The sequence below is a fragment of the Brienomyrus brachyistius genome, chromosome 16, assembly GCF_023856365.1.
Source record: "Brienomyrus brachyistius isolate T26 chromosome 16, BBRACH_0.4, whole genome shotgun sequence".
Taxonomy (NCBI): Eukaryota; Metazoa; Chordata; class Actinopteri; order Osteoglossiformes; family Mormyridae; genus Brienomyrus; species Brienomyrus brachyistius.
The window spans coordinates 12301087-12444729 of record NC_064548.1 but is presented as its reverse complement, the minus strand read 5'-3'; the positions used below and the strand labels follow the sequence as shown (position 1 = coordinate 12444729).

The window sequence follows — 143643 nt, the reverse complement described above, 5'->3', positions numbered from 1 at the left end:
AGCGTGACTTTAAAACCGTGACGGACCTCGCAGTGACTGCGGGAGACATGCTGGCACGCTGGGGGCACTCAGAAGGTGTCGCGGGGGCCCAGAATTTACACTGCAGATAAATAAAAATGACACCACACCCTCCGCTAAGTATGACATCGCTCTTGTGCGACGCTAGAAGTAAATAAGCAGCCCTTGTGCTAAATTCTCTTTAATGGAACGTGCATCTGAGGCTTTCTGCCTGGTGTTCTGGAGGGCTTAGCCCTCTGACATGCTCTAAGAGTCATTTACTGCAGCCAAGTGCACAATTTAAGGGAACGGCATACACCTGCATGGCTCCTGTGCCCAGCAAGCGTGAGGGTCATTCTCGGGGCCCGTCAGCACCGATGCGCAGCGAAGCATGGACCTCCCAATGATACCTGCCCACCCCCAGCCCCCCAGAGAGGTGCCCCTTGTGGCCCTGGCAGCCGGTGACAGCTTGTGAGGAGGACAGCCTGGGTGCCGAGGTACCTGCGTGCAGAAAATAGCAACAATAAACGTATGCCCCCCTATACCAAGAGTGGCGCAGACCTGCTGTTGCTTTCTAAGCCAAAGAACTTTCCAGAAGCAAAAAGGGTTGGTTTCAAATCCTTTATCTCCTCCCAGGTGGATGTGGTGCTATAGGGGGCAGGTGTGGTAATAAACTTTTTTATAACTGTCACAGTGACGTTGGTTTCTAACCATAATAAACAAAATCATCTCAGCTTTAGGTGAATAATGTTTCACGTTTTTAATGCAGAATTGGGAGCTTCCTTTAGGGGCTAGAAGAGAGTCTGGGGGGCGCACTCACTCACAGAAACTTACTCACCTTACACAAAATACTCACACCTTACACATATACACACATATAAACATCCAAAAGTCGTAGGCAGTCAAAGCAAAAATGTTTAAAGCTTTTTATCTGCATAGTAAGTGTACATGTGCTCAGAAAAAAAACACATTTTACTTTACAACATATTCAAATTAAGAGTAACACAATAAAAACGAATAAGATTTTCTTCTGTTCTCCAAAAAGATACTGATAACTTGCTCGATGGCTAGATGAACAAGAGCACCTCAGCCATTCCGTATATCAAATTTCACCACCAGCTCACTTAATTGATTAATTGAATTACTCAAAAAAGCCAACAAGGTATTGATTAGCCATACAAGGTGGGGTAGGGGTCTAGTCAACAAATACATGAGTGTGTTGGGCGGTTTCTGTAAATCCTGGGCTGACTTTAGCAGAGGGTTTGAAATGGCTAAGCTGACACACTTGGACAGACAGAACATCATAGTTTTACACCAACATGAAGATCACTTAAGGATCATTTTCTTTGGCTGCCTAAGACTCTTGCACTCTTGCTCACTAACCTCTTCTTCTTTCACTTTGTAGATTTAAAACCATAATAAATTGGAGACACCAACCCAAGAGGAGTTCCAGGTGTGGGAGAGAAGCACTAAAACTCCTGTGGAGAGACATGTGTTCAGATCTTACCAGTCTGCATGCCTCCTTGTGGTTATCATCAGCAGGTCCTTAAAAAAAAACTCCTTTTAAGGTATAATTAGTAACAGTGACCTCTAGGGGTGGGTGAAGCATGACATGTTTGAACGGACCACTGCAGAAGAAAGTCTGTGGAGCCTCGTGTGCCTGACCAGTCCTTTGAACTGCTTCTGCTTGTGGTTCGAGGGCAGTGGGGCGCGGGGGGCTGGATTTGGGGCTCTTTATAGAAGTAGTGTGAGAAGTATGGCGGCCAGGGAGGGGGCGGGGGGGGGGGGGAGGGGGGACGGGACAGATGGTCTCCCTGACGGTGGCTGAAATAAAGCGGGGAATTAGGGGACCCTGAGGTGTACGCTCTGACGGCAATTATGCCAAATGAATGGGCCGAGAGCCTCGGGACGTCGAGCCAAGCTGCACAGGAACGCCGCACTGCATCTGGCCTGCAGAATCCCTCACCCAGCAGAATGTTACACACACTCATGGACAGCATGGTACAGCCCCCTCCCCCCCTTTGCAGTCTCTCTTTTCATCTGCAGGAAGTACAACAGCAACAAGATGGTCCTCAAACACCAAGCTCTGCTCTGGCTTCTGTCCACTACATCCGCTGGTTTTTAATTGCTCTTTATTGTGTACTTGAAGGATTATAATCAACACCCATTGTGTCTCTGCTGCACATCAGGATCTGTCTCCTGAGCTGTTTTAATAGGCGGCGTCTCTTCACCCTCCCGAGCTTTGAAACGCTCAATTATTTTTGCCTCTCCTCCTTCCCGCTATCGATTGTACACAGGCTCCAGTGGCGTCTGAGGAGTAAAACTGAATCGACTGGAACCACAGAAAGAGGTTCGCCGTCTTCCCAGGCGGCTTCATGAACGCATTCCTGCCACGATGGCCGTTTAACGAGCATGTTTCGGTCAGGGGATCGATGCGGAGGTACTTCCGGGGCGGCGGCCGTTAAAACAGGCACGGTCTCCTCCTTTGATGCGACACAAATGCAAAAACGGGAAAGCCGCAGAATCTGTGTCCTGCATTCTGGCACTGCTAGCCATGCTAACAGTTAGTATAAAGGCTAACTGGGCTTCCTGTAATCTCTATGAGAGATTCTAAGATCTGCTTCTTTTATGACAGGCCTCATTTGGGGCAGGCCCAGATCTGAGGCCTGCCGAGTAGTGGACAGTATTAATCCGGCGTGCTTCCCTCCTGACTTGCGTTGTCTCCTGCTTCCATTCATGTTGCATTTTGATTTCCCTACCTCACATTATAACGTCCTAAACAACCCATGCATTGCTTATTGACATGCAAGTCGCATTACTTGCACATTTGGCTGTTGCATTTCTCTCTGCAATGCATACAGTGATCCTCTTGGTTTTGCTACACGCCGGAGCAGCACCATAAGCGCCCTGCTCCCTCTGCAGGTCTCTGCACCCAGGCCCCCATAAGGGGGAAAGCGATATCGCAGAAGGTGCGCGGCCACTCTCTGCGCATGTGTGCATTCAAAAAACTACCAGCCCACCCCCCCAGAGCCCATTGCCCCATGCAGCCAGCTCTGTCCCAATGAACCGTGGTAAAATGGCTGCCTGTTACTTACAACTTATACAGCAGTGTTAAGCGATACTCATGGAATGAGTAAGAAAGGCATTTAGCATTCATTTTAATGAAAAATAAAAATGAATAAGCAAGAATATAGTGCAGCAGGCATATTAAGATGATATACTGTGTAATAATAATAACAAATAAAAAATAATTGTGTTGGTAAACTATTTTGAACTGCACTCCAGTATGATAAATTAATTCACAGCATAGTATTTTATGCTCTCAGAGTAATATTTACTTTGGAGTCGAAACAGCTACTTTGACATATGCATAAAACTATACACACATATAAAAATGATATAGAGTTATGTTACCTGAATTTACGAACAAATGTAACAAAAATAACGCCAAAATGAAAAATGGCGACACTCTGAAAAAGCGAAATGAAACAGTAATTACAGGCAGAACATATGTCCTTAATCAGCATATTGCATTCGTAATGAATTTCACGTTTTTTGCATGCATGGGTTACGGCACGCACAAAAATTACCCCGACAAGTGATATGCCTGATTAACGGTGAGTCACATCCGAGGTGTTTATTGAACTTGGCGTAATTCACGGATCGTTCCTGGCAATTATGCGATGGGAATGGGACCCAGGATGTTTTGAAAAACGTGACTGGTTGCATGCCATATGCAGTCAGATCCCCCCCCCCCCCCCCCCCCGATGAAGGTCGACCATGACAGAATTTATAACACATGCCACTCAAAACAGGAAAATGATGCCGGCGCCAGAACACATCTCAACGTAAACAGTACACAAAAACAAATAACACAAAATGAAGGATGATAAACAAGTGAGTTTCGTTTGGGAGGCAGAGGGAATGTTTCTCTGAGCCGGGGCGTGTACACGCCTTTAAGTGAGGCTTGATGGACGGTCTGTGTTCACACTGAGTTCAGTTTTACCTCAGCCTGTCTGAAGCCCCACTGACGCCTGCTCTCTCGGGCCTTTTTCACTGTAATCTCTTTTGCTCTGTCCGCAATGAATTGTTGGCTCTGTTCTCCAGGCTTTTTTTTTTCTTGAAAAGGGTCGTCTGAATCCTCCATCAGATGTTGCTCTGTCCCGCACAGAGTTGGCCTAGAACCAGACGCCCCTCCTCCCTGCTAGCAAGCATCCAACAAACCCGCAGAGAAATCCCTCCAAAATTTCCTATCATCCTCACAGCCTCCTTTCCAATCCCCACTAAACCATCCCATAAATATCCTGTCTCCCACATATATCAGAATACTGCGTAAAGTCTGTCTCCTAAGCCCATTTACATTTATTTATTTTGCAGATGCTTTTATGCAAAGTCATATACAATTGAGAATGCAGGACCAGACAATCTCCGGAGCTATTAGGAGTTAAAGGCCTTGCTAAGGGACCCAATGGTAAAATCACTCTCTTAGCCATGGGAATTGAACAAACAACCTTCCGATCACAGGTATGGCAGCCTTACCCACTGAGTTACACAGCACTCCCCATTTTTTCTCCCTCTTACCTGATTCTACCATCCTGCTGTGCTCTTTTCTAACACTCTGACCGCTAATATTTTGGCTGTTTTTCTTTCCTTCCGCACCTACGAGACATGTGCACATATTTCCCTTCAGATTCCCCACACAAAGATGAGAAGATGGCACTGACCCTACGGTGAAAGGGGAACCGGCGCCCCCGTATGGATAGAGGACAGCGCGATGTGAGCTGTGTCCCAAAATAAGCCCCGAAAGCAGCTGGCATCCAGCACTGACGTACAGGAGGTTCCACCGCTTCTCCCGGAGTGTGAAAAACAGACTGAGGAAGTGTGTGAGCTCCACGTGTCTGTCAGCGGTGGCCAGCTCGCTCCCGGGGCCCCGCGGCTGCCGCGCGTCTGCCTGCCGCCCAGGGCACGAACCCACTGGGCACAGCTGGGGCGCGGGGATGCAGCTGGCCGGGACACGCCACGCCCTCCAGCCTCCCCTTTGATCCCTCCACGGGGGGGTCGTAGCCTCAATCCCCAAAAGGCAACATTAAAAAAAAACACACACACACACACACACACACGCACACGCGGTGGATGGAAAATCAGCCATAAAGCAAACACGAGAACACAGATGTGTGACAGACCCAACAGCGCTTACATCGACGGTAACGGTCTGGAGCCAGTTGTAAAGTGGTAAAAACTCTTTCAAGCCACTCCTTTCACTATGGTAAATCTCATCAAACACGTTAATATCTTCCACATCACACTTAACAGCAGCCACCTTCGATGGACCCAGAGTGCATCCTTGTACTGCTAGGAGTGGTTCGTCCCATTGGGGTGAAACATCACGTGACCAGAAACACTAAACCAACATCATGTGATCATTGAGCGTGTACAAAAGCCGAAATGTGTGCATCAACTCCACCAATCTGGACTCAGACCAATAAAGTTCCAATTAACCTCTGTGCTGTTTCTCCAATATATATATTTCCATATACTTATGAGTTATGTACTATGTATTTCTTTGCTACATATTTAGTTACTTGCTTAGCTTTTCTGGTTTAATTGTTAGACAACATGATTGAAAAAACGAACGGATGAAGAAATCAATTTGATTTTTCTGCGGCCTAGAGTTGCCAGTTGATGTCATATTATGGCAAAAGAGTATTTAGCAGTTACGCCCAGTATCACGGCAATTTAAAAACAGGACACAAACTGTCATCTTAAGTAGATAAAATACTAAACCAGTTTCTCACAGCCATTCATAATGATCTCTTGTCATTTCGCACTGATTTGTCACACGTTTCCAAAGCCCGATAATGCAGTCGAAGGAAATCGTCATCAGCTATGTGAAACCTTTAAAAGATTATGCAATATCCTCTGCGAATATTTTAATAGCATAATGTCTGTGTCTGCGCATCCTGTTCCCTATCTTGGGAAGCTATGTCTAGGGTTTCAGATTTCATTACCACCGGACATTTGTCACCTGTCAAATTATTATATATTTTTTTCAGTGTGTTTCAAATTCATTTGTCAAAAGCAGGCCTTTGGAAGCAGTTTACTTAAACATAAATCCAATTGGGGGTTATTTATGTCACCCGGAGCAGCGACGCAGAGACGTGCAAAGTGCGTGTAGTTTGTGTCTTAGGGGGCCGCTGATTCCCCCAGCAAGGTGCTGGCGCTAATTTTTGATCAATTGATTGGATGAGTGTTTCGGTCAGGTCTCTTTCTAAATGGCATTGATTCTGAGCTAAATTAAATGGATTTCATCATTCGAGATAGATTCCGTGTATGAATAAGGTTAGTTATTGCTAATTAACAAAGTGTTCCATTTATCACGAGGTGGCTGTAAACCATTAAAACCGGAGCGTATACATCAGGGCCGATATTCCCGAGGAGGTGTGACAGTCTCCACCAGTGCTCAGGCTGCAAAAATGTGCGGCAAGGAATAGCATGTTTTCTGTCACATTTTGTGGGGGTAAAAGCCAGATTAATATAGTGAAAAGTACATTACTTAAATTTTTACAGGAAATTTAACTTCGACTCGTAAAAGTCTGCCAGGGTCTGGAGCAGCTCCAGGCCATAGAGAAAGGTGCTTTTTCTGGATGGAGAATTACTGCAGGGTCCCTAACGGGTTTCCTCCACGTTCATATTTCCTGCAGTGTTGTCTGATCAATGCCGCAGAAAACCATTTCTTATAATTCTCCTGGCTACTTAGAGGCACGTCTGAATTACGGGAGAGCGATCCCACACACATCCATCCTGCCGCTTGACAGCTTTACGGTGTTCATTATCCGCTTTTGTGGCCGTGCCTCTGAATGGAGACTTGTGGGTTTTATGTGTGCCCCAACAGCTACTCCGTAGATGGCTTTTAATGTCCTTTCAAAATGAGGAGAGCACCAAGGCATTCAGGATCTGCAGAAAATAAATGAACTAAAAAAAAAAAAATAACACACCCACAGCGTAGAAGTTATTCAGGAGCAGCAGTCAACAGTTTACTTTCCTCTAGTTTGAGGGGCCAGTAAAATGGCTGTAAAGGAGAGCAGGGTACAATCCTGGGCCTTACCCTGAGCCTCCAGCCTGGGACCCTGACTGGCAGAAATGAATCCAGAGCCATAGACGTCACACTGGCCCCCAACCAGCCCCCCCCCCGAGACGAGGGGGAAACGCATGGGTGTTTCCACAGGAAAAAGCGGGCGATCGAAAATAATATCCTACTGTGACACATTCAGACATTCAGAATTATGCCCTTAAATTACAGACAGATGCAGATCCAAAGTGGCTTACAGATTGTTGTACTTAACTTCCATTCACTGGATTATTTTTCATGAAAGTAATTCAGACTAAAGACAGCATATAAAACATATAAAAACATAAGTCTCTCATTCAACTTGCATAAGTCCCAGTCTTGGTCTCTCATGCCTGATATAATCAGTAGAGTGAAAAGCAGTTTAAAATTTCACTGTTGCTCCTCACCAGCCTGTCAACGTTTCTCATTCTACTTTTTGTAGCCAGGTTGGAGCAAAAAAAAATTTTAAAAAGACATAGCAGATGAATTTTTCGAATGCAGCTGTAAATGAATAAAATTAGTCCTCACAACAAACAGATTTATCAAAGTGTCAAGAATGCTGATGAGCAGCTCATCAGATGGACCAAGTCTAGAGAAGATGAGGTGATTTTAAAGGGAGTATAAAATCATCCTGATTTTCATGGTCTGGGCTGGAGATGCACCCACTCATGTGTGGTTATTAGCATTTAATAAGTAAATAGCATTTAATAGGGATGTAAATTTTTACCTTAAGACAGAAAAATGAACTTTGTGGTGTCTTGACACACAGTAGGTTAAATTTTACCTTTTTCTGGATAATATATTTACTAGATTTTCTTCATTTATGCACAAACTTCAGCACATTTTTACAGGTTATGTGTTTTTCTTTTAAACAATGTGTTAATTGCTATTCCATATTAACATTCTAAGTCAAGCTCCTCATTAGAAGATTTAAATTCTTGCTCAGATACTGGATACCACAGGTCCTTCACTGGGATGTAGTACAATGCCAGTCTGCAGCCCCAGAGAATTCTGGGATTGCATTGGCCCAGCCCTTCCCGTGAAAGACCAGCCAGGCCCCAGCTGGTAATGAGCCCTCGTTGGCTGTGTTGACCACTGGTGCTGGTGGACGTTAGCTAAATGGCTTTATTCACCATGAAGCTTGAACTATGAACATCTCCTTGGGGCGACAATGCGGGGCTCGAACCCCAAAGGCAGCGGCCCTCCTTTCATGTTTTTATGAGGTTGGCCTTCCCCCGCTATTGAGGCAAACGAAGGCCATCAAACACGGCGATTTATGGCCACGGCTAAATTTGACCTTGGGCCCGTTGAAACGCCAGACAATTGCTTTCAGGAAAAAGAAAAACAGTGAAACTCTGGCAAACAAGAGCTTTGCATGCCAAAAAAAATTGTCTTTTTTCCATTCTTCACCTTTTCAAATGGGGCTAATTAAGAGAAAAGGTTTTTTTTTTTAGACGTGGTTTCTGAAAAAAAAATGAAATAAAAAAAAAAAATATTTCAAATTATCAATCAGATAACTACTGAGCTATATTTAGCTGTACACTATACTGATACATTCCTGTCATTTTAAATTTCATCCAGTAAAGAGGATTAATTAGTGTATTACATGGTGCATTTCAAAAATAGAAGTAGAAAAAAATACTATTAAAAATACTATAAAATTGTCTTTCTAATTTTTTTTGTGTTGACTGAAAGAACAGGGAGAATATTGTGACCATTCAATGACAGGACAGGGAGAAGTGTCAGCTGTTGGTGAGAGCGCCACCTTGTGGACTGGGTGTAGCACTGCCCCTCTCACATATACTGGGATAAACTTTTCTAACAGTCTCCACATCTGTGAACAGTTAAAAGCTCCCAACAAAAATCTTTGAAATTCCACAATGGCGAAGGAGTCAAAATTAGATAATTTCCAATTAATTATTAAAGAAGTTCAAAATAGTAGAGTGACAAGGAAACAGTAAGTGTTCTCATCCAAAACTTTCCTTTTCACAAAGGCCTATGAACTATTATTATTCTTTCCAGAGGTGTTCAACTGCCAGTGTTAACATTGGCTAAAACAGACATGATTTTGCATCAGATGGCAGCCGGTTTAAACGACTTTTGCCAAGACGGGCCGGTACTATAAAGCGTGAGCTGTCATCCAGACGGTGTGCTAAGTGATACGAATGGTGTTATGGCCCCAGGAATCTTAAAGGGGAGAATCTGCAGACGGGAAGCGGACAAGAGCCGGACGGGATGGGGGAAATCGCTCCTCCAGCTCTGAAGTTACGCTCCTTTGGTTTCCAAGTACCTCAGAGGCTCTGCTCCGGGCGGGGTGCATTGGGGAGGGGGGTAAGCTTTTACTACCATTTTCGGAGACAAAACGCCATGACCCAGGTCACGCCTGTCTCTCGAGTCTCGGGGAATGATCTGCCGACGGGCCCACGGCCTCCACACTGCAGGCCTCTGGGTCAGGCTTGTTTTTGTTGGACCCCCCTGTGCAGGGGGAAGCCCACATCGTGGATTCCGGATGCTTCCTCCATGGTGGGCATTTTCCAACGTGCCTTATTCACGCCGCCTACCGACTGCTGACATGGGCAGGAAGGCCAAAGGCCTGCAGGTGGAGAAACAAGCTGGACTCCTGGTCTCAGCTATGTGAAATACGGCGAGAGATGGAGACACAAGCAAAGCCTCATTCACATCTACTGCATGAGACCGAACTTATGCAGAAAAGAGTAACAAAACATTGAAAAAAAGCTCAGATTTGGAAAAGTATATATTTGAAAAGATGCAGGATGGTTTTATACATTTCAAACTGGGCTTGACAGGCAGTCAGCAGGTTAAGAATGTCCAGCTTATGGACAACTTGCACTTACAAACGGACTGCCATAATGTGCAATGGTGTGCAATAACAAATGCAGGTACTACTTTGTGACACTCATGAAAGCATCGTGAGGCTTTAGCAGTTTGTCGGATTGAGGTACAGCAGTGTACTGTACCCTGTATGTAGTTACTTTTATTAGCACTGAATAATCATTATTGTTATTATGTCCTGTAATACTATCGTTATTATGTACTGCATTATTATTGTTATTATGTTCTGTATTACTATTGTTAGTATGTACTGTATTATTATTGTTATTATGTACTGCATTATTATTGTTATTATGTACTGCATTATTATTGTTATTATCTACTGTATTATTATTTTTCCGACTTCTGACCTACAAATTCGACTTAAGGATAGACTTAGGGAACAGATCTTGTTCATAACCTGGGGACTGCCTGTAATTATTACTGCGTTACTGTATAGTTAATATGTGGTTGAATACTTGGATTGGTAAATCTGAGACATTTTGATACTTGGTTTCATGGTGGTTTGGGACATTTCATACTTGTTATTCACTCTTAGTTTGATACTTGGCTTGAGGCATTTAGCGTGTGATTTGATGCACGATATACTTAATACTTCTTTTGATAATTGGATTGATAGTGATTTAGGACATTTTTACCTGTTTTTCACTCTTTGTTCGATATTTGGCTGGAAACATTTGGGCCGTGGTTAGATACTTGGTACTTCTAGTACTTCTTCTGATGCTTAGTTTGATAGTGGTTTAGGACGTCTGATACATGTTTCTGCTCTTGGTTTGATACTTGGCTTGATGTTTAGCATATTGTTTAATACTTGGTAGATAGATTTAATACTTCTTATCATACTTGGTTTAATAGTGGTTTATGACGTCTGATACTTGTTTTTTGCTCTTGGTTTGATACTTCACGTGATGTTTAGCATATTGTTTAATACTTGGCAGATAGATTTAATACTTCTTTTCATACTTGGTTTGATAGTGGTTTAGGACACCTCATACTTTTGCTCTTGGTTCGATACTTGTTTTGGTACATTTGAATGCCTGGTTCGGTGCTTACTCTGACAGATCGAAGAACAAAAACAAACTCAGTGCTTAGTGCAGCCCCCCCCTCCCCCTCCCCGCAGATCTGCTATGGTAATGTGAATTTCTGATCATAGATTCTCATTCTCCTCCCTGGGAAAGAAGCGCTGTAATCTGTGTCCTTTAGTGAGTGAGCCCCGTGGAGAAGCATTAACGAGATAAATTGATATCATCCCCACCCTGACAGACTCCTCATCTGTCTCTGCTTAGGCCGATTGATCACAATTTATTCTATTGGTGTTGCTGCATTGTTAGGTAGAGGCATATTGGCCTGCATTAATAAAGCCTCTGTTATGGAGTTAAAGAACCAGGCTACGCGTCGCCATGGGCAACCTGTATCACCGGAAACTCGTCACTCAGGGCCTCTGCCTATGCTGGAGACCCAAAGCCACCACTTGTGCCTAATGGGACAGCGGTGGCCTAATGCAGCTTAGAGAAGTGTGTTTGTGATTGAAAGGTTGCTGGTTTGAGTCCCTAACTAGCATAATAGCTGCCCACTGTTATGTCACATATGGGTTAAATGCAGAGGACATAATTCATTGTTGTGCTACGGTGTGTCAACAATTACAGTTAATCACCGTCATTTCACTTCATGATTTAGGAATATTGGACAATGTATCTGGCAGCTGATATAACATCTCCATGTGTCAGAGTGTTGAGTCCATTTGGATCCTTATAAATGACTGTAAACGTGACCCAAGCAAATATTAGTACAATATATTTTATGGATCAGAACTGGAAATGGACTTTGGTGTAGCACACGGTTCTGAAGCATGGTTTGGAGGTAAGACCATGCCTCTGCACTAAAGAACAGATTCCAGCAGTTACCTCTGCAGGGCAGTTTACCTTAGTAACTGTTGCCTCACTGACTAGACATCAAACTCATTATGGAAGACAGGGTACACCATTAATGACATAATTTTATATGTCCCACTAAAAACTTAATAGCTCTGTGCTGTTTTACTATTTGTTACAATTTGCATTAATGAGCCATACTAATTAAACTAATGCATATTCAGGTAAAATAAATCATATATAGTATAATATAAAATCGGGTCAGTGGTTATCTTCCAGGTAGTAATGCACCTACTGTACATTGACAGTATTATTTGAGGCAAATAATGAACTATACTGGATGGTAATGAAATAGCTTGAAAGAAGTTCATAGTCTTTAACCAGAAGCCTTTCACTGGTAACTACAGACTGTGAGTCTGTGTTAATCTGTGTGAACATCATCCATCCATCCATCCATTGCCGTAACCGCTGAAACCCAACTGGGGCAGCGGGGGGGACTGGAGCCTATCCCGGGGACAATGGGCGCAGGCAGGAACAGACCCTGGGCAGTCGCACCGGAGGGGACAAACACATAGCCACACTCCGTGAACATCATGTAGACTGTAAATCTGTGTTAGTCTGTGTAAACATTGTTTGACCTGTAGACTGTGAGTCTGTGTGATTCTGTGTGAACATCAATTGATCTATAGTCTGTCAGTCTGTGTTAATCTGTGTGAACATTGTTTTACCTGTAGACCGTGAATCTGTGTTAATCTGTTTGAACATCATTTGACCTGTAGACTGTGAGTCGGTTTTAATCTGTGTGAACATCACGTACACTGTGAATCTGTGTTAATCTGTGTGAACATCGTTTGACCTGTAGACTGTGAGTCTGTGATTACCTGTGTGAACATCATCTGACGTTTAGTCTGAGTCAATGTTAATCTGCGTGAACATCATTTGACCTGAAGACTGTGATAATCTGTGTGAACATTGTTTGACCTGTAGACTGAGATAATCTGTGTGAACATCATTTGGCCTGTAGTCTGTGATAATCTGTGTGAATATCATTTGACCTGAAGACTGTGATAATCTGTGTGAACATGGTTTGACCTGATGACTGCGATAATCTGTGTGAACATTGTTTGACCTGTAGACTGTGAGTCTGTGATAATCTGTGTGAACATCATTTGACCTGTAGTCTGTGATAATCTGTGTGAACATCATTTGACCTGTAGACTGTGAGTCGTTGCTAATCTGTGTGAACATCGTTTGACTAGTAGATTATGAGTCTGTATTAGTCGGTGTAAACATTAACTTGTAGACTAAGAGCCTTTGTGATTCTGTGTGAACATTGTTTGACCTGTAGTCTGTGTTAGTCTGTCTGAGCATCATTTAACATGTTGGCTGTATGTCCTGAACGTCCTCTCAGTGCCCCTGTCTCTGAGGTCCTTCTTACCATTGTTACATGAGACCAGCTGCTGGTTGAGCCACACACTCGATTAGCTCCCATCCTGGGCCCTGCAGCTAAACCCCCGGGCCCTGCGGCTAAACCCCCAGGCCCCGCTGCCTCTCCAGCAGAGTTACACTGAGGCCTGTAACCCCACGAGAGTCCCGCTGATTTACTCACCCAGAGGAGCTTTTTGTCCTTGGCAGTTTTGCAAATTAACCGCAGAAGATTTACACGTCGGCCAAACTCTCCACAATATTAATTGCCGACTATTGATTAACAGTATTACATTTATTGTGGCTCCAACACGTGGAAACTCATGGCTTTGGCTGAGAATGGACAGGAAACTTTGCTGCGGCCAGGAGGAGCAGCGATTCAGCGCCACCATAATGAAACCAGGCCGACAGTAAATCCTTCAATATATCCATCATGACTGAAATTCTCCGTGTTCTGCAGATATGGAGCGTTGCAGCATTACAAAGTGCTATAACATTAAGTATGTGCACAGAGTTCACCGGATTCCGAATTAGAAAGTCATCACGCCCGGTGTCCAGCAACACGCCTTATGTAACAGCTTATCCGTTATGGGGCCCTTAAGTGTCCGTTTATTGCTTTTTAACACCCCCCCGCGCCTTTTCAATGGCAGCTGAAACGTACGAGGCCAGATTTGTGTCTACTTTGCTCCCTGGCCAAAGAAAGAAAGCTGCTTAATATCTATATTTTAATTAATCATCCATGCAACCATTCATCAATCCATCCACCCATACCTTTTTAATGTAGACTTAAATATATGTACACTGAATCGTAAGGTGTAATAATCCTTAAACATATGCAGGCTGCATACCTTCTATGCCCTCTGTATTTTCTATATTTATGTGCAGCATTCAGAGCGACCAGGTGTACATGTTGTATTTGTATATCTACATGTATGTGACAAACAAAGGAATCTTGAATCTTAATGGATCTTAATAGATAGATAGATAGATAGATAGATAGATTGATTGATTTTATTGTCCTATACGGATATATGTCTTCAGAGTCTGATCGCCACGAACACAAGTCCATTACAGGACTCTGCCATGTTAAACATGTTACACCCAAATACACAGAAGCAAGAGGAAATACAAGCTCGCATCATGTTTCACATGCTGAGTTCAAGCCACTTTGTATAACACCCGTCCTAAAACATTTACCCGAAGTCACTTAACGAAGATTTAGCAACGGCACTGCCACTCGATTTCAGCTAATTATGAAGAGCGTTGTCGACAGACATAACAGCACGACGGGATGGCTTCTGTCTGGCTGATCGTGTCTCCTGGGGATTTAATAGCTTGCTGTATGAAATATGACACTAATTCTTAAACTAAACAAAATTTTAGGTTTCCTTTGCATAATCTCTGACACCTCCCCCGTGTCGCCGGGATACGGCGCATTATTTAAGCGAGTGTTTGCTCGCTTTCTCCGGATGACGTCCGGGGTACATTATTCACGGCCCCTGAATGTTTTTCATTTAATTCCCGATATATATTTGATATCCGGGCCCTAGCATTCTAATGCAAGGCAGCCCAGCCCATTTTTCAAGCCGACGTTGAATATTCAAAAGATGCACTTGTGTTAAAAAAAATTGAACGAAAGAAAAGAAAAAGAAAAGGGGGAAGTTAACATTAATTAATATTCATAGCGGCGAAAGTGAAACGCGGAGACCGAGGCTAATTTTATGGGACAATTAATCACAAGGTCCACTAATTACACAAGGGAGTTTACAAATGATTTTTCTAAGGTACATGTACCAAAGTAGGGGAGAGAGGATAATCCCCTCCCCATCAAAATCATTGGCATCCCACCAATATCTGCGGCGAGTGCAATTACAGCGGGCAGCAGAGGGGCAGTAATTGCGTAGCAGGAGAGGAGATCGGCGGAATCTTAATTGCGCCGAACAAAGAGCCACAAGCGCGGGCAGACGGACGCGCAATCCGGGGAAAGGAATACGGCCGCCTTCCAGCTGCCAGCCGGGAAGCCGTCTCCTCCCCGGCCAGGTTGCCCGCGAGCCTGCAGTCCTAGAAAAGTGAAAAAGGGGAAAAAATGAGCATGTTTCATTTCTCTGGAGCTTTAAAAAAAATGCAATGATGTAGAGGTTGGATGGTATCGTGCCGCTAATTAGCTGAGCGCAGAAATGTCTTCAGCGGCACATCCGGAGGCCATGTAAACAACTTTGCTGACCCCGAACTTGCATCGTTTCTGTTTGTTTGGGTTTTTTTGGCAGTAAACTACGTCAAAAGTCTTTTCCTAATATAAACCGGAAAGAGATAGTGGTCATTTTCAGATGCTGGATTTTTCCGTTAGTTCATGCAAAACAAACGATGGATTTAGATCTTGGCTTCCACAGCTCTAACGCGCTTCTGCGGCGAGCCTGTGGCGTTGCCGGGCGAGGGGGGGGCAGCCTTGGCATGTGTTTATGGTGCCACCGCGATGGCATGATGTGCCGAGAGTCGCACCCCGGCTTCCGAAAATAATGTCTCTGATGAAACGCAGATCTCGGCACCTTTGCGGAGCGGCCTGCCGACGGGGGAGTGCGAGCGCCTTATTTTAGCAGCTCAGCAACCGCTGAAAAATGTGTTTGCACGCGTGCAGACGCAGATGGCGCCTGTTACTGTTTCGGGCGGCAGACTTTCTTCCGTGCATCCATTGTTCTGCCATTCCTGAGTCAATTTAACTCAAATAGATTTCAAAGTTTCACTTATAAATAAAAATCTTCACACACTTTGTATTTATCTTCAGTGCCCCCCGCCGCCTCTACAAATAACTATGCTCATGAATTATAATAAGAGAAGTTTATTTTTTTTTTAATCATATGGATAACTGGTGTAGGGTTAGAATACAAATGGAGCTGGGAATAGAGACTGAAGTAGAGGTAGGCATAGTAATTGAAAATGAAATATAAGTAAGAATAGAATTGCAGTTTCCTAAGAAGTGGCATGTGATTGAAAGCATGTTCGGTGCATATTTCATGAATGTTACTGAGAATGGAGTTGTTGGACTCTGCTTGATCTTCCTGGTTTTCACCATGGCTCAGCAGCCCACATCTGCTCATAGGGGGTTATTGCCCATGTACTTCCTGAAGGGCTGGCGCTAGGATGCAGGTGTCTGAGTCAGGCACCCGGGGGGTGGTTTCGCTGTGGTCCTGTCTCTCACCCCCCCCCCCCCCCCACACACACACACACACCACATTCACTTTGGTCCCTCCGGTTTACAGACCAGTGCTGTTGACGAGTCCCTCTGAAGGTGGGTTATTGCGAACACAGCAAGTTGAGTGTTTGTGAGGGGGGGGCCGGGTGGCAAGACCCCCCCCCCCTTTCTAAAAGGTGATCTGCTGCGAGTCTGGATAGTTTCATGGCATCCTCTCTTTGTTAAACAATGTGAGCTGCAAAGACTGGCTGCGGCTGTCTGCCTTTGATGTCGGCCGCGTGTGAAAGACGTTTAGTGCCCCTTCTGGGGCGTCCGCTGGACTTTCAAACAGCCCGACAGTCAAATTGCCTCTGCCACCCAGCTCAAAGGGGTGGTAGCAGAAAGCAGCAAGAGGTTTTAATCACATCTTCGCTGGCGTTTTATTGCCTCTCTCCTTGGAAGTAATTGAAATTAGCGTGCGAGCCAATCGGGCCGAGGGCCCCCTGGCTGTTCCATCAGTGTCCCCGTTCAGCTTTCTCCCCTGACGTCCTCCAATCAGGGGTCACTGTCCCCAGTGCCTCCCAACCCCCCACCTTTCCCGCCCTGCCGTCCACACAAACATACGGGCGACCTTCAGTTTCGCTACGCTCAATACAAATGCTGATAAAGCACCTCCCCCCCCCCACCCGGATCAATTGGCAGATCAAACTAATGTCTTCACCTCACAACCTCCATGAACGACAGAATAAAAAAAAAAAAATACAACAGCAATGAAGTGGGGGCCCGATGTTACGGGGCCCCCAGGAGGACACACTGCCTGGCACGTCCCTGGCCATACATCAGTGTCAGGGGAGTCTCCGGTGAGAGGGGGCCGAGGGGCGCGGATTGAATGAGGGACCCAGGGTGGGGCTGGAAGCGTTAATATTTACCCTCTCCGATTTACCTCGCCAGCAGGAGAGAGCTTCGCTGTGGCCAAAAGTGTTGTTTACCCCTGTCGACCTGGGGCATAGACTTCCCCCCCCCCCCCCCCCCCCGGAGGTGATGCCCCCCAAAAGCCTCGTAGCTGCTTTAGCCAGAATCAGATTATCATGTTTTTTCCCTTCTCCAGCATTTGATGGAGTAACATCAGGTCTCGCCCCCAGAAAAGTCGGGAGGCTTGGGAAGCCCTCCCTCCCTCTCCGATATCTGCGGCATTAGGGAGGCAAACATCCCACAGAGCCGACTCAGGGACGTCCTGGTGAGTGAATCTTTAAACCAGATCATGAGGGAAAAAACCACGACAGTACATCATGCCGGCACCCTGTGGATGTCATCTGCATAGCACGTGTGCAAATGAAGCCGTGCGGCTCGTCGCTCTCTCAAATGAAAAAGAGACTAAATTTTCCCAGGCATAACCAATACGATAAACTCATAACTTATGATCCGAGGCTCCATTTTCCTTTTCCCAACATCGCTTTGCGTTTTCCAAAACCCCCAATGGCCCTAGTCCCACGCTAGAAAACCCCAATCGCTGCGTGAAGGATAAATGGTCAGCAGATTTTATTCATAACGGTATAATTGCTTAAAAGATTATAATAGCTGCAGCAGGATTTTTCACACCACGCTATTAAATTTGTCATTTTTAATAAAGAAAATCAATACGAACGTATGGTGAAGGAGATTAAAAGCTTTGCTTATCGTGAAAGTAATACCCGGAACGCTAATATCATTGGAAGCGATGATGATAGACGGCGGTAACGCTGTTAGATTTGAATGTATCCTTTATCTGCTGGAACGCGAATACCAATGAGTGTTGCTCATTTACATTTTAACGTTTCCCTGCAAACAAAAAAAAAAAATACAACCGCAGAAGAATCAAAATCAGCACCACGGCAGGTCACGATGACGAATTTTAAAGGTCGCGTAGAATTACCCCCTCCCCCCCCCCCGGACAGAAGCCAGGCAAAATGAATATTTATTCGCATCTTATTTGTCCAGCACAGTGAAGAAAAACATCCAATTTCCCCAGCGGCTGTCTTGGGACGAGGCGGTATCTCGTCAGGGTGTCTACTGCGGTGGGGGGGGTGTACCCTTCACCTGCATTGTCACCCCTTAGATAAAGAAAAATCGTTGGGCGAAATACTTCTGAAACCCAGGGGAGTTATCTGCAGGGGGAGCCGGCGACGTCCACTCGAGAGGAGGCCGCCTGTTTAAACGAGTCTTATTATTTGGCCATTAAGCGAATTCAGCTGGGTGGTGGCCGTTTTTTCCCCGCTGAACGCGGTGGGGATCTTGTCGCATCAGGTCGTCAGACCCCCTGTCTGTTTGAACGCCGCTATCGGCTTCTACTCTTATGAATTATAGTCCTTTGCCATGTTGGGGGGGGGGGGGGGTAGCGAGTGATCCATCGTCTTGAAAAAACGCACATTCTGTGTGACGGCCACAGAAAGACGGAAGGCCTCGTGTGACTTGCACTGTTTGTGTGTTTGAAGGAGGGTAAATATGAAGCTTCGCTGGGCGTGCTTGGATGTCTCCTCGGAGCGCGGTAAATTATTTATTCAAGTTAATTAAGTTAAATTGCACCTCGTGCAGCCGTGTCGTTTTCCGACTGCGAGCAAATTCTCACTGGTGCTTAGACCTGCTTTCATTTTATCATCCCGCTTTGTTTACATGTGAATGTAAATACACGCGTCCGAAAATGCGATACGTTATTAAAACCCCTCTCCGGGCGTCTCTTACGCGTTTAATTAACCCGCCGTCGCGTGAAGCATCGCTCGCTTCTCGCGCTAAAGCTAATGATTCTGCAGGAGATGGGAGGATGCTGAAGTCACCCGCCCTCTCTCCCCCCAGCAGTCGTCCAGAGCACCCGTGGCTGCCATGGCAACACCCTCCCCACTCTCAGTAAGGTCAGCAGTCGCAGCAGCCCCCCCCCCCCCCCCCCCGGGAACTGGCATAACTAATGCTATGTATTTGGAGGCTTGATGTGGAGCGTCTCAGGTGAGGGCCCAGCACGCAAACACTCAATTACAGTTGGTTAAAGGAAATGATTTGTCGCCCCGCTTGGCGGTCAACCTATGTGGTACTCGGTTGCCATGGTGATGGCGGCCAATTGGATGGGCTCGGAATTAAGTATTGATCAGTGGAGAGTGCAGAGGTGGAGCTGGGGGGGTTGGGGGGGGTAGGGCTCTACAATGGGAAGCATGGAGCGTTCCGCCGAGGCGGTCACCTTTGAGGATTCTTGCGGCAGCACCATGTCCACGAAGCCCCCTAGAGCGCGTTTTACACACCAGGCCTGTGAAATGTCGGCCGCAGTCGATATCGGCAGTCCGAGGGCCCGGGCTGGCCTGCCGGTGACCGTTCTCGTTAGAGCTCTGAAGAAGAATGGATTTCCGATGGAGCCCGGAGCCTCTGACTTTGCTTCTTTGTTGCTTCGTATGAATAGATGTCATGGAACAGCAGCGCAGAAACAACAGGGCTGACCCAAGCCAGTTAGGCAAAAAAAAGAGACACAATCCGCATCATCACACAAATATGCTAACAGATTCCAAACGAAAATGATTAATTACTGGCAGTAAAGACAAACCCACCAAACGGGTTTTTTTTATGTCTTATCTTAGGAGAGATGCATACTGTGTATAGAATAAATATATTATGCATGGTAAATGGCTTAGAGAAATGGAAATTTGTCTGTTTTGCTCCGACCATCAGCAGAGTGCTGCAGAGTCACATGGGACTTAATTACCAGCGTCGCTTGTCGCCTCCATCTGCTGGTGGGTTTCAGAACTGCATGCACCAAGCACTCCCTCACTAGCTCCACTAATGGCATTGACACACACCCCACCATTCCTTAGCTTTGGTGTTGCTAGCGTTCGTGACGGGAGATGGCGGGTGGGGAGCACAGGAATCAGGGACTAAATGTACTGGAAATATGCCTGGAACCCCCCTCCCCCCAAAAGTTTTAATGTGCCCTGGTTCACTGTTGATATGCCAGAGTATATGTGCCCTCCAGACTGGGGCTATGGATCCCAGCAGCTCAGTCTGGAGGTGGACAGGCCACTGTGATTCTCCCGACAGGGGCGGACGAGGGAACGACGTGAGCTAATGTCACCCGGCGCAGACATTACGACTAAATTATGGCACCATCATCAGCCGCAGCATTACCAAGTATGGCAATGACAGCTTCATAAACTTTGATTTAATCAGACGGCTGAAATGGAACCGTAATGTGGGATAATCTACAACTGAGCCATGATATATTGGTGGCGGTGTGGGGGCAGGGCTCTGATGAGAATCCATCCCACTGCGTTTCATGTCTGGGTGCCAAGGTTCAAAATCACCAAAGAAGACCTGGTTCCTCATCTGATTTTCTGGTGCTTTTCCATGGCAGAGATCCCACGTTTGCTGTGGGGGGGGGGGTATACAAGGTGGAGATCTGCACGTCCCCCCACCAAAGCTCGACGCCACGTGTTCCCGACTCGTAACGCGGCCGGCGCGCTCCTGTCTCCCGAAAGTCAAGTGCGATACATCTGTGGTTGCTCCGAGCCGCTCTGTCAAATCTCGGCGCTGAGCCCATATTTCTCAAAGTCACGTTACGTTACGTCTCACTTCGCTCGCTGGATATGCGGGCCGTCTTCTGAAATATGCATGAGCCTCCCCTTGCCTGGACTAAAAATAAAGTCAAATTGGGAATACATTGACAAGCTGATGTTATTGAGTTCTCCTTGAGATTCTGTCACCATGGCAGCCAGAGAACTCGGGACGGAATGCAAGGATCGGATCATACCCTGGAAGATCGGTGTCCTGCACGGTCAGGATTCCCATCTGTGTTTACTGTTTACTTCATCACAGAGAATCCACTTGCTCTACACACTAATTTGCATGCGCACGCTGGTGTCCACATGGGTCAAACATACATGTCATTAATGTTCATTGTGATGGTGTCTTGAAAGGTACACGCACACCACAAAACACACACAGATACACGGTGCTACTACATTTTAATTCTGAGGGATGTGCTACATAAGTACGCATAATTTCATTATATAGTTTCCATTATTCATGTTGTCGTGAATTAAACGGAACCTGAAGGGCAACGACTGCGATTTTAATTAAAGAATTTAACAGTGGCTGAAGGCCACCTTTGTGCAATTTTGGTATTAGATCTCATCAGATTGTGAGTATTACTGTAACTCAGTACAATTACTGATAGACCATCTCCCCAGTAGTGTTTTATCGCTCCCTCCCATCTTTTAACCCAAGAAGTCTACAGCACTAGGACACCACAATCTGCCTAATTTGTTTTCCTGCTCCCCCTGGTGAGATGTTTAGTAACTGCATGTATCAGGAAAGGTCTATGCAGCCCCAGCGCCATTATTCTGGTTAGTAATCATGTTTTTTGTGTTTTTTTTTTTTTTTTGGGGGGGGGGGCAGTTTCTGCTCTTGCATTATGCTGTTTGCTGCACAATCAGTAACCACAAGTTAATAGTCTCACGTGTTTCTGTTTGTTTGCTTGTTTATTTTTTTATACTGAGGCAATTTCCAGGCCACCTAAATCTCCACACGTTAGGGGCATCGTCCCTCATCCTAAGAAACATCAAACGGGCGAGTTCAGGAATGTTCATGAGAGCAAATTTCAGGCCAGATTAAATAAGAAAAGCCATTACTGTAACCAGGCGATAAATCATTATTTTGAAAAAGCATTGTAGTTAAAATAAAAATTAATAGATAAAAATTAAAATGCCCTGAAATTGTATTGGGTCATAATCCAGTAATGAATTGTATTTACCTAAAGGTCCAATTCTGCCAAGGACACCCAACATCTCCAAAGTTCACCTGCCCGTGGAGTCAGCAGGAGTAGGGACTGAGCGTCCAGTCCATGAATCCTTTTTTTGGCAATAATTGCCTGCATCCTCTCTTCCTCCAGATACCATTAAATTCTCCGCACCCAGAAAGCTGCCTGACGACATCATTTGCCATCACTCCTGCCTGTGTTGTAGATGTCATTGATAGTACAACTCTCATGCGGTCGAATTTCAAATGTGTTGCAAATCTAGCTCGGTTTGCTGTTGTTAATGCGCTTAAGTTAAATATATTTTTATATGACCAATAAAGAAAATTAAAGATTTAGATGAACTGTTTTTCTTTGATGTACACTAGCAAGCCAAGCCGACCCCACATCTCCTACCCTAACTACCAACAGTGAAATGGAGCAGGTCCCACATAATTCTCCCAGCATGCCGTGGGGGTGTGTGTGCTTGTCAGTGCCACTAGAGAAGCTATGTCTTTTGTGTCAATAAAAATCTTTCATGTTTTGAAAGCCGTGTTAATGATTGCACAATTACAACAAGAAGTCAACACAGCAGGCAAACCCTGCTCACTGGGGCGGTGTGTGGCTCAGTAGGTGCCTGGCATCAGATGGTTGCTGGTTCAAATCCCAGAGTCGGCCTGGAGGTCTTGCTGCCGGCCCCTTGCTAAAGCAGCACGGCCACCAGTGTGGATACACAGGCACGCACCGAGACGCCGCCAAACCAGTAACACCCCAGTAATTGGGCACGTTCGGGAGAAGCACGGTGAATTATGTCTCTGTGACTTTAATAAGTTCCAGAGTCCAAACCTCTGCTGCTCTTCTGGGCCGTTATTCCCCTGTGCACCTCCGCTTCAGCTAACATTTATCACATAAACATCTAACACCTCTCTCCCTAAATGAGACAAATGTCTTCCTGTTTGGAAAACTTTTCTGCGCCCATCAGATTCACGGCAACAAATCCAGCATTAAGAGTTATCTATCGAGCCGCTCGTGCACAATAAACACCCACATTCATTTCCTCGCTCCCGCCCGGGAAAGGGTAAGTGGATCAATTAGGGAAGAGTACAAGTTCAGCATCTTTACACGCAGCATCAATTGTTAAGTTAAGCTGCAAAGGGTCCCTACATTATCTCCAATCTGTTTCCTACTCGGCTGGGCCGAGCCGGCCTCATTACAGGGCCTCTTCGAAAATATGTGACCCAGGCATGCTTCCTCACCCAAGACTAATGGCCCAGGATTGATTTTTAATTAGTCACACTTTTGGACAATATCCAGGTGTATTTGTGCCAATGTAAATAACTAATTGCTTGGTTAGTTTATATGGTACAAAACTTTTAGGGGGATAGGGATGGAGTGAGGAGTACACGCCGCAGGGTTGCCAGTACGGGATGTTTGAAAGTGGCCTTGACAGGCCGCTGGGTAGTGATAGTATGTATCATACTGGGAAACGGTCTGCTCAGCCCTCACCTGAAACCCTGCCCATTTACACACAGTTTTATGTGGCATGTGTACCGTGTTTATGACAGTAAGCCTGTGGGACAATCCCTGGTAGAGAGATAAAATCGCTCTGAACATCCCCCAACCAGAGACGCCCCCATAACTCCAGGTGCTCGTGCAAAAGCCCGGCTGGATAAATCGGTGAAATCGTCAGCAGCTGGCAACAAAATAATATGAATAACGCAGGCTTTCGAGTAACTGTGACATTTCATAAATGAGTAAAATGCATATATAAAATATGTATGAGGTGCACAGAGGTGGCGGTGGCATGCCGGGGTGGGATGTACTATCGGGGAAGTTCTCCACGTGTACGAAGCCGTCCGAGTGCACCTGAGAAGCAGAGCTGAGGGAAAAACGAGGCGAGTCGAGGCGAGGATTCTGCGATTTTTTTTTTCGTTTCAGCAGAACATGGGACAAATTGTCCCACCGCAAAAAAGAAAAATTATTACATGTATTACATTACCCCCGGATGCCATTTTCACCATGGTCCCCATGGGGGTAAACCCATCAAAGGAAGGGATTGTTCACAAACCCCCCGCCCCCACCCCCCAAGTTTTCCGAGTTGGCCGGGGATGGAAAAAAAAAAAAGTATGAACATTCGGCCGTAAATAATAATAATACCAGTTATTCAACCGTGTTGTCATATGCGGCACGGGCATGAATGAGCACTAAGCAAACAGTCAGAACGGCAGACACGGGTAATTACATTTAAGCAAGTAATTGGAATGGAACAGCATGACACGAATACAATTGTGGTAGTAATGGTTGAACACGGCACTGAATTTCGCGCAGGGACCTAGTAAAGGTTTGCGTTCCACAGGGAGTTAGAATGTACTGGAATGCCGGTGAGGAACTGCCGTCAGTGGAGAGGCCTGATTTCTTCCTGAGCCTGGATATAACAGCCCCCTGGAGGTAACAGTACGCAGGTCTCAGAGCGGAGGGAAGCGACCGGCCGGCACTCCTTCTCTCGACAAATCTGTCATTGCGTGCCAGAAAAGGCACGCGGCCCAGACCTGCCGGTCAGCTGAGAGCCAGCGGGGAATATGTGAATGTGTGAAACTGGCCCAGACCCCCACCCAACCCCCCAGGTATTTCCTCAAAGCCACAAACAATGAGGCCAGTCCGGACTACGTTGTTCCTAGCAACACTCAGATAGTTTGTGGGCACTGTGTGTGTGTGTGTGTCTGTGTGTGTGTTTGTGTGTGTGTGTGTCTGTGTCTGTGTGTGTCTGTGTGTGTGTGTCTGTGTGTGTGTGTGTGTCTGTGTGTGTGTCTGTGTGTGTGTGTCTGTGTGTCTGTGTGTGTGTCTGTGTGTGTGTGTCTGTGTGTGTGTGTCTGTGTGTGTGTGTGTCTGTGTGTGTGTCTGTGTGTGTGTGTGTGTTTGTGTGTGTCTGTGTCTGTGTCTGTGTGTGTGTGTGTGTGTCTGTGTGTGTGTGTCTGTGTGTGTGTGTGTCTGTGTGTGTGTCTGTGTGTGTGTGTGTGTTTGTGTGTGTCTGTGTGTGTGTCTGTGTGTGTGTGTGTGTGTCTGTGTGTGTGTGTCTGTGTGTGTGTGCCCTTTCTTGTTCGCATATGGCTCCACGCTGCATTTGCATGTGCATTGTGTGTGTGGAGCCAACCGAGCAATCCGCTCGCCGGTAATTTACGGTGGCGATCCGTCATTACCGTGTTTTATTACGGTTACCGTCGGCAACATAATTCAAAGACCCCGGGCGGTGCTCCGTTCAGGTGACAGCGCGAGGAACGGCGTCCTTTACTGCCGTCCTCTGCCAGCTGGCTTCGAGGGTATCACACCAGCCCCGGCTCCCAGGGACAGGATGGAGAAATGGCGAGCGAGGGGAGGGGGGGGGTAACTGTACAGAGCGACACTGGACCAGCAGGGTCCCTGTAGTGAGGGCGAGGAGGAGCAGCACCCCGCTGCTCCAATCAGGCGACACCCCAGTCACATGACCACCTTTGTGCTCAGCAGCAATAAGTCACAGCCCTGCACGTCTAGACTGATCCCAGGTCCAGTTCCCCTGGTGGGGCGCCAGCGCTCAGTGGACTTTGACCCGCGGACTAATGCGGCGAGGGATCCCCCTGCCGTCGCTTGCAGCCTAAGAACCCGCATCCCCAATTCTGCACCCGGGAAAGGTTGGGTCCCGTGTTTGCCCGGGTAATGAATTGCTGTAATTAATGTGGCGATTGATTCCTCCGCAGTGTCTCCTGCAAAGGCCATGACGATTTCTAATTTAGAGCGATCCTAAATGGGGGGGCAGAGGAAAACCCAATAGATGTAAAACAGTTGCGTGGGTGGGGAGGTAAAGGCAGTAATATAATTGTTCAATGAATCACATTTGAACAGATTCATAAAGTCTCATGAGTGCAGTGATACTCTCTCTCTCTCTCTCTCTCTCTTTCTCTGTCTCTCCATCCTTTTCTCCCCCCCCCCCCCCCAATGCTAATAAAAATGCTAATGGCGGGAGGGCAGCTGGAGAGCCACGCGGACGTTCGGCTGTGTCACCGTAATAACCGCCGTTCCCGCTTCCCCTGACAAAACAGTCCAGTGAATTAGCATATAATCTCCGGGAATTATGGGAGCATTAACCAGCAATGCCTCGGCTTTTAATCAGCACGTGAGGGGCGAGGGGCACCACGCAAATGCAAGCCTCTTCACCAAAATGCCAATTAAACAATCGCATAACGAACGGAGCAGTAAGCAAGGTGTTGGTTTTTTTCCCGGAGAGACGCCGGGTTCGTAACGGGGGAGCCAGGCCGGATTTCAATGTAGCCGGAAAACAAAGCATCTGCTACCCAGGGTCACCCCCCGCCCGGCCCAACCGCATACAGCCCATGGGGAAGCGTGAGAACACCTGGCTGTGGTTATGCGGGGGCAGGAACAATGCACACCTCCACCCGACACATCCATTATCATTTGTTGACTCCCCCTCCATGAAACTGCTACCTACCATTGGGAGTAATTAAGGCAAAATAAGCTTTTAACCCCAGATGAATATTATAAAATCTGCGCTTATTCCTGCTCATTGATTTTACTCAATTTAGGACTCGGTATCTAACTGGATTACCAAATGAATGATCTTACTGAGAAGTTTCATCTTAATAACGCTACATGCATGTCTGGTGCCCCCCCACCCACCCCCTGGTGAAGAGGCCTCTGGCTTCAGCCAAATCAACAGTTAATCAGAGAGACGGGACTGAAATCACTTGGGAAAGGACTGGGTGGAATGGCAATGACAGTTACCAAAGCCAAATACATTTGTTTTAAACTTTAAAGGGATGAAAAAAGATCCTTCTTCTGCATTTATGCTAAGATCATCATAGAAAGTGCTCCACCAAATGGGAATTTCAGGCTCATTGTTACCTCCTGCTTTCTACGTGAATTAGCTTTTTTTATCGGGATACGTCTGCTGCCCATCAAAGAGGCCGCGTAACGAGTCGTCCGCTAGGAGAACCAGCCATGTTTGCTGTGAATCCTGGGAACATTTGATTCAGGATAGCAGACTGAAGATGAACGGGGAACGTGGCAGCAACTCAAGAGGACAGCGTCATGTTGGTGGAGCGCAGAAAGAATAAACTATTATGTCAATGAAGTAGGTGCGGTAGACTTGTTGTTGCTTAATGTTGTCAGGGAAACGGTCGCTAGGAACCATGTGCATGAGGCCAGCTCTCCGCGGAGAGTGACGCGTGTGTGTTTGCATGTAGCTCTACGCACCTGCATGTGCCTGCGAGATGCCGCGGCCTCCTGTCGCCATGGCGATCTGCGGCCCGGGTCTCCCCTCCCAACTCTGAGGGAGGGTGAAGCGCACAAAAAAGCTGCTGGAGCGGCTGATTAACCTGCCGGTGACTCCACCGCATGACGCCACCGGCGGGCTCCCTCTCGGCCAGATAGCCGCAAGAGAAGTCGTCAGCCTTCGCCTCGGGCACCGGGATAAATCGACAATAAAAATCTGACAGTGCGGTAATTACCTGGCCCTTCGACGCGGGCCGGGCCCCCATCTCCCGCACCCAGCCCAAACACGGGCACGGCGTGGGCGGCTCCTGCCCGACTCCGCCGACTCCCCTGCTCCTCTCTGACTTTGTTTTCCTGATGCAGATTAGATCTGCCACCCCATTACAGATTCATTTTCCTAATTTTTCATGTCTGCACCGTGCCCCATCTGCACGGGTCTGATAATTGTGGGGCCCGGCCCTGGTGATTAACATCAGCAGAATTAATTACGCCTGCCATTAACGCTCCAGGTTGCGCGCGGTGATCAAGAAGAATTAACTTTCTCCAGGGCCCCTAAATCATCTCACCTTCAAGAGGAGTGATAGCACCGGGACAGCCCAGACGCAGGCCTGTGTTTGCCCACCCGCCCGTGTAAACAAACGCCACCTTTTGTTTGGGGCAGGCGTTTTTTTTTTTTCTAGGGTTTGTGGGTCATTCCGCCCCACGGGGCCGGCCTAGTCAGAGATATCCCCAGGAAACATGGTGTTAATCTGTCCGGGGGGCGTGCATGATCAGCTGGTGTCAAACAGGCCCCCCGGATGGCAAAAAGCTATGAGAGTCGCCTCAAATGTAAACATCCATGTCGTGGCGGGAAAGCACTATTTTCGTCTAAAAAGCGGGAAAACATCGGGCACATTTAAAAAGAAAACAGCAATAGGTGAGGAGGCAGGAATACAATCTGCATGTCAGGTGGACCCCTGAGACCCACAGCCCAAGAGATGAAGTGGAGACGAAGCCGCAACACGCCGAACGCGGCTCCCGGGGTCGGGGGCCACGGGGCCCCAAACACCTACACAGACGAGAGAATAGCATCTACGCACGGATGTGGTCGCAGTTATGTGGAGGACAGGAGAGCTGGCTCACAGGAACAGGAGACTCCCTCCCAGGGGATTCTGGGATAACGGCCAGCACACAGATGCCAGGGTCTGGTGTCAGGCAGCCCCCCCACTTGTACACAATAATATCCTTCCCACCTCTATGGATTCTCCCTTAAAGTATCACATGTGCCTGGATGCAGAAAACAACCAGGGTGCCGTTACATATCATTTTTAGCATCCCGGATGGAAAGCGGCCGTAAGGAAGGCTATTTGAGAAACGCTTCCAGGAGTGGAAGGAGAAAAGGGAACGGCTGCATGGTGAACAGCTGTAATCGCATATGGCTACACTTAAAGGGTGGGGGGACAGTCGAGGTGAGTTGTGCCTCCATTTCGCCGGGTCTCGCCTTCCCGACGATCCGCAATCACACACGCAGAATCGGCGTGCACTAAAGGAATGTGAGCGAAACAGCAACGGCAATCCCGGAACCGTCTGTGGAGTGGCCGCTAATATCAGTGTGGATATGGAGGTTTGTCTTGTGTTAAGTGAATAAAACATGTTTCATTTTGAAGGGGTGGGCCGTGGTGATGGATGACTGTGTGCATATGTTCGATCTGCACTACGAGTCGCACATCAAAGCACCAGTGCCCTCAGTCTCACGGCAGCCTGGGGTGGCTTTTCCCTCCCTCCTCTCCGGAGGAACGGGCCGCCACCAAAAGTCAGGTGCAGTGGCAACGTTTAAAAGGTTAAATGACCGTTTGGCAATTACTGCCTCTGCAGTACAGGATGGAGGGCCTGGAAAAAGCAGCGGCGGCATCGAGCGAGACTGGGGCAGGGAAACTGGCATCTTTTGGACCCCGTGGGCACAGGCATTCGCCGCGGCCGACTACCTAAAGAAGCCCCTGTATCCACAGGCCTCGTACAGCTTAGCCTGCCTGGCTCTGAGATCTTCCAGAAAGTGCCATTCGAAGAGAAGTATTGCATGTGACAGCAGGAACACAGGTGAGCAGAAGCCAGCATCTACAAAGTAATCCCCTTTGACTCTGGCACTTCACAAATCAGTGCTCCAGGAATGAGCCAGGGGCCAAGAGTGGCTGGAATGGGGGAAAGACACCAGTTTGGGAGTCTGGGATTTGTCTGGGGGGCTTCTGAGTATGAAGCGTGTGGAGATGCGGTCCTCACCGTACACGAGCAGAGCCTAACTACAGCTGGTCTGCTAATTTCTTTTCTGTTTTTTTTAATACAGAACTAGTTGTGTGTAAGCCTGTATGTATTCTGGGTCTAGTGGGGGGGGGGGCAGTGGAGCAATGCTAAATGCTGCCCACGACCTTGGCTCAGAGGAGCACATCAGAAACAGCCTTTCAGCCAAAAATTAGCCACTGCGCTTAAAGTGATTAAGTAATGCTTCCCGTACATGTTGCTGGTGCCATGACGACGGGCTGATTTACAGTGCCATGCGGGGGGGGGGGGGGATGTGAACCCCGCTCATTAAGGTGCAGATGTCACCGCTCAGCACCCGTGGCGCGTCCCGCATATCCGCAGTAAGCCGGCTTCTGTCCGCCGCCGTCCGCGGCAAGTCCTAAATCTGTCAACGCCGCCGGAGCAGGGGCATGGCACACCGTCCCTCTTCCCCGCGTCAGGATGGGCCAAAGGAAAGGTGGGAGGGGCCCCGGCACTTAATGGGGAGCGGCCCAAGCACATGGGCCGAGGTGAGGGCACCGGCCTCATTATTAGACTGACACTGTACACTGAACAGATAAAAGCCTCAGACCAAAGACAAGAGAATCTTTCCGGAACGTTCTGTTCTCTCTTTTTTCCTGGATCCCAAAGTCACCCCCCCCACCCTCCACCCCCAAGCCATAAGGAAAAACCCCACAGTTGATGTGTGAACTGTTTACGTAAACTAGTATCTCTGTATGAATGTTATAGGGATTTTATTTTCTTTGGGAAGAGCAAAGAAATTACAGCACCAAAAATATAGATTTCTTTTACAGCAGGCATGAAGAAGCATCAGTTAACAGATTAGGTTTTATGTTTTAAATAATTACTGTTTGGGAAGAACATATATATCACGAGAGGAACATTAATATCATTATCTATTTCACTAATTAATACAGCTGCGGATTTCTATACGCTGAATGTATCATGCTGCTTGTTTTGTGCAGTTCTTGCGTGAGATCTTCCGACGTGAGCGGACTGGAGCGGGTCCATATAATTACCCATCTCCCCACATGCGGTGAATGTGTGGAGCTTCAGAATTAGGGGAAATCAATTCCGATGCTAATGAGTGGGGGCTCTAATTTATTAGGTGCTGAGGAATGCACGTTATGTTAATTTTGACTGTAAACAATTATTTTGCTGCAATATTTATTGACGTGTTTCCTAACAGCAGTAACATGAGCACTTCTCCCCCTCCCCCGACTTCGGAAAGGATTTATTCCAATTGGTGGATTTGTTGGATATAGGCATACATGCATTTACCAATGAGTGTGCAGAATGGAGGGGGGGGGCAAAAACCGATACAAAACCTGATTTCCTCTTGCATTTTTCATGCGCAAGAAAAAACTTTTTTTTCAGTGAATATAAGCTACGGGGATTAAATTTTTTTTTTTTGCAACATCGCTACTGCCAGTTCCGGTAGCATTAGCGTAGCGGCACGCTAACGACTGGCAATCAAGCCGCTGTGCTAATTAGTATGCATAATGCATTCCCTGGCATTGGATGTCCCCAGGTAACATCTAGAGAGTGGGCTGGCAATTCATTTATTTTAGTACAATGCGGTCCTGCCTTCATTCAGCGCAGATACGTTTGCCGCTCACCAGCAGAGCAACATACAACAGCTCTCCATGGTAACAATCTGTGACTGAGCCAAGACAACGGTATTGTTCAACTGGAGATAAATCGTCTGAATCATCGTTAATCCCTTGTGATATCGTCAATAAATACCTTGCATTGGCCTATGGGCAGGATTTTTTCTCCATTCTGTGTGAATTCTATTTAGATTAACATGTTGCTGAAAGTTTAATTGCAGTCATTTTACATCTGCACAATTCAGCATTCCCCCCCCCCCCATGATCTTTGACTTGACTGGCTCTGGAAGACATTGACTACAAACGTTCGAATCATTAAAGTTAACAGTCTCTAGCACTCATTATAGAATATCTATTTCCTCCTGAAATCTCCAATCTAAAGTCCAAGTCATTGCAGAGGTGAAAGGTTAATAGTCGTGGGTGTCCATTAGACTGTACGCGGACCAGCATGCACTGGGGCACGGCGCCCATAATGTCTGTGGGTTTTGGCCGTCGGGAATGTTTTCTCACCGTGAACATTGTACTACGAGTCATTCTTTAGTTAAAATAAACACAAATCCAAAGAATCCTGAGAAAACACTGAACAGCTAACAGCTCATCTTCTTCTGACGTCGCGCTCACAGATGTCCAGCAGGGGAGTCGTATTCTGAGTGAATAAAGCCGGCTATTTATTACACCACAGAGTGAAATACTTTTTCTGTGGCGTGATCTTTCTGGTAATATCCATAATATCACAACCCTTTATAAATGGAGTTGAGAAGGTTCAGCAATAAATAATGACCTGAGTATATTTTACATCAATCTAACTCTTATTTGATAAGCATTTAATATGTAATTAACTACATATTTGCATTAAGTAGATTTAAAAAAAAAATAAATGTCTTAAATACGCTTTGTTGTGGGTTTTGATTTTGTGTCACTGGCTTTCATGATGAATTAGCATAGAACCGACAGCTGAGAGACACAGAGGACTTACGTAATTACGGACGGCCTGGAATCTGAGTATGGAAGCAGGATATGGGCAGGGCGCAAGCTGAGGAGCATGCAAAGATCTGCAGAAGAATCTCTGGATGAACATGCTGGGCAGAGCCAAAGAGGAACCATACCTTCCTCTCCTAGTGCCCCCCGCCCGGCCACCCACACCCCCATTAGGGACGGATAGTGGTTTCTTTCCAAAGAGTGTGACAAGAGCAATCAGGACCTGCAGGCCCACCGTCTTATGGACAATGGCCTACAGTATTAATCAGAATGTGTGCGGGATTCGATAAGTGAACTAGTGAGGTTTAACAACCCCCCCCCCCCACCCCATATAACAGCTCTTTGTTAATTTTACGCCGGCCGTACATGCAAGTTTACGCTGGCTGGCCTCCATTGTTTGCTGTGAGTTCTAATCCCCAATAAGTGAAGAAGCAGGTGGCTTCCTGGGGGGGGATCCATTTAAGTTTCCGCTCCGGAGAGAGCAGTCTGCCAGATTCATCAAATGCCACAGAAAATATACTGAAATTTATAAAAGCAAATTCTGGCACCATTATGGCAGTTTTGGGGAAAACCGGCGGGCATTTGACTCCCCGTTTGTTTACTATGAAAAAAGGTTCTGTAATGAATTATTATTTATCCAAAACAACTTACAGCAGAAATCCAGGTTAAGCGAATTTCTCTAGACGAGTCCACAAGATAACAGTGGAGGACTCCTGAGACTCCAGAGCCATAGTAATGTCTACAAATGCGTCGTGAAAAGCACTGCATGTCACATCTGTGGTTCAGGTCACGCCGTTCTGCGAAAACACGTCAAGTATCGGCACCACATGGCTGTCAAGTCACTGGATGAATTAAAAACATATAGCCACCGCCCCTTAATTGAGTATATTTAGAATATATTTAATAGAGTATAAAGATCGCAGGGCTGTAAATCACTGAAATGGTTGTTTGGCTTTACAAATACGATGCCATCCATTGAGCAGTTTCATGGACGGTCACGACGCATCTTTATGAGACGTTTTTGCGCCGAAAATAAAATGCAAATAGAGTCCCACAGTTCTGCGGCTTATTGTCCTGCAGTGGCATCCCCGCGCTCACTGCTCTCGCCGCTATCGTTTTCCTCGATGTGGAGCGGCAGGAAGCTCCGGCCCTTCCTGGGGCAGGGCCAAAGATGGATGCTCGTTATTGTTTGGGCGATGACAGCGGGCCTCAATCAGGTCCTCCTCCGCTCTCCTCCCAGGTAGGCTCGGCTGAAGAGCTGAGTCAGTCTCCCTGCTCCGTTCATCTATCACGGCCGCCGTCCCCCCCACCCCCCGCCCCGCCTGCCACCAGCAGGTGTAGTCCCTCCCCCCACATACGGCCCTGCCCCCCACCACTAGCGCTCGCCGCACACCGGCTCCCCAGAGATGCAGGAAGCACCTGCCCCCCCTCTCCGGGATCTCTACCCCTTTGTCTGCAGTGCAGAAACTGTGAGAGCAGCAGTTCTGCAGTCATTTGTTGTCTGTGTGCAGCACTAGAGAAAAGAGAGCTCATCCTTGCCCTTCCTCTTCCTCTAGAGGGGGCTCAGTGGAACCCCCCCCCCCCCCCCCCCCCAAGGCGATCAGGAGCTGATGGGGGGCGGGGGGGCACACAGGGTGTCAACCACCACGATGCACCACCCTGCAACCGACAGTTGTGAGCATGCATTGCCCCCCCCCCAAGTTTTAGCACAAATGCTTTCATGGAGGGGGGGTGATTCGGCCAAGGCTCTGCCCACCAGTGTGTGGCCCGCCATCAGTACAGCTCCTTTTCACTGTACTGGGCCGGGTAAGTGCAGGGGTGAGTGACTCTGCCTGAAGTAGGCCGTCAATTAGTGAATGGGGAGGGGGCTCCACAGCTTTCTGTTGTTTCCTATCACAGAGGTGTTGTAAATAAGGATTTTATTGCGGCTTGCTATCTGTTCCTCCTCTCTGGATCAATACCACAATCCACTTGAATGTTTCCTAATGTAATCCTTTTTTGACCCTCGATTTTTCACCAAAGGGGAGTTAAAGGTCATTGTCGCCTCCTTCAAAAAATATGCTACTTTGATTATGATTTAGAAATGAACTACGTGTCACTCCCAACACGTTCTTTTTCATGCCGGCTCAAATCCCTCCCCTTCATTCCTTGAGGTGTGTCGCCGGTGGATTGTACACCCCACCCCCCTTTTGCTAGAGAGAAGATTTGAGTATGACAACTTCAATTCGCCTGCTTGCAGAAAATAAGAACAGAAATGTGAAACAGAGATGATAATACGTTTGGTTTTTCAAATATTTGGTGTGAGCTGAAGCCAGATCCTACGACTCCATCGACCGGTCTTTGGAAAGGTGCACGCTGTGTACAGTACACCTACCAATCAGTGTTTGTAAAACCTTACTGGAAATGTGACTTAAAATATGCTATTTTATGTTTGCTTTTCCCCTTCAGCCTATGCATGGGCCAAGTCTTTTTAGGTGTCAGTTTGTATAAATTATAATTAATTAATAACACAGTTGCACCTTACTTTAAAAAGCCCTTGAATTGAAAATAACTAAATCCTGGGTGTCTAGATTAGACTACTTTTTCAATTGTGTAGTTTCACTGATACTAATTTTTGCATGCCCTTAAACCAAAAATGAACGCAAAAATGAATTCGGGAGAATGTTTGATCTCGATAGCGAGACTCTGGTGTGCTGTATTTTATTTATTAATATGAAAATCACCCCAGTAAGAGCACCATTGCCACAAGACTGGGGCAATTGCTTCCGTTTGTTGCTGAAAAAAAAATGGATTAATGATGTTTTTCACGGAGCGTAGGAGCGGTGCCCCGTGTGGAGGGAAGCTGAGCTATTAGCCAAAGGGACCGGAGCCCCGGGCTGATCACTGTATGCAGCCCAATCAACATGACGGTGATGGCGGGGAGTTGGACGGCTCCGGAATAATAACAGGAGCATGTCATACCCGGCACTGCAGTGTGCCCACGCTGAGCTGTTTACGAGACACTCGCACAAAGCCAGTGATGTGACCTAATGCCTGATACCTGTTCCCATAAACATCTAAATGCCTTCCGCTTAGTTATTCCGGCAGACCCTTGCACATTTATTCTGAAAGCAAATCTAAATCCATATTGCTAGACCCGATCGTCGCACGGTGTTTAAAGTAGTTCGTAGGCTTGTCTCCTATAAGCGGTGCCAGCGTCTTTTTTATAAGAAGCGAACTTGGTTGACCACAGATAATGCACAAATTAAGGTAGTACGGGTGGACTAAGCGTGTGTGGAGTGTTGCGTGTCAGTCGTCATAAATTCAAGTTCTTAAAAGTAGGTAATAGCATGTCCACACTCACGGCGTTTATTTTATTTATACTACCAACCACCATACAAACTTTTACTGGTTTCCAACTAGGCCTACATAAACGTATAAAACCAGGAACGCGTCATGTAACGTTTATTAAGTGTCAAATGGTCTCCTTGCTGTTTCCCCTTCTTCCTCTTTGTTTTATACGTATAGGTGTGTGAACAAAGGCACATTAAATACCGAAAGCTCACGACTGCTTTGGGATTGAAGTCCCGATTCTATTTTTATTTGGTGTGATTTACAGCCAATATCCTCTATGTTATTGTGCAGGAAACAGATGCTGGGAATTGTTCTCGGCCCAAACTCCTGGAGGGAGGTTCTGGTGAGCACTGATGTGCGGGCAGTTCTTTGTACTCGCATGCAAAAGGGGTGGAAGACAGCAACCGCCGCCGGTTGTCTGGCTTCCCGACTCCCCGATCTCCATTTCCGCCAAGTTTCCACTTGCGTATGTCCGTCCGCAAAGGGGCCGATCTTTATGACAGGCTTTCCTTTTTTTGCCGGGACAAGGTCACCGCTCACCTTCTGCTGCAGGTGATGCCGCACCGCCGCACGGCTGATGAAGGGCCCCGCTGGACGCGTTACTTTACGGCCACCACAAAAGGGACGTGCCGAGCTCGCAGTCAAATGACAAATGATAGCAAGTGATAAATAACGACACATATTTTGTGCTCCCGCGTTGAGATTTAGGACGACGACTCGTCGCAATAACTACATAATCGACGGCACATAACCCACTCCAGTTTCCCTTTTACACTGTTTTAGAAGCCATTATAATTATATAGTTAATAATTCTATTTAGAATAAAACTAAAATGCAATAAGGAAATAAATAACGTTTCATTGATAGTTATCTAATAAATCAGGCAGTTTGTAACAGCTACGATGACACAAAGTAAAATTATCGGCAGATCGTTGAGTAACCTTAACTTTTAAAATACACGAGCTACTGATCCCACTGGAACAACAACAGGCTATATATCACATTTATGTGAACCTTTCTTGGCAAACGCTAGCTGTGATTATTAGAGAAACGTGTTAGATATGAAATAATATGAAGGTACTGTCCAGCGGTTATATCCTGGCCGTTTGCGAAGTGTTGTAGCACTTAAAATGTTTAACAAATTGCTCAACTTTCCACGGATAATAGCCCCATCTTCTGGAGAAAATGACATATGGGTCTTAGCTTAAAAATTGTAATGGTAATGATAATGACTTGCATTTATAGAAGGTCTCTCGTCCATGGTCCCCCGACTCTTTCGACCATGCCGATATGGGTGTTGTAATATAATCCACGCAGCACCAGGCAAGCCGTGACGTTAAGGGGTCGAGAATTAATTCGACAATTACAGCAAATGATGCGTAGATGGCCGGTGTTAAACTTTGGGTCAAGTGTTCATGTCTCTCAATATAACTGCACCCGCAGTTAGGTACCGTTTTAGGTGATATGCATTATGCAAAGATGAACGCTATTATGGATGTATGATGATGATGATTATTATTATTATTGTTGTTGTTAATAAGAATAAGTATAATAATCACAACAACAAAAATATATTGTACAGTTTTTATATGTGAAAATTGGTGTTTATGTCATATGTGATGTTTTATAAGCGGACGGTTACCACGTATGTGTTCAGGGATAAATCAAAACAGTGTTCGTAAGACTGAAATACAGTCTATAGCCAGAATCACGTATAGTGGTTTACTGCGGCTCAGTTTTAGCCTCAATCAAGAGAGTTGTTTCTAATAAAATAAAATCCATGAAAACTCTAATGACACATAGTGTTTAAAATATATGTATATATATCCACAGTAGTACTGACACAAAGTTCTCATTGTTCTGCTCTCTGAAGTACAGGAAGAGCCGCTTATGTACTTCCGGCTCCCCGCGGCTGACTGCGGTAGCCTGCAGCACTATTTGATTAAGAAAAAAAACCTTACACATGCGATAGGAATTATACTAATGAATGAATTGCACGGCCGTTTTTCTTATAATAAGACTGTTTTAGACAAAGTCCTGGGTTGCAGTCATACGAATGTTGTATTTCAAATAATTTACGGAAATCGAATAGTTTCCTTCAGGATATTATCTTCATTGCCTTCAGTTATTTAACATATTGGCGGCCTATATTGCATCCAGTGAAAAGTACGAGACTTCTCGGCCATGTGTTACACTGTGTAACGAAGCGACATTTGAGTCACGTGATCAGCGATAAGTTACGGCCTCGAAAGCCCACAGCAGCGAGATTTATTTGCAAATGGATAAATGGCGCCATCTATTGGCGTTTGTGTGCTATAGAAACGTGAAATACGTAATCTCTCCGACATAAGTCATAATAAATCAAGGTGTGATATATATCTCTAAATGCTTATACAGCGCTCCCAGAGCCATTTAATTGCGAGATACAGAAGGAATAAATGGATAGCTAAAGATTTTGATTAATCTCAGTTCAAGAACCTGGAATCGTTAGACTTGTGCAGCTTTCAATATAATTCATGCACTTTCCCTGTCACTAATGTAACATACAGATTTTGCTGTAAAAATCAGCCCGCATGGGTAAAATTGTATCAGATGATACATGATAACCATAGTTAACCACAATGAGAAGCTGTAGCTAGTTCCTGAACTAGACCTTCTGTAACCAATAGCTTCTCTTCCCCTTGTCAGCTTCTCTTTGTGCTGACAAGGGCCTGTGTCACAGATAAATGGCAAAACATAATTTGAGCTTTGATATGGGTATAAAACTCATATTAATTATTGTCTTAAGTGCTGGCTTTAAAGCCTAAAGAAGATATCACTCTCCTCTATTTAAGGAGCCGATTACCTCATGCGTTCGTCTGCCAAAAATGTGATGTATGGTGGATTCTGTCGGACAGAGCTACCTTGCGATAAATCAGGGTTAGCGAGTCATTAATGTCACCAGTAACAGTGTTTATTCAGCCAAAGCTCTTTGGAAAGTGCACTTGCAGTTCTGCTGGTTCCTAGAACAGATACACAGTTGTTGCATCGAGGAAAAAAAAAATTTTTTTTTTATGACGCAGTGGATAAACGTCACGGCCTTACACTTCCATACGCATGCATGATGTGTCTGGATTATCCATCGTGTGAGAGACTCTTGGACTCCATTTTCCTACTTATTGTTGTTGCTGTTTCCTACCTTTAACTCCTATTCTGAATTTCTACTGCACTGTCTCACCAGGTCAAACTCCTATGTACTATGTGCATTTGGCGAGTAAACTGATTCTGATTCTGATTCTGGTTCTGGTTCTGGGTGCCCTCTGCCCTCATTATCCTGAGATGTGCTTCCGGTTCACCATAAACCTTCATCGGTTGTGGACAATGACTGGCCTTCGTTATTGTTTAGTTCATAAGCCATGTGAAAATGAAGAAAAAACAATTATTCACAGGCATAAGTTTGGTTTCAACACTGATAGGGACCAAGTCATCTCTGACCGGCTCCTTCTGCCCCCCACCCCCTTAAACATGCACAGTACTCCCACAATATGGATAAGCACATGCCCCTACCAGCCATACCCAAATGTACATCATTGCAGTTATCATTCTTATATATCAGAGCACACCACAAAAAAAAAAAACATTCATTATAAAACTCCTTATTTCTAAAAGGGCATTTTTATTAAATTACGTGGTATTGGATGCAAATGAGAAGGGCAAGGCCTGACCGATTTGAAGTTCGGTCAAGGCTGAAAAAGAGCTCATGCTTCCAAAATCGCACCTCTGCACCCAAACCCGCACAAGTTGGTGACTGGCAACCTCCAGAAAAGGTAACACATGCCATCAATCCCACTGCGTCTGCAGGGGCCTGATATGGCAGTTAAGAGGCCTGAGCCATCCGTTAAAGTCCATCCAGCTTCGTTTCCTCTTTACCTTAGGTCCCTTGCGACACTGAACCCTAGTAGTGAAGCTCGTATCCTTACGTGCTATTGAGCAAGGCAATACCTCATGAGTATGTTAAGCTAACAAGGTCTCAGTCGGGCACCACTGGCCAGAGGCAGCAGAGGGGCGTAAGCCTTCCTGGGCGCCTGCCACTGGCAGTTTACCCCTGCTGCATAGCTAATGCTTTTATATAAAGCGACTTGCAATTTGTACACTGGAGCAAATCAGGATAAGTACTGGCAGGAAGGAGCTACGGCGGAGTTCTTCCTGCCCCTCGAATCAGCTGTTTTCAGGTTAACAGCCCCACCCTGAACCCTCGCGCTATGTGACGCTTTTGTGGGTTATGGGCCTCAGTCCATGTTATCACAGGTGAAAGTCAAAAGGAAAATTGCTGCTGGTTAAGTAACATTTTCCTCTGGAATCATTTCCGCAATTATAGAAATGCATGGACAAGAATATCACCACTCAACAATATCGCCTTTGATACGAACACATGTTAAAGATTATTTAAAAAATTATTCATACTTTGAAAATGTTTCGCGATTATGCTTTATTTTATAATAGCTTTACATCAGCAAGGTGAACATGCAGTGAACTGCACTTTCGGTCATGGAGATGGAGAAATGACAGAAGGTGCTGTTTCAGGTTCTCTGGACCAGGTATGTTCTGGAAGCAACAAGACCCTGGGTGGATTCTGGGGGACATTTGCCCAGAAAGGTGAAAGCGATACAGAGTGCAGATTTCAGGCAAAAGATTTTGCTACCTCGCTGTTCCAAAACTAGGTCAAATGAAATGATGCCACATTTGCACTTTGCACAAGTACAGAAACGTCGGAATGTTTCTTTTCCCCATCTTGCTCTCCAGATGTACATGTGCAAATATATATATAGTAGTAAGCTAAGCTTGGCCTGGCACACAGAGTCGATCTTTTTTCTAGCAGCCCAGGGCCAATTTGGAGGTGGGGGGGGGGGGGGGGGGGCAACGCTCAAGGTCCCAATGTGACATGTGACTGGTCTGCTGAGGACACAATTCAAACTGGTAAACTTGGTGACTGGAGGGCGATTACACTGAGCCGCCCTATAGTTAAATCATTAATGTACTGCCCTTCAATATATTCTTCTCCATGGGCCTGTGAATGTGCAAGGAATGGCAATTGTAGGTTCCCTTCACTGACCAACTCAATGAAAAACCAGGCCTTTTGATCAAGGTAAAGTATACTTCCCCCCTCCTCTCCTTCCTCTAAACATCACTACCAGGCCCAGTGGAGGGAAAATGGTAAAGGCCACTTATACAGCTCTGTTTCATCGCTTCGGTATTGTTTCAGGCTTTGTTCTCCCCATCCTACCCACTATATAGTCATACAAAGATTTTCACCCCCCCCAGTAATATAATTTAATCAATGTTCGAGGCGGTGTGGTAGCTAGCCATGAAATGATATCGAGGCTCCGAATACGATCTGTTTAAAATAAAATGAGAAGTCATCACACTTAAGTTTGACGTCGTATTTTATTGAGAAGACAGAAAGGATTGTTTAATACAGGGAGTCAATAAAACGCTCATCGATGACTCACGGCGATCCGAGTGGGGTCTGTCGCACGTGAACACCGACCACAGCCTGACGAGTATCTTAATTATGGGAGACTCGCGAAGTATGAATAATATTACACAGCCTCAAGCTCATTATAAGTTTAATTTAGAAAGAAATGTAGCATAACACAGTAGGTGGAACAAGAAATATTGAGAGAAATTGGGGAAATTGTTTTTGAGTGTTTATGTACGAGGATTGAGACTAATATGATTTACATTTATCACTAAATAAAAACTCAGTGATTTACACGGTAATATGAAATTGTGATTATGTAATTTACAGGTTGCACAGAAAAAAATACGTTTCTTTTCTAAAGTCACCTTTAAATATCTTATTAGATATTCAGTAGAAAAGTGGTCGTCGTGGTTCCATTTTGTCTTTATTTTGAAACTCGCAGACAGATTGCCTTAATACTCTGACTGCAAACTGGCAATAAATAAAAGTAATCTTTAACGATAGTGAAATATAGTTATTTTTATCAAGGCGATATTTTTCCTGGCACACTGTAATGGTAATAACAGACATTATTCCACCCCATAAAACAGTCATAAATTCGCAGATACTTCTAAGTCGGTTATTATTCTCAAAGGGAGCCTTAACCTGGACCTGTAGGGGTTGTGCCTGCGATGGCTGGCACGAGAAGTGTCAACATGCCGATGCAAAATTATTTCAAAGTCAGTTCTAGCACTAGTTCTTGAATTGAATATAGTCACTTCAGTGAGCCCAGTCACATTTCAAAGGTAAAATCATTTGTTCAACTAACTTTTTTTCTACAGTTCGCGTACCGAATTTAAATAACATTAATATATTGTCTAAGCACTTTATAAATTATCACTAAAATATATATTTCTTTGTTTGATTTAATTAGTTGAATACCCTGCATAATTTCTTAAGCGTTACAATAGATTAGCAAGACTGATGCTGAGTATAACTGCTGCGTTAGTTTTTATATTAATGGAGTTCACACATGGCCAGTAGGTGGCAGTCGTAGTATCTTTACCAAGTCACACTGGATCTTAAGTGAGGTTCTTGTCGTTGGCACAGATTGTTCTCTTTGATATATAGGATGGTTCAATGGTTAAAATGCATTAGTGTTCTGTAATGTCTTAGTCTGGGTGTGTCTGTGCAGGCCAATTGTTACAATAGGTTATGAGACTCTCAGGCGGAATTTCAATAACACCCGCGCATATTATCCATCAATCTTTCATAACGACTTATTCAATACAGGGTTACGATAAGCCTGTAGCCAATGCCACAAAACAGGTTGTATTTGGCACGGAATAGCATGGGATGCTAGAGCGATGAAAATCTATCATAAAATCACATAATGTCTATATTAGTTGTTTTTCAGCATAACATAAAACACACTTAGACTCCGACTTGCTTAAGGTAATTAATACACAGTTAAAAAATTACCTTAGATTTAAAAAAGTTGGCTCCAGCAGTCAACTTAAAAGGCATTTACCTTCCTATCTATATCATGACGATTGTTTCTATGAATATAATTTTAACGTTATTTAAATCGTATTTGAGTGACGCCATCAGCAAACATGCTCTTTCAACGCAGATTTCACTTCGGCAAATTAAGTTATTTACTGTAGTTCATTGTAGGTTTCACAACTGAGCTCAGTTGAGCTTTGATTAACTTATCCATCATGTCAATGTTATACATACATCCAGCAGTATACTCCCTAAGATAAGCATGCTAAGTCATATTAAAACAAGCTGAGAATTAAATAAATGATGAAGCGTACACCCCATTGCGTATTCAGGGCCACACGCAAAGCTATACACTTCAAGGTGTGTTTCTGAGCCCCGCCCCTCAAGTGCCGCAGCCGTGGGAGCGAGCGAGTTCTCCGTTTCCGGTTCCGCTTCCGGTTGCGCTTTGGACCGAGGACTGGCTATACGCTGCGAAATGGAGGTGATAACATTAACAATACCCATGAAAATCAGACTTGCGTACTTTTTGCTTCTGTTCGTAGATGGATGTAGAGAAAAATTAAAAATGAACATGACATATTTTACAATAAAATATTGAGGCCATGTCACGCTTGAATTTCTCGCAGCGCGAGGTGCTAAAGGTAGTTGGGTATATTTCGCGGTATAATTCTGACAGCTCGTCGCGGCAAAACACACTCAGAATACTCTGTTGACGTTGACAGTAGTTTTACCCACGAAGTGTTTCACTCTCTGAAGTATATGTTACCGTGTTCATGTTTTGCAAGTTCATGTTTGGGGAAATGAGTGTAAAAAGTTGCATTTTCCGGGAAATACAAATTCTTATGGGTTTATGCGATTTAAAATGTTTGTGAGTTATTTTGATACGGAAACTGAAATTTAAGTGTTTAAGTCATTGCAAGTGCTGTATACGTATTTTCAATATGGAGGTAAGGATAGGAGGCGATCTAAAATGGCGTATGAAGGATTCATCCCAGTGGAATATTCTGGATATTGACAGGGAGTTTATTTTCACAACCTGAAAAAAGGAAGAGTCGTCCAGACTTATGGAATGGGTCAGACAGGCTGTGTCTCTGAAACAGAAGCGACCGTCCGTGTACAAGGCGATAAGACCCAGAGCTTTGAGGCAGCAATGCGTCGGACTGTAATGTTGAGCACAGCCGCGGGAGAAGATCGCGCATGCGCGAACTATTCCAGACGTTCCCTAATCTATCAAAAACGTACACACCTACACGTGTATGCTTGGGAGTTGTCAGTAGAACTTACCTGCCGTTTAATCATCATAAGTAGAATTTTCCTAATTCGGAAGGCGTTTCTCCTAGGAAAAAACTGCAACATTCTATGGAAAACATTTGAATTGCTTTTCTGCAAAACATTTGAAATGCTTTTTAATTTTATTTGACACGTTTAAGGATATGTTGTTAATCGGTTTTCTTTTCGTGTCTTCAAAGGATCATGAAACCAAGGAGCCAGAGCAGCTCAGAAAATTGTTCATTGGGGGTCTCAGTTTTGAAACTACAGATGAGAGCCTGAGGGCTCACTTCGAGCAATGGGGAAGGCTCACCGATTGTGTGGTTTGTATTCCCAGTAACATACTGGGTATAATTCTTAACTATTTTATCACTAGTGGATAAAATAATATCAAACAGACGCTTTTGTCCGAAGCAACATACTAGTGAAACAAATAGCAGGTAGGTTGAGCTTCCAGTGAACACCCAGGTACAAGTGTAAGCTGGACTGGAGCAGGAGCTATACAACACATTCAAAACAAAGATCACCATTCCTTAAAAAGGACATTGCTGCCTTGGAAAGAGTGCAACGTAGGGCTACAAGAATGATTCCTGGTCTTAGAGGAATGTCTTAGGAGGAGAGGTTAGCTGAGCTGAATCTGTTCAGCCTCGCACAAAGGAGACTAAGGGGGGACATGATCCAGGTATATGAGATTCTAACAGGTTTGGATGCTGTTCAGCCGAATGGCTACTTCAATATTTGTTTAAATACTAGAACTCGTGACCGTAGGTGGAAATTAGCGGGAGAACATTTTAAACTGAATTTGAGAAAACACTTGTTTACACAGCGTGTAGTTAGAGTATGGAATAGTCTTCCTGTTAGTGTAGCGCAAGCTAAAACCCTGGGTTCCTTTATATCAGAGCTAGATAAGATCTTAACAACTCTGAGCTATTAGTTAAAGTTCTCCCCAAACAAGCTTGATGGGTCGAATGGCCTCCTCTCGTTTGTAATTTTCTTATGTTCAAAGCAATAACCTCTTAAGGCTATTCAGGGAACGTTAAGATGCATTAGTAGAAGTATTCAATGAACTGATGGGTCTTGAGGCGTTTCTTGAAGGTGGAGAGTGAATATGATGACCGAATGTGGTTCCACCACTGGGGAACCACACAAGAGAACCGCGAGTGAGATCTTCAGCAGCAGCAATCTGAAGTTACCCTCTTTATTATCTTTTTGTTACTTTCCCGTGCTGTTAAGGTGATGCGGGACCCAGCAAACAAGCGTTCCCGCGGATTTGGCTTCGTGACGTACTCGTGTGTGGATGAGGTGGATGCTGCCATGGTAGCTCGTCCCCACAAGGTGGACGGGCGTGTCGTGGAACCCAAGAGGGCCGTATCCAGAGAGGTAAGCCTTAGAACGCTGCTCCTTCCAGATGCGGTTACTGCGGTTACAGAAACTGATTGGCCTATATGCTCTATCCCTAGGATTCGGCTAAACCGGGTGCTCACCTGACAGTGAAGAAGATCTTTGTGGGTGGGATTAAGGAAGACACAGAGGAGCACCACCTCAGAGAGTACTTTCAGGATTACGGGAAGATCGAGAGCATCGAAGTGATGGAGGAACGCCAGACTGGCAAGAAACGAGGGTTTTGTTTTATCACCTTTGACGACCATGACACGGTGGATAAAATCGTTGGTAGGTTCATCACACGACCTACCTGTCCCTTTATCTCCTTCATAACTACAGATAAAAATAACAATGAATATTTCCAGGACTTGGCAGGTGCTGTCACCTGCTGTCACCTGCCAGCCTGGCATTCACATGCGTGTCCTGTTTTGCAGCTCAGAAATATCACACAATAAACTCCCATAACTGCGAAGTGAGGAAGGCCCTCTCGAAACAGGAAATGCAGGTCGCGTCCAGTCAGAGAAGTAAGTGCGGCGATGGGTCCTCACCTTTGGGTGTCCGCAGTGATGCCCGTTGGTCATCATGTGTTTGACAAATTCATAATAAGTATGATAAATATACCATTCCTTTCTGTTAGCAGGTACTTTTGGAGATTTGAACAAAAAAACATGTATACACTCTAAGCCATCCACAAAAAGTATTTTGTATTTTTTTTCCTCATTTCGGTACTATTTTATAATAAGGTTCCCTTTTGCTAGTTGTAAATGGTAGTAACTCATTAATAAAAAGAAAACAGTGTTATAACTTGTTTACAATTGTCTATTAATGATTTACAAAGTGTTACAACCTAATTAATAATCAGATTATAAACCATTAATAAACCCTTTATATGTGTAGCCCTCATTTCTTTAAGTTTGTAGTGTAGGGCAAAATATATTAGGTTGGCTTACATAGAATATGTATTTTATACATGCGGCCAAAGCTTGAAGTTACTGCTTGACACTGCATTGAGGTGAATACTGGTTTCCGTTCCAGACAGAGGTGGTGGGTCAGGAAACTACATGGGCAGAGGAGGAAATTTTGGTGGTGGCAGCTTTGGCCGAGGTGGTAATTTCTCAGGTAGGAATTGGCCTGTGAGAAACGGCAGCTCTTGGTTTGGGGCTCCGGAATCACTTTGCCCAAACTTGTTTTGCAGGAGGGTACAGTGGAGGCAGAGGAGGCTATGGATATGGGGGTGGATATAATGGTTTTGAAGGTGGTATGTATTGGCGCTCGTCACTCACATTTCAGGCTTTGATTTATGTCTATTGCTCGCTTTGGATTTTATGTCCTGTCTAGATACGATTTTATGCCATGAAAGTAGAGAATGAAAATTACCCATAATATGTGGTGGCGTGAAGAATGTGGGTTTCTTTGGCACATTTTCAGTTAGGATCCTCAATGTTTACCTTTTCAGGGGGAAATTATGGCGGGGGACCAAGCTATGGGGGAGGGCGCGGGGGATACGGAGGTAGTGGTCCAGGGTACGGAAACCAGGGAGGATACGATAACTACAACGACGGAGGTAACTTCGGAGCAACCCCTTCAACCATATAGAGCTCTTACCACTGAAATGGAGTTAGTCACTGGAATTATCCCTGGTGTGTCTTGCTGTTATTACCCTGCAGGGAACTTCAGTAGAGGTGGAAACTACAACGACTTTGGGAATTATGGTGGACAGCAGTCTAACTATGGCCCAATGAGGGGAAGTGGCTTTGGGGGAAGGAATTCAGGTGGGCCTTACAGCGGTAGGTATTCTTCTTGTCCTCCATGCTTCCGTTAATGCAGTGCCATGTCCTTGACATCTTAATGGCGATGCTGATGTGGCCAGCACGTGTCTGTTCCAGGTGGTTATGGTTCCGGGAGCGGGAGTGGAGGCGGTTATGGTGCACGGCGATACTGAGTCCCGCGTAGGCGGTGAGTCTACGCCCGTCATTCCTGCATTGCTTGGAGTGACCTCTTGTGATTGCTAGATTAACAGTTTTTGTTTTATCCTGTATCCATTCAACAGGCTACAGTTCTTAGCAGGAGAGGAGATGAGCAGAGGAGTGGTCAGGAAAGCTGCAGGGTACTGTGAGGCAGTCGTCCAGGAGCGTTAGAGGAACACACACAAGGATCCCTAGTCAGACACGTTACCGCAGCTTAAACAGCACTGATAAGGACTGCATCCGCTAGCTACTGTGCGCAAGAGTGTAGCTATCGATTGGAAAGAAAGTGTCTGTTAGATGTACATTCCTGGGGTCTTATTTTGATGCTTAATTTTGTTCTTGTTTTTTTTTCTTTTTGTTTTGGCCTATATCTTATTTCCCCTTCTGCATCTCTCGGACATAGTTATGTGTATGTGGTAGTAATATCAGGAATAAAAACAAGGAAGATTTTTTTATCAATGAACATGTGTAGTCAGTTTCTGAATGTAGTCCCGTTCTTTTTAAGCTGTCTGTGTTAGAGGCTCTTTCAGATTTGTTTTTAAAAAAGTTCCGTAAAAGCACGAAACAGAGGGCCACATAGTGAGCTCTACGTTTTTGTTTTTTTATTTAAAATGATTTAGTAACTGTTTTGAGTATAGTGTAAATCTTATTTGTGTTATGTATACTCACTTTTTGATAACACTCAGTTGTCCACAGAAGCAGTCTACAATATCTCAGACTATATGTATGGGCACACAAATCATGTACGAATATAACGCTAGATTGCTATTCTGAGATGTGAAAATTAGATGTAATAAAGGATTATAGAAAATTGAAACTAATGGAAGCCTTCATTCAGGAGAAGTTAAGTTGTTTGAGTGTTATTTTGTCAATTTTTTTTTGGAATCTGTTGCCAAGTGTAGCTGTGAAATGACACTGGAATACATATTTTTATTTTTGTTTCTCTTGGCGTGATGAGAGCTCTTGTTAGGACTAGGGAGTTCACCATGACCTTGCCAGAGCTGGCATTCCACGCATAGGACTGTTAAAACCCCACGAAACTGCAGTTTGACTTCAGTTGGCCAGTATGGATGAACGTTTTTTGACCGTAAGACAGGACCTCATCGTTCCCCAGCGCAGACGACCAGGCAGCTCATTGCTTTGGGACAAAATTAAACGGAGGCAGCATCTTGAGCCGCACCCCAGGAGGAAGTCGCAGAGTTCGCTGGTAGTGAGCATCCAGTGGCTAATTTTTGTCCTCCAAGAGAGCAGATGCTAGCGAAGAGAGGCTAGCCGGATGTTCCCGGATTTTTGTGGTCTTGTTGGCTCAGAGATATGGCAGTTTGGCAGAAACTTTTCATGCTAGGTCCAGTTTCAGACCTGAAAGTGGAAGGGGAATGAGTACGAGGCGATGGACATTTTATACTGTGTGATAAATCAAAGCAGAAGATGGAAGAGTGACTTAGAGCCAGGTAAGAGTAACCACTTTGCTTGATTTACAGATTCGAAAAGATGCTGTCACCTTAACGGCTGAAAATCTAGTATGACACGTACACTTGGAAGGTTCTGGATGGGTAAGGCTAAGTATTTTTCTCACCGGTATGTATATAAAGTAACTCATTGTAAGGATTAGGATTAGCTGAACTTTTTGTACTGGGCTTATGATTTCTATAGGTTTCTATGCGTGCTTAATGAACATGTGGGACACATCCTACGGGGGATGGGGGGTGTTAATAAGGCAGTAATCCACTGGGAATTTGTGGGATATTTTGTGTGTTGCTATGACAGCTCTTATTTGTTTCACTTATGTTACACTAGAAAGTTTTCTTCATGCCTTCAACTGACCCTGTCTGTCTCAGCTGGACTTTCTGTAATTTGGTTCCTATTACACTTAGTCACATTCTGGAGGTTTTCCCATCCTCCTCCACCCACCCCCCAACTCAGAAATCATAAGTCCCAATTACTCTCGCGACTCCACGAGCTGACGGAAAGGTAAGGTACAATCGGCTGGGTGTATCTCCGCTCTTTCCTGAAGCATTTACGTTTCTTTTGCTTTTTTTTTTGATATCTAGTATGTCCATTCACATGCAGAACTGACCTCGGGCCTGGGATTTGGGTAATTTTATACAGCAGGTTAAAAATGGAACTAGCACTTACGACCAAGCATCTGGATAATGATATATGAGCGGCTTGACACATACTCAACACATATTTTAAATTGGTCGTCGTAGGTTTTATGTGATGTGGGTCCGTGAAGTTATTATTCAATTCAGTTTATTTTTATATAGCTAACAGATTCGCCCCAAGGCACTTTACATGGGTGTTACCATCCATTGACGTTAAATGTTCCATCTTCAGCCTGTCGTCAGCATCCCAGTGATGTCATAGGTTCTCTGAGATGTTTACATGTCTGGATAGTGACGAAGACAGTCTGGATCCCACATTAAAGGGCTCCTGTGGTGCTAACTTTGTCACCTTGTTAGGATGTTACCTGCACTTTCCTGTTACATTGTCCTCCCATAATGTAATATGTAATAATGTAAATTATTTTCAATTCTACTTAGAGATAAATATTGCACTTTGTCAGTCTTCTTAAGAATGCTTTCAATGGCAGCTTCATGTGTGTCTTCAATAAAAATATTTCTCCCAGTATGACCGTTTCTGCCCCCTTTTCTCCGTAAGACGACATTCAAGTTTCACATTCGCAGAGGTCACTCCTCTGTATTTTGAAATGGAGAATCCACGTAAATGGTTAAAGGTGAAGGCAATGGCCGCTGGAGAGCTGGACACACAGCAGAAATCGGTAAGGGATCGCGATCAGGCTCCAGCTTAGCTTTGCCAAAAGCTACAGATAAAAGCCATTCTCATTGGCGTAACACTCCTCCTGTTTGGTTTATCCGGATTAGGCAGTGTTCAGATTCACAAATCCAGGGCAAGTTTTTGTTTCAACCAACCAGTTGAGTACTCAGCTGATTGGTTGAAATAAATCTTGCTCTGGGGATTTGTCCTTTCCGCACCTGAACTTTCCACCTCTGGGTTTGGGCGTTGGCAGCCGCTCTAGCGTGTATGTCTGTGGGCTTCTGTGCCTTTGTTTTGATGCATGGTTTCCAAGATATGAATCTGTGGAGCAGCCGAGGCAGATAAAACCAAGCGCAGGGAGAGTGTAAGGGGTTGTGAAAGACGTGAACAGACACAGACACCTGTCACAGAACAGGGCAGATTTTGGTACAGGGAGGAAACACAGGAAACAAACACCTGCTTGTGACTGAATTGCTGATTTGCTGATTTCACGCATTTCGAAGTTGTCATAGTCCTGGGTTCTGGCGGGTTTCGCGCAAATGAATTCACAGTGGATCAGCTACAGGAAATATCAATGATTCATCGTTTTTATGCAACGTGATTGGCTCCCACAAGGCCCATTTATATAGCTGGATGTTTTATTGAAGCAATTTAGCCACAATGTTCAAGGCCGCGGCAGCGATTGCCCCTAGCCACCATATTCCTCGCTGCCCTAAATAAAAATAATAAAATGGGTAATTTTACATGTGAATGTCTTGGGAGCTACAGGCAGAATTAACAGCAGTGCCTTTCTAGCCTTTATAGAGGTCATATATGAAAATAGAGTTGAAAGCAGAGTAAATCTCCCATTTTAATGTAAGCGAGATTAGCAATCCCCCCTGCTCAGCCCCCAGATGATTATTATCCTGTGTTTTTACATGTGCCAAAGAATCCTTTCCAGACCAAAGAATATCAGATGATGGGGACTAAATGAATATTTTATTTTTTTCTATAAAGTACAAGAGAAAAGTCAAGAAATAAAACAATTGAACAGTAAATCAAAGCATAAATCATTTATAAAACCGCCCGGAAATTAAGAGAAATTTGCAAAAAAAAAAAAAAGATTAGAATACTAAAATATGATATATACAGTACATTTTCATACTTCAAAGGCAAATAAGATAAACATTTATTTACAAACCATATTGAGAAAAAAGGTTTCCTTGGGGGAAAGAAATATACATTATAGCCGTACAAGCAAAAGTCTAAATATAAAAAATATTAAGACGTCAAACCGCTATGGCTGGATACGCAAAAACTATATAATAGTTCTGCTGCTGGACTAATGCTGAAGCGATCTTGATACTACAAATTTTTTATTTATTTATTTATTTATTTTATTTTTTTGCATAGACTTTGTTATGGTAGTGCAGTACAAAAATACGGTAAGCAGAGAAATGCTAGTTGCCGCGGGTCTTGACCGTCTTCTGTTTGACACGCGGCACCAGGTACACATTGCCGTCGGACGTCTGCTGTAGGGAGTACTCACTGGGCGAGTAGGGCTTCCCTTCCTCATCCCGGAGCATGCTGAACACCTCCTGGTAGAGGCTGCTGAGCTCCTTCTTGGCCTGCCGAAGGTTGCTGTCGTTCTCGGACCGCTCTTGCAACAGCCTCTCCTTCTCCTCACGCAGCGAGTCCAGCTCGCACTCCAGGCCCGCGATGCTCTCCATCTTGCGTTTGCGGCAGTTCTGGGCAGCCACCTTGTTCTTGCCGCGCCGGCGGATGTCTCGGACCAGGGCCAGCTGGGCCTCGTTTAGTTGGTGCTTGGACATCATCTCGTTGAAGTCGTCTACGGGGAGGTTGATGATGAGGTCTACGGAAAAGGGGATCTGGAGGGCTTTGGCCCTCTGCTCGTCTCGTGACAGGCGAGCCTCCATGCGCCTCCGGTGCTTGTCTTTGGTGAAGGGCGGTTTGTCATGCCCGGCGTCCTCTGCCAGTTCTGTCTTGGGATGCCCGACGTTCTGGTCCTGTGAGGATCCAGGCTGTCTGAGGGTGCCGGAATTCCCTTGGATGCTTTCCGCAACGACGGACAGTGGGAACGTCTCGCTGTAGTCAGACTTAGTGCTGCCAGGGTTGCTGTCCATCTCCTCCATATCGGAGTCGCTGAATCCGAAGGAGCCGTCGCCAAACGTCGATTTCTCCGGTGACCCATTGTTGGGGCTGGCATCCAGCGACAGGCCCGAGTCAGAGTCAGGAAACTCGGCTTCAGCCTTCTTGCTGGCAAATCCTTCCCCCAATGTGAACTCGGAGATATCCATGGGCTTAACCGGTGTCTCCTCGGGCAGTTCGGCCAGCGCAGTACCCTCACTCCCACCCACACCCAGTGAGCCGCCATGGCTTATCGTTGTGTCTGTAAGGTCCGAGTAAAACATATCACAGAAGCTTTCTACGCTAAAGGCGCCATTCAGGTCCGGGGCCTCTAGAGTCGTTTGATCGGGGCTGTCCGCTGGGACGGCACCAGCAAAAGCCCCTTCGAAGGAGCTCTGATACCCCGAGGAGCAGACTGACTCCGCCGGGACTGTAATCACATCTGTCATCTTGGGCAGGTAGAACGGGTAGTTTGGCTCCTGCGCCACCGGGGAGGTGCTCGTGGCACTGTAGCCCTGTGGTTCGACCACGTCCCCCATTTGCATGTTCAGGCACTGCTGGAGAAGAAGCAGAACAACAGTAAATGACACATGCCACAATCCTGTCGCGTCTTTAGCGGCTAATAGCTAGGTTATAGATTACTGCCAGAATATCAAACTAAATGGAATTAAATAAGTTGTTTTTCTGTTGATTAACTATTGTGTTTCAAGTTACAAGGAAACTCAGTTCATACAGAGTGGCACATAGGATCTCAGAGTTGTTTTTTATTCCATCCTTATCTCGGCTGATAGGTGGGTGGACACACTGTGTCCCACCCTAAACGTCTCTTCTGAGTCTGGTGGGGGGCTTTGCTGAATATATCTGCAGCCCGTGCCAACTCTACAAATCTGCACAACAATGGTGCACTTGTCCTCCTCGACCTGGGGCGGGAGTAGCTGGGCATTCTTCGGGCGTCCGCTGCGATCCCAGCTGCCTCTGTCGCAGGCGAATGAATTTACTTATTGTACCTGCAGCTCAGGGATGGAGAGCAGCTCCATCCAGGCCTGCTCCAGGTCCGGCAGGGGCTTCTGGGGGGGTGGTGTTGCTGGCAGCAGGGGGCTCGGTTGAGGACCCATCATGACTGGGCTGCTGTTGGCGGCGGGCAAAACAGAGGGATCGAGCGTAGGAGCAGAGGTCTGGAAAAACAGCAGAGAGTGAGAGGAGAGATCAGAGACACATCTAAGGAAATGAACGTCAGCATTGTAAATCAGGTCAAAGTCAGGACAACGACCCTCCCTCACCTCGATGGTCTCCACTAGCGGGAAGGTTTCTTCCAGGAGCTGCATGCATTCGTCAAATGACAGGGTGCCCACATCCTCTTCTGTGAAGACAGCAGGCTGAAAAACAGAACGAGCTCCGCTCAGCTGGCACGGCAGGCGGCTATTCGCATCCCACTGGCTTCAGAAGTATATGTCCAGGGTTTTACATGCATGGGGCCAGCAACATTCAGAAAATGCGCTTCACCAAACGACGACAAAAAAAAAAATTAAAGTACTACTATTGCTATGGAACTGCACCTGTGCTCTCTCATTATAGTAGCAGGGGTGGTTACCTAGTTGCCGGGCAACGGCCCTCGTGTCCCCCACACCGCCCCGTACCTGCACCTTCTCAGGAGGCGTGGCGGTCTGCTGGGAGCTGGGTGGAGCCCGCGGCACAAACTCGCCCGTCTCCTCGTCCAGCTGCAGCTGAGCCAGCAGCGCCTTCTTCTCCTCCTGGAGCCGCTGCTGCCGCTCCTCCTCCTCCCGCTTGCGTTGGCGCTGCAGCTCGTGCTCCTTCTGCCGGTGGCTGTAGTCGAAGACCTCCCGGCCGGCGCCCAGGTCGATGTCCTGCCTCCACAGGATGTCAATCAGCTCCATTTCCTGGCCAGAGAGGGAGAACAGAGTAGCGGCGTGAGGGTGAGGCTAGGTCCGGGTGTGACGGAGACCCCCACCAGTGCTTCTGATCCGTCCGGCACAGACAGATGGTGGAGAGCGGCTGGGGGCTCGCAGACAACACCACTAAGCTGCCGCCCCTTGGTGGCCCCCTCCCTCCCAGAGGACGAGTGTCCCGTGACTTCACAGCAACCCCCGGTGTTATTATGAGCGTAATGGAGAAGACACAGCTGCGTGAATAATACATGTCCGTCTCCCGTTTCATCCTTCCCTGTTGCCGGAATACGTGATCCCCACCCACGCAATGCCAGCACCGGTCCAGCCTGTTTGGTTCAGTGTGAATGGCAAACACGGTGTGCCGAAGGAAAGCACGTCTCCACCCGCGGAAGCATCCGGAAAGACCGCTCTGGTGTCACGCGAGACGCACACATGTCCCTGTTAATGTGTGCTGGCACGCCACAGCCGGGCTCTAGATGATACTCACAAGGCGGGCATTTCGCAAGAAGCTTCAAGGGCTTCCTTCCTCGGTGTGGAACGGGGGCTGCCAGCATGCAGGAGGTTGTCCTGCCTTCTGAGAGTGCCGAGCCTCCCAGAGGTAGATGGTAATTATTCGTGAGGCTTAAATTTCACTCCAATCGGAGAAGTGCATGGGACTGGCCTGAGGAAGTCGGCCCGAGAGCGAGGGCTGCTCAGGTGACAAGGCGGGCGGGACCCTGCCCGATCGAGCTCATCATGGTGCGCTACCAAAATCCTCACCGAAAGCTGTTTTATTAAACCCCATGACTGACTCAGAGGTTGTGGGACACCCGTGACCCCCCCCGTGGCAGGGTTTCTGCCCATCGCTCAGCAACCCATATCTCCACCACGGCATTGATAACATCAAAGGTGCTGGCAACAACTCCACTAACAAGCAACCACCAAGAAAGCAGAGACGAATCAAACTAGTAACAAACCAGTGGAGACAATTTAAAGACCTTTAGACCCAGTATGAAACCCCTCAACACACAAAAAGTAATACTTAAATGATACCAATCGAATTGCTTAAATAAATAAAAAAATTTAAAAAACCACACATATTAATGTAAATTTCTTGGAAAAAGTATGTTACACACCAAGTAATTAAACTGAATTGTAGAACTAAATATAAATACTTTATTTATATGTAAAACAAAAATAAATAAAATAACTGATACGTAAATTGAAATTCAGAAGAGAATAATTTGTAGTGATAATATTTCCAGTAACAGAATTCATTCACAGTTTGGAGTGGCAAAAATCGACATTAAATTTAAATTTACAAAATAAATGAAGTTAGCTTAAAAAGCTTTGCAGCTGCAGAACTGAACAAGCAAGAGCAGACAGTGAAGGAGCTTTTAAAGGGCACTGTGTTCTGTCAAGAGCAGGCAAAGGACAGCCTGTGCGCTAATCTCACTGCGCGCTTTGAGCGTGCGAGGAGCAGATAATGCAGTGCAGATAATGCAGTCTGCAGCAGGTTCCCGCAGCTCGGTTCCTGGTGTACATGCGGGCCCTCGGCAGAGCCCCCGCGCATGCGCATATCTGCCACCCGGACGCCTTAACGCCCTTGTGTGCCTCGGCCTTCACAGACGTATGCGTAGGCTGAGCGTTTCATAAGAGTCCGGAGAGATTGCACAGAAAGAATTTAAAAAAAACCCAGTGACTGTGTCACAAGGAAAAGCATTCACCGCGTGACCTTTGTTTACGAAGAGAATGTCGCATTATTACATCTAAGACATCTTTCGCTTCCCCTAGCTGAAGCATTAGGTAACTTGGCTGGGTGAGACAGAGGCGACTGGGTGAACTGGGGAAGCAGCACAAAACGGAAGCGGCCACTACCAGAGAGAAGTATCTGGAAGCTAAGTGTTGGGGATGTACACGCTGCCGGCTTGTGATGTCTGCTTTCAGGAGAACAACAAAGCTACTGTTCCGTTCATTTATATTAACGAGGAATCTTATATATACTGAATATGTACGTGAAACGCTCTTCTGAAAGGCACGCCCAAGCATGTTAGAAGCAACGCTGTTATATAGCAAAACAAGTTTTACACAGATATCACCTGGTTCACGGTACTTCCAGTTGGACTGGGTGTAAGAACAGTGCCATAGGTTACAGATTAATCCATCCATCCATCCTCCACCTACTTATCTGTTCCAGTACAAAGGAGGAGGAAACTGGTACAACATGGGGAAAACATCCAAACTGCACACACCTGCAGCAGTAGAGGTAGGATTTAAACCCACCGCCCTGGAGGTATGAAGCACCAGCACTGTGCGCTAAGCCGCCATGCCGGCCAGTCAAAAAGATCATTTTTTAAATGAATACATTTTTGTATATATAAAATTTTTAGGTTGAATAAGGTGTAACTGCCATCAGATAAAAGCATCTGAAATGCCAGTTTTGTTCGTCACCAAACGATACACACGATGTCCTAAGAAAGCAGCATTTTTTTGCTCCGTGATCTTTCACCCCTTTGGTGACAATCTCCAAGAGACAAATCGCATTCCATCTGCAACGGCATTCTGAATGGAATAAATGTATCTGCTTCCGAACCATATCTTTTAATACTTTTAAACGTATTTGTCTTTATCACTTTTAAATATGACATACGGCACTGTGCAAAAGTCTTAGGCAGTCAATGGCAATGATGTGTAAATGATCTTCATGCTGGTATGATATGGTGAATGTCAAAGTGTCTCTCCTAAAGTAACCCCAGGATTTACACCCATGTGTTTTGTGACTAGACCAGGAGTAGGCAATCCTGATCCCGGAGTGCCGATACCCAGCAGGTTTTCCATCCTACTGGGCCTCAGATGAACCAAATCTGATCTCAGGCAGATAATAACTCATCAGGTGGGATTGAAAACCTGCTGGATACCGACACTCCAGGATCAGGATTGCCTACCCCAGGACTAGACCACTAGCACACTCATTGACGTTTCAAACTAATTAAAATTTATTCATTAAGTAAGCTGGTGATGAGATTTAACGAATACATAGCTGAGGTGTCCCTGAGAAGGTTTGGGAACTGAAACGCTGTTCATCTAGCCATCCAACTAGATATCAGTAACGTTTTGGAGAACAGAAATTCCTACTCATCTTTATCGTTATTCTTAATTTACATATGTTCTAATGCTAAATTATGTTTTTTGTTCTGAGGAAACATATACTTACTACCCAGTAAATATCTTTAAATATTTCCTTTGCCTAAGACTATCGCACAGTATTATACATACTGTATGTATATACTGTATGTAATATATATATATATATATATATATATATATATATATATATATATATATATATATATATATATATATACACACATACACACACACACACACACACACACACACACACACACACACACACACACACACATACAGACAAGGAATTATGCAAAATAAAGGATTCTGAAGGTTGCCAGTTCAAATCCTATGGTCAGCAGAATGATCCAACCACTGGGCCCGTGAGTAAGGCCCTTAACCCCAATTACACCCTGGGACTGCCTGACCCTACTGTCTCCTCCACACCAGATCCATGAGGTGGTCTCCTGTAATGCTTTTGCAGCTGTCCTGAAGGAGATTCCCCATATATGCTGATCACTCTTCAGCTGTTTTTCCCCTTCATTCTCTGGCCAAATCCCTCCAAAACTATTTCTAATGTGATAAGATCAGGTAGCCGGGTCATATGGTGTGACTCTGTATCAATGTCCTTCATAGGCATCTTGGTGTGTCCAAACTTTTGACTGGCACTGAATATGCATGTTTCATATGTGTCTGTGGTTAACGGAAGACTTCCCCTTCTTCCCTTTTCCAGTTTCTGATCCTCAGTTTCCCATAAATTAAATGCTCTGAAAATGCAAAGCGGAGCGTGGATGAGCACTGCAGTAACCTAACGAGGGCTGCCAGGAACAGGCAAGACCGAAGCACATCTGAAACACAAAGAACCTTTCACTTCAGAAAATGGAAAAGAAAATCCTCAAAGAAACTAAATTCTGTTGTTGGTGGGTAAACAGATTCCTATTTAAACAAACTTTGCTATCTTTTGTCATTTTCAAAACATTGCTTTTCATAATTTGTATTCCCTAAGTATTAAGTTAATTATTTAAACCAATATCATTAACTGGCAAGACTATAGAGTTAATTCCAAACTTCTAGATTGTCAGTTGCTTGAAAATATTGAGATGTGGTTTAAAGTAAATAGTCTTGTTTACTGTATTCTCTAAAAGGTTATTCAGTTATGAAGTCGTTTTTTTGTGTACAATGCTGCATGGGGGAATATTTCTGCAATAAACTAAAATAACCAGGTTACCACACTAAATTACAAAGGGCACGTTATTTTTACGTTGAACGCTGGAAGGGAAAGTCCTACTACAGTGCTACTCTCTTCACAAACATGGCAGCACACTAGGTTCTGTGAAAATACTGTCTTCATAGTACTATTAAACCTATTTTTTGCTGTTACATTTCAGATAATTATTTTAGTTTTCAGGCTACAATCGACTAAAAATAACTTACAGACATACAATACTACAAAAAGCTAACATCTGTATAAGTGCCATTTAGATTTAAATCTGCCTTAAGGAGCCTTGTACCAGACATATAAGATACATATAATTGCTATTAAATTTAATATTTGAATAGTCTCAAATGCTTCCATTATATTTTACATTTCCTCTTTCATAATCTTGAAAGTCAAATGGTGTGCTTACTGGAAGGAAATTCTCAAAATATATTAGTGTTACTGAACCCCCCCAAAGCCCCCCTATCTTGCACTATTTAAGAAGTTATTACAGCAGAGATGATGTAACAGGCCATCAGCTAATATAAACTTCCTTGATTTTACATGACTTCCAGTCACTTGTAGGAAAAAAATACTTATTAAAAAACCTCCTCCCATTATTTAATAAATAGCAGCATCCAAAACTAAATTATTGCTTTTTTAACGTTAACTCTCATGTGAAGTCCAATGATTTTTAAAATGTACATGTTTCTCAAACCCGTTCAGAACTGATTATTAATTTCATATTAAACATATTTGAATATTCGCGTAGTGTTTTTGATATCTCCGAATGACATGTCAGCAGAATGCCCAGCACGGAAACACGTTCCTGGCGCTACATGCGTTGCCCATGTCCAACTGCTTTGTTATAGCAGGAACAGAAACGTCACAGCGGCTAGTAATGAGCGCACGAGGCAGGCCGGCTCCAGACCGGCAACAAAGAACCAGTCCCGTGAAAAATAAGACTTCTTCAGGTGTTACTAGTCAAACTCCTCACGCGCTCGGTGAAATAAAATAGTGGACTTTTTGTTCACGCAAAAGGGAACCTTTTTTCTGCATTATGAAACCTAAACTTCACCTCACCACCTGAGAGAACTGCAAGTGCATAAGAGAATGTCCAAAGTGCATAGATCATCCAGTGATTGAAATGGCAACGCTACACCAATCACATGCCACACCACACAGATATGCGCAAAACTGAAATTACATGGCAGAAGTCTATCACATTGCAATCACTAACACTAAATAAATATGCATTAATCAAACCACTAAATACGAAATGTACACGGGCAGGCCCGTGACAAACTCATCGGTAGTCCAGACCGTCTTGTAGAGACATTTCAATTCAAGCAAGCTCTTCTGGTTTTACTATTTATGTCAAGCTACACAAACTCGGCCGTTTCACCTTTTCACCTGCTAGAAAAAGCAAAAAGGGTACTGTCTCTGAAACCGGTCTACCGTGTCGAACAGGCCAAATTTTTATATTTAATTAGCTAAAATGGTCACAATAAGGCTCAATGACCCTGCTTGCTGGCACACAGCGCATACTTCACTTTTCTATTATATCCATAGTAATCATTTTAAGATTAACACAAACACCTCCCTAAACATATACACATGCATTTTTCGGCTATTATGTAATCATAATACATTTAGATTTGGCTCTGATTGCATAATCAGTTTCTACAATCAAACCGTCTCACAAAAGCCCGGACAATTATTTACTTAGCAAGGACCAATGTCTTTACGCTGCGGATTACCACTTGCGTCAGGGTATAGAATAAGACAAACATGAGCGGTCCTGACTGAGGCCACCCGCGATTGTGCAATCAGCTGAGCAACGCAAAGGTAGCCGCTGATGCCATCTTTACAAGGGATCACATGCTATGTGGGGGAACCTCGCAGTAGCAAGGAGGCTCGCGAAGGCCAACACAACTGTACGTATCCGATATACGAGGAAAAAAGTTTAGGTTCCTGTTTAAGTTCTCCCTTTCTCATTTCGATTGTCGTTATAAGTAACATTTTGCACATGTCTTTAAACGTTTTATGTATATAAAAGATTTTCACACGTGGATTTACAACCACCAAAAGTTCAATGACGGTGCAATTTTTTCTATGAATGTATGAATGGCGCAGAATCGGAAATTGTGGCATTCAGAACGCCTACCCGATTGTACAGACGATTCGCAGGTTATTAGAAAGTAGTTATTCAGACTAACAAGGTCAAGAACAAACGAACACCTGATTTAACATATGTTTTAAATATAACAGTTTTAATAGTAACAATCCGCCGACAAACGGTAGTTACAGCAATTCGGCTTCAATATCCCAGGTTCCACCAAACATATACATAGAGCATTACATATAATAAGTATAAAATATATTAATTGTAGTTAATAACAGAATGACGAAAATGATCACATCACCGTTGTGTATTTTAAGTTCTATACTAACCATGTAGGAAATCAACAATATGAAATTGAAACGTGAGTTTGCTGTAGCATAAAATGCCGTGATAATATATACCTAGCTCGCCCTTTACCTGTTGACTCTGGTGCATTTTTGGCAACTCGATCTCCATCATTGTGATGAGTTACAATCCCAGTCCGTATTCCAAGTAGGCTATCGGTTTATATTCCCAAACGACGCTCTGAAACTGAATCGCAGACCACACGCGACAGCAGTCCGATGCAGAAGCTTGCTGCCTTGGAAATAATTCACTACTTCTGGTCTTGTGAAAATATACGGAAAACCCCAGCAGCCGAGATGTCCTGCCCACGAACTGCCGCAGCCAGTCAAGGGCGTTCAGTGTACTGCGGAGGGATCGTCCCCCTCTGCTAAACCTCCAGCCTCACGTTGGCTGACTTTACGTCGTGACACGAAACCCTACAGCAGCGTGGGCTATAAAGCAGGTTACAGTTCAACAAGGAGAAATACACAACATGTATTACATGTAAATATTATTCTACATTTCAGCTCTGTATAGAATAGTAAGGTCATATATATAGTAAGTAAATAAAATAACATATACAACAGCGATCGACCGACAACTTTGCCTTAGTTCCAAATTAGCATATTCTATTATATCCTACAAGATGGGTTATCATTTTTTTTAAATCATACTTTTAAGACATATTATTTTAATTTTTGTGTGGTTGGTTCTTCATGGCGCTGGATAAGCCCTACCTGGACAAGCAGACGATGGCATGGACAGATGCTGTAATTTGCATGAACACAAACATGTCAAATGATTTAAACAGCTAAATTAATGCTCAATGAGAGGTAACTTGATCTTCTAGTCAGCCGAGGTTCAGCCTTGGGAGTTTGTCACTCTGGTGCTGCAGAGACTAGTACTTAGCTGATTCATCACGAAGGAAAGCTTGATGGAGGAAAGAAGTAACCCACAGAAGAAAACAAGAGCTGATGATGTCACAAGGTTATCGTCTCTCTGGGAGACCAAGGCTGAAACGTGGATAAAGACACTGGGTGAAATCAATATATTTGCCACACAGCGGAATACCGTAGTATACCTAAATGAAATATAGTTACTCAGCATCGTTCCCTAGAATGTGACAAAGGAGATAAAATATGAGTTGAGTGCACCATTATTATGGCCTGACCACAATGTGAAGTCAGGAGAAACATGCTGACAAGTCTCAAAAAAGTGGATATGCATTACCGCATCCAAGACAGGGACCTCTCTTTGTGCTGGGATCGTGAGGCAAAACAACGCGTGGAACTTGGAGGTCCTCACCTACCGTGACAACGGTCACCTGAGACGTGTCACACCCAATCCCAGTTGGAGAGTGGCAGCATGGGGAAGACAATATCACTTATGTGAGAAGGTCTGCACTGCTACCCTTGCTTTTGATAGGGGTATTATGTAGCTATCTTACCTGGGTACTGGTATTTTGCATCTTAGGCGTGAATTCTAAACCCATTCCTAAAATATATTTACACGACTGTATGCAAAATTGGCTGGTAGTCGTCCTGGGAGACCAAGTTCCGCATGCTAGCGACCCTTAGTGGTTTACGTGGGAACAACAACAATCCTAAGGCGGTACTCTACAGTCACATTAGTAAGTACTGTACTATAAACAGCACATCAAACACTTGAGTGAATTACGTTTACAACAACTTCAAAATAATATTTTAAAGTATTTCAAATATTAAATTAACATTGAAAAAATTGAGGTGCCGCGCGCAGTCCAGTTTAATCCAGGTGTCCTCTTTTAATTTTCATCCACTGTTGGCCTACCATTCCGTCATCGTATAGTGGTATATATAGTACGTTATATTTTATATTTGTCCTTAAATTATGCATATGTGATTTCTATGTGTCTATTCACAAGGTTAAACGACGTCGAGAGGTCTCCATCCATCCCGCGGGGCTCCGGATCCTATCTGGAAGCTACGGACACAAGGCAGGGCCCCCTTTTTCTATGGTTTATTAATGTGAATATCCGGGTGACGACAACAAATAATAATAAATTCTTTGAGCAGCCTCCAATGACCTTTCAATGTTTTATTGAAAAACATTATGCATTTTAACAATGCTTGTCTGTACCATGACCAGAAAACAAACAGGACAGACTATGATGAAGGAATATTCAATAAAAACATTGAACATCATCCTGACAGCTTTTGTGTATCGTTCTGGTTATAGGCCTAGACCTGGGATTTGTGGCCAAAATATACATAATTGGGCGATGAAAATGGTTAATTTTTAAGCTAAGTCACCTCGGATTAAAGTCCACTAAGCAAATAAATTACAATCTGCCCCACTTGTACTATTCCCAACACTTTTTAAGATAAGCATTATAGGCTATATTATCCCTGCCAGACCTATGCTGTAATTCAAAGTAATTAATTAGAAACACAGACAAAAAGCCAAAAAGAAACGTATTTATCAGTATCCAGAATAAGTGACGCTAACATCCTAAAGAGTCTGTCATCTGAATTTTTGTGGACAGCTGGAAATACGATGCAAGCAGGCATCGTTTGAAAGCGCCTCACTACTTATATCAGCTATTAATGCGCGTCCTGACACGTACCTGTTAAGGAGCTCGCGCCACCTCTGCCACCGCCTCCACCTACGGCGCAGCCCGCTGCTCGAGTTCGCGGCGAGAGAGCGCTTTCTCGCAGAGCGCGTCCACGAATGCGCGTCCACGGTTGGCAGCTCCACGTCGACATTCTTCCAGCTGCAGGCTGCTCTGCACGGAGGAGTAGTAATATGCGAAGGTAGGCTCCAGTGGTGGAAAAGCACCTCATGATCACTTCGCGGCGGGACACAGCAAGGCCGACGGCCACAAAATGATGTGACAAAGTGCGCATTTCGGTAATGAGTGCTGCAGTGTTTTCAGATCTTATTTTTTGCCATTTTATGATCGCTTTCATCTCGAGCTGGACTGCAGCTGGCTTCATAGCTAACTGCTCCCCTACTTGTACCAGGTATGTTGGCTATAGCTAGCTAATGAAGTGTACGTTAAATGCTTGTAATAATAACACTTATGAACATGCCATTTGTCACATGCATACTTTGTGGTATTGTCTTTAATTGTGTGCATTTATGTGCATTTATTGATTGTACATTTTATGCAAAAGGACAATAAGTGAACTTTTATAAGTGTAACAACTGTAAGTTATAATCACAGAAAAGTGACATTTGTATATATGCTAATGCTTATTAAAGTATGACAAGGCACGTGACAATGTACAAAGTCCAGTCTTGCCGTTTTTAACATTTAAAATCTAAGCTACATAAAATCGTTGAGTGCTTAGCTTCGTGTCGAAGTATCAGAAGTTACATAACGATATCAGGTACCTTCTTAAATGCTAGTTTGATTCAAACGGACATTTTAAATGAGCGTTTTGTCATTTTCATGCACGCTTGACTATAAAAATTTAGACTCGCAGATTTTCCACGTATCGACCACCAAGAAGAGTGATACACTCACAAACGCCGTAGAGAAGATTTAACAATAGCAGAGATACTGTGTTTAATTGTATGTCATGCCACCGTATGTTTTGGTTAAATACATTTATATTGTCTGTTCTTACTTTGAAAATATGGATTTCACTGTAGGCCCCATTTAAAGGTCAAGATTTTTTTTGATGTACGCCCCTAGCGTCATTACTCTGCTAACGGAATACACTATACATACTTTATAGTAATATATAACTATAAGTAGTATATATATAACTTGGTAGTGACACCATTTGGGAATTTGCCATACCTGCTGTGTTGTTAATGTCACAGATTTCCTACAGGTAGTTTAAAACCAGACCTGTGTTTTGCGTTTAGAGATCCGGGCCTGGTTAATGTGCCATTAGTGGGTGTGCTCAGAAGGTGCCCAAGGCATTCACCCTTGTGGTTTGTTTTAAAGGCTGCTTTCTGGTGTGATGGTGAAAGGGGCTTCAGTGGAGGAATTCCTGCTTGCACTGCGGCTTTCCGAGTAAAGTTCTGTAATACACTTAGACTCTTAACTGCTCGCAGTCAGTGCATTACAGAACTTTGTTTTGGGAGTTAATCCTCTGACTGGACGGACCCAAACCTTGCCCACAGCTGGACGGTGGGTGGGATGATGTCAAAATGCACTGCTGTCACGTTTCCCTCAAACAGAACTTTGCCCAGCTCTCACACAATTCCCAGTATTCAATGAGACTTCTTATATGCTGTAATATTTTGTTAAATTCACCCAATATTCTCGCAGTATGGGAATCGCATGACTGTAGCCAGGTGGCATTATCCGGGAAAAGACATGTTCATTTTATACTGATCCTCTGTACAGATGTTACTTTAACTTGCATTTTGTATGAGCTGTGTTTTATTGAAATAAAAAACATTCACTTGTGTTTTGGTTGGTTTGTTGTACTGCATTAGAGGGTTAAACCATTGTCTAATTATCCAGGGGGGCTTCACTCACATGAGAACTGAACATGTGGTGCAGGTGTATCTCATTGCCACATGGTACAGTACAGGTAGGACCATACCATCAGCTGGCCTTGACGGGGATGACTATTTCATTAGATTTCATTAGACTTCCAATTCTGTGCATGGTGTTCCTTCCCTTGTGATTTCCTGGGACATACTCCAGGCCCCCTGTGACGCTATAAACAAGGGATGGGTATTTTAGGCAGAATTACCAGTCAAAGTTCACCTATCATTATTCGAATAATGTCTGATTAACCCCACCTGCCCCCACCGCACACACTGAGAATCTCGTGTGGATCAAAAAACGTATCTTTCCATAAAAAAGTAGATATTACTTGTTGCTGAAAAACTATGACATGAAACATTATAAAGTAGCTTGAAAAAATTAAGTGCAAATCAAATTAAACTGAAGAAGGTCCATTGTGGTAGCATACAATAATGTTTAATAGTCTTGGGCAGTTATGGAGAATGGCTGTTTATTTTGACATCACAATCTTAACAATACTACTCTGACATATAGACCACTCTGTTAATTTATGTCTATATTAAGTGAGACATCGGTTGTTGCTGCAAAAGGATGACTTAAAAGATTATAAGTAGCCCAGTAATGTAAAGACGGCTATCATTAACTAAGTTTTACTTGTGCAAGAATTTTAAAGACAGGACTCAAAACATACATGTAGTTCTGTAATATCTTAAGTTGGAATCCCAGGCTGTTTACAGTATTAGAAGTAGGCTAAATAGGCTACTTCAGACAAAAATGAAAGCAATTCAATGTAATATTTTTGATATTGTTGATCAAGAGCAGATTAATTTATCTGGGGGTCTTAGGCTGACATCAGCATGGACACATGGGTGTTTCCAATTTAGTTTCCTGGGACAAGGTGGGGCGGGGCCCAGTTCTCACGTTTGCTGAGACCTAGAACAGCCTAACCATTAATCCACCCCTGGTTTTTGTATTTGGGTACAAATACGCAGAGCTTTTTACTTCTGTGTGCATGATATTATATGCTAATTGTTTTCAATAATAAACACGTTTTTTATTCCAAACACTAAACACAAACAGATTGCACAAACTAATATAACATTGCTGATTTATTTTGTTACTTTTCCTATCACCTGTAACATTTGGCTGTAGTAGTATTTACATGCCCGTTTCAGAAAATACAAAATAATACAATCTGATTGTTTCCATAATACTAACAACAGGCTTTGAGTTCTTTGTTAACAAAAAATACACGTGCATCAAAATAAGTGAAACTTCTCAACAAGATTACATGCTGGTAGGCCTTTCACTAGTAAAACATTGAAAATTCCTAAAAACACAACACATTAGTATCATGTATAATTTATTGGCGTATTGAACGTACACGAGCACGCCCATGAAAAGCTCAGTGAAGCGTGCGGTGTAACTGTGGTGTGTCCTGATTTTGAACTGTTCGCCCCCCACCGCCCCCGCATCGTACCTTCAGTGGAGAAGCGCGAGGGGGGAGGCGCTAAGGTGCGCGCCGCGCAATGCATGCTGGGAGTAGTCTCCCTGACGCCTAGCGGCTTACCGTCGGTCGCCTGACCTCTGACAGCTCAGCCTTTCCCCCTGCGCGGCGCGGAAGCGGCATGGCGTCCAGTGGCCACGGCTCCGGGCGGCAGGAAGCTGCGGACCGAAGACTCCGGCTGATCGCCGGCCATTTGCATCCGCGGATCTCTGCTAGCGAATGCAAGGCCGAGGCGGCGGACTCGGACCCCGTGAGGGCGAAAACGGTGCCAAAAAGGAGGTGGGTTAGCGGACGGAGGGCTTCGGCTAGCCGCTTTATGGTGCGATGCTACGGCACCTCTATGTCAAGTAGCAGCGAGACTAGCGGATGTTGACAGTTGATCAGCATGCCTAGCATTCCTGATCTGTAAATGTCACTCAATAAATCTTTTTAAAATATGGTCTGACGCGCCTGAACGATTTTATCGCGACGGAGAAGTGATCCCGACAGCACGAAAAGCAGGCTGCTGCTAAAACAATATGTCCATTCATTTCTTGCATGGGTGCGGCAGCTCTGGCTTTCCCTAGGTATGACAGGCGAAAGGAGCGGTTTGAGTGAATTTTGTCTGTCTGATTGATCTAGTTAAGTTGCAGTTAGTTACCTACCAAACTGTAGTTAAATAGTGTAGCTAGTCGACCGTGTAGACGTAACGGAACATGTCATTGTAGGTTGTATTGCTTAGTTTTTAAAGGGACGCACCGGCCTTGCACGGAAATATATTAATTTTCAGGGAGTCCGTGGTCATGTATAGTGGTTCGTATATTTCCTTTAGCCTTAAAATAAACGAATGACTTGTTTTAGTTATTTTTAGCCGAGTGTGTAAAAAAGTGCTGATCTCCACGCCCTGAATTGCCCGAAGCAGGCGCCTTTAAACTCAAGAATTGCTTTCGATAAAGTTGTGAAAAGTTAGTTGGCGTAGAAATATTATTGACCGTTATGATTTTCTCGCATTTAAACAAAATGTTTGGTTTCGGTTAGTTTGGGACATTTTTTATTGCAACCCTGTTGTCATTGGGATTAAAGCATTTACTTTGTCTCGCACACACAAGCAGGTTTTTTAAAATGCTTAATCTTAGATATATCTATAATATATATTTAATATATTATGTGTACTTGGCCACGGACGATCCAGTACAACATCCAATACAGAACAAAAACTGGCGTCAAATAGGCCTATATGTTAGTTTTACTTGCTTTCAGTTAATTAAATGGCATTAGGAGACGTTATACACATTTGTGTTAAAAACGCCAATTTTAAAACCGTAATCTTGTTTTAAGTTATGCGGGGAAAACTTTCCGTTAAAAGCGCGCCTCTGATTGGTGGGAGCGGCTGTGGTGCGACTTTCCTTCCTTGGTGGCGACAGCGCACGCTTGTTCGGAGCCACAGCGACACATGGTGTTAGAAATGTACACAGCGGCGTGTGGGGAGTGCAGGGCGTTTACTGCCGCCAGTAGCGTAATGAGGTGTCCTCTTATGACACTCAAGTCAGAGACTTGCTGCCTTGAAACGCACACCCCGAATCGCATTTTGTGACTTTTTCAGAATCCATATTGTAACGTGTCATCATGAAGGTTTTTATACGTAATCGCTTTGCATAAACTTGCCCTGAGTGGTGCCATATAAAAATCAGGCAGGATGAACGTTATTAATCCCATGACGGTAAATTTCAGCCTTACAGCAGCAGTTATAAGAAGAATCCTACATCTGACTTGACATAAGTTTACAGTCGAATTGGAAGTTAATTAAAAATATATATGTAACAGAAACATGTCACAAAAGAGCAGTTAATACTTTATGTAATATTTTATTTATATCATTTAATAAAGGAGACTGTAGAATATTAAACTGCTGCATAGCTCTGCAGGGAACTGGACAAAAGTATGTGGTATCTATGATGTAATCAGTAGTGCAGTGTGACATTGATGTGCAACATTTAACACAGTACTGGAATGCCAGAAACCCTTAAGGTCAGTGTTTTCTCAACTATCCACATGCAGCACCCTGGGCTCATGCACACTGCCAGCCCGGATGTGTGAAGTGTGCCAGTGTGGACATGCACGTTTACATAACAGGTGTGCTGCCGTAGGTGTGCACTGCGAAAAATAGTTGGTGGTTATTTCAAATATACAGCTTTGGATAAGGTGTAGAGGCTTAATTTACATGTGAAAGAGTTGCATTGAAGGTAGATCCTGGAAATAAAGCACCAGTCTCTTAATTGGAACAGGATGTAGTTTTACAGTTATCCTTTGCCTGTGTGAGAAATCTTGTGGTCTCAGGTACTTAAGGTTCTGCACCTAAGGCTGTGTAAGGTGAATGTACATATGTCACAGACTACCTTACGATGTCTGCCTGTAATTCTCTGTGGTCACAATGACAAAGGATTTTACCAGACTTCAGAAAGCTATTGAGAAGCAGATTGAGCCACTAGAAAATAAAGGCAATGTAACGGCACATGTCCCTTGTCTTGGGGCTCTTTATTTGGCCTTATGAGGCCAGTGGGGCATTACTCAGGGGAGCCGTTGTTTACGGTTGTTGTTAGATTGGGTTCCCCAAGATGACGCACGTTCGTCCATGTCAGCAAAAGAAACACACTTTCATTTGGGGGCGATGCGGGGCCATTGATAATAAACGCTTTGGCAAGACAACAGTATTTCAAGAAACATCTCATAAACTTACAAAACGCAAATAAAAGGTCCACACGTTGTAGGTCCTGAGGCTTGCCAGAATCATTCATCCGAACTAGCAAAGCAAAATTGTTCGCCTAAAGGTGCAATTAGCGTTTAGTGGGATGTTTCACTAATTTAATAAAGCAGGCGACTTTATCTTGCACAGTTGTTCGAGTCCTAGGGGAGGCGGGGGGAGGGGGACATAGGGACATTATGTGTATGTAATTTTATTGTGTACCGATCTACAAAGCGGACACTTTGGAATAACCACCGCTTAACTCTGTGCGTTACAATAATTGGTTTGGCACAGTGCTAAGGGCTATGAATACTGAGATGCCCGAAGGGTAAACCGACAGACTACTATGACAGAAATGGACACCTAGCGTCCAGTAGCGCAACTTGCTTTGGGCGTGTCACCGCCGTATGGCAGCGAACTAAGCAAACTTGGGATCAGGTTTGACGCTTCCTCAAAGCGTGAAATGAAATCTAGGAAAGCAGATCCGTGCCAATATCCCAAGCCGGACTGGGCTATAGTATTACTTTCATTTCCTCCCTTGCAAGCTGCAAGTATGCGGTCGTCACGCGCTTTATGAACCAGTCCTGCGTGCGCTCGTGCCGTGGCTCGCGAGCCAAGCACACTCCCAGCCCCCTCGCGTGTCCCGGGCCGTAGTGTGTCGTTGAGTCGTGTCCTCCCCACAATAGTACTGCTATTATGTAGCCTCCGTGCATTAAAATCTGTATAATGTTACAGAGAAGGGTGTTTTTTTTAACATCTTTTTGTTTCTTGGGTTTCTTCGGAAGAAGAAACTGCTATAGATTTTTTTTCAGGTCAGTTGAAGTTTGTTTCTCACTGTTCCTCTATAACCTCTCTAGTTAATGTGTTAATAGGAAAGTAAACTTTTTCCTTGGTTGCTTTTTATTCTGGGGATTTTGCCAGCAAACGCTGATAGTTGTAACTGAAGATCTTAGGAGGGCAAACAGATCAGGTGCTACGGTTCACGCCCTACATTTGTCAATGTTTGTAAAAGCTGGACCTCTTTCTTCGTTAGGTTCTTTTTACTAAACGGTGTGAATTTTGTTTAAAAGTATGAAGCTCGATACCAAAAGAGTTTAAGGAACAGCTTTGATGTAACCCCCTTATCCCGCACTGACTGATCTGGGATCAGAGCTGTTCCGGTGTACTTGCGCGAGGATGTGCACTGGAACGTAGATACATGGGCTGGTGTAACCCTGAGTTACTGTTTTGTGGGTTTATTTTAACTCCGTTAAACCGTAAGGCAAATGTCAGCAGCCTGAAATTCGCGAGCAGCGTAAATGTGAAGTCCAAACCGCCCGCATGGCAGCTAGCAGCCGAACCGGTTATATGCTTCTAGTCAGTTCACTTTCGCCCATTTCTGTCAATATGGGCGTGCTAGCTGTCAGGAAACACAAGGACACCACACACAAAACTGTTAAAAACAAATTTGCTTGTATGATGCATCGGTTTTGTTTTTCTTTGTTCCAGTGACATTCCTTACAAAGTAATGCATTGACAGTATCTTAGGGACACTGATGTATTGTTTTCCTTCAGCCACGTTGTGCTGCTTACACTCTATTGTCAGAAAATATCGAGTGCCTGAATATTTCAGTCATTTTAGAACTGTGTCTAAATGATACTGAAGATTTACACTTTTACACTCAGAATTACCAAAAGTACTGTGTTTTGGAAGGAGCTTTTTATCTCTGCTTCTAGCCATCGATTTTGAGTTGGGAGGCTCCATAAATGTGTTACGCATGCAGTTAAGGCTGAAAAATGAGCGTGAAGAATATATTAACATGTACGTCTAAATGGAGCCGCCGGTGTGTGTAAACCTGTCCATTTAGAAGTCACAGTGGTCTACAGGCCGCCTGTGTTCATTTAGCTGAGTGTATATTACCTGGCCCATATGGGGTTAATGCTCACTGCAGGACACTGCAGTTGGCACTGCTGATTTACACAGCAAATAGACTATGTATGTGTATATGTAAAACACAATATATACATATATACATTTTATATATATATATATATATATAATATACACACACACACACACACACACACACACATTTTATATATGTATATATATATATACACACACACACACAGGACTGTAAAAAAATCACACTGCCCAAGAATTTGATGTTTAAATGATCTTGTTAGAGTGACACTATTGTGTTTTTGTGCCTGTCAAAATGTATTAGCTTAGCCACCTCTAACTGTCCGCTAAAATCTCCTCAGTATTTGCAGCAACCATACAATGCACCCATGTACTTTATCGATAACTCGACCACACTTCGTATAGCTGATCAATATGTCATCAACTTTTAAAACTAATTTAATTAATTAAATGAGCTGGTGGTGAAATGTAACATGGAATGGCGGAGGTGCCCCTGAGGAGAGGTTTGGGAACTTAAGCGGTGTTCATCTCGCCATCCAGCAAGTTATCAGTATCTTTTTGGAGATCAGGAGAAATTATTATTCGGTTTTATTGTGTTACTCTTAATTTGCACATGTTCTAATGCTATATTGTGTTTTTTTGTTATGTGCAGAAGTGCACTTATTACATAGATAAACATTAAACATTTCTTTAGACTGTGTAACAGTCTAAATAATTAGACTGCATAACAGTCTAATTCCATCCCTCACTGCTCAGTAGGTTTAAACCTGTTAAATAAAACCTTAATCTAACTTCCTAAATGGAGATTGGTCCAGGCATGTTTTTAAATACATTCCTGAATTGTCATCATTTGCAATGGGACCTGTCACTTCTGTGCTGAAATGTTCGGCCTGAGACTCCTACATTTACCCAGACAGCACTTGAGCTTCCTACCAGAGGGGCTGCGGAGCTTCCCCTTTATGGTAACTGTGTTGTCGCTAAAGTAAGGAATCAAACGGCAGGTGGGCCGTGACAGGAACATTGTATCCTCTGAGGATGTCTGTTTGTGGTGGGGGAGAAAAGCAATATTAATATGCTTTTAATGTGCTCTGTTGTTTCTGTTTAGTTTAAATGTTTTAAATCCCAGTACTACTCCTGTTGTATGGATGCATTATTTCTTTGAATGCATTGAGATTGAGATTTTAAAAATGCTGTATTATAATATCCCTGTATTCTCCCAGTGTGACGGTACGTAATGAACTGCACAGCAGGGTGTCATTTGCAGTTTTATGCTCGTCTTGAACCCATCACCGACCTGCAATTTAGCATTTGAAGCGAATCTGCTTCACAGATGTCAGTCCTTTATTAACTTACAGGTTGCCCCCCCCATGGCTCTGCTCTTAATTACTGAAAAATGGCCCAAAAGCAATTATACACTAGTGTCTTTGAAGGAACTTGTAGGTACAAGTATGCAGGTGATGAACTAGAAATTGAGGCAATTAATGAGGACTTAGTAGGTTGGGGGTGAAAGCCCGCTGCCCCTTTACCCCGTTTAGGTGGGGCTGCCTTGGGCCAGGTATGGTTCCCTCTGCATGCTATGATCAGCTGTCTCTCTGCCCCGTTTTTCTAGGCAGGAGGTTATGAAATGGAATGGCTGGGGGTACAGCGATTCCAGATTTCTGTTCAACAAGAAAGGTCAAGCGGAATTTACCGGCAGGAGGTACGGTAGGCCACCACGCTCCCTTCCTGTCCTGCTTTTTTTTAATTACGCTTTTCTTGCTTCCAGCCTAAGGCAGATTCAACTGAAGGATTTTTTCCCTTTTTTTTTTGTTCCTTTTTTAACTTGCACCAGAAATTTGGTATGACTAATACTGGATCTGATGATAAATGCTCCTTCAGGTTGAACCAGCTTTAATGTTCTTTTATAAGCTGTCGTCCCGGTGCCCATTAGGAGCAGCACACATTCCAGGCTGTTACCCTAAGTGCATATTGGCCGCGTTTCAGTATGGGGGCTGCTTGGGCCCTCGCTGATGCGATGTTCAGATCGGGTTCGTGGATATGCATGATCTGATGTCCTACAGAGTGGCGGAGCGCCGATTGTGCCGGGAGACTGTGGCCATTGGCTGTCTGGTGCCAAAAAGCAGTTACAGCCCTGCTTAAATTTTTTATTTTTTTATGATTTCTTTTTAAGATACAGAGATGGAACATTATTAAGATCTTATCATTAATAATAACAGTAATAACACCACTAATAATGATGATTATTATTGTTTATTATTATTATTATTATTATTAATAATAATAAAACTAGTAATAATAATAGTTCAATTTACAAAGCGTATACCAGATTATAGGCCCCAGCTATCTGGTAGGTAGGTTAGTGTAGCGCTACTGCCATCTAGTGGCTGTTAAAGTGCAGCACGGTCAAAGCTGCTTAGACTCCTCTATAAAAACGCAGGTTTTCCTTGGCAACGCATTCTTCTGTAGAACTTGGAATTACAAATGGTTTGTGTTCGTCAGTTAGCGATTTGTATAATATATTGAAGGACTAGCCTATCAAAGTGGTTTATTGAGCAATTTAATATCTTGATACCCTCAATAACATTCAGAAAGTTGGCTCGTGCCTAATGTTTTCCATGTGTTGAATGGTACAGCCTGTTCTCTAAATGCAACATTAACATTGAATGCTTTTTTTCCCCCCTTGGGCACTATCACGTTTGTCTCTTTTGCACCTTATCTCTGTTGTCCATGGTAGCTGGCAGGTGTGATAGGGCTTTTCGGAAATGTACAGAATTCTTACCAAGAATGCAGCTAAAGGATCTGATTGTTCATCTTTTTCAAAAAAAAAAAAAACCGTAAGAAAATAGATTTCTTAAGAGTGTTACTGCTGTAGTTTTTAAGCAAAGTTTCTGGGGAACTCAGTTTGTAGAGTTTAAGAATAAATACAGTAAAACCTTGGATTGCGAGCATAATTCATTCTGGAAATGTGCTTGTAATTCAAAGCACTCATATATCAAAGCAAATTTTCTCATTAGAAATCATGGAAACTCAGATGATTCGTTCCACAACCCAAAAATATTTATATAAAAATGATTAATACAAAATATAAAGTAAAAATACATAAAACAAATTAACCTGCACTTTAACGACACCACCATGATTCTTTTCAAAGGTAAACAGATTCATCGCTCGCACTGCTACGCCCTTATTTGGGTGGTGCTTTTCTACTAAATTTTGACTGTACGAGTGAGGGACACCGACTGAGACCAAGCATGGGAAACGATTACCCACAATCCCGCTCTGTGAGAGAGAGAAGAACCATCGAGTCAGTTGTGATTACGTCACACTAGGCAGACAAAGCATATACATAATACTCGTATTGCAAGTGAAAGTTAGAATTTATTTAAAATTTTTGCTCGTCTTTCAAAACACTCGCAAACCAAATTACTTGTAATACGAGGTTTTACTGTATCCCTGTATACGAATTCTCAGGTCTAACACAAAAGTAGTTTTTTTTTACCTCCCTCTCACCCTGTTGTGCTTGAAGGAGTGACTCTGAGTGCTTCTTCTGGTCTTCTGACATCAGTCAGCCTGACTGGCTCTGGCCGTGTTATTAGACTGCGTTGCCTTGCAGGAATGGTAAAGTTTTGGCAGATGAATGGCACTGACATGAATCCTGCAGTATTGAAAATTAAACTGAAAAACTTAACTTGCAGACTTGCTTATCTGTATATTAAACACTTTGAATTGCAGGTACAGGTTAGGTGGGTTGCTTTTTCCCAGTTTGAAGGATTGGTTCGAAAGCACCTTTGGCGCGAACCTCCAGCACAAAAGCCCGCCTACAGTAAGTCTCTCCTTCATCTGCCCTCTCCTGCTTCTTGGTCGGCTCTTTGTGGACTAAACCATACTCTTCTCTTCCAGGCGGCGTTAAACAGCAGTGTGATCACACCACCCAATCTGAATGAGGCTTTCCTCCAGGACCTGAAATCCATGGGGATCCCCTTCTCCCTGGAGGCCGACGACCGGGTCTTCCGAGCCCACGGTGAGCCCCACGATCCAGGGCATGAGCACGCGGAGTGGGCGACTGGGTGACTGGATCCAGTCTGATCTGGCAAAGACCAGTGGCACGAGTTTGGAGACCTTTTCAGAAATCAAACAAGTCTCATTTTTAAATGCCAACCAAATAAATGCAAATACAAATGAGCACTTCTCAGTTTAAAAAAAATTTGTTGCACTGAAAGTCATTGATAGTTTTTTTTTTTTAACACTTTAAGAATTACTGTATTATAGTACAGTATGATAATGCACTAAAATTGTAAACATATCTTTTTATAATTGTGAAATCGTCCAGTGTTCCTCGTCTGCTAAATGGCTACTTGTAATATACAACACACTGTTTGCCTGTTATCTTATGTTATTTAATCACATACGAGACCGAAAGATGGCAGTACCTTTGAAGGTTTTCTTCTTGACTCTTCTAATTTTTCTTTTTTTGTATTTACCCTTTTCAGTGAAGTTTTTGTTTCCTTTGTTGCTGGGGGGGGGGGGTTCACATAATTTCCATAATTTCTTTCTCCTAATTGTGCATCCCTGTTGGATACCTTCTGTAAGGCCGTCTTCTCTTTTGACAGTGTAAGTGTATACATTATATATAAATTCATTTTCTTCAATTTATACAGGTCACTGCTTGCATGAGATCTTTGCCCTTCGTGAGGGGAGGTTTGGACGTGTTCCTGACGTGGTAGTTTGGCCAAGTGAGTGTCCCCTGAAGCGTGCTTGCTGGCTGCCCCTTGCTGTTTGCTAATGCATCGCCCCCTCCGCTCTGGAGCCAGGGTTCTAAAGGGTTAATCTGTACAGAGAGGCCACCCTCCCATCAGCTCGGTGGTTCATGTTTGTATGAGCAGATGCGTCATAAAACTACCATATTTGGTATGAGAGACTTTGATTTCGGCTGGTTATGGCAGCATGAATTACTTTCCCAAGATTGGTCTGATGGCGGTTATGGCTTCTGTTGCTTTAGCATGCAGATAAGTGACTGTATGGCTCCGCCTTCCAAAGCAGACTTTCCTGGTGGGCAGCCAATCACGGGGCTTTCTCTACAGTATCTGGGTTACAGGCATGCTCGCCTCAGCCTATCAGACACAGCTGCTCGAGCAAACAGCATATGGTTTCTCCGCCTCCTCTGTACCCCTGATATCTGTCTGACTTAAAGGGCCGTCGTTCTGTTGATGAAGGATGGATGCTTCTAGCAGTGATCTAAAGGGTGTATAAGCAGTGAAATGCCTCTTGGTATTTGATGCAGCATCAAAAATACATTTTAATTTCTAATTTAAAAATAAAGCATATTGCATTTTTCCTTGGTGAAGAAAAGTGGAGTCCTTCTTTCAAAACTGAGACTTGTTGGTATTTTCAACTCTGGTGTTTGCATGCGAGCCCAGTGCCTGTGCTGATTTTGGCCAGCCTAACTCACCTGCGTTGAACCCATCACCCTAACTAAACCCTTGGCTCCAGTGCTCTGTCGCCCTCTAGGGGCATCCCAAGGTAGGACAGGCCTCCTCTGATGAGCGATACTGTGGCCTCTTGCAGACTGCCACGACGATGTGGTGAAAATCGTGGAGCTGGCATGCCAACATAACGTTTGTTTGATTCCCTATGGAGGTGAGTATTTCACACCCAGAGCAAACAGGTGATTAGTAGGGCTTAGGATGGAGAGCTTAGACTTTGTTTACTGAACCTTCCTACCCTCCACTGTGCATTTACTTTAAATGATCCCAGTGTTAATGAGGCAGAGAATTCAGGGAAACAAACAGTAATTCAGTCGCAGTGCAGTAGATCCTGCAAATCAGTATTAGTATAAATGGAAAAAACACATTTCTTGCTCTTTTGGGACTAGGTGATGTAAAGTTTGGTTTTCTGGTTCTAAGTTTATAGTTTTATAACTTAGCAAATTAGACTGTGCAAGTTTATTGTAAAAACTGATTAAAGTAAAATGGCAGGTTTTTGCCATAAATCAGTGTGACGCATCCACTGATCTGTGCATTGTGTTCCTACCCGCCAAAATTTAATTATCCAAAGTCAGCATCTCGGAAAACTTAATTAAGAAGTCGGCACTCACAACATGTGTGCGAGCTATTAATCTGGTATTTTTTTCACCCCCGTTTTATAAAGAAACTGAATGTTGAAAAACAAGTTCTGTGATGTGATTTATTATGATTAAAAACGATCAGTGAAGCATTTCTCAGTGGCGGGGTGGCAGCCAACCAGTCCAGCCAGCTCCTTGAAGCATGGAACTAGGGATCCTTCCCAGTTAGATTCCCAGTGCGGTGGTGTCTTTCAGCAACGCATGGCTGCTTCCCAGGGTTGCAGTGCTGGCCTGCAGGTGGTGCTGTGCTGTAACAAGGGTCCCGCTTTTCAGGCTGTCAGACCTGGTCAGCCGTGGAGACGCCTCATTAAGCACCTGGATGTTGGCTTATCTTAGACACACTCCTGCCAGCCACCAGCTGCGTGTCCCTGTGGCAGCAGGGCCGCGTGCACTGAGGCGCCAATGCCAGGGTGTCGGAGAGAGCATGCGATAGACGGGTCACCCATAATGACAGACGGCCGGTAACGTGCAGCCCTTCCCCCACACAGGAGGGACCAGCGTGTCCAGTGCCCTGGAATGCCCACCAGATGAGATGCGCTCCATTGTCTCGTTGGATACCTCACAAATGGTGAGTCCGTAAATGGCAGGAAGGCCTGTAAATAAAGAGTTCTGGAGGCCCGGACCCCAAAACCCGCCTAGGGACGGCACTCCTTCTGGCATCTAGGCTAGCGCCTGCATTTCAGAGCATCTGTTTTTAGACATGATGTCATTCATCATGCCGTTTATCTGTTGCTGCCTTAAAAACAGGTACAATATGTGTTTGAAGTTGTGTTTTTAGCATGTGTAATGTGGATTGGTGTAGTGTGGGTGGTTATAGTAAGTATTACTAGAGTATTAGCCAAGTATTACCCTTGGCATAAATTATAACTTGTATACTTGCACGCATCTTCCCACCACGCTCAACTTAAAATTCATTCTGAAGTTCGTTACTGGCCACTTCAGATATGCATACGCAGGGTGCAGTACGGAAGGCAAATTCCCCCATTCGAAGCTCAAACTTGTGTGTACTTTAGGTAGTGGGTTGGCCCCCTTGTGGCCATGCAGCGGAATTACATGAGTCTCAGAATGTTGGGTGTAGACAGATTATTAGCCATGCAGGATGATGGATGGGGGGCCTGTGAGTGCTCAAGCTGCAGACAGCGGCCACCCTGGTCGCTTATAAACACTGCGTGAGGAGTTCAGCTGCTGAGATCGGGTTGGGGGGGCTGTACTGGGCCAGCGCCTTCTAGGGAGACCACTGACACCTCCCAGAGCCTGGATAAACTCAACACAAACGGCGCCAGGCTCAGTCCCCACTTACATTTCATGTGTAAATTTGACACGCCATCTTAGTTTTCTGCACCTCTGTGATCTGCGTCGTGGTGAGTTTGTGGGCCATAATTCAGCGAGGGGGAGGGTGCGTGAGGTTGGGGGGGGGGGGGTGCAGGAGTGAGGACAGCTACATGTACTCACTGTCAGTGACACGGACACGGGGTTTAAAATCAATTTGGAAATCGGGCCAGATGTGCGCAGAAACACTTTTTGTTAGACCCAGAGATGTCAGAAGGCTCCCATTTGGTGTTTGCCGTGGCATTAAACCATTTGACGAGACAGTGATTTTCTTTCTTTCATTTTTTTTTGAAAAATCTTATCATGTGTGCACCTGTGCATTTGTCCCCCCCCCCCACCCGCCCCCTCGCCCCAGAATCGGATATTGTGGATCGACGAGAAGAACTTAACAGCCCACGTTGAAGCCGGGATTGTCGGGCAGGAGCTGGAGAGACTGGTAGGTGCCGTGCTGGTGCTGATGGGTCGCAGCTGCTTTATGGTGCTTCCAGGCTGTTCTCAGATGTGCGGGGGGTGGGATGGGGTGAGGGTGGGGCTGGTCTGGCAAAGGAAGTAAAGTTAGAGTTGGCAGGGATGGTGTAGCATGGATCTCACTGTAAATGCATAAAGTTATTCCTGTTAAGGGTTTACCACTTTGGGGGGGGCATTCTCTCCTGCTTGGAGTATTTACTCAGATGCGTTTTCCTGTTTGTTTGTGATGGGGCTGATTTGGATTTCCTGGTATGTGCCAGCCAGCCTCGCCCCCCCACACCTCTGTCCAGCTGGCCGGTCTAAGAGGCCACCCTCAGCTGCCGATTGTCAGTGTGGAACGTTGCTCATGTGTCTTGTGACTCTGCCCAGCTGAACGAGAGCGGCTTCTGCACAGGCCACGAGCCTGACTCCATGGAGTTTAGCACCCTGGGCGGCTGGGTGGCCACCAGAGCCTCCGGCATGAAGAAGAACATCTACGGCAACATCGAGGACCTGGTATGTGTGGCAGGCGCTCCTAGATGGTATTGGCTAGATGAGTGAGCTCGCTGATCCCTTTTCCCTGCTTGGATTAACAGACAGGAGTCTCAACATGTAAAAAAAATTACAGTAGTTACTTGTCCATTGCAAGTTGTCCAAAGTGGCAATTGATGTTAGGTTAACAGCCAGTTCCTCTATTAATTTGAGTGACGGGCCGCCTCTTCGCTTCACCTTCTAAACTAGGTGGTTCACATAAAAATGGTGACCCCGCGTGGAGTGGTGGAGAAGAGTTGCCAGGTTCCCCGCATGTCCACTGGGCCGGACATCCACCACTTCATCATGGGCTCTGAGGGTAGGTCTCTCTCCACTGCCGGGTCCTTTGGAGACACCTAGTAAACGTCTCCACATGGGAGCTCTGTGGTCGTTCTGCCCCAGGGAGGTTGTGTTTGGTGGGGCACTTGTCTACACATGCAGGAATGTTGACATAAACAGTCTTTGATAAACCCTGCATTGTGTGTGTGCTTGTCAGTACGCTCTAGAAATGCAAACTAGGCACTGCATAATTTTAATTCACCTCCTAAAGGAGAAAGCAGTCCGTATAAAAGAAAATAAAATTTCTACATAATTATATCGAAGTTCCCAGTCATTGTGCAGAGAATGTCATAATAGTGCTAATTACAATCATGTGTTTCAAGTGTGTTTTTATAAGCATGGTTGTGTGTATGTAGTGTTTGAGGCCGTTGCCTTCATGCGCAGATGGTTGTCCTTGCAGGACCCTGACTGGTACAGCCCTGACGTTGCGCAGCTTGTGTTTATGAGACTCGGAGGTGCAGCTGCGGTTGTCCTTGTGCCCGTGGTCGGCTCCCTCACATTTCAGCGGTGGTGGAATCTTCCAAAGTACATGTTCAGTTTGGGTGGTGGTGGAGGGGCATTCATTATCTCTGTGTTAGAGGCCTACTGACAGTATGCCACTACCCCCATGTGGCCCAAGGGAGCACGTTTCTCCCCTGTGCTCCCAGTCCGTTGAGGGGGTGGGAGTTAGCCTCTCCCCAGTTCAGTGAGCAGAGGTGCCTCACCCTACTGCAGCCTGTGTTCTGAATGTTGCACTTTTACTGTTAAGCTTTTATAGACTGACACAGTGGGCGGCCAGCTTTTGCAAGGCTGCCTCGCTGGGGGGGGGGCAGAAGATTAATCCTGGTTCTCCGTTTGCGGATAATGTCACCATCCTTCAAGAAAAAAAAAAACTAAAATAAAACTTGGTGGAATGCCGGAATTCAGGGTTGTTTCCAAAGCAAGCTAAGAACTTTGCCTGAAGGAAGGAAGGAGGGAGGGGGAGAGAGAGAGAGTCACGTGTTACCCTAGCTGCCCACTAGAGTGCAGTATGCAGTGTCTCAGCAGGGGGCTTCTCTGCCTTTCTCTAATGACTTTTGCTCCTTCTGCAGTTTGTAATAGAGAGTTGTTTGATTACCTAGCCAGTACTCAAACATCTATGCTGGTCCAATGGCGGAGAGTGATAGCAGTGTGATCTCTCGGGCAAAAGTTCCTCTTGTGTGTTAAGTGGTTCTGTTTGGTGTACAGAATTCTGCTTAAGTAACAAACTTCAGACCCGCAAAACTAGTAATGTTTAGTAATGTTTTAGTGATTTTCTATCCTTTAAAAAGGTTTGTGGGTTTAAGGTGATCAGACAATGTTTACATGCTGTCTTTGCAAACCGTTCTTGTGTGGAATAATTACAAACGATTTTACTCTGGGTCTTTCGTAATTTTGATTTAATTGTGGTTCTGATGTCTAATTAGGTAATTATTTTAAATGGCATTCTTAGAAGAGGGGATGTTTGGCGGTAGGCAGCTCCTGTTTGAAGCTGTTTTTATTCCTTCTTTTTTTGACAACGAGGTTTATTTCTCATGTGCTGTCGCGTAAATCTCCGAGTCTCTGGCGAGGCCGTTAGCGGAGACATCTGCAGGTTTAATGGGGTCGGTAATGGCTGCAGCGGCACAGGTTAATGCTGCTTTCTTACTGGTACCTTTTTTTCCGGATAATTTTACAGCCCCCCGTTTGACTGAGGCCGTTATCGGAGCCTCTTGACACGGGCAGTGTTCGCCACAGAGACAGGTTAATAACACGCCGGTCACCAAAGGTGTCGTTTACAACCCCCTGGCTGGTTGCGTGTGCCGCTGTGTACAGGGGTGGTGGCCGGTTAGATACGATGTAGGGTTAAGTAAGGCATGCTTTGGAATATGCTGCTATGGGGGTTGATGTAGTGTCCCCTTGCTTTTCGCACACAGACACACACACGCCTCATTTGTACCAAAGAGAAAGGCCAACGTTTCCTCCGTCTCGGAGAAAACGCTAAGCCATTGAGACATCGCTTAATGACGTTGATGAATATTTAGCAGACGGGGCGACTTCTCCCCACCCTGGGGCTGTAATACGGAGGCAGGAATTTGCACATATCACATATTATATTCTGAATTCGGCTTGAATGAGCTCAGACAAAGAGCCACTATTTCGTTCCCTTTGTATGGCTCTCCTCGATCCTTTCGCCAATGCGTATCAGTGACCCGCTGTAAGGTGTTTACAGTAATTGGCTCACACTGGGGTCCCCTGCTGGGTCTCCTTGATCATGGAAATCTAAGATGGCAGCTCTCGGAGTTTATTTTATTTTTACGGGCCCGATCCCTCTGACCAGGGGACCTCGTGCAGCCCCCAAGCGCACACGTGCAACTTAAAACGCCAAGCTGGGTTCCCTGGCGAGCCTTTTAGGGGTCACGCTGCGAGCACCTTTGGGTTTTAATTCGTCCCTGGTGCTCGGTGTCCTTTGATATGAATGCGTTTCGCCCCCTCTGCGTGCTGGGCCCGTAAATTTCGCTTGACCCCTCTTGTGTAACGCGAAGCCCAGGGGAGAGATGGGATGCCATAGATCAGCAGCCGCCTGATCCGATTGCGTCGCGCCGATTGCAGAGCCCGCCTGCCACACTGCCGCTGGTGATCCGCAGCCTGCGGGAGGTGTTTGTAAAGCTGTGCTTGTTTGTCTGTGCTTATAGTAACTTCTTAATTAAACAGTGCCGGTTTTGTCCTGTGGTTCCCATTAGCAAACTGTGGTTAATGGAGCTTAGGGCAGAGTCTTCCTGGTCATTGTGGAGTCAGGCTTTGTCCTCCTTGCGGGCTTGTTAGTAACCATAGTGCGTAACGTGAGGCTTCCTCGTCCTGCTTTTCTGACATGTCCGTCTCCCTTAGGAACCCTGGGTGTGGTCACTGAGGTGACTTTGAAGATCCGGCCCCTCCCAGAGTACCAGAAGTACGGCTCCGTGGTCTTTCCGAATTTTGAGCAGGGTGTGGCTTGCTTGAGAGAGGTGGCAAAGCAGGTAAGGAGCTACTTTCAAGGAGGCATTGCACTTTTAAATCCGGCCAGATGGGGGAGCCATTACAACCAAATTATTATAATGCACACTATATGGAGAAAAGTATTGGGACACCTCTTAATCACTGGATTCAGGTGTTTCATTCAGACCAATTGTTACAGGTCTATAAAATCAAGCACTTAGCTATGCAGTCAGGTTTACGAACATTTATGAAAGAATGGATCGTTCTGCAGAGCTCGGTGAATCCAAGCGTGGTGCTGTCATAGGATGCCACCTTCGCAATAAGTCAGTTCCTGAAATTTCTTCCTTGCTAGATATTGCACAGTCAACTGAAAGTGGTGGTATTGCAAAGTGGAAGCATTTAGGAACAACAACACTCCGCCATGAAGTGGCAGACCATGTAAAGTAAGAGAGCGGGGTCGCCCAGTGCTGAGGCGCATAGTTTGCAAAACAACTGCAGAGTTCCAAACTTCCTCTGGCATTAACCCTGGCATCAACTCTGCACTGGGAGCTTCATGGAATGGGCTTCCATGGCCGAGAAGCTGCATGGAAGCCTCACATCCCCAAGTGCAATGCCAAGCGTTTTGAAGGAGTGGTGTAAAGCATACTGCCATTAGACTCTGGAGCAGAGGAAACTGTTCTTTGGGGTGATGAGTCACACATCTCTGTCTGGCAGTCTGATGGATGAGTCTTATGGTTGACAGAAGAACGTTACCTGCCTGACTGCGTTGTGCCAACTGTAAAGTTTGGTGGAGGAGGGATAATGGTATGGGGTTGTTTTTCATGGGTTGGACCAGTTAATGCCAGCGAATGGAACACCTAATGCTTCAGCATACCTAGACGTTTTGGACTATTCTATACTTCCAGCTTTGTGGGAACAGTTTGGGGAAGGCTCTTCTCTGTCCCAGTGCACAAAGCAAGGTCCATAAAGACCTGGTTGGGTGAGGTTGGTGTGGAAGAACTTGACTTGCCAGCTTTGGGATGAACTAGAATGGAGATAACAAGTCAGGCCTTTATGTCCAGCACCAGTTCCTGCCCTCACTAATGCGTTTGTATATATTTAGTATATATATTTAGTCAGTATATACATTTTGTGAATTTGTGGATGTGCAGTCATTACCGCCGCTGTCGTGAATTCAGTTACAGCTTCCACACATCAAGGTGGCTATGGTACTGTCACATGCTGTCTTCTTGCACCTCCCACGTGATCACACTCTGGGGCGCTCCTGGGAACACCTCAGCCTTTGAATATGTGTAAAAGCATTATTTGCCAGACTTGATTTGGCAAGGCTCCAGTTCAGTCACTGACCCGTGGGCCGGTTCCCCTTAACGGCTCCAGCTTCAGTCACCGCCATCGATCGCGGTATGTAAATGAGGTGATGCCTGTCAGGAGTGCAATTAACAAGGAGTCCTAAAGAACGTATTCGAAGACACGAGTGGCGCCTGGTTGTGTTTGGTAATGGATACGAGTCCTAACCTCCGAAATGCAAACCGACACGCGAGACGTCTGTTACCTTTGTAACGCGGGTGTCCCTCTGCTCCTTTCAGAGGTGTGCTCCTGCATCCATTCGTCTGATGGACAACGCCCAGTTCCAGTTTGGTGAGTGCATGTGTGCGCATGTGTGTGTGTGTGATACTTACAGGGGGCCAATACACCAATATTACCTCTTCACCTACTGCATTGGGTGTTTTTACACTTTAGTCTCTCCTCGGAGCGCTTCACACTCCTTCTGGCTGGCCCCTTTCTCGTCCATCACATGTGATGTTCCTAAGTGACCTGCTCTGATCATGGCCTACCCCGTCAGGTGAAGGCTGGGGGCATGCTGACCCCACCTTGGCCCCCTCCGCGTAGGAGAGACCAGCTGCCTGTAATTGGAGGACTCTTAAGGATACTCTTTTTTTTCCTTCTTCCTAAATTGAACGTTTACGGTCCAGCGAGCGCGCCTTTGATCCAGAGCCTGGTTTCCTGTCCCCCCCCCCGTATCCATATGTATGGTCATCGCAAAGGTTCAGCCACACCAGGTGGATCGGCCCGGTTTTTTCTAATGCACCAGAAGAGCCAGTTCCGGCTGCCATTATCCAAACCTGTGCCGTGGGATCAAAGGGCTGAATTGGTATCACCGTTTACGAAGGAGCTGTTTTTGAGTAGAAGGTTAATCTGTACGTAGGGGAGGCCTGTCGTGGGGGGGGGGTGTTTTTTTCTGTTGAAAAAGAAGGCATTTTGAATCAAAATGGAAATAATTAAGAGAGAAAGCAACCGCAGAGTGCCTAATAGACAGAGCAGCGTAAATGGGCTGTTGAGCCTGCATGGAGTCGCTCGTTACTTTTCCACCGTGATTGATAACTTTCGCATGCGGTCCGGCTCGCCGCTCACGGCCGTTCGACGGCACTTTATTGTCCGATTAGGGATAAATCAAAACACGCGGCAGAGGGAGACAGATATCGCCACATCAACCCCCCCCCCCCCACAGAGCCAAGGTTATTTATTGGTTTTGTTCCCCGCAGTCTCTCGGCAGCGCCGAAGTTATTCAAATGCTGCCATTTATTCACACCCACCATTGTTTTACGGGCAAATAAATCTGACAGGGTGGGAGGAGAGAGCAGGAGCTCAAATGCGGGGTTAAAATCTATATCGATTAGCTCCTCAGGCTGGTAGCATGGTGCCCTCCCCACACCTGGCATCCTGACCTTTGACCTCGCAATTTGCAGGACACGCTCTGAAGCCTCAGGTCTCCTCGATATTCACATCCTTCTTGGACGGACTGAAGAAGTTTTACATCACCAAGGTACAGCCTCCGTCCTGGTGCGCCTCTCCCCTCAACCAGCCCTTTTCAGCATACCTGTTTGACTGAGCCCCATATCTCTCCCCACTCTTCCCCACTCTCCAGTTTAAAGGGTTTGACCCCCACCGGCTGTGCGTGGCCACCCTGTTGTTCGAGGGGGACCGCGAGAAGGTCCTGCAGCACGAGAAGCAGGTGTATGACATCGCGGCCAAATTCGGGTGAGTCGGCACCCTGAGTCCCTGCCTCGCGTTAGCGCATTAATATGGCTTAGCAGCTGGAATCCGAACACATCCCACCGACGATCCCTGTTGGGTTAGAGACAGGCGTTCAGGTCCCCACGAGATCGTATGCGGTGACGGCATGGTGTGCCACTGACCCCCACGGCCCCTCCCTCCCTCCCGCGAGGCCATCGACCATCTCATTGGCTCGTTTGTGGAGTGAGTGACAGCCTCCAGGGTCCGAGCGGGAGGGCCGCCCCTAAACGGCAGTGTGATGGATCACCTGCGGCCGTCCCCTTGTCGACGGCCGTTTGGCGCCTCGCTCCAGGAAGGGTGTGAGTAATGTGGGGCTGGCTGAGCCCTGCCCGCTTCGATTGATCGTGAGGCTGATTGATGGGGGTATCCTACTGAGAATAAGTTATCTGTCACAGGCAAGGAGAGATGCCCCCCCCCCCCCAAACGCACACCCAGGTCCCAATGTGCCTGAGATAGTGCTCCTGTGCTGTTGTTGGCTTGTGCGAGTTTATCTGCTATCAAAGCCAATGACATTTACACAGAGTGAGAGCAGGAGCTGTGGGTGGGGAGTGTGATAACTCCTGTTTGCACATCTGCAGGTGTGTGTGCGCGCTTGTGTGTGCGTGTTTCACACTATGACCTTCCCAAGGGGGCCCGATTCTAAACTTAATATCCTGTAAGATGGAGGAAATTTCCCCAATCATTTCTGTCCCTTTGGAATCTAAATCTGACACATTTGAGAAAAAAAAGATTCTTTCATGTTCTTTTGAGACTGTTGCATAGTTTATAAGGCTCAGTATATTCTGTTTTCCTGAACATTAATGTTTTCAGGAGAGTACACTGGGTGTAAGTTATGTAACGTGCGCTTGATGAGTTCAGACTAGTTTTTCATAGCTGAAAGGCTCATGTTTGGGAGAACCTGAAAACGTGGCGGTTTATCTTGCTGCCCCAATGAACATCTGCTCACATTTATCGTCCTCCTTTCAGGGTGATTGATTCGACTGTGTTTTCTGAATGATACTTGATTCCGACCGACAAAAAGGGGTGAATCAATTAAGACTTCCTCTAATGAGTTTTTCCTGATCTGATTAGTTGGTAAATGAAAATTTGATCGCTCCCCGCACCCGGTCTCCCCCCACCGCCACCGTCCTCTCTCCCTTCAAAGGGGTCTGCTATGATAGATGGACGGGCAATAGGCAAGCGGACGCGGCTAAAGGCCCCATGGCGGACCTGGGCCGTGCATGAGTGGCGGCTGCGGGGTAGGGGGGCGGGAAAGGAGTGAAAGGACCGTGTTAAACATTAACCCCGCTGTTTGCCTCCAGGGGCCTGGCAGCTGGAGAAGACAATGGGCAGAGAGGCTACATGCTGACCTTCGTCATCGCTTACCTCCGGGTGGGTCCCTGTGATTGACACACAAAGGCCCGCGGTGGCTTCGGCCCGATGGACCGGCCCTGTCCGCTCACATGCGTTGCCACGGAGGCTCAGGTTGAGGAATCTCTGGAATGGGATTGTTCCCTGGCTTCGGTTAGGGGACGGAAAGTTAACTGCACACCATTGTGGGGGGAGATGTCATGTCCTTTTGAAAGCCAGCTTTGTGGACCACTGCGCCCCATCTCCCAGATATCCCTTACTGTTTCTGCTTGTCACTCACTCCCTGGGTGTTCGTCCTTCTCCCACAGGACTTGGGGATGGACTACTACGTGATCGGAGAGTCATTTGAGACGTCAGTGCCTTGGGACAGGTAACGTCCGTGCTGTAACTGTATCTGGGCGAGAACTTGGTGTTTCTATTTGCCATCTATCCCTGGGTAACAAGTGGTGCTACGGGCAGCTGTCAGCATGACCTTTGACCCTTATGGGCCCAGTGGAGTCTTACGGAGCAGGGACTCTCTGGCCAGGAGTATGATTGGCAGAGAAGGAGCGTGGGGAGCTGTGTGAAGTTGAAAATGGCCCTTACCGTTCTCACGCTTATAGGAAGCCACGCCCCCCACCCCCCACCCCCCACCTTGGGGCCGAGAAAGGCACGCAACTCTGAGGTACATCCTGGCGTGAGGAAAAGGTCTGGAAACCAGATGTGGTGGTGCAGAGGGGTCTGGCTGGGACACAGGCTCTGATGACATTCCCGAGATACCAAGTTTTTTTTTTTTTTTGGGGGGGGGGGGGGGGGTTGGTGGCTGTTTGGTGGGAAAGTAACAGGACTTTTTCAAAGCTGATGTAAACCACTGTCAGAAACGGAGGGGGATTGCTGATTGCTGATTGGTGGAAAGCAGGCAGACTGCTTCATCCTCCGTAATTAGATTTCACCATTCACTGGCTCCATCTGCGCCTTGGCACTGAGGAGAGGCCTCCCCCCTCCCCCCAGCTAGCAGGAAGGAGCAGGACGGAGATGGATCACGGGCACCTGTTATATAAACTTTGTCTTCTGACCCAGAGCTGCACTCTTACATACATGTTCTGGGTGACACGCGCGCTGCCCGCTTCCTCTGACACTAAGCCCGTGTCAAACACGCCACTATAACACTCCTCCCCAGTGTGTCGCACACCGCTTCTCAAGCCTGCCTCTGCCAAGTCTGTGTCCTCTGAGCGTCGTGTAGAAGCCACCCTCCCTGCCGCCACATCCGACCAAGGAAGGAAGTGGAAATCCCAGGTCCTCACGTGTGTAGGGGGGTCGGTTTCTGCGCCTTGGCCCCCCTGTTTTTACTGCATGCAGGTGGCGCGCTAATGGTTCCCCGTCGCTATTCCTAGGGTCCTGGATCTCTGCAGGAACGTCAAGGAGCGGATCATGAGGGAGTGCAAGGAGAGGGGGGTGCAGTTCCCCCCTATGTCCACGTGCAGGTACATGTGGGTCGGGCCTGTGCGGGCTGGTACTCGCTCAGGGAGGGGGCGAGCTGCCTACATACTGCCTGGAGATGGGCTCCATGGGTGCCATGTGCTTATGCTTTGAGTGCTGATTCTCTTCCCCAGTGGAGCAGTACCCACACCATCCCAGTATGCTGAGACTGCCTATTTTAGATGTAAGCCCCTCTGTGGTTTGCGCTCCACGCCGTTCGCCAGTCCCTCTGCTACCGCGCGGAGATAAAAGTGATAATTTTTTTAACCATTCGTTTCCCCTCTGGCGGGGCCGCGACAAGATTGATCTGCCTGTTTGACCCCTGCGAAGGTCGCGATGCAGAGCACCGCGGTGCGATTTGTCCTGAACAGGCCCGTGTCCTCTTCTCCTGGCACGGCCGGCCCAAAACCCCCTTCCTGTCCTCCAAAGAAATGTAACTGTAGATCTCTTAAACACTGTGTGATTAACGGGGCTTGTGTAAATCTGGTAATGCTGCTGTAATGTACATTTTTTAGATGTAGTATATTTGTGAAGTTTTAATAATTTTTAAATGTGATCTGTCACAGGCCTGAGACAAAAATGGAAAGATAAGCCGTAACGCTTTATAGATTAAATGAGATGTGTGTTGAACTTTTTGGAGGGTGTTAAATGTCAGGACCCTCAGAGGGTAGCTCCCCCCCCCCCCCAATGGCCCTGTGATGTCACATTATTAAAGGTGAAGGCGGGGCGTCCAGCCGCACTCTGGGGTCAGGGAGATCTGATGCCCCTGTTATCAACATGCAGTGAAATTTATAGCATTTAGCGCTGGGGGCAGTGTGTCTTAGCGGGTTAGGACTGCTTGCCAGTGAGGGGAAGGTTCCCAGTTCTCAACTCCCAGGACCAGCAGTCTGATGCCACTGAATCGATCCCCAAATGCATGAGGGTCTGTAGACACTGGGTGGCCTTGCACTGTGACCCCCAGTCTTGCTCTGTCTGTATCTCATGGACAGCAAGATAGTGGGGAAAACTGTCTTTTTCCCTGAAATGAATAAAGCATCACTATTCATCATTCTGTTCTGCTACCCTTACATTCGCTTGGGTGCACTAATTCCACCTTGGACATCAAGATGGTGTGCAGAACCGAGACCATGTGTATGTTAGCGAAGACCCGACTGAGTGGCTCCCTTCCGCGTCCTGATTCCCGTGTCCTTGTGTCCGCCACAGGGTGACCCAGACGTACGATGCCGGTGCTTGCGTCTATTTCTACTTTGCCTTTAACTACAGAGGCCTCGCTGACCCTGTGCATGTTTACGAGCAAGTGGAGGTAAGAACCCCCCCCCTCCCCCGCCAGCAGACCAGCGATCAACAACTGTTTTAATGTATGTCTCTGAGAGGCATATTAATATGGCTAAGAGGCTCCAAAGCACATAGCTTGCCCCCATGCCCCCCCTCTGCCCCGCCACGTTGCCACAGCTGGGGCGTGATGTGTAACACTGACAAGCTGGATCGTTTTGTGCAGTAATAACATACGGGTACATACAGTATGACTTTGATTAACCTCGCTGCCATGGACATTGCTTGTACCTTGTCTTTGTGATGAATGCTTTTTTGCGGACGACATGTTTGACCGGCAGTGTCTCCTCTTGTCCTCAGCACGCAGCCAGAGAGGAGATCCTTGCCAACGGAGGGAGTCTCTCCCACCACCACGGAGGTACGGCACTGCAGAACGAGGGGCCCAGTTGGGGTACCTGTGAGGGGATTTCGACTCCAGGTTTAGGATTTGGGCCAGAGCCCGGATCAGGTTTTGAGGCATATGATTAACAAGGGGCTATGGATTAAGGGGCGCCTTTGTTGTCTGGACGGGCCGATTTGCCCCGCCCGCTCCACGGCGCCCTTGTGGCCTGTTGGTTTGACCCAGCTCATCCCCGGATGATGCCTGCGGCTCCGCCACCCCCACTCCCGGCTGCCGAGCGTTACTGAGTGCTCCCGTGCCTCTTCTGTCACGCGTCCAACCCGGTTTTCCTACGGAAGACAAATAGGCCAGCGGCTGCTCTTTGTCTCCTCCTCGCCTCCGCCAAAACAAGGCGGGAAGCGGCGGGCCGTGCTGCCGGGGCCAAACGTGCGGCCCGTCTTATCGGCAGCGCCATTCGGCTCACCGTTTCCACGGCCGATTAATCTCGCCTGTCAGGGGACGCCGCTCGACGGACCAGTCGGGATATTAAATCTGCGTTTTTATCGGGGAGGGTAAGAATTAAAGGACCACTAATGAAAGCGTGGTGGGGGGTGGGATCAGGATCTGGCCATGTTCTCTGACCCCTAGGTGCGTATGACGCCCCCCCGTAGCGTGCACATACATACCCCGCTAGCAGCCCCGCCGACGCCATGGCATGAGCGGGGGGGGGCGGGGGGTATTGACGTGGCTCCTCTCTGCGAGGCGCCGTAATTGTGATTAATCACGACGGGCCGTGCTATCTGGGTGCAGGCAGGCCGGCGTGTCGGGCCCACAGCGCCACGGTGACGGATGGGGCCGCTCTCACTGAGTTTTGTGTATCAGGGAGAACAGATGTAGTCTGGGACGGCGAGGTGGGGGGCCACCGCAGGAAATATAAATTATTTTTAACCTGTGTTTACACCAGGTCCTGCTGCCGCATGACCCCCCCTCCACACACACGCACACAGAATAAACACACGGAAGATACTGGGAGCTGGTACCAAAATGCTTGCAGAGTTGTGCCCGATTTTTAAATAAACTCTTCACAAGTATAACTGCCTTTGAAAAGTGTCCAGAGTTTGTTTTAAGGGCGTTATAATATTTAACATGGTAGAATTTACAACAGAGGAAGTTCTCTAGCTCTTGCTATTTTGAGGAGAACATCTACCTCGGTTTGGAAATTCGGGTCCAGAAGTCATGAAAGTCCAATAACAAAAGGGTGAAAAGGAGAGCCGTCCCATTGGAGAATGACCCAAAGAGTCCTTGTTTGGCTGGACAACTGAATACGGTGTCCCAGGTTTTGTTCCTTACATTTGAATTTGTAAGGAGCCAAAGTGTTTGTCACGGTGAAAGAGTGGCTGAAGACTCCACTCTGCCGTGAAGGCAGGAGGGCCGGGCAGCCGTCTGTAAGGAGAGTTAATGGTTTATTACGGCTCTAAAGGTCCGGCGGAAAGGTTACAGGGCATTAATCACCATGAGGGTCCATCGATCACGCCTGCCAGTGCCCTGAGTGAACCCTGCGCTCTGCCCTTTTAACTTTGATACTGCTCTTGTCCTGTTAAACTGACAAGGGGCTGTGGGACCCTCCCCCCCCCCCCCTTTATGCTTCTGGTCCACATTTGTCAAAGTGCGTCTCCGCATGCAGAGCGGCTCGTCTCGGCCCCAGTCAGAGTGTATCAGGTGCCACTACCTGGACCCCAGAAAGCCTTGCACGGGACTTACGGCTGCTGCAGAAAGTAGAGGTTTATTTGTGTTTATTTTTAAGTTTAAATCCACTTCGCGCTGCTCAATAGCTTTATGCTTTTTAGCATCTCGTGTGTCTGTTTATCGAAGAAAACAGCAGATTCTGCCCCGGAGGCGTGTTGTGTGCGCTGATTAATTTTCCTTTTCTTAATAGTTTTATGGTGGGGTGGGGGGTGTGGGGAGGCGGGGGGCTGGGGTGGTTTTGGTTCTGTTAGGAAGGTAGCAAGTGTGTCGCCGTGGATGTTTCGTCTGCCTGGTCAAAGCTCCATTAGATTTATTACGATAGCGGAGAGTGGAGGAAATATGACAAGATGGATGTGTAAATTATCACTGTGACAGAGGTAATGATGCAGCCCCAACACCTTCTGTTTTATCTTTCCTCGACGACGGCAGAAGTGACGGAGGGGATGGCGGGACAGCTAACTTTGCAGTGTGCACTTCTCCCTTCGTTTCCCTCCCTCCTGGCCGGCTGGGCCCTTTTTCACTCGGGCTGGTCCTGATCCGGGACCCAGGGTGTCACCGGCCTTGATACTGTTATACTGTGTGTTCTTCTCTTCCTCGTGTCCCAGTGTGCCCCTGTCCACGTCGGCACGTCCCAGTGTGCCGGTTCTGGTTCTTCCAGGGACCCTCGTCCGTGCTCCGCTGTCCAAAATGAGACTTTAGGTTTATGTCGGGGGGGGGTCTGACATCACATGCAAACAGCTGAGTATCTTTTGCATCTTCGGGAGGAAGAAAAAAAGTTTAACTCGAGGAAACTATTTTCTCATGGCTTTCCTTCAGCAAACCCGGATGAATCTGGACAGCCGCGCTGTTCCTCTGAAAGCCAGTGGGACTTCTTTTCGTTTTCCGTCTTGCTGCAGTAATGATGCCCCCCCCCCCCCCACCCCAACTCCAAAAAACATGTATTCAGTCCCAGTCAAGGTCAGGTCTTAACAAATGGAGTGTAGAACCTTACTCCTGAACTGCATCTTTAGCTAAAGGTTAATAAAGCTGCCCTTCCTTTCCTGATGGCAACATTTCCTGCTAGCCTTTCTGGTTCGAAGAGAAAGCCGCCACAGCCCCCACGGCCCCCACAGCCCCCACGGCCCCCACGGCCCCCACAGCCGCCCTTTTCCTCCTCACACTGACTCACAGTCTCTCACTTTCTGCTTCAGCTCAAACGGTGCATTGAAATCGCCAGTGAAAGATGTGAGCTAACATCTGGTTTGTCAACTCTTGTATTTCATTTTATTTTATTATTGCTGTTAATTGCTGTTGTTAGTGTTATTTTGTTCCGTTCTTTTGTAAAAAGTGATCACAGTTATCAGCAAAGTTCTGGTGATGCTCCTGAGGCTGTTTGTGAGTGCCCCTTGACTAATGTAGTCTCCCCAGAAAAAACTCGGGAGGAGTTTTGCAGTACTTAATCAGTGCCACTGTCAGTTCAATTAGGTGCTGTATGTCATAGTCTTGTATCGCGTGTCTGCATATGGTGTCACGGCAGGGGGCTGTGACCGCCTCCCCCTCCCAACGCTGAGCCGTCCAATGAGATCTTGCTGACGCTGAGTGGGAGGGGTGTTCACGTTTGGTCGTCAGGGAGCCCTGTGCCCACTGCGGGCCCCTCACTTGGCCGTCATTGAAACAGATGTCCGGCTGCTGTGACTCGAGAGCTCTTTGGGGGGGTGGGGGGGGTATTTTTGGTCCTTTGGGTTCGCCGGCGCCGGACTTTACGGACCCCTGCACGCTCGTTACCTTCCATGGGGCACAGCCGCTTCCTCTCCCGCCATCTCTCAGCAACCCTGACACCACAGAACCCCCTTCCTCTCCTTCCCTGCATGCTGTTCACTTCAAAGTCTGTTTTGCTGATATCTTAGGGCACCCTTCAGGCTTGCCGTTCCCAGGGTCGTGCTGTACGACGGGGGCCCATAACTGAGTAGGGAAACACACCCTTGTCTGAATTTCTTGAATATCTGACAGACGAATGGTCTCTGCGTGCTGTTTCCATCCGTGTGTTTATCGTGACGCTAACTTTGACCATATTAATGTTTATAAACGCCGGAGGTAGGAAAATGCAGGGAAAATAAACAGGCTGATGATTTCTAATTTCCATGACGACTCCGGCTTCCCATGTTTTAATGTGAAAAATGCTCGTCGGCGGCAGGAGTGTCGGCGCATGCAGACAGGCTTCTGCTCTCTGAGGAGCTGTAGGGACGATGCCCACACCGCCGGCGAGGCTGATGATAGCACCGTCGGGTCCTGTGAGCGTTCCAGCGTTTCACTCGAGTGGCCGCCCAAGACAGCGTACATGTCATCACCTGCGTGAGACTCGTAAGCGATGTGGCAGCGGGATGTGGCTGTTCCCGTACCGCCTTCTCTGGGCTCCTGCGGGCCTGGCAGGTTGGCCTAGGCTATTGTTGGCCCAGAGCCACTCGAGGTACTGCAGCGCTACTGCCCAGAGCCAACTGGCAGGCTTCAGAGTAGGCAGGGCCAGAGCCCGGGGTCTGGAGCCGAGGCTGGTCTCCGGGCTGGGATGGGGCATCCTCTTCATTTGCCAGCATTATCATTTCTCTCTCCACATGGCAGCACCACCCGGGGGGGGCGGACAGAGAAACTGCAGTGCAGAGAGTGTCCAAGGCTGGGACCCATGGGGCTGTCAGGGAGCACTACGGGGGGTTAGGGACACGCTACCCTGGGTGGGGTTGAGTGGGGCCCACCAGGTGCCATCTGCAGGAACTTTGGGTGGCTCGCTGCCACCCTGCCCTCCCCAGGAGCTAGACTGGAGACTGCGCGTGGCGGCCAGCCCCTCCCTGGGGACTGTGAGGGACCTAATGAGTTTGATAGTCTGCTGGGCTCCATAAATCACGCCATGCAAAACATTTCTCCTCCCCGAATAAAAGCATTTATCACCCTACTGTTTATTCACTCACACTCGCAAGATTGATTGGCTCCCAGCCGCCCGCGGGACACTCAGCCGTTCCCTTTTTTTTTCCTCCCTTTTTCATGTTTTTTTTTTTTTTTCTTTTTCCCCCCTCCCCCCCCCCCCCCCCCCCCCTTAGTGGGAAAGCTCAGGAAGCAGTGGATGAAAGAGTCCATCTCGGGTGTGGGCATCGGGATGCTGAAGTCTGTGAAGGACTACCTGGACCCCAACAACATCTTCGGCAACCGAAATCTCTTGTAATTTTCTCCCTCTTACCCACCCCCATCTTCCTGTCCACCCCCATCTTCCTGTCCACCCCCTCCCCCCCCCAACCAACATTATTCCATGACGGTATAAATGACTGATGTTGAAATCCCCTCAGACGTGGTGATGGCGCTGTGGCTTTCTGGGCTTCTCATTGTGGAGGCAGGCCTCATCTTGTACTCTCTAGCCCCCCCATCACCTGCTCTACACCGTGCTTCACACATTCACGCAATTCCGCCGGCATTCAGTGCAGCAGAGAACCGCGCCAGTCACGTTCACCCGCCCATTTCCGGAAACTGCTCCGGTCCACGTGTGACCATCATTTTCCGTGCCGCTGCGTGAACATTTGACTTCACACTCTCTCACCAGGGTTTCCCAGACTTGCAGCCCATACAGGTCGAGGTTGTTTAAAATGAAGTGTTTTTTTTTCTTTTTTTTTTTTTTAACTTTAATACATTGAGGTCTGATTCCCTCTCTTGTCAAGCCGCTCGCCCGCCCTCGCTGTAGTATGGGCGTCTGGAATCTGGCTGTCCACACCCTGCCGCCGCGTGGTCGCTGAGCCCGGCCTGTGCATCGTTAACGTCACCCAGGTTCCAGGCTCGGGAGGTTGCTCGCAGGATCCCCTTTCGGCCGGGACCCCCACCCCACATGCTGCTCACGGCCCCATCCGCCCTTTTGACGAATGCCTTGCCATTCTCTAATTACCACCTTCAGCCTGTTGTGTGTGTAGTTTCTTCTTTAGGGCGACCAGCCATTATACACAGGATGTCCCTGAAAACAATTATATACTGTTTTGGGCCTCATTTCAGGTTTTTTTTTCTTTTCTTTTAATGCATATAACTTTATATGCATTTCATTGCCTGTCATTTGGGTAAATTCAGCTCATACTGATGCAGATGGAAGAGGAGGAGCCTGGATGCCATCTTGATTACAGAGAGGGTTACACCATGGTATTTTTAATTTTTTTAAAGAGATTCTTTTTTTTTTGCCCTTTTGCCAGTCAGTGAGCCGTCTGTACCTTTGTAATTCAGCGTGAATGTGAACTCAAGCCTTCCACACCCGTCTGAGGGCGCGCGCGTGTTTGTACCAAAGACTGAAGCTGCCAGACGCGCCGAGCCCCACAAACGTGTGCATGATCGCAGACTCGTGAGAGGACTTCAGCGAGAAACACAGGCCATGCTTTTTTTTCCCCCCTTTTTTTTTTTTACCTTTTGTGTTACTCCGCACATGCAAAAAGCCAGAAAATTTTATTTTAAATATCTCAAAATTATTAATATGTGACTGTTACTGTCTATCTGTCCTGGAAAAGAGAATGTTTTTAAAGATGAACACTTTTTTTAGGAAGTTGCTGAGTTTAGTTCAATGTTAACATTTCTAACGCATTCAGATGTTTCCAGATGAACTTGCCTGGTTGACATTTCAGTCGTGGATTTCTACCTTAACGCCAGTGTTTTCTAAATGACCCCTGTCCCCCAGTGTTAAAATGTAACATTGTCTTTATTGACCAACGAATATGCACTATGGTTTAACCTTCTGGCTGAAATCTTTGTCGTGTTTGTAGACCGTAAAACCGAAGCCAATAACTCGTGAAACAAACTGTAAGGTGCTAGAAGGAAATAATAAACCAAATGTGTTGTAATGTATTTGTTTTGTGATTTACCTGTTAACCGCTACTCCACACACACACACCGTCTTATCAGCTGAGGTCTACTTGACAAACACTCCTCTCCATGTTTTGCCCACATGAGGGCAGTGGGTAAGATCCCCTCCAGCGGGGGAGGTGGGTTAGGGTGCAGTCCCCCTTCCAGATGACCCCTAAGTATCAGGTTTAACCCTCTACCACAAGATAAGTCAATTCCTTTCAGATTATCACACTACAGGAAGTATACCAGCGATGAAGTACTTTTATCATCAGTGACAATGATGCAATAAATTGATCAAAAACCTTGGCTTTGTGTTTCCCATCTGTCCCTGTTCTCTACACGGGTAAGATGGGTTCAGAGATGGCAGCAGGGAAATGGTGTGAGACAGTGTGTTACAGTTTGTTACTAAGATGTTCTGTTTGGACTTGGTTAGTCAAGGGGTGATTGTTAGTGCAGTCCGGAATACCCATTCATCTGTTCGGGTGTCTCTGTTAAAATGGCTGATTCTGTACCCAAGGTCTGAATTTATGTTTTTCATTTACTGCTCTTTAATGGCGGCACCCTTCCTTCCTCCAGCCTGGTGTCTCCGGCGTAACCTAAATAATGGCAGTCGCCATTGTGGGAGCTTTGTGCCCCCCCCCCCCCCCCCCCCCGCAGTTCTAAAATGGAAAATCTGGAGACAAACGGCCTGTCCTTGGCTCTCACCATTGTGCAGAGATCTGAATAACTGAATACTGACCCTGCCTGCCTCCCAGGACCCTGGCCGCTTCCCACCAGTGTTTTGACGCTACAGTCATCAGCCACGCGAACGGGTTGCCTTTTGTCACCCGTGTGGTTTTGGTGGGTCTCAGGATTGGGCTTCCAATTTGTGTTTCTAATGTTTCCAGTTTGGAGACGCTACTGAGGGGTTCAGGTGACGGCTGTTGGCCCTGTAGACAGTACCTCAATGGGGCACCCCAGAGTGCATGTCTACAGCACCGGTCCATTGAGGGCATTGCAACCATTTACTCAACACAGCAGAACCCCCCAGTATCTGTGGTTTACCACAGTTTGAAAAAAAATGTAAGTGTAACAACATGTTTTTTCATTGTTCCTTAGTCCTTTGAGGGGTATAACAAGCATGATTTTCATTTGTCTGTCATCCCTTGATACATGACATTTATCATTGCTCGGTCATCTCTTGAGAATGAGCCTAAAACATCTGAATCCCTTTTATTTGAGATTATTGTACTGTATAAAGTACAATGTACTTTATTACTGTATTTAATGTTGATAATACCGTACTCTGTAATTTATCAATTACAATATGTAAAAGTTTACAAAAATCAGGTTATAAACGGGGTCCACCGCTGGTTCACCATTATCTGTGGTTTTGGTTATCCGCTGTAGGTCTTGGAACGTATCAGGGGAACCACTTTAAGAAAGCAAGGTCAGTCAGACCATGGAGCAATCAGGGTTAATGGCCCAATGACGATATCACTCTGCTCACTACACCATTTGAACCCGTGACCGTCCAATCATAGGCACTGAGGTGCACACTATCTCAGATCTTCTGGCTGTTCTTTGTCTTACAGCTCGAACCCACAGCCTGAATCCAGAGAGACCTTTCACTGATGGCCCCCACAAAGGGTCCATATGGTTTGTCTCAGCTGCTATTCCTAATTAACCTTCTACACACCCCGTTATTCCTCCAAAATACATTCAAATGATCATTCGTCTATAGTGCTCTGTCTTTAGCTAATTTTATTCAAATTCCAAGATTGGGGGGGGGAGTCTAAACTATCCTATAAAATGCCAGATTATTTGTACCATGCAATGGATAATGTTTTTCCTTGTTTACGTTGCACTGTGGTTTACTGTTCCTATAAACTCGGGGTATGTTTTCGACTAAAGCTCTATAATCGATTATTATCTGCCTGCTCAGATTTCCACCCACTAGCCATCAATCCTCAGTATTCACGTCTCGAATGCGGCGTGCGTGTCACGGCTATCTATACGGATATTGTAACGTCTGGGTCGGTATATACATGCAGTGCAAAGGCTTAACGAAACCATTTTTGCAGCAGAGATTTATTTCGACAAACTTAACAAAACGTTGCAAATTTCCGAATATCATGCGTTTAAGGTTCCCTTCGTGTCAGCTTGCTGATCGCTGATAATACTTAGATCATGGCTAGAGTACATAAATAAGAAAGCTGCCCAGAAGTTGCCTATTATAAAGCAAAAGGAGAAGTCACATACTCAAAAAAATCAAAAGTACAAATATAACTGGACCCGGCTTTCTCGATTCTCATCCCAAAAGGCTTTACTACAATCCATGCAGCCCATTTAAGGATAAAACGTTTCTAATAACAAATGAAATTACATAACCATGTACAAAGACGAGTTAACAGTCGGCAAGCCAGAATTATCAGCTTACATTTAATACGCCTGGTGTATCTGCCGCGGTTAACTTTTATTTCATGTCATGGTCCATGCAGTTAAGACGTAGATGTCAGAAAAAGGGGGCAATTACCGCTGGCACGATATTGTCGTAATATACAATTTAATATTAACCAAAGACAACGATGGGATTTGGACTGGTCTGTTATTTACGAATGGCATTAAATGTATGCGTGTGTTATTTAATACCACTTCTAGTAAGATGTGTATATCTTTTGTTGTGTGTGCAGTTTACTTTTCTTGTTCTAAAGATCATCACAGCATGTGCAGCCTACATTTGATTAAAACCGCAGTAAGCAAGCTTGGTGCTGGTCCGCTTTACTGGAAATTAAATCAGCTTTATAATAAGGTGCTAACTGAGTTATCACTAGCTGTGGGGGAACATCAATGTCACCCTTAAACATCTGCTCTGCCGCTTCTCTCTGCATGTCCGCCAGGAGGAGATGTGCAGGAAACGTGTAATTAAAGTGTAATTAATTATCGACATGTTTCAATAAATACATTCCTGTGTGTGTTGCCGTTTCCATTGCTGCAAGCGGTATAGCTTATTTCATTGGTGCAAAATTAGTTTAAGGTAAATGACCGGCGCCCCCTAGAGGTGGCCTCCATATGGCACTTTTTAAATAGTTCGAACCGGTAAGTTAACTAATGCTCAAAGACGGTGAGAGAGTTTTGATGAACGAAAATTAACGCTTAAAACTAAATGTCACATCGACACTGTTTCTGGGTCTTTCGGCGCTTTTTTTTCTAAAGAAGTTTCTGATGCTGAGGATGTCATGCATTCCTCCTAATGACCAGTAAACAAGGCACAGGGAGCCGCAAGGCAGGCTACGCCCAGCGCCCGACGGTACCGCCCCCGTCATCTCAGGGCTGCACCGGTCTCGTTGACACGAAGCCAAGCAAACAATCGACAGCAGATGGCACTTGCACAGTGCATCCTTTAGAAAATACATACATACAGTAAAAAAATGTCCTTGCCATATTTATGCGACATATGGTCTAAGAAAGAGTTTAGGGGGGAAGAAACAGGCTGACACATCCATCCCAGCGACTTCTCCTCTTAAGGAGATCACAGTACAGGGAGGAGCTGGCCTGTCACCCGCTCTCCAAGTCCTCATAGCTGAGTGGAAGGGCTTTACCATGCTATCCAACCAGATGATTAATGCAGGGAGGGGCTTCATCTGCCCGCCCCCCACGCAGCTGTCTCTATGCATGAAGTAGCGTTTTTTTATGCATCCCTGACTCCACCTCAAGCCCCACGTCTTGGCCCACCCACAGAAGGCGGGGAGTGGGGGTGGGGCTGAAGCTACGAACTCCCTGCATGCACAGCGTGGCTTGTTTCTTGAGGCTGTAGATCCAGGTAAAAAAGCGAAGAGGCAAAAATATGGTGGTAGGTGGGGGGGTGGGGGGGGGGGGGTACTCTGGAAGACTGAAGAGGTGAGAGCTAGCTGGGATTTCTGGGGGGGGAACTGGCACTGGGGGGGTCGCCGCTGCCTTGGGCCGAGCGCCTGTCACTGCCCCCCGGGCTGCCCTCCTGGATGAGCTGCCGCGAGCGATGTAGCTCCTCCCACCTGGCCCTGTTCTCCTGAATCATGTCCACCATTGGCTGGATCTTGGGGTTCAGCTTCACCAGGGTCTGGAGTGGGATGGAGACAAGGGGCCGTCAGAGCAGTCGGGACCCTTTGAGTATACCATCCATCCATCCATCCATCCATTTCCTACACCCCCTATAGCTGTATTTTTGTTAAAAAGTTGTCAAGGAAGACTAATATCTAGTCATCACCAGTGAGTTAAAAAATGACATAAAAGTTCAGGTTGCAATAAAGGTGTTTATGTATGCTGGTTTATTTATAGTGTGATGCAAGCCTCACACGGGCAAAACGTAGAAAGCAATAACACTAATCCATAGGTCCCTGTCTACAGGGAAATTCCAATTATTGCATACCACAGAGCATTAGCCAATCAGAAAAGACCTGTTTTCTTTGGGAGGGGCTCATGTCCACCATTTCCATTAGTTGTCTTTTTGACTCTGCTAACGCACTCCAATTTACAGCCATGACGTGCCGAGAGACTGGGCCTCATGCCTGTCTCTATTTTCTGGTCTTCCATTCTCACAGCATTTCCCAATATTAGTGTCCTAAGATCCATGACAACAGCCACACCTGGGGTAGTGTACACCCCAGGGGCTCCTCGTAAGTACAGTGGCAACGTGGCACTTAGCACAGGAACAGAGGCGACACTTTGGGGACGTAACCTTAGTGTTTGCTCATGCTGCCCCCTGCTGGCAAGACCGTCATCATTACACCATGGCTGCGTTCCCTTTTCCTTGGAGGTTCCAGCACAAGTAAGAAAACCATTTATCAACAATAAAAATGAACTTAGCCAGGTCCATTTTTAGCGATCGTTAGCAATACCAATTGATCATCAGGGGGTATTTTGCTAATACAAACACCATAACAACATGTCCACAGGTAGTGTTTGGACAGTATTGTGTGCATGACCAATTTAATCAGACACAAATAAATAAACAGTGAGCTATTAGTTAAATTCTCCTCAAACAAGCTTGTTGGGCTGAATGGCCTCCTCTCGTTTGTAAATTTCTTATGTCCATATGTTCTTATGTAACTACAGCTTTCATCTTGAATTCTGAGATCCAGGTTGCAGAGGTTCCGGCCGACTTTGAGTTGCAATTCTGACTTCCAGGGCTTTCCAGTGGAAATTGCCAATTTGGAACTTGGAAATTGTGACTTTTGAGTTCAAATGGAAGACACCAAAAGACACAGCACTGTCCCTCTTTTAGGTACTGAGCCTGTTCTCTACGATAACTTTTAAAAAGGAAAACTTTTTTATTTCCTTTTCCTTCCCTAATAGGATTGTGAGTCATACTTGTGCATCTCAAACTTATGATTTTAAAAACCTCTCTTGTTTATATGAGAAAAGTTTTTTATGCCTATTAGGGTGTGAAACCAATTAGCCATCTTTAGTCTGAAAAGGCAAATTTTTATATTTGCAGAGCAGAGAAGTTTTCAGGCAGCCCTTACTGCCTCTCTGTTATGCAGGCTTTTCACCTCTTAGAGGGGAAGAGGCGCTCAAAAAATGCATCTTTATGTTGCAAAGAAGCATGGCGCACGTTTAAATACCAGAAGTAACACCTGTGTCAGGAGCACGGAAACAGCTGACCAGCTCCACCTTGCAAACAGGGTCGGGAATCTCAGCCCGGGAATCTTACACCCCAGATGGGTGTAATTTAGTCAAGGGAGGGGGGTCACTGAGTAAATTACAGCACTAATATTAAATTAAATTAAATTTAATTACATTTTCCATCTCTCATCAGCAGCCCCCACAGCCAGGGTGACTCACCAGGAATTCCCCTGATTCTCTGCATAGCCATTCAAGCGTCGCTTATAACACAGTCTGTCTGAATATCTGCAGACGGCACGGAGAGCTCGTCTCTGTAAGTAGCTGGAGTCTCGGCTCTGACAGACCCACTTTTTGCCCCCCCTCCAGGTTGAGAAAGGGGTCTAATTGCCTGAGGGGCTTCAGATGAGGCCTGTTGCACAGCGTCCGATTAACATTCGCCGTGGCAGCCCCCCCCCGGGGGCCCGGATCTACATCTTTTTCTCCGCCCACATTCTGCAGTGCTCAGCCGCCTCAGAGCCTCCTGCTCTCTAATTGGCAGTGTGGAGCCCTCGGTAGACATCTCTGCTGTCTCACTGTCAGCTCCCATGCTGCCCCCTGGGGGCCGTATGCTGCGTGTGAGGAGAATCTGTGCTTCTAAGATTAACCCTACCAAGTCCGCCTAATAGTTACACTCCCACCCACAGTTCTTATTTGTTACCCTTGCCCTGCTATGATAAATGTTAAAAACTTGGTTAAATAGACAGGGAATAATCTAATTTAGGGTAGATGAATTTAAATGATAAGTATATTCATGACAGAATATTTTTTGTTTCTATTACAGAGGTGATTATTAGTGAGGAATATAATGGCCATGTGATACTTCATTGACCTTTAATTCTGTCAATTCATTGAATTTTCAAGCCTTGCTGGGAAACTCCTCCTTCCTCTCTGTCCAATCCCATGCCTCCTTTTCTGCCACTCCCTCTCTTGCCTTTTATGTTTGCCCAATCAGCGAGGGTCTCTGCTGAGGCACCTCCTGCTCCTTCTTGATCTGGAGGTCAGAACATATGACCTGCACCTCCAGTGGATTACAGCTACATTCACTGCATCATTACAGTTCAGCCAGAACCGAATTGCAGCTCCAAACATCTCCAGAAAGTCTGGTTGTGCAGTTTGGATTTTATGGAAAAGAGACTCTTATTTAAGTGTGTGATGCTCTTTTTTGGGGTGACTGAGCGTTAAGGAGAGAGGGTGTCATGCTGGGATACCTCGTAGAGTGGAGCACAGATCCCGTCGATCCACTCCAGCTGCAGTCCCGGAAGTTCGTCCTTCCTGTTCCGATCGAAAATCGCCTGCAAAACAAATACTAATTAACACCTCAGCACCCTGCTGCCATAGGTCTCAGAGATGGAATGTCGATGAACAGTAGGGAGAGGAAAGAAACGGGTAGTTTTGGTGGCACGTTGCCCACTGCCACAGCATCCCGCGCCAAACATCTCCCTGTTCCCTAGATGATGGCTTGAAGACAAATAAATAAACACCTTATTTCTCATTCTGGGCTGCTTTCCTCGTGGTGGACTCTCCCCCCACCCCGCAGTAAAGCAGTATAACTACTGCTAGGCTGGGGGTTATGATTCATAATTCATAACAGCCACCTTCTACATGACAAACTTTGATGGGGGCTAGAAAGCTGAATCTGCTGTCTCACCTCAAAGACTAACTGTGCGGCCATGAGCAATTAATCGACAGAACACTCTTCCGGGTTATTGCCGCCTGCTTTAACTGTTCAGTCAGCAATCCTATTTATTGACGGAAGCGGAAACCTTACGCGTCCAGGGGGTCTGAGAAACATTAACTTTACCCTAAGCTTCTGTTATCCACATCCAAAAGATTGTGGTACGTTAAACTGGACTGGATGCCGTTGGCAATTTAGCCGGTTGACTGCATGCTAGCGATGGTGGTACTTGCAGTGTGTGATGTGGCCCTCTTGTGGTAGGAGGGTAACGTGACAATGATAAAAGATTCTGTGGCAATGACTGAATGAGTGGAAGTCAGGAGAGGAAGGACTGAGGAACTCACAGATGGAGTGAGCTTCAGCTCAGATCGCTCCCTATCCCCCTGCTCAAAGAACTCACTGGTGACCAACTCAGCTACCTGAAAATCAGGAGAAACATATTAAAAATGTCTGCCTGTATGAACAAGCTATAATGGATTAACAGTCATAATACTGAGTAAGGTTTTAAGTGAGTGACACCTGTGGACATTAGAGGTGAGTGGGCTGAAGCCCAGAGAGAGCTAAAGACCCCTTTACTCCCGATTTGAAGACCCTGTAAAACTTACCTTTCTCGATATTTCCCAGGGTTTGGTCACAGCCCCGAGATCACAGGCCGTCATTAGCATTGACCTGTAAAAGCAGAAAGCAGCACGCATCTCCAGTACTGGGGCCCACTCCTGACACTACTGCTACTACCACGCCACGCAGAAAGCAGGTGGGGCCATAGATCGCAGAAGGTATGGGTCACATCGAGCCAACGTACAAACATTTCTAGCTCATAGGACTTCCACTTGCACAAAAATGTTCTGAAGCAGAAGGAAAAATGATTGCTTCAGAGAGATGACCAATCAGATTGTAGAAGAGGTGGGTTCAAGCAACTAGAGGAGGCGGGATCAACCAATCAGATGTCTTGGTCCCGCCTCCTCTAGTTGCTTGGACCCACCTCCTCTATAATCTAATTGGTTATCTCTCTGAACCAATCATTTTTCCTTCTGCTCTCAGAATACTTTTGTGCAAGTAAAACTCCCACAACCACATTTTTATCAAAAGGTACTGAACAAAGCACCTCTTCAGAAATTCTGCTCTAGTTCCAAAAAGCAGTTTCATTACCTGCACATGTCTCTGTGACCCTTCACATTCCAGTTGTACTCCCCTTTGTTAACCAGCTCGAAGAACATGGTTCTGTTCCTGTTGAGGCCAAAGGGGACAAGCTTTTGATAGTGATTTTTTTTTAGGTGTAATGACATACTTTGTCCACAGGAGGCTACTACAACCCTAAACATCTGATTCCAAAGCCGTCAAACAGGCCTTGGTGCTAAGTTATTAATCAATGTATGGTTGGCTTCCTGACTGAAGATGAAATATGACCAGTGATTATGCTCACAGCTAAATCATTAAAACAACACTGCACCACATTCCACCAGAACACATTCAATTAAATTCTACAGATTTGTTAATTATAATGAATGATTGTGATAATATTTACATCATTATATCATGAAATTTATCTTTTCATTGACAGCTTTCTTTTATAAAGACATTTGTACCTACTGATTGCTATGCTGACAGATTACCACAGTGAACAAGGTAACAGTGTGTGGAGAGTATGTCAGAACTTTGCCAATTGTGCTTAATTAGTGATTAATTAGGTCCATGACAGTGCACAAACAGCAAGTGGAAGTGGAGGGTAGGGCCTCGGGGTGTATGGGTGTATGGGTGTATGGGTGTATGGGTGTATGGTGTATGGGTGTATGGGTGTATGGGTGTATGGTGTATGGGTGTATGGGTGTATGGGTGTATGGGTAATGCTGGCTGGCTGGCGGCGACCGAGACACCCACTCAAAGTACAGGGTGATGTCTGTGGCGAGTATAGACTGTTTCAGGTGCTGCATCAGGTCACTATACTCTTGGGAGGACAGGTTGGCAAAAATGTTGTGACCCTGTGGACACAAAACAGGGTGTCCATGAGCCAGAGGACCGGTCCTTGCGTGTTGGGTCCAGCTGCCTCCCAGATATGGCCTCACAGATCGTCACTATCGCTGGCCTTTCTTCGAACAGAACAGAAATACTTTATTCATCTCTTTTCTCCTACCCCGTCTTGCTCTCCGTGAGACATACAGACGCACATTCAGATGAGAGCATACATGAAGGTTATGGCACAAGGCCGGCCAGGTTAAGGGGCTTGATCTGACCTTCATCGGCAGCATTAGTCTGCTGGTTCCAACCCACGGAGATGCACACTGCCTCCCCAGGCTCAAGGCAAACCTGGGGGAGTGCCTGAGGAGATCAGCGCAAAGCTGTCAAGCTAAACCCCCCCACCCACCCCCCTTATGCTGACCCGCACATCAGAGACACGGCAAGCAGATCCCTCAGAAGCCTCCGTCAGACTTTCCTGCCGTGCCCTTCTCTGAACTTACAACATCTATGACGGTGATGTTACTATAACGTCTAGCCATGATAATAAAACACTTTTTCTCTCTTTCCCGTTCTTCTTCCCCCTTGTTAATTTGCTTTTACTTAATGTCTTACTGTTGAAAAAAGGAAAACATCTTGCCATGATCAGACAGCATGTTATAACGACACATCAGCGCTTGGACATCCCACGCTTATCGCCTTGCTCGCTCATAACAGGCTATCCTGGAGCAGTTTGGGTCTCAGGTTCTGCGAAACACTGAAAACCGCCCCGGCTGACTCAGAGGGTACAGACCCCCTGTGCAGACAGGCGGAGCTGTAGTCAGAGAGACAGAGAGAAGCATGGACAAGGTCTGACGCTCTGAAAAGTAAAGGTTTAATTAACTGTTCCTGCTCACTGGCATGGTGAGCTACAAGTTCCCCCATGCCATGAATTAAAGGCATTACTCATTAGCATGGTAATGTAGCCGACCCTAGGCCACTCCCCAAAACATCACACACCATTTCGATTTTCCAGGCAAACATTTGTCAGCGCGTGGCGTCATAACAGGCAGGATAAGCCCCCTGGCATGAGGCTGCCTCGTAATTCCCTCTCCTGCCCGCAGCCCAGGATTTCCCTAATTACCCCCCCCCCCCCCAAACACAAACTCATCCTCCTGTAAGAACACGCGCTTCTCCTAATTACGGATTCTCCCTTGAATCCTGTTCGCTTTGTGCATTTCTCCCAGATAACAGAAGGTAAACTGCGAGAAAATTACTGGCACTGGGCTCCCGGTAAGGTCTGTATCTGCTACAAACACACATATAAGAACAAAACGATTGAAATGTCACTGAAAATAAACATTTCAAGCAGCTTCAAAGCCCAATAATGGTTGCCACAGTTAACAATGTATGTTTAACAAAACTAAGCAGCGGAGATGTTTCTGAATGCCTTGTAGGACATGAGGTTTTCATACATCTGTAGAACAATTTGGCTTAAGCCAAATTAAATCAGTCAATTCTACACTTTTTATACCATAATAAGATACTATAAAACTGAATCAACCACTAATTTTGATTCATGCCGTTTTATATTTAATTAGTTTTCTGTGTGTGGGTTTATGCACCGTAAGCCATGTGATAATAACTAGGAGACTGAATAAGGCAAAATGAATCAGAGCCATATCATGAAAGATCGCCATGACTACAGGAGGTCAGAACCCTCATGGTGAAGGGTTACCATGTATGTGAGTAGCTAGAACCCTGGTAGTGTAGGGTTGCCATGTAGAAGGGGTCAGGGTCAGCTGGGGCATGCTAGGAGAAAGCAGGAAGAGCAGCAGGACCATAGGGTGTACCTCGCTCTGCAGGATCATGACGGCATGGTTGAAGTGGTGGTGTTCCATCGTGGCTGAGGTGCCGTACAGCAGGGACAAGGCCGAACCTGTTCTAGATGGGGGTGAAGGCGGTGGGGAAAGAGAAGGATGGGGTAAGTGGGAGAGGAATGGGGGAATGGGGGAGGCATTGGGAAGGAGTGAGAGAGATGGGAAAAAGGAGAAGAGACGAGAGAGAGGGATGGGGAAGAAGGAGAGAGAAGGGGAAGGGGGAGAGATGAGGGATAGAAAGGGATGAGGAAATGGACGGGAAAAGGAGAAGAGAAAGGGAGAGGGATTGGAAAGAGGGAGAGATGGGAAAAAGGAGACGAAAGAGGGATGGGGATGGAGGAAGAGAGATGGAGAAAGGGGAAGGGCGGAGAATGATAAACAGGGGAAAGAGGATGAGCGAGGAGCAAAGGGTGGGTAACCGCAGTGCTGGGCTGCAAACAGATCCAGGTGCATTCATTACGTTATGCGAGACCCCAGGGCGGCATGGCAATGCAGCAGGAGGGGTCTGCATTAATTCTCCTGGCTTTAATTGTGTACGGGGTGAGTGCAGCCCGCAGGGCTCACCGCACAGCAGCTGCTGAACGAGCGGTTAACACTCTCCCGGCAGGAACGGCAGGGCCGGCGGGCTCGTTTGTCAGTACATAAGGCTTACGCGGCGGCCCAGCACTTCCTGGGGGGCACTCTGTGCCCACAGGCCGCCATATGGTAGGTCGGGGGTCAGGTGGCGAAGGTGGGGGTGCGGGGTACCCACTTGGCCTGGAAGGCATTGTTGGTCCCGCGATGGTCCAGGTCGTGGCAGATGCAGCCAACGATGAGAGCCAGTATCTCCACCTCCGTCAGGGTCTCTTGGAATCCTGCCGTCTGACGGTCACACATATAGAGAGTAAAACGTGAATGAAGCGCAGTTTTATAATACATGAATACATACAGGTCAGGTCCCTGCAATAGACTGGCATCCCGTCTAGGGTGTTTTGTCCTGTCCTTCCTGAGATAGACCCAGGCTAACCATGACCCAACACTGGATAAGCTATTATGTTAATGGATGCATTATTAATACGCAACATAATACTGCAGCCTCAGGTCGACTGTCACTACAAGGGGGCTGTATGTATGCCGGAGCTCTTGCTGCGTCATGTGACTGCTGCGGAGCTGGTCCTGGGGGCGGGGCGGGGCGGACAGTGAGCTCCATTCATCACCACGCAGGGTCAGACAACAGCAGCATGCCGCAGAAAGGCTACGCATTACCATGGGGGTATATCTGTGGCAGTGCATTTGTTCTGGAAAAACTGCAGGATAGTGCTTTCGCTCCAAATAGCTGATCTGAAGTCGAATCGGTGGCCCCTGCATTGAATATGTTTTCTGGAGGTGTAACTGCGGTTCTATGGTCTTCTCTGGGATCCAAAGAAGCTGCTTTTCTTTGATTTTCATGGGGCCGGAAACAGACGTAGGCAGGGATCACCACTGGTACTCAAGGAGATGAAACATGGTGAGTGTGTGTGGTCAGGCCTGATTTCCTTCCATGTTGGGCCCGTTCCATGATGTGGCTTTGCATATAGTGCCACTACAATCGGCAGTTCCCGTGTATGACCACCAGGGGGAGCATACTCACAGTCAATATGGAGAACATGCACTGGCACACGTTGAAGGCATGCCTCCAGTTGTGGTAGAGCACCATCCGGTAGTTCTTCCTCACCGTCAGAAGCCATCTGCACAGGGTCTGCGAAGGCAGGAGGGGGGTAGCCACGAAACAGCGAGAGGGATCTGCTAGAGGTGGGACCTGACTCTGTGGGGGTGTATATACTTGTGGGGGGGGGGACCAATGTGTGGGTGGATGAGCCTTGGAGGAGGTCCTTAGAGCAGCATGGTTTAGATGTTTGAACCTTCTAAGCAGTGTCACAGTCCCTAAGGGGCCCTGATGTATCTGTGCAGGTGGGCGGGACTTAACATCAGATCCTCGACAGATAGGTGGTGCGGGGTCTTGTGTGTGGATGGGCTCTCGGTCTGTCCAATGACCAGGCAGCCTTGTGGGCGTGACCCTCGGGCCTCTCACCTCATAGTCAATTTTGAATTTCTGCACCATGCCCAGCTCCATGAACATGCGCAGTGCCGCCGTTACCATGGCGTCCACGTCCAGCGAGAAGTCGTCGAAGGACAGTTTGTCGATGCCCAGCTCGCAGACGAGGGGGATGTTTGCCGCCTGTGAACAGGGTGTGGGAACAGAGAACGTGTCAGCATTTTATCACGCCTTAATCCCGCCCTAATGAAAACAAAAATGCCCGTCTACCTCATACACGAGCATGAAGACCCAACAGAATCACATCCCCAAGTTCTATTACGGCTGAGTATGACCCATCCATAAATTATAACTCTCCCTCTGCCATCAAAATCATCTGTCATATCACCACATTCTTTTCAGAAGGTTATTCAAAGCCTTGTATTGTCTCTAAAGAAAGAAAGAAAAACAGAGGGAGAAAGAGAGGTGGGGGAAATAGGGGGCATGTAGGAGCTGAATCCTTTGGAATAAGGGTGGAAATGGGGGCCTCCGGATGACGGACAGCCCTGTGTGTTTTCCGGGTGTCTGCGTTAATTTCCTCTGTGTTTTCTACATGGATGTAGGTGGCGTTTGAGCGGCCAAAAGAGGTTAATATCAATCCATAATTAGCATGATAAAGAAGAACATGGACGACAGAAAGCAATTGGATGGAAGGTGGTTAATTAATGAGAGGGGGGGGGCCGTCAGAAGAGCTGCACTGTTGACAGAGATCTGGGACGTCACTGGAAGTCCACCCCCCCCCCACCCCAACACCCCCGGCAATGCTGCCAGCTTCTATAATATATTTTTCCCACTGGGGAAAAACACATGTAAAATACACTTAACGAGCATGACAGCGATTCCTAATTTGTACAAATCACACAGATCAAACACTCGCATGTTTCCGTCACCTGTACAGTATCATTCCATCTCAGTTTCATACGGTGGTGACCGGGGGCCCTGGTCAGTAACTATTTAATTAGCGGGGGTCTTTCCCAGCATGACACACCGAGCTCACAGAGAGCCATCTGTCAGCGCTTCGACTTGATGCATGCCCGCTGGTGTCTGTGAGGTAAACCCAAAACGCCAAGATCTGAGCCAGGCCTGTGCCGACAGCCGGCTGTGGTGTCACCCTGCATGGATTTGCTAAGGTAAAACAGGCAGGGGGAGCACCCGGACCTGCAGTTAGATTTTATAGGTTTCCTCCCACTGTCCAAAGACCTGCAGTTAGGCTTATAGGTATTTCTATATTACATGTAGTGTATGACATGTTTGTATGCTCTGACATCCCACCCTGGGTCAACCCCAGCCATGTGCCCTGTCCTGCAACTCTAACCAGGATGAGGAATTAGTAGATAGATGGTTGGACGTTTTAGTTTTTTGCTTAGGTGGTAGATCGTTCAGGCCAGGACAGATGGAAGATGTGACAACGGTCCCATTTGATGATCTGCTGGCCCAAAGCAGCTGACTGGGCGGTAGGTAGTAATGCGGCCACTACACTTGATGTAGTGACTGCGTGCCTATTTGCACACTCCCAGCTCATAACTCATCTGAGAATCATGCGGTCACCCCCGACCCCCGCCTGAGAGGAACATGCTGCTTAAAGCCAGTGACGTCTGCATATCGATCAGAGGCCCTCGACACGCACAGCCCGGACAGATGACTGAGGCTGGAAGATGCTACTTTTGGCTACGTTTTCAGGGCTATATTTCTGTGGATGCTGAGGCAGCCTGCTGGAAGTGCAGATTAAAAGTGATGATTACACCATGCAAAAGAGAGAATGCGAGACAGATCTCACTTTCAGCCCATGGCCGAAACTTCAAATGGATTTGGTGCAACAGGTCCATATGATGCACGGTTCACCTTTTGTCTGCGTCTCCGGGCTGTGGGGTAGGGTCTGTTTGAGTCCCCCCTTTAATCTTCCATATTTGGGATGGACGTGGTAGTCTGTCTAAATCTACCTTAGATTTTTACACTGTGCCTTGACTTGGCTGTGTTTGAGTCACGTTTGGTTTTCATGCAGTTCCTGAACTTAGGGATATGTTTGAATTCTGTTCGGTTTCTATGCAGTGCCTGACATGTTTCAATCCCTTTTTTTTTTACTCGGCGCCTTGACTTGGGAGTCTGTTTTAATCCCATTTGGTTTTTATGCTGCATCTAGATTTGGGGCATCCAGGTTTTTACACAGTGCATGGACCTTGGAGTCTGTTTGAATCCACTTCAAATTGTACGCTGTGCTTGATCACGGCAATCTGTTTCAATACCCCCCCTCCCTGTGCGATTTTTACGCAGTGCCTGAACATGGTGATCTAATCTCCATCGCGATGTAGTGATCTTGCTGTAGGTGTGATTTGTAGCAGTATGCGTCACCCGCACTAACGAATAAATACTAATTAGTGTGACCCAAAATACTAAGACTGCAACATTAAAGTCTCAGTTTCTGAAGGGATTTTATCACCGTGTTTGCTATCCATTCTGTATTTTGTTCTGAGTCTGAAATGCATGCAAAGTTCTTCTCGGGTTAATGTATTTTAATCACCCCACAGATCCTTAACAGCCTTTCTGTCTGATTAGCATGCCATATCTGGATATGAGGTCTGGGTGGGATGATATAAAAAAGCTTAAACACCACATGTGCATATTCTCACACTGGGCTGTGAAATCCCCCCCCCGCCAGTGGCTCAGATGGAGAAGCCCGACATGCCAGGTAGCTTACCGCCACTAGTAGCTCCAGCAGCTGGGTAACGTGGCAAATTTAACAGGCAGTCTTTCAGTGGGGGAATACAAGTCACGACTCCTCTAGGTGATCCTGTGTGACCTGTGGTGTGGTACAGCCTTGTACAGCGAGGCCTCATGTGTGGCAGGAACAGGGGGGAGAGGGAGTGGGGGACCCGCCATAGCACTCATTTTTCCTTATGTAATTCATGGAATGGAAATTCATTGTAGCAGCGACGTTTCTGGAATAAAAGAAGCTCCCATGCAAGGCTGTCTTATCTCAGCCTAATGTAACGTACAAAATATGTACTAAAGCACTGTCCGATTCAATTACAAAACCACTGAGTTTAGACAAACGGGAGTAAGACTCGATTCTATTAATCTATAAATATTACATGTCTGTACAATCCATCTATCAAGGTCTATCGGGGTCTATCAAGACCAAATCCATGCTCCTAAAGAACAGTTTCTTTCCCAATGTCAGTAGCCGTTGTCAGCAGGGACGGATTACAGACCAGGCCCAGGGGCCCTTGGGGTGCAGGGGGCTCGTGGGGCCCCTAGCCCAAAACAATTTGCAACGCTTATCAACAATGTATTTTCGTTTGTCTATTTTAGAGGGCCTACATTCTTTGATCCTCTGCCTACAAGGACCCCTGACCCTATAGGGAGGGCATTTGGCTGCCAAGGGCCCTTGAATTGTGGTGGTTGTGGTGGTGGTGCTGGTGGTGGTGGGGGGGGGCCCTCGCGAACGTTTTGCCCAGGGGTCCACACAACCCATAATCCGTCCCTGGTCGTCAGTAGCCACTGATTTGGTCCGTTCCCCTGTTCATCTAATCACCTACTGTTATATCATACCATCCCCCCCAGCAGCCCATCTAATTAACCTGCTGCAACATCGTATTGCACTGTACACATTATCTGCACTCATTTATTTGTTGATTATCTTGATTGTCCTGGCTTGCTGTGCACGACACCCCAAAGTAAATTCCTCATATGTCAAAATACTTGCCAGTAAATAAACAAATTCTGATTCCAATCCACCCACAAATCTGCCATATTCTTACCTGGTTTACCCTTGGCCACAAAAGCAGGGAACTACAATTTGTGCTTGGATTAATTTCTTAGACTCTTCTTGTAAGAAATCACTAAGGATCTGACAAACGGCTCAACTTGGTCTGAAGAATGAGATTGTCTGAAGTGAAGCCGCCCTGCGACCCTTTGATACCTCAGTTTTCTCTATTTTTTGCAGCCCGATTGTATGACAACTTTAGATTTAAGAAATCAGACAAACACAATAACCGTACTTTGATGTCAGGTATCTAGTTTCCTGAAAAAAAAAATTAATGAAATCCCCAGGAGGCCAGATAGCTCAGTGGGTAGGACTTCAGCTTCAAGATTCCACTATTGGGGGCTTGAGTCCCACCTCCGCCGTTGTGTGTATGTGGAGTATGTATGTTCTCACCAAGTCATGTGGGTTTCCTCTAATTCCTCTGTTTTCCCTTGACAACCCAAAGACATTTAGTTAAACGGACTGGCACCTGTCAAATTGCCTGTAGCATGTGATTGTGTGTGTGCTTTGTGATGAACTAGCATCCCATCCACGGTGTATTGCAGCCCTGTGCTGAACGAGATTGGTTCCTACTCCCCCTGACCAGGATAAAGCAGTTGGAAGATGGATGAATGCCCCCCCCCCCACTTATTCCCGTAATGACCTGTAATACTAGCCTGGTGTATACGCTGCTGAATCACCTGAGAAGATTAACGACAGACGTGCGTTTAAAACCTGCTGCTATGTTTCACGTGACGCAGCTCACCTTGAACTTGTCCACCTCCGTCTTGGAACATGTCGCGTGATAGGACAGCACCTGCAACACAATCCAACCTTTAGTCTAAAAGACTCTTTAGGTGAGAAGCCCCAAGCCCTGACTATCAAACTTTTTTTCAGTCGGCATCACGCTGAGATCACAGTTCTGAAAGGAAGTAAAGTGTGCAATTAAAGGACAAACGGCAGCAATGCATGCTATCCTGTCCGTCCGACACCTCGCGGCCAAGAAGAAAAAGCCCGGTGAAAATCAGACAAGCTGTTGTTTTTCACCCCCGCCTCACTGTCACTGCGCCTCACAGAATGTGCAGGTGACGAGCCGCGCTTTGTGTCCTGTGTCTGTCCATGCAGATTTATCCCCCTGCTTGATCAGCGCACGCTCAGATAAGCCGGAACGGCCCCTAGCAAGAAAGCCAGCCCTCCCCAAACCTGCCATGCCCCCTCCCCCATGCTTCTCAGACCCTCTGAGGGGTACGACCCTGGTATCATTGTAATAAATGAGTAGCTGAGAGCTGCAACAAAGTGGCTGACTGCCCTTGTATGGCTTCGTTAGAGTGAGTCAGGACTTCACCAGCGCAGAGTCACTTCTCCTTGCCCCCATTAATAATTTATACTGTCTTAATGAGGGTTTTTTTCTCTATGCCTGCAGCACTAACAGGGGTGCAGTAAATCTCGGAGGTCCGTCCTAAGGGCTGGTGCTTCCCATCCCCAGGCATCCTTTTCCACAGTGGCACCGGCGATCTGGACTATTAGCACGACGCGCCACAGTGGCCCCATTTCAACACTCGGACGCTACCCAGAATGCCACGCTCAGGGCTGCCGAAGATGAGGTGACACGATTAGAGCTAAAACACAACAAAGGGCCCCATGTAGCCAGGATGCCGTGGACGTGACGTCACGACAGACCTTTAGTCGATGGTGAAAGATGCCGTACGTGTAATGGAGCGTTACGCCACGCAGGCAGGTGAGCCGGCTGGGCCAATTAGGGGAGGCCGCAGCCTGCAGGACGCTGACATGGGATTTCACTTCATCGCAAACAATTAGGATGCGAGTAAGAGACAGACAGCGCCAGCATATTAAAAACCGGACTTTCGTATTCTTGACAGACATGGATAAATGTCCTCTAGCTGATGGACAGAAGATCTGCCTGCTGCTATGGACCAACACAGAAGCACCCAGTATGTTACCAGACCAGCAAGGAGTATGTGCTGGTGCTTCTCGATTTATGATGGGGTTACGTTCCGATGAGCTCATCGTAAGTGGAAAATATCGAAAGTTGAATACGATACGATAATTAAGTAAATAACTACTCTCTCTAAATAAGTAAGTACTGTAACTAACTAAATACTAATAATTTTAATAAGTTCACCAATAAGTTTATTACGTTAAACAGAACAAAACACACTGTACGATACACTGTATGATATGTTTATGCTCACAATCGCTACAGAGACGTGACGTGTGGTCAGGTGGATGCCCGGTGTCAGTAGAAAGTATCATACTACTTACTCGTATCATATCACTAGCCGAGGAACAGTTCAAATTTCAAAGTTGCCTACGAAACGTGCATTGCCATCGCACCTTCGTAAAGTCAAAAATATCTTAAGTCAAACCATCATAATGCAATGAGTATCTGTAAATAATCGTATCTTCTCATAGACAGATATTTCCGGTGTACTGAACCGTTTGTTACTTTTGAGCATATTTTTGTCATGCTAAGTTGCATCCTGCCCAAGCATGTTACAGGAAGTGGGAGGAGCCAGGACTGTGTAACATCATACCACCATGCTGCCAAGGGAGGAACAGCAACACGAATCACAATCACTCGCACTCCCCCCCCCCCCCCCAGCCCCAAAGCCAATGAGTGACACATGTGAGACGGCCAATCAAATCGCTGCTTACATCCAGCGCCACGGACTGCTTCGCCCACGATTTCTTCACCTGGTCGTACATGATGGTGTTGTTGATGCCAAGGCCACAGAAGATGACGAACGCCTGTGCAGGAAACGAAGGTGACAGCTGTCATGGCTTTGGGATCGTGAGCGGATAACACACACACACACACACACACACACACACACACACACACACACACACACACACACGTACAAACGTCGTCTGAGTCATTGCCTGTGAGTGACTGCATTAAGGCTGCGCTGTGTCACACGTACATAAACAGTTTATGTGTATCCAGAGCGACACCTATTTATGAAGATTTATTAGTACACTGAAGCTGACTGCCACTCACTGTACAACACAACAACAAATACAATATAATCAGTGAGCTGGCCTTTGCTTTTCTTCTTAATGAACACTCTCGCTTTCTTTCCGACAGCCGATACGGGCGTTAATGCCATTGTGTCAGCCCTGCAGGGGGCGGCATGGAGCACACTGATGGACAGTGGTGGGGGGACAGTACCTCGAAGAGCCGCTGGTCCGCGTCGTCAAATGGCTTCCCGTCCAGTCTGTTCAGCACCTGGGCCACCCCTGCTCGGGACACGTCGGCATCCGTAAGCAACCCCCTCCCCCTTGCAGGTACCCTGGAATCCTCCGGCTCTGGTTTCTTGGCTGGTTATTAAGTTTTACTTGGCTGCTATCTCATTTACACAATCCATTTCCCCTCACTAGGCCCCAATTAGGCTGCAATCACTCCCACACGTTAATTAAAGTCATTGATAAAACAATACAGGGAACCAGCCTTTGGCTGCACTGATGCATATTTTTCTGGCATTTTTTTTCCAGTCCATTTTTACACTCTGCAAGTGGGCAAATATATAGAGGATATATAGTATTATATTGAAAGAATATGTAATAAAAATAAAAATAATTATATAATGCAATCAAATTAAACAAATTAAATTATACCATTATTTATTTTAATAAATATAAAGAAAATAGTCACATTTTAGACATATTAAGCATAAAAATATACATATTTAATATATGAATATATATATTTACATATGATAAATTATGTGAACGTATAAATACAGTATATATTGGTGTTTGCTGAGGTACAGATTTTTCGGGTAAATATCAGAAAAAAATTAAATATAAAAATGTGTAATATTTTTCCCGCATCCCAGTGTCAAACTGACAGCTGCATTTAATATACCAGTAATATACTACAGTTATTGTGCTTTTGGCATTTGGCCTGGGAAAAGCCAGCATCCCTTTGTCTGTTTGCAGTTTAATTACGCATTACATGATATTAAGAGTCACACACCACCACCCCTCCCCCGATCCCCGCCCCCTGCCGTTGCCCCTTCAGGAATTCCAGCCTTGTCACAAAGGAGCGTCTCAGCCGGTGCCGCTCGGGTCGTGGCCTCTGAGCACTGACCTGACCAGGACCCTCGTCATAAACCGCTCCGAGGGCAAGGCAGGAAGACCCATCAGCTGAACAGGGCTCCCTTTGTCCTGCTGGGTCTTTCCGTGTCTCGCGGAGGCAAGCTGATGGTGGCAACTGGGGGCTTTTCAATAAGCACTAATTAATGGAACGGGGGGGTGGGAGGGGTCTGCCCATCAGCACCCCTGCTGGCCGGTGGCAAAATCGCCGCTACCATCAACCACCTCCCCGGGGTCAGCATTCACCCCCAAGGCGCCTGTCAGTCCCAGGCTGCCAATCATCGACGGCACCCTTCTATCAGCCACACAGCCCCTTTAAACGTCCTTCATCGAGTGCCAGCCGCTCATTCATATCTGCTAAGATCAGGCCGGGGGGGTCTTCATCCTTTTGATGGAACACATCCTTGACGCGGTGCGCCATTGCAGCTACGGGCCCGTCTCCTCCCTCCCCAAGTGGCTCTTCCTCCCACGCATGCATGCTCGCCCACGCGCGCCATTCCAGCCTGCTTCTCCCGCCCCCCCCGCTGCCGCCTGACCTTCCTCTGGGGGGTCCACAGCTTCTCTGTGTGACACACTGGAGCATGTTTTACACCCTTATCCTGCAGGGCCATTCCAGAAGGTGGCGGGGCATAAAATGGGTCCTAATTCATACAGAGGGGCCAACCCCACCAACAGCCAATGATATGTTTTGAATCGATGAGTGACAGGGGAGGGGGAACTGCAGAGGCCAATCAGCTTCCAGTGTCCCTGTGGCCCCGCCTCTGTATATGTCCCTACTCTCTCTCTAACACATAAATGTGGCATTGGCACGCAGTGCACTAACCACAGCTGTTGCGCAGTGCAGACCCCACCCTGTGAAGAAAAGTCACTCTGGGCCATTCGATAATGAGCCCTCGCCCTCGAGACAGCGAAGGCTACCAGGCCACCGGGCGCTTCTCCCCTCACGTGTGACTTTCAGCTATTGCTGGGGCCAATGGGCGGCCGGACTTACCGATGATTTGGTGGTTGCTGTTCCAGATCGGCACGCAGAGAACTGAGCGGATGTGGAAGCCAGAGAACTGATCGGCCTGAAAGAGACACGGTCAAGGGTCAGAGGGGAATCAAAGAGCATCCAATCCATGTTAACGGAACAGATACATTATGGCCATTCGTAAAATGTACATGTACCCAATGAATGTGTTCTAGATCTATCTATCTATCTATCTATCTATCTATCTATCTATCTATCTATCTATCTATCTATCTATCTATCTATCTATCTGTCTGTCTGTCTGTCTGTCTGTCTGTCTGTCTGTCTGTCTATGAAATCTAACATAACATATAGCAGAGATCTTAGCTGTTCCAGGTCACTGCAATGACAGCTTCAGCTGTCCTGCACATATTAAAGCACTAAAGTAGGATGCTTTTCAGCTGACAATGGCCAGTGCTTCTTAATGTCTGGCCTTCAGGCTCTCTGATCAGGTCGCAGACTCATGGATGGACCTCGGCGTCGAAGCGTGGATCCTGGTAGGCGTCGCTGATGTTGACGGGGAGCCCGGTGGAAGCCACAAGTTCCGCGATGCTGTTGTTGATGAGCCAGTCGGAGTAGGATGATTTCTCCAGGCTGTCCTTAAAACTGCAGGAAGAACCATGCAGAGAGACCATCAGGGGAAAGGCGTGCAGGGAGAAGATGGGGCTCGACAGCTAAATGCAGTTAAAAAAAAAAAAAAAAGATGGACTGTGAAGAAGCAGCACAGCAAGTGAAGCTCTGCGATGCTGGTGCTTCTGAAGTTTGTCATGGACCACAAGTGAATTCTTGATCAAATGAAGGCTATACTTTTATTTGAAGCAAAAGTGATGAGTTTGACTCCATTTTGGACAAATTATTGGAGAATGCTGAGCTGCTGGGAAAGGTTCAGAGTAAAAGAGGAAGAGAATGACCAGCAAGAAGGCACATTTGGGTGTAATTTTCAATGTATCTCTTTCAAACAAAAAGCCATAATCCATCCATCAATCCATCCATCCATCCATCCATCCATCCATCCATCCATCCATCCATCCATCCATCCATCCATCCATCCTCCACAGTTTACTCAGTACAGAGCCAAAGTGAGCAAGCAAGCAGGATAAGGCACATACCAGCAGTCAAACTGGATAAGTTACCAGTCCATTACAGAGCTCACCCATACACACGCATGCACACGCACACACACTAATTTAGAGACACTCATCCAATTTGTCCGTTTTCAGACTATATGAGGAGACCCATGCAAGCACAGGGAGACCATGCAACCTGCACACACACAGAACTGGGGCCCAAATCAAGCCGTCACCTGTCCACCAAGCCCGCCACAAAGGAAATATTTATGCTCTCATTTAAATCAATTTTTAATGTAACTGCACGAATGCCCGAAATCACATGTACCTAAGTATCTTTGCATTTTTCACGTATTGGAGTCAGAAATAAAATGTCCGCAGAACATTGTACCCCTATCAGGCTGCATGCGGCGTGTTTCCACCCCACCAGGAACGCCATGTCCTCATTACGTGGGCCGTGCTGTTCTCTGACGTGCCTCCCCATCTCTTTGCCCAGGGGCCGCTGACATCCCTCACGTTTTAACCGGGGGCGATGCAGCGGTTGTCATTAATCATACAGGCTGCAGTATATTTAAAGCCATCCACTGGCCGGGCGCCATATTTCAGCGCGGTCTGGGCAACCACGAGCCGCAGCCTCCTGCCGCAGCACCTATGCGACCACTTCCCCCATGCACACAGTTCTGGGGTCCCATGCTGCGGGCTTTCCGCAGACTGCTCCAAAAGGATCACTACAAGATTCCTGGTGGGAATGGGGGATTCGAATGTGATCGAAAGGGAATCCGATCGCAACACGACGCACAGCTGTTGCTGTGTGCACCACCCCCTGATGATTATACTTACCCTACGATCACCAGAAAGGTTTATTCAGATTATGAAATACAAGTAAAATATAAGCTGATACACACTCAAATGTACATAAACTGCAATCCTTTACTGGATAATCGGTGTGTGAGCCAGGAATATTGACACCATAAGCCTTCTGTTTGTTTTTATTAATTTAGATGAGGGTGATAATTATTCATTTACTTTTAAGCCTTGTAGAATAATATGGCCACATTAAAAGCAACGTTTTCTGCAACAAGCTTCCTCCGATCTAAGGCTGAGAAGCAGGCATCACCGGGTGTCCTGCTAATCGCTAAAACATTCGGCTCCGATCGTCTTCTAATTGGCCATGCCGTTACTGCAACGCAGGCGAGCGAGCGCAGGGGCGCGCTTTGGGACTGCGCTGGTCCGCTGGCGATATTTCATCCCATCGCATCTATCCCTTTCTACGAAGGTGGAAAAAAATCCTCCACTTTGATTTCTCTCCTCTTTTTTGTTTAATTTCCTTTTACTTTTCGCTCCTGTACGAGACCCACGGGAGGGAAATGTACCCAGATACCACAAACTATTGTTACAGCGTCTCTCATCAGTAGCATCAGCATATTCATTCAGCACGATCTTACTTCTATAATTCATTCTGCTTCTCTGGCGTGAGGCTCCCCAGGCGCCTCGTTTAGGAGGAATGCGTGAACTGCGAGGCCTTACAGTGTCGCCAATTGTGTAGCGACAGTAATGGCGTTAAATGGGGGCTGGTCATTTCTGCGACAAGTGAGTGGAATTACATACAGATCCATATCACTGTGAAACAGTGGAAAAGAAGTCTGAACACTGACAAGTCTGACTGAACTCAAGAATGTTTATATGTAATCTCTATAAAACAAACTGCAATACAAGACAGCCATGGGGAACATGTTTTAAATGTCGTTATCATATAATTAACATGGACAATAGAGTGAACTATCCGACATAAAGACAAACGTTGGCTATATTCTAATCCTGCTATGGTAGGGTTCCCCAATTCTGGTCCTGGGGGGCCAGAATCCAGCAGACTTCCCTGCTTGAACACAACTTACTCAGCTAATAACCTGAATTAGCAGGTGTGTTTTAGCAGGGAAATCTGCAAACTCTGTTGGATTGCGGCCCTCTAGGACCAGAATCTGGGAACTATGTGCTACTGCAACAGAAATGTGACTTTTTTATATACAGTGTTTTAAATGAGATCAGTTTAGATAAAACGTATAAATAGTGTGCTTTTGCATTGTCCTGACATTCTGTTTTCAAATCTGGAAACTCTTGCAAAATTACCATGTGAAACACTGCAGGTTCTCAGCAGCAGTATGTTAAAATAAGATGCCATTCTGTTGGATTCATAAAGAGCCGTGGATGAGGCTGGTTGATCTATGGTTCAGACAAAATGACCAAATTCAGATCTCACCTGCTCTCTGCATCTGCGCTGCATTTGGGGGACAGCAACTCGAAGGATTTTGTAAATTTTACCACCTGGAGTTATAAGCAGATAAAGCAAAACGACGCTAATCAGTGGTCATTTTTGTATTTTGCCTTTCATGTCCAGGTCCAAGTGTAGGAAGGTCAAGTTCTACATGAAGAGGGCTAATTAGGCTTAACTGAAGTCATTATTATAACTGTCAGGTAACTGATGGAAACCCCTTCAAGGTGTATTATAATGATGTGCTTGAGGAGAATGTATTACAGTGACGAGCTGCCATGGCAGCCAAGCTAAGGCTAAGCTAAGCTGGAGAGTAGGCTAAGGCTAAGCTAAGCTAACCTGTGGCCTGTACTACGAAGCAGGGTTATTGGCTTATCGGGGTAACTTGTCAGATTTAAGGTACCACAGTTTAAATGGACTTCATATTCATTCACTTACATTTTGCCCAGACTACCTTAAATCTGACAAGTTACCCCGATAAGCCAGTAACCCCGCTTCCACTGGACAGGCCACTGGAGTGTAAGCTAGGGCTAAGCTAAGCTAAACTGGAGCGTAGGCTAAGACTAAGCTAGGCTAACCTGGAGCGTAAGCTAGGGCTAAGCTAAGCTAAACTGGAGTGTAGGCCGCAGGGTGTAGGGCGCGCACCGGGGACTCGATATCCTCCAGCAGCTGCACAGAGCAACGCTCACACTTCAGCAGGGTCTGGGCTCGCTGCATGATCTTCCGCACAATCTTCTCCAGGTCTGTCTGCTCCTCAAACAGGTCATTCACCACCTCTAGGAGAGCCTGAGTATGCAGGGAATAAAGATTAATCATCATGGCGTGGAACTAGTGATGTGCACATGGTCTGCTGTGTCGATGTGGTGTTAGTTTCTGGTATTTGAGGTATTTTTTAAAAAATCATCATAAATATGGATCTCAAAAAGTCTGAGGATACGCCAGAAGGTTGACCTCCACAATTTAGTTGACGGGGTCAGCTTGACCCAAAGGCATCTGGTTAGTTCACTAAAACGGAGCGACGGTAATGAGATGAGGTGAAACGCCGCCCTCTCACCACCACATTGACCTCCCCCAACACAGATCAATGCTGGGGGGGTGTCAGGGCCCGCGTCTGGGCCCTCCCGACGTGATTTATGCCCAGGATCTTCACCGCCCATTCCTCAGTTTGCACACCCAGCCGCCCTGGGAGGAGAGGACCTGCTGCACACCACCCCCCGCTGCTGTGCTTGTGAGTGGGATGATGGGGATCAATACCGATCCTGGTGGTCAGCAGTGGGGGGTGGGGTCGGCGCGTGTGTGCGTGGGCGGGGGTGGAATGTAGGGGGATTTGAAATTCTTCCATAAGCCTTACTCTGCTCCGGTCGTACTCCTTCCTGGAGGCCGCAAAGAGCTGGGCGTTGGAGATGGCGATTCCGCAGAAAGGGAGGTACATCTGCAGTACCTGGCGGAGGGGATCAGAACCAGGATAAAGTGACACGGCCTGCACCTCCCGTTCCCAAGACCTCAGGTTCTCAGCTGAGATCAGCGTGGAAGAAAATGCAAGCTTTCGGTGAACGCCACCTAGACGCACAGTGTTTGCAGATGAATCCAAAAAGCAGAACACATGCTGACTTGATACGTAGAATGTAATGCACTGTGCACCAAATGTAGCCATAATGGAAGGTGTATAGGGAGTAAGGGTACCAGTTCAATCGTCACATTTGAGAGAGTAACTAAGCAACGCTACAAAACTTGCAGGGATTGGGTCCTAATGGTTTCTGACCACAGCAAAAGTATAAAAGGATAAGACGCATAAAGCTGACGTAGCAGGCTTCATGATAACTGATTACATCCATTCACTTTAGCTAAAAGCGTTTACTATTAACTAAAAATATTATGGGATGGCATGATGGCTTAGTGGTTAGTGACCTCCAGGCTCACCCTGACCCTGAATAAGTGAATAAGGTGGGTGCATGAATGTTTGTATTCCATTGATGTGTAAATGATTGAATGTTGCAAGGAGCCCATTGCAATTAATCCAGTATTGCTTACAGCAACAGCGATAATAATCATTCTAGGATTTGACCCTCAGGGTGCTCAGTCCCCTGAAGAAATATGGGAAATCACCCCCCCCCCCCCATCACCATGATTAAATCTGTCAAGGTGGGGAGGGGGGAGGGTTTCCATAATAAAGTTTGTTGGACAAATCACTAAATGGCATTTTTTTTTTTTTAGAAAATTTATTTTCTAGCAGGGCAAAGAAAAAAATAGGAGAGCTGCCCCTAAATAGGATGTAGAACTGATCTTCATCATCATCATCATCATCACAATCATCATCAGCATCATCATTTTAGAGGGAAAAGTCCCTCTTCGTTGGAATCACCCTCCCCCTGAGGCCCTCCTATGGAATCTGGCCAGACTTCTTCCCCAGAACTGCCTGGCGTACAGCTTCATTTATTAAGTATGATTTGTGAGGCTTCATGCTGCCACCATCTCCACTGCAGCCACCCCAACCTCTCCGCCCACGGGTGTGGCTGCCGCAGCTGACCTTTAAACGAGTGCATCAGGTGACCACCTGACTGTGTTTTCTTCCCCTTGTGAGATGCTTAACCAGCTCTCCTCCACTAGCGATCAATACGATTCGCGCTGCCTTTTTCGCTTAGGGCCGCGGTCTGTTTATCCACGTTAATGCCAGCACTGGCCTGGAAAGGTCCATAAAGCATCCGAGCAGGTCTCAGCCCTCAATCACTCCGAGGGGACTCCGACGGTCGGCTGAAATGGCACCTGTCAGGCGAGCTCAAACAAGGCAGCCCGGCGAGCGGATGCAAACAGGGACGCCATCCTTGGGTAAACCCCGCGTCCATCACGCCCAGCGACAGATGCAGATGCGCTGATGGATGGCATGAGGTTTATGACACCGCCAACAGAGCCGCATGGGGATAGAGACCCCTACAGGGTGGGGAGACTGGGTGAAGACAGGCCAAGAAACCCACGAGGTTCCAGAGCACTTTCAGGAATATAACCGAGACAGACAAAGAGTTTTTCCTGTGTTTTCCAGGAAGTTACTTGGAAAAGCATCAGCTGTGACTGTTGTCCTAATAAAGCATAGCCTCATGACTCACTACAGAAAACACCACAAAGAGCATCACAAGATCCTAAAATGTCCTTCCAGCTCCTTTGAGGTTTGTAGGAAGATGAAGACTTTCCCAACCCAGATGCATTTCCATCCATATGAGATAAGACAGCAGACTGTAATCTTCATAGATTTCCACAAACACACAGGAAATCCTACAAAACACCTAGGACGTCATTGTGAAAAACCATTTCTGACTGGTTAATATGAAAACTACAATAAGAAAATTCATAACAAAACAAGTATATACACAAACCATAAAAATGTACACATATAAAATCCAAGCCATCACAACTGAACCCTGAAAGTATAGTCACTATATATAAATAGATCATATTTGTGGGACTCAGTAGAAACACGTAGCTAGCTTTCTTTATCTCTACTAAGCTAGCTTCATTTCGGATTGACTTTATTTTGACAAATAAAGGAGACAGAAGAATGCAAATGGCTAATGCCAAACATGCTTGGGTCCAGCAGGCTGATAGGATCTGTGGGGTAGCTTTAAAATACACTGCAGCCCCCAGAGACTCCGGTATGGATCCCATTTGCACCGACTGAGGGGATTTTCATGAGAAGAACAGGTTGCTCTAATTGGGGGCTTACGGCAGGGAATTGGGGGCGCCCTGTTGTGGCCTGATCAGTATACAGTTCATTGGTAATGAAGCTAACTGACCCAGGCTCTGGGGAGTCCCCGCCTGCTGATGCCGGATCAGATTGCAGTCTGACTGCAGCTTATCCTCGCTACCTTCATCTTACTGCACATAGCAAAAGGCCAGGAAAAGCCTGTTTACTGTCTGTAATGGTCCAAGCAGACCCTGCACGATATGCGATGTTAATATGGACATCGCATGTTACACACGTGCAGTTCTCACATAGCAAGGACTGCGATAGCCAGCTGGGTTGAGATCATCAATAAGGTACATTTCTACTCTGTCATTAGCAAGCTTTGCAATTTTAACGATGGTTCCTTTTCAAGATTATTTGGTATATGTTTAAAAAATTAGACGTAAAGTTCATCATTTTTGCATGAACTATGCACGTGCTCCCCAAACCAATTATGATCTTTTTTGTCCTCATAGCGCATTCGAGAAATTGAACAAAATGGGCGAGGAGGAGAAAAGCGAACAGAAAACTGGTCACCAATAGACGTTCATCTTCCATTGAAAGGAAATAATTCCATAAAGTCAATATCGAGCAAAATCAAGTGATTTTACGGCAACTTCTTTGACAGACTCTACTGGCAGATAAGAAGAAGCTCCAATTAGGTTATTTTGGGTATAAATCTGGTATTTACTGAATAGTGCCTCCCCCCAAGCATCTAGGGCTAAGGAACACCCTGAATGGAGTGCCAGTTCGTCACAATGGACACGCATAAGCTTACTATGGGCAGTTTAGCTACCTGCAAATATTGGGGGTAGGGGACACAGAGGGGGAAGGTGGGGAAGGTAAAATACCCAGAGGAAGGCTACACAACACAGAGACAGATCATGCAAAAGTTGGGGGCGGGATTATGAGGTGTGACATCACAGTGGTGTGGTGCCACCCTCATTGGCAGGCTGCTAATAGGAAATGCCATCTGACAGCTGGTCAGCAGGCCACTGTTACTTCAACTCTCCATAGGTGTGTAGCAGTGTGAAATTATTCATTCCTTTTGTACAACTCAAAAACACAAAAAAATGACTAAATATTCAAGTTTATCAATTTATTTATTCATTTTTTGTTTGCAGAAGATGACAATTAATGATGAAATGAATAGTAGGAAATGTTTCTGTGAAATTCAAAATTCAAATAAAAGCTGCCTTGTAGCTTCTGATTCCACCTAAGGATTATGGGTCACCCTTAAAGGGCTGAGTTGAGGCAATTTAAAGGCCCATGATAGTCAAATTATAATAGCAACCTAGTCCTTTGCACAGCTCTCACTGAGAAATTCCCCCCCTCCTCGCTTAAACTATGTTGTTTTTCAATTCCACCCATGAAGGCCACACCATTGTTGACTTTGTGGCCAGTGGGTGCGACGATGATGAAGGGGGTAATCACAAATATGGGGGTGGCTGCAACATATTTTCTTTTGGGAATGGGAGCGAGGGGAATGTCCTTCATTTCACCCTGAATTGCGTGCACTCTCTCTGTCTAATTCTCTCTGTCTATGAAGACATTGCTGAGCTGCATGATGGCAGCCAGGCCCCGAACCTGTGGCCTTCATCTCCACTTGACATCGCCAGGGTTGTCTTCATTTGCGTCAGAGCGGGACGCGGTTCCTTTCAGAGCTGCCCTTCTCTGATTGTTCATTATAGAAACACCATCAGATATTTATACCGGAGGAATGCGCAGTGTGAAATTTCACGGGGCTGTTCGCACGTTCTTACGTCCCTCTGAACGATTCCGTCAGATTGAAGAAAGAGGGACGACCCGCCTGTCCTCCCTGCTGAGTCCCTTCATAGACCTCCCGATGGCAAATGTCTTCTGAAACAACACTCCCAAACAACACTCCCAAACAACACTCCCAAACAACACTCCCAAAAACACATTCTGCGATATATTCTTTTCAATTAAATGTATGTTTTATATAGTGCAGTTGTCCCAAGGCACTTGATTAGAGTGCGTGGCCATCTATTATTACATCATTTATATAAAACGGTGCACGAAATCGGAAAAAAGGGAAGAGGGAAAGAAAGAATGCCTGAAGACATTAAAGGAAAGGAACTAAAAAAAAACCTCTGGAGGTCCGTGCTAACATTATATAAAACAGAGAAAATGAGTCTGCTTTAATAAAAGCAAGGTGCACACTGTGATCATAAGCAGGGTCCATCAGTGAGCAAGTTCTCCAAGCAGGTCTGTGTAATCCGAGAGATTATTGGCCGCATTCAAGATGTCGCATTTCCGTGGGAGATAAAGAATTAGATTCTCACAACAGGTATTTTATCTCCACACGAAGACACAAAAAAATAAGCATTTATGGCCACTCAAGTACTGGTCTATGACCGTGGATGCAAGTGTTGCTATATATTATACAACACAGCAGATTATTGACCATTGAACATACCCTTCTGGAAGCATCTCAATAAGGACAATGCCCAGATGGGCGATAAAACATTCTCAGCAGGAGTAATAACACTTCTCTCTCGCCAGCCTCTCATTAGCTGCAGTACACCTGCTCTCTGCCTGCAGACATGATGACACTAATCTAATTATTACACATCTAAACAGAGGGAGAGGACGCTTATGAAACGCCCTCGACGGCCACAGCGCTCGCCTTCAATCGGCCAGCCTCAATCGGCTTCAGAGGACCCCACCCCCCAGGCCGCAGAACACAGTAAAGCAGCAAATCGTTTACAGCTCCGGGGGGTGTTTCGGCTACGGGTGACGTGGGAAATGCGAGCCACATAAAGCAGGAGGTACAGAAGATCCCCCAGAGATGTGGTTTCAGATGCCATGATAATCCTGTTTCGACAGTGACCCATGGCCTACGGAATGCATCTGGACAAGGGGGGGGGCATAAAGTCCTGTTCACTTGTCTGTTTGTTTTTAAAGAACTCAGAACCTTTTGTTTATAAAATGGTATTAAACCTTTTATTAATAAAGTTTATTGGTTTGCATTAAATAATGTAATTAAAATTTTGCGTCAAATTTTATCCATCCCCCCAGTTCCATGGTCCGTGCAATGATTGGAATAGAATGCCAATAGTGATTACATTCATTTGTATTTCACTTCCCAGTCCTGAGCCAGTGTTTTCTTAGAGGGTGAGCCATTTAAATTAGGGTGAAGAACAAAAATCAAATGAAACGAATGCAGTGTTTAATCAGATCTTAACGCCAGGGTCTTTGGAGGGTGCTCTGACTCTTAGCCCGACAGAGCTGCTATGCTAATGTGCTCCGTAGGCTCTCTTCCTGCGCCTGAAAACAGTGAGGAGCTGTTCTGGCCCGATTTTGGAATCAGTTTATCAGCATGGTCCATCGAACGAGGTGTTGCCGACGGCCGAGCTGGAAATCTGGCCACTGTTACGCAAAAATGACGCGCTACAGCGTTGGCATTAGCCGGGCTTTGCTATCAGAAGGGAAACCCTGGTAGGCAAACACTTAGTGCCTGGATAAAAGGCTCAGGGTGAAGCGTGTCATTCTGCAGTTTTACAGCACTTTTCCTATACAACATGATATATTTCCATCCAAGACAATAAAAGAGGCTTCTGGCACCATCACCACTGTGTAGGACAGTCACTAATGAACCTGCGCTCCTTCCCGGGACCAGGGTGCTCCCTGCCGTACCCGGAGTCTGCTAACTGCCCCTGAGGCTGGGTGGCACTTTTATCTAAAACTACTTGCACATTTTTGAAACATTTATGCAGCTGTATCTTTTACCAGAGCAACAGAGGTTATGTAACTTGATCTGGGGGAAGCTAAAAGGACTCTGACTGGGATCTAAGCTGGGAATATTCCGGTTATGATTTAACATACTCTTCCATTGTGGCACCTCCTGAAGCTACCTGGTACTTTCAAAAAGTAGCCAGCATAGCCTCTTGAAATAATAATAATAATAATAATAATAATAATAATAATAATAATAATGTAATTCCTCCCTTACATACAAAATTTGAATGTAAATCTAATAAAAAATAGTGCTGCCTTTTGCATCGGTAATATTGGTATTTTAGGGTATTCATATTTGAACTGGATAGAAAAGGATATTCTTTCATCTGCCAGGATCGTGCCCTAAGCAGGCTTCCTGTAAATTCGCCACCCACTCCTTACGAGGCCATCAGTGGCTTGGGGGTAACGATTGCATTGTTAAGCGGCAGGCGCACATGCAGCCAACTGCACAGCAAGACTGTCATGTTCTCCTCGGATGGATGAACGTAATATCGGCTAAGCATATTACCGCCCTCCTTCGACTCAGTTTGACTGAGAAATAAGCAGCGAAAGTGCTCGCAGAGTCAGCATTTGGGTGTAATCCTGTAATCACTACAGCAGTTATGGGATTCTTACTTACTCTGTTTTATATATCTGTGTGTAGGGTTACCATGCAAATAAAGAACAAGAAGCAAGGGGATCAAGAGGCGGATGACAAATCAGGGTTAGCTAGTCTTTAGGGCAACTGGGGTTAAGCGCCTTATGGTGAAAACATTCTGTTGACACTGGGATTTGAAGCAACAACCTTCTGATCACACGCGCAGCATCCTGACCCGCTGCACCACACACTGCCCAAACTCACAGGAAGCGATAACCTCCCGAAAGAAAAACTGAACCCACTCTGATGGGTTAAACAGGCAAACAGAAATACTGAATTAGCCAAAAGATGTGGCAGAGTGACATCATCCTGGGAATCAAGGCCAGTGATATTTGACGGCAATGAAACACAAAAGCAGGGCCCACTAGAGAAATGTAATTTCCGCTTGGATTCAGCACAAATATTCAGAGCCGTGCAAAGAAATAAAAAAAAACTGGAGTTACAGCTCAATCAAAACTTTTCACATCCATTTATACACAAAATACATGACATAGTAATACTGTGTTTTGAGCCTCTTGCAGACCTTTCAAAAGTGACGGCGCCCAAACCGCATGACATGTCTTCCTGATTACAATTTTCACTCTTTCTTTCTTTCTCTCTCTTGTAATTATTATATGATGCACAACAGCAAAACAATAGCAAATAAACAATAAGCTGTAACCTTTAGAATACACTGTTAGTCCTCAGATTCCAGAAGTGCTATTTAAAGGCATTAGTAGCTGGTCGTGTTCCGCTCTGATGTGCCAAAAGTGTGCATGTGTTTTTCTTCCTGAACTCGAAAAAAAAAAGAAAAAACAGGATGTTGTCCAACTGATTAAGAACATTCAGCAATTTCAATATTGACACGCTTACAGAATGTTCCGGTCTAAAATGGCAGCTTTCGAGGCTGCATTACTAATTCAGCGGTAAGCACCTCCAGCATAAGCACAATTCTGACACAACGTGGACGTGCAGTGTGAGGATGGAGAACAACTGGTGGCTTTTCATTCGGCATCTGCGGCGTGCAGGGGCGTTATGGAGCTCCTCCGGCTAAGCCGCGCCCCCCCCCCTCCCCCCGGCCCACCCCACCCTGTAGCTCATATCGGTGTATTTACTGTCACAGAAGCATGCAGAGGCATTTTTTTTTTGATTGCATGCAATGCGATGCAACCCACAGCCCTCTGGCGCTCGTAAGACAGACCGATGATGTGAGGAAAAATGGTTTTTAAAAATCCAGGTAATTTAACAAGAGGTTTGTAAACAGTGCAAGGAGGGTACTGTTTGAAGAGCAAGGATATGAGCAACCCGTCAGCTGGACAGGTGCTATACGGGGGGGGGAGCTCCGTCAGATCACCCTGATGCTGCTCAGAGGTCCAGATGAGTTATCGTGCCAAATTACATCTCGTTATGCACTCACAGATCCTGTCAAGATGATCAACAGGAGGCATCAGCTCACTGCTACATACCCAGAATTTATTATTCTCCATGTTGACTTCTCTCTCTCTCCTGGCTGTCTCACACCTTTGCTAAGAACACAAATCTAAAGCCTTGGACTATTCAGTCCAGCCTGAGTGCACGCGGCCTGCGTTCCCCCCAGCCCTCCTGCAGTCCAGGCTACACCCATTTGTCAGAACCATTAAAGGCTGCTGTTTCTTGGTGCGAGAGCAACTCAAAACGTTATTGGCTGCAGGGCAAATTCAGCCAATCCTGCTCTATTAATTTTTAATCACCTGTTAAGTATTAAATACTTAATTACTGTCTTGCAGAAACTCGTGTGAATAAAGAGGAGAAAATACACAACCAGTAGCAGTTCATGTACAACTGATTCAGTTGGCATAATATTTGGAGGCTCGGCAAAGAAATCTTACAGTTTAAAATGCTGTAAATACGTATAAGCAAATACGCACAAAAGATCACAAGCAACAAAAGGAAAGAACTCAACAAAAATGTTTACATGCAAACATTGTCCGGTTTGGCTCCAGCTGAAAGATCACTACAATTACCATTACCCTTAGGGCCTATAAAACCAGATGCATGATGGGACATCAGTGAAGGTGCCACACGCGTTGATATAAACACTGCCGACAGGGGCTTTTGGGAACGAAAACTATAATTGTAAGTGTCAAGTGGACTTTGCTTGATAAGTTATGGCCTTCAGGCACAGTGATCTTCAGCTGGCTGGGCTGACCACGGTACAAACTCACGAAAAACCTCTGGAGGTCTAGCTCAGAAGCCTGTGTCGGAAAGGCGGCTCAGAGTCACTGCTCAGAGTCTTTTTGACAGAGCAGTGCACTCAACACTTTGCTGCCAAGAACGTCTACACGACCATTCATTAGTGAATACTGCATAAGCCGGTACTCAGACAAAAGAGAGATCAGCCATGTCGTGTGATTAAGCGCTCTTGCATCATCTGAAAAGTGTCTGCGATCTGGTGCCTTTCAAATCGACGGCCGGCTTTTGCCAAGATCTTTGGAGGGAGGAACAGGAGCTGCATATCAGAAGACATACATGATCCTACTCCATAAATTCCATGTCAAGAGACAACCAGTGGTCCAGTTTTTTGTTGTTTTTATCAACAGTTGATTCAGCAATCTCTGTCATGTTTATGGTATCAAACGTACAGAGTGTGATGAGACATAAAAAGTGCATCAACCACTCCAGAGTTTAACACAGCCTTGTTCCCTGTGTAGCCTGGAAAAGGCAATACAGCTCCCTACGAACCAACACAAAACCCATGGTAGAAAGGGATGGTTGAATGGATGGATGGATGTTTCTGTCACAAAGCAATTTAATGGATGTGCAACGCAACCGTTTCCCAAGGTGCACAGGCATTAATATTTCTGCCTTCTGAAATTTCGTTATCGCGCCATCACTCGATAGGGGTAAATTGAAGTGAATTAAAGGAAGTTGCCACAAGTTGAAACCGAAGACGGCCCTCGATGTATCCTGCCTCAGAATGAAACGAAAGATGTTTTCCTTCTTTTTAATAAACTCCTAGCATCTCGAGTGCCTTAACTCATGGTTTATTATCGACTGGATAAATCGTCAGGAATTAGCTTTTCCCCCCAGGCATGCCTGCTCAGATAATGGAGAATCACATGACCAACAAGAGATTTAGTTAAAAGGCCCAGAGACTCCGCATTGCTACCAAGACTGCGGAGGCCTCGACACACTCTACCAACGTGAAGGAAAAAGCGGCCTTTTATAATAAAAGACAGTATTGTTCGATCAGCAGCTGAATCTGGACATAAGTCACAATCATCTGTTTATACCATGTATTATTTTGATCAATGTTACGGAGATGAACGATGAAGCTGGTTGCTACAACAACAGAAATCTTAATGTAATGCATTGTGTCCCCTGAAGATATGTATGTGTATATATATATACATATATATATATATCTGCTCAAAACTCCATCTATACGAGTGCATTTCTATAGAATAAATCTTTTGGTGCTTTTCGCTCCACAATTTTACCCCATTTAAGCTGTTCCCCAGCTGCCCGGGGCAAAAGATGCAGAGGTGCACGGTCTAGCCGCCAACTGCTTCACAAGTGGGCTGCTTTTTTTTTTTTGCAAACTCAGTAGTCGCATGGCACATGGGGGAGGGAGGGGGCAGCTAATGCTGACTGGAGGAATCACAGGTCTGTTCCCTCCTGACAGCTGCGGGCCAACAGGAGGAGTAGCTGTTAATTCAGTTGTGCTACGGTAAGCCGTTAGGTCCCTAGATAAAAAAAAAAAAAAACATCCACTGTGCGTCATTTCCGTAACGTTCTACCTCAGCTCATGAAACTCTTAGAAGCTCTTCTTTCACAATTCCATTGGCCACTCGCTTTTTATCAAACTGTCGTCGGCTTTTCAAAAGACACCCAACATGACGCCCTTTAGCTGCATGCGTGAATGGGATATCGTGAATTTCAGAAAATGGGATGGTCTAGACAAAAGAGTCTCGCGGATATCATACATCTAGCATCTGTCGGGGCAATGAAGGCCCAGCGCGGGTTCAATGGGCTGCATTGTATGGGCCTGCACATGGCGAAGGGCTTATCCCCCTCCCCACCACAGAAATGACATAAATATCGCATGAAGCCCTGGTACCTTCTCGTCATCCTCAATGAAGGGGGCCCCTCCTGGGTTCTTGTTGATGGCCTGGGCGACTCCGATGATCTCGCCGTCGCTGTTGCGAATGGGCATACACAGCAGTGACTTCGTCTTGTACCCCGTCAGCTTGTCGATCTCATCGCTGAAACGACGGTCCTGGAACAAGGGGACACAATGGGTGCCTTCATAGCTCAGTGATCTCAGTTCCTCCAGGAGAGTCAACAGAGCATTCCAGAATAATGCAACAGATGTTACTGGAATTGATATAAACCATTTTGGACAAACTGAAGGCTTTTCCTAAACAGTGCCGGCCATACTATCTTCACATCCGCTCTAATATGAGCTATATCATTTATGATCTATTGCTTTTTCTAATAAAGTACTTTTACCCAAGCTAGACAGTTTTGGTTGGTATACTGAGTATTTCAGTTCCTATGGGAACTGCAAAGTTAGAATATGTTCGTTTTAGAACTGTATTCAGATTAGGACAAATTTCACCTGTCCAGGTTTTGATTGATATCAAGAGACATGAATGGACAATGTCTTTGTATAAACTGCTGCTGACTAGGGCGTTGGTAAAATATCCCAGTCTCGACCTTAAAGTTTAACAATTTTATTCCACTAAATGAATGTGACGTATATGTGATGAATTTTTGGTTATAAATGGTGTCTGGAAGTAATAGCCTCCTTAGCTAAAAAAACACTACTTACCAGGAAAACCACTCAAAAAATATTACGTTATTGTTCTAAATCACATTCATTACGAACCATAATTGTATATGTATGTATAAATCGCCTAAACTGGCATGTAGTTATATTGGAAATGCAAATAAAGAGTGATTCAATTAAAAATGAAAGAAGCTGTAATCAATGGTATATTTGCGCGTAATGTCCGTAATGAACATATTTTAGTTCTTAGAAAGCGCAGTCAATTACCTGTCGAATGCGCTAAAAATGTGAAATATAAGGTACGTGTTGAAAATTCATGAAAGCAATTATGCAATACACGACGTACTAAGGGAAATATACGGATTTATTCGTGATTAATTGAATACTGTAGTACATACTTCCACGAATTCTGCTTATAAAGTAAGACTAGCAGAATGTTCCAGTACTTCAATGTGATTGAATGATGATGATGATGATTGTTATTATTACAATTATTATTATGTTAGTTTTATTTTTATTTTATTACTATATACTTGGCAAAGCCAAAATAGCTCCCAAAAGTAAAATACACGAGATCTAGAAGAGTCCCTGTTTTTTGTCCTCTCGGCTTTTTTCACTTGTAGGTTCCGATCCAATTTTGCCACCTCGCCCTTAAGGATTCAAACTTCATGATTTTCATAGAATAACCGTTTTTGCCACGAAATCGTGATATTTAAAAATAATGCATGGTTATGAGAAATTATGTCCCAGCACTGTCTGATTGCGCAAAACGTTATGTAACCACACGCACCTGATACGCATCGGGGATGTTGACGGTCTCTCCGTGCTCAGCCACATACCCGATGATCCCCTTTCCCCAGGGCACCTGCACTTCGTCCGAGTTGCTCAGAGAGGGCAACACCGTGGTACCTGCGTGCACATCAAAGAATTTGGACACTAAGGTCTTCTTATTGGCCGTGCCTTCCACCAAAAACAACGAACAGCGGTCCGCGTCCACCATAATACAGACGAAAACCAGGATCTTGTAGCTGAGGCTCGTTAAATCCAGATCGTTGGAGATGTCTTTCACTAGCTCCAAGAAAAACTCCCTCTCGTTGTGCTCTTTGAGATAGTATTTGAAATCCACAGCCGTGGATGGGTACTGGGGTATGTTCACCCGGGACTCCAGCAGTGCACTCAGGATGTGGGCAGTGGTCGGGGGCAGCGAGCTGGCTTTCCTCAGCAGTGCCCTTCTCCGCATGCTGGTCAGAGGTTCCTGGGCCCTGGAGTTGACGTGCTCATCATACGTCCTGTTGGCGTTGATAGCCTTAGACCTGGCAAAAGTTTTCCGCAGCTCCTTCTGCGATGCCCGCCGCTTCAATCCGTCACTCGTGCTCGCCCAGCTCTCTTTCCTGCTGTTACTTTTATCCGGATCGGCGGATTTGTTCGCCTGGTGGTTCTTGAGCCATTTCTCCACCATGCTGTAGCTTCCTTTGCGATTGAGATAATCTTCAAATAGTTCTGGGTGCTTGTCAAGAAAACTTTCCACATCGGAGAAGTCTATGCTGGGAACCTCCATGTCTATAGTGTCGCTGGTTCAAGATCACATAACGTATGGGCATCTATGGCGAAGAAATTCCCACTTTACATGCAAATAAATGCATTTAAGAATGTTTTAATTAAGAGTCACTGAGAACTACCTATTTCTGAAAATGTATATCCTCCAAATCATGCCGTTAGAAGAAGTACAGGAGGCACAAGGGAACCGGTTCTGCGGGGGGAAATGATCGCCGTCCATTTATCCATTTTCCTCAAGGCAGACTCCTACTTTTCGTCCTGATGTGTTGCCTTTGATGTCGGGGTTCAAGAAAGCTCTGTGCCCTCCTTTCAGTCTGAGTTGTTCGGTGCGCCGAGGCTGCGCTGCCGCTGAGCTGGACCAGTGAGGAGAGCGAGCGGATCCTCCCCGGAGCCGGCGTGACGTGGGCGCCGGGGAAGGTTTGTATTTCGCCGGCTCGGCTCCGTCATCGTAATATATTCATTTTTTTCCTTTCATTTGAATACTGCTGGAAAGTCTTCTGGAATTTGTAATTCACAAACGGGCATGTTTCTGTCGTACACGGTTTTTTTAAACACGTATGCTAATGATAACCACTAATTATTATATAAATGACGTTTTCTCAGTTTGTTGACGAACTTTATGATCCTCCTCCCAGTAGGATTCAAATGGCCCCCTCCCTCCAACCACCCACTGGGGTGTAATTTTTATGTTAGCTGCAGGAGCGCCGTAACGGGGGGTTAGAACGATTCCTAAAACATTGTGCATAATTATATTGGCTTTGGTTGAGAGCCCAATATGATGCGCTTTCATGATATGCAAAATCTCTAGGGGTAACCCTGATTAGCTGGATGTGCTTTAGGTCTAAAATCCATGCCGTTTTAGTTTAAAAATAAACATTAACAATAACAAAAATTTGTCAGATTAAGTTGTAATAAAGAAGTGTATAAAATGAATCAAAATCAACATTAATGAGCAATTTAGCTGAATGTAAATTTTCTATGAACTGCTTGGTCAGTATATTATGTAGACTTCATTCCCTGAAGTCCCGGTACCTGTCAGTCAGCAACAGCATCAAGTATGCATGACGTATTATTCGAAGAAAGTAGGAAATCTGTGATATGCACCAGAAAAGCAAGAAAAAAAACCCAACTCTCTGAAAGACAACGCAGAACATTGTCAGGCATAGGAGAGACCATCCAACAATAATGTGTGGTTTCAGAGATATGAAGAGACAATAGACAGTTCTTGCTGGTTAATGCTGCTTGAAGGGAGCAAGATATTGCAGAAAGCCAATTCCTGGGCCTCATTTTGCTGGGTGTCAGCAAGGCAGATTGCTGGAGGCTGGTGCTGTGATGGTGTTAGGTCTGATTTCACACACAGAGTTCCTTCATATGAACAAAGCAACATCTGAATGGTACAGGGAGTAAAATATATCCCTTTATGACAGTAGCACATCTGTGAATGGGATCTTTCAGCAGGATAACAATGCATGTATCAAAGCTGGGATTGTCCAGCAACAGAGCCAGGAATCACACTGAATCCAGCTTACAGCAGTGAAACATTACTGGGATACAGCTGAAAAAACTATTAGGATTAGAGATCAATACTGCTAGGTAATTTACAACCCCCCTGAGGAAGCTTAGTGGCTTATCCCTCTAGCACATGTGGATCCCATATCCTGAAGACTTCCGGCTATTTTGAGTGGTAACAACTCAGTATTTGTTTGGTCTGAGAAAGGATCAGTCTGGTTGGTAGTGTAATTCATTAATTATCCATCAGAGGGAGCTAAACACCAAGTTATTGGCATGTCCCCATGTTACTCCAAAAAGCTCCAGCTGACAGTAAAAGAAACTTCTTTGCGATTGGAATTCTGTATTGATGTTAGAGATCTTCGAGACGCAAGATGGTGGAGAATTACTGGCTCTGAAAATACCTTAGTTAGGGGTCTTTAAAACCAAGTAAAAATAAATTGATCCTAGCCATTATGACAAGATAATGTAATCTTGAAACATTCACATACTATCCTGTAAACCAGTGTTTCTCAACCCAGCCACTCCCAGACAGTCCCCATTTCTGCTCCCTGCCAGCTCTGAACACGCCTTGATTAAGTAGTCAGCGTTCTAGATTGTGCACTTGGAGCAAACACAAATGTGGACTGTCTGGGAGTCTCCGAGGACTGGACTGAGAAACAGTGCAGTAAACCATTTGATAAAAAGGGTAGTCTTGTATGTAGACTGCAGGTAGGTTTGCTCGCTTCTCACAACAGTGAGAATATCATCACAAAAGCCCATGACATCACCCACTGTCAAGCCCATTCCATAATGAACAGAGGTGCTTCAAGCAAATCAAAACATGACACATGAAAACACACTTTATATTATCCATTCAATGACACCTTTACTAAGCAGATGGCCCTTCTCCTAACCGCATGAGGTATAAAATGTACAGTGGTATAGTGTAAAATACGGCAATAAGAAATTGCACATCACCTGTAAACCATCACCAGGGAATCCTTAACATTGTTAGAAACCAAGAAGCGCTTCCAGTAATCTTTGACCTCACCGATAGATCAATAGTGGTGTAAAACATACCTGATTTTGATTTAACCATTTAATCACTTGATAGACACATGCAGAAAAACAATGATATTAAACTCAGAAATATTGATGCTAAGGGCTTATTATAAATTTAAAATGGTGTCAATAAGAGACCAATGCCACAGTAATAGTACATGAGCAGATTTTACATATAATTTAAGTGAACACTGGTACTGTTTAGGATGTTGCGGATTTTAAATACGCAATCAGATCAGCACGCTCGCCCTTCTTCTTGATGCCGGCGAAGATCATCTTTGTTCCTGGAATGTACTTCTTTGGATTCTCCAGGTACTCCATAAGTGTTTCCTCACTCCAGACAATACCTACATTGGACATAACATGCAGTCATTCAGTCAATAGACGTTTTTACACTCGTTTAGACTTAGCTATATGTTGTATCAAAAATACCTTTGCTCTTGTTTGCGTCTGTGTAAGAAAAGCCTTCCGCCTGGCCGGTCTTGCGGCCCAACAGACCCCAAAGGTTGGGCCCGACCTTGTGCTTCCCTCCCTTCTCGACCGTGTGACATTGGGCACACTTCTGCACGAATACCTTCTTTCCCTTTTCAACGTCACCCATGTTTTCTAAAACACATAATTACAAAAACATGAATGAAAACGGCACCGACCAAATGAATAATATACTGCGCCCAATTTAAAAGCATTATTAATTACACTATCCAGGATTTAAGTCGAATATCTGGCTGGGGAAAGGTTGCAGGCAACGTCACTAGCGTTTCAAAGGAAGTTGTCATTTTAAGGACACTAGGGAGTATTTGACACTAGCGATGAATTGATTACTTGGCAGGACTACTCGTAAATTAATCACATTAACTGACAGCCACACATGTACATTCAACTATGAGAATTCAACAGGTAAAATAATACTAGTGCACCCACACACACTATTCAAATATCCATAAAATATGTTCAATAATATATAAAATGACAACGGGATGGGATATTAACGATGTGTAGTTGATCACAAACATATGTAAGATACTGTGCCCGTCAATAAACCACGTGTTTCAGTCAGTTCCGACTAAAGCAGAAATACCGGCCTAATGGTGCCGCGTCCTTTCGCAAGGACACACCGGTACTTGGGACTCCTCGCACCATATCAGTATTGATTACATTACTCAACCTAAAAAAACATATTAAATGAATATGACAGCAAAGCCAATTAAAATTTTAAATGGAAAACGTAGATCTTACCTTTCAAATCAATACAGCACCGGTTAAGTACAGGAAGTAGACGATGCCTACAGTGTCTAAGGACGGACGACTTTCGAAGCTATACCCGGTTTCGGGTCATTACTACCGCCGGAAGTACGTCACACGTTCCACCGACCACGTGACAGAAGGGGCGTGTGCGTGCGCAAACAGGACCATGTAGGGCTCGCGACTTGCGGCGATTGTTGCGCAAGGTGGCATTGTAAATACCAGACTACAATTCACTGTTTCATCAAGTACGAGTTCACTCGCGTGCTGTCGAACTGTTTGTTTCCCGAAAACCAAGTGCTTTTGTATTATTCCACATTGTGGGTACCTTTTTTTTAATTTCGTACTTATAACGCATCAATGTGTCTTCCATCGATAGCCCTAATTTGCGTTAATCCTAACTGTCAAAATTATTCGTTTCAGTACAATGATCGTGAATGATTTGAGTTCATAATGTAAGGGAGGCAATATTCCACCAAAAATAAATTAAATTTAGAAATCCCTTCATTAATACACCACACTAACTTGGTGATATTGCCTAAGCACCTTAACCCGTCAAGCAGGTGACGCCCTTAATTGACAAACGTAGTCGCAGTTTCGCTCATTGGCATTTTATTTTTGCGCTCAGTCTGAGACGTTTATTAAGTTCAGTATTAATTAGCCTGCTGCCATGAATATAATCTTTTGATTCAATGCAAGTCCTACATAGACACTTGCCAGATGTACTGGACTCCAGAAGAGCATATGAACAATAGACTGATGCTATTAAAAAGGAGGTTGTATATTTATTGATTTTACTAAAGTCTTTGAATATGGTGGGCTTGTTAAACCATGGAATGTTAACAGAAAATGGGCGTACCAGAGCATCTCCTCATAAAGACGCCAGTCAGGACAGAATATGGTGATTAGTCTGAGACTGGCACGTTACATAAGGCTACATGCTGTCACCATACATATTCAGCCTAAATAAAGGAATTAAGATTTGTTGAGAATGTGAAATATAATGTGCATCTCCATGCATGCGAAAGCTGGACAATGAAAGAGCAGCACAGAATGAGTACCAACGCCTTTGAAATTTGTTGCTGGCGAGAACTTAAGAATGTTCTAGACTGCAAGGAAACAAGTGGATTCTGGAACAAATCAAGCCTGAACCGAATCGCTAGACTCAAGCTATCCTCTTTTTTTGGCATATTATGAGAAGACCCAGTGCAGTAGAGAAGAGCGTGTTGCTTGGCCAAGTTGAAGGTAAAAGGGGAGGAGGAGGAGGTCTACCAGCACCAGCGGTGATCATGCCTTAGCGACGTCTGAGGAACTCAGCAGAAGACAGGATAGCATCTAATAAATAAAATAGGGCACATTTTCTTACAGCAGAGCAGTAGTGCTATATTATGAGGTGCTGATAATTACTCAGATATATTAACTCTGTAAACCCAGATGATAGAGCAATACTGCTATGCAATGTTTTGATTGTAGTGATTAGATTTAAAGTGCATGTAGTATATTCTTATTCCATTTTGGGTTGAGTTTTGTGCATGGTCAGTCGAGGGCTTCTTTAAGCACGCGGAGGGAGAAATGCCATCATTTCGGTTTTACGTTTATTCAATTGGCAGCCGCATTTTCACACAGCATCTTGGAAATCAATGTGTCACGGCAGTCCCGCGTGAAGAAGTGGTGAGCAGCGTTAAAAGGAATTTGCATATAAAGCATTAGGAGTTGGCTGAGCTGGGCAAGTTCTAACAAGAGTTTAACAGTCAGCTGAAAAAGCAGATCTTTGGGTCTGGGGAAGTAATGCAGGTCGGTAAAATCAGACCATCGAATGGATGGAAAAGGGTGAATTCCTGTCCACAATCAGGAAATGACATCTTAATGTACAGTAGGTGTAATTTCCATCCATTATTTCATGTATTACTATTCTATACCAGTCCTCTCTTGATGGACACACAACTTTCATAAGTACAGAAAAGTATTAAAAATGTAAAATGTGTTTGTAAACATACCAAATATCAATAACAGATGGCTAGTGGTGGGCTGTGCCTTTCCTCCATTCAACACCATCAGCTTTACAAAGGCCTGTATCAACTGTACTGAGGCTCATATAGATGGTGTTACAGTGGTGTATACCTTCTCTGGGTTTGACCCATGATTGGAAAGCATTTGACTGGCCAAAACTGGCAGGATTCTTCTGTGGCAAATCCTCTCAGAAGTTCATTCAATTTTTGCTGATGGTTGAAATGAAGGGTATGCAGTTTTACAAAATTATTGGTAACACTTTAACTGCACCTTCATAATGTATTTAAACAGCCTTTAAAGAGCCTTTAATTACTGTATATTATGGCCCTAACAGCTATAATATACAGTAATAAACATTATATGATAATAAACATTAAAATCATAATGTTTGTTATTCATGTATATTGAAGGATTTAATATACATTCATATATATTTTATAACAAATATTACAATCATAATATAATCTTTGTTATTAACACATATTAAAGCTGTTAAAATATGTTAGGCTGTAAAGGTATACTTACATGCTGCTTATACAGTAATCTATGAATGAATTATGAAGATGCAATGAATGTTCTACAAGTGCATTATAAAGGCATTACGAAGGTGTAAAGCGCTACCAAATTATTTCACATAACACGTGCATATATATATTGTCAATATTGTTTTCTGAGAGCCATGGTTACGTTATTCTCTCACTTGGCAAGAAGCTATAAAATGATTTTTTTTTTAAGAAAAATATTTTCTAAATTGACGTAAAGGGTTTAAGTTATGCATGCATGTATGTATATATCTTTCAGAATAGTTTCATAACTTACGGGCTTGTGCAAATTTGTGGATTGATTTTCCAGT

General features: G+C 45.7%; 5 protein-coding genes and 2 long non-coding RNA genes across 17 annotated transcripts; 4 read left to right on the top strand and 3 right to left on the bottom strand.

Moving 5' to 3' along the window:
* The first annotated feature begins 42955 nt into the window (after positions 1–42955).
* hnrnpa3 (heterogeneous nuclear ribonucleoprotein A3) lies at positions 42956–49822 on the top strand. 4 transcript variants are annotated; one of them, XM_048979906.1, is made up of 11 exons: positions 42956–43053; positions 44042–44164; positions 45075–45221; positions 45302–45512; positions 45659–45748; positions 46260–46343; positions 46420–46482; positions 46681–46788; positions 46892–46996; positions 47111–47180; positions 48673–49822. In XM_048979906.1, the coding sequence occupies exons 1-10, from the start codon at positions 43048–43050 to the stop codon at positions 47164–47166; spliced, it is 993 nt and encodes a 330-aa protein (XP_048835863.1). In that variant the 5' UTR covers positions 42956–43047; the 3' UTR covers positions 47167–47180; positions 48673–49822. The 4 variants fall into 4 exon arrangements, with proteins under 4 accessions (XP_048835863.1, XP_048835862.1, XP_048835861.1 ...); XM_048979905.1 differs by having other exon boundaries at positions 47275–49822; XM_048979904.1 differs by having other exon boundaries at positions 46892–47011.
* A 1106-nt stretch (positions 49823–50928) lies between these two features.
* On the bottom strand, positions 50929–62696 carry nfe2l2a (nfe2 like bZIP transcription factor 2a). Of its 7 annotated transcripts, none has more exons than XM_048979895.1 (6): positions 61496–62696; positions 60852–61210; positions 53734–53994; positions 53377–53472; positions 53104–53271; positions 50929–52653 (listed from the first exon to the last, which is right to left on the bottom strand). In XM_048979895.1, the coding sequence occupies exons 2-6, from the start codon at positions 60891–60893 to the stop codon at positions 51409–51411; spliced, it is 1812 nt and encodes a 603-aa protein (XP_048835852.1). In that variant the 5' UTR covers positions 60894–61210; positions 61496–62696; the 3' UTR covers positions 50929–51408. The 7 variants fall into 7 exon arrangements, with proteins under 7 accessions (XP_048835852.1, XP_048835853.1, XP_048835854.1 ...); XM_048979896.1 differs by having other exon boundaries at positions 60852–61771; positions 61989–62696; XM_048979897.1 differs by having other exon boundaries at positions 60852–61688; positions 61989–62696.
* LOC125710316 (uncharacterized) lies at positions 55623–58072 on the top strand. The gene is made up of 2 exons (XR_007382959.1): positions 55623–56248; positions 57845–58072. It is a non-coding gene; the product is annotated as an uncharacterized LOC125710316 (long non-coding RNA).
* A 726-nt stretch (positions 62697–63422) lies between the features above and the next one.
* Positions 63423–65163, top strand: LOC125710317 (uncharacterized). The gene is made up of 2 exons (XR_007382960.1): positions 63423–63760; positions 64696–65163. It is a non-coding gene; the product is annotated as an uncharacterized LOC125710317 (long non-coding RNA).
* Positions 65164–66728: 1565 nt separating this feature from the next.
* Positions 66729–97192, top strand: agps (alkylglycerone phosphate synthase). Its single transcript, XM_048979894.1, has 20 exons — positions 66729–67015; positions 72971–73060; positions 75094–75184; positions 75262–75382; positions 76020–76094; positions 76927–76998; positions 77971–78050; positions 79167–79247; positions 79649–79774; positions 80000–80108; positions 82994–83121; positions 84667–84718; positions 85828–85904; positions 86007–86119; positions 87457–87526; positions 87814–87875; positions 88879–88968; positions 90167–90266; positions 90596–90653; positions 95429–97192. Exons 1-20 carry the CDS (start codon positions 66858–66860, stop codon positions 95548–95550), a joined length of 1875 nt encoding a protein of 624 aa, XP_048835851.1. The 5' UTR covers positions 66729–66857; the 3' UTR covers positions 95551–97192.
* Positions 97193–98953: 1761 nt separating this feature from the next.
* pde11a (phosphodiesterase 11a) lies at positions 98954–138160 on the bottom strand. 2 transcript variants are annotated; one of them, XM_048978831.1, is made up of 20 exons: positions 136219–138160; positions 134757–134915; positions 123916–124005; positions 123210–123350; positions 122553–122617; positions 119702–119834; positions 119211–119286; positions 117294–117361; positions 116777–116869; positions 114867–114917; positions 110356–110502; positions 109915–110022; positions 109057–109166; positions 108279–108369; positions 106372–106472; positions 105643–105720; positions 105099–105162; positions 104838–104912; positions 104027–104110; positions 98954–101274 (listed from the first exon to the last, which is right to left on the bottom strand). In XM_048978831.1, the coding sequence occupies exons 1-20, from the start codon at positions 136984–136986 to the stop codon at positions 101083–101085; spliced, it is 2694 nt and encodes an 897-aa protein (XP_048834788.1). In that variant the 5' UTR covers positions 136987–138160; the 3' UTR covers positions 98954–101082. The 2 variants fall into 2 exon arrangements, with proteins under 2 accessions (XP_048834788.1, XP_048834787.1); XM_048978830.1 differs by having other exon boundaries at positions 109915–110502.
* A 1161-nt stretch (positions 138161–139321) lies between these two features.
* LOC125709867 (cytochrome c-like) lies at positions 139322–140933 on the bottom strand. Its single transcript, XM_048978832.1, has 3 exons — positions 140775–140933; positions 139971–140144; positions 139322–139885 (listed from the first exon to the last, which is right to left on the bottom strand). Exons 2-3 carry the CDS (start codon positions 140137–140139, stop codon positions 139740–139742), a joined length of 315 nt encoding a protein of 104 aa, XP_048834789.1. The 5' UTR covers positions 140140–140144; positions 140775–140933; the 3' UTR covers positions 139322–139739.
* Between the last annotated feature and the right edge of the window lie 2710 nt (positions 140934–143643).

Coding starts and splice junctions, on each gene's coding strand:
- hnrnpa3 (XM_048979904.1), top strand. Junction 44,165..45,074: donor GAAGGCTCACCGATTGTGTG/GTTTGTATTCCC, acceptor CGTGCTGTTAAG/GTGATGCGGGACCCAGCAAA. Junction 46,344..46,419: donor CCGAGGTGGTAATTTCTCAG/GTAGGAATTGGC, acceptor CTTGTTTTGCAG/GAGGGTACAGTGGAGGCAGA.
- nfe2l2a (XM_048979895.1), bottom strand. CDS start 60,893: ATGATGGAGATCGAGTTGCCAAAAATGCACCAGAGTCAACAG. Junction 53,473..53,733: donor CGCCTCCTGAGAAGGTGCAG/GTACGGGGCGGT, acceptor TCTGTTTTTCAG/CCTGCTGTCTTCACAGAAGA. Junction 53,272..53,376: donor CGCTAGTGGAGACCATCGAG/GTGAGGGAGGGT, acceptor CTGTTTTTCCAG/ACCTCTGCTCCTACGCTCGA.
- agps (XM_048979894.1), top strand. CDS start 66,858: ATGGCGTCCAGTGGCCACGGCTCCGGGCGGCAGGAAGCTGCGGACCGA. Junction 73,061..75,093: donor GCGGAATTTACCGGCAGGAG/GTACGGTAGGCC, acceptor TTTGAATTGCAG/GTACAGGTTAGGTGGGTTGC. Junction 86,120..87,456: donor GACATCGCGGCCAAATTCGG/GTGAGTCGGCAC, acceptor GTTTGCCTCCAG/GGGCCTGGCAGCTGGAGAAG.
- pde11a (XM_048978830.1), bottom strand. CDS start 136,986: ATGGAGGTTCCCAGCATAGACTTCTCCGATGTGGAAAGTTTTCTTGAC. Junction 122,618..123,209: donor TGGAGGATATCGAGTCCCCG/GTGCGCGCCCTA, acceptor TTATAACTCCAG/GTGGTAAAATTTACAAAATC. Junction 105,163..105,642: donor GGTCACAGAGACATGTGCAG/GTAATGAAACTG, acceptor CTGCTTTTACAG/GTCAATGCTAATGACGGCCT.
- LOC125709867 (XM_048978832.1), bottom strand. CDS start 140,139: ATGGGTGACGTTGAAAAGGGAAAGAAGGTATTCGTGCAGAAGTGTGCC. Junction 139,886..139,970: donor AGACGCAAACAAGAGCAAAG/GTATTTTTGATA, acceptor TGTCCAATGTAG/GTATTGTCTGGAGTGAGGAA.